General features: G+C 38.4%; 15 protein-coding genes and 2 pseudogenes across 26 annotated transcripts; all 17 read left to right on the forward strand.

Annotated features, from left to right (window-relative positions):
* The first annotated feature begins 1,895 nt into the window (after positions 1-1,895).
* LOC137729697 (uncharacterized) lies at positions 1,896-4,092 on the forward strand. The gene is made up of 3 exons (XM_068468708.2): positions 1,896-2,290; positions 2,613-2,954; positions 3,424-4,092. Exons 1-3 carry the CDS (start codon positions 2,003-2,005, stop codon positions 3,904-3,906), a joined length of 1,113 nt encoding a protein of 370 aa, XP_068324809.1. The 5' UTR covers positions 1,896-2,002; the 3' UTR covers positions 3,907-4,092.
* A 5,502-nt stretch (positions 4,093-9,594) lies between these two features.
* On the forward strand, positions 9,595-10,622 carry LOC148690771 (uncharacterized). Its single transcript, XM_088685733.1, has 3 exons — positions 9,595-9,838; positions 10,145-10,207; positions 10,314-10,622. The coding sequence occupies exons 1-3, from the start codon at positions 9,713-9,715 to the stop codon at positions 10,425-10,427; spliced, it is 303 nt and encodes a 100-aa protein (XP_088541859.1). The 5' UTR covers positions 9,595-9,712; the 3' UTR covers positions 10,428-10,622.
* Positions 10,623-20,685: 10,063 nt separating this feature from the next.
* LOC137716913 (uncharacterized) lies at positions 20,686-24,707 on the forward strand. The gene is made up of 3 exons (XM_068456267.2): positions 20,686-21,116; positions 21,216-21,437; positions 24,226-24,707. Exons 1-3 carry the CDS (start codon positions 20,877-20,879, stop codon positions 24,304-24,306), a joined length of 543 nt encoding a protein of 180 aa, XP_068312368.2. The 5' UTR covers positions 20,686-20,876; the 3' UTR covers positions 24,307-24,707.
* A 784-nt stretch (positions 24,708-25,491) lies between these two features.
* Positions 25,492-28,035, forward strand: PBRP (plant-specific TFIIB-related protein). The gene is made up of 3 exons (XM_068486848.2): positions 25,492-26,197; positions 26,357-26,515; positions 27,135-28,035. Exons 1-3 carry the CDS (start codon positions 25,601-25,603, stop codon positions 27,903-27,905), a joined length of 1,527 nt encoding a protein of 508 aa, XP_068342949.2. The 5' UTR covers positions 25,492-25,600; the 3' UTR covers positions 27,906-28,035.
* Positions 28,036-28,828: 793 nt separating this feature from the next.
* On the forward strand, positions 28,829-32,838 carry LOC137738117 (acidic leucine-rich nuclear phosphoprotein 32-related protein). Its single transcript, XM_068477743.2, has 2 exons — positions 28,829-30,703; positions 31,996-32,838. Exons 1-2 carry the CDS (start codon positions 29,588-29,590, stop codon positions 32,275-32,277), a joined length of 1,398 nt encoding a protein of 465 aa, XP_068333844.2. The 5' UTR covers positions 28,829-29,587; the 3' UTR covers positions 32,278-32,838.
* A 693-nt stretch (positions 32,839-33,531) lies between these two features.
* On the forward strand, positions 33,532-34,350 carry LOC137714528 (uncharacterized). The gene has a single exon (XM_068453750.2). It carries the CDS (start codon positions 33,633-33,635, stop codon positions 34,134-34,136), a length of 504 nt encoding a protein of 167 aa, XP_068309851.2. The 5' UTR covers positions 33,532-33,632; the 3' UTR covers positions 34,137-34,350.
* A 6,836-nt stretch (positions 34,351-41,186) lies between these two features.
* LOC137744279 (F-box protein At5g07610) lies at positions 41,187-43,481 on the forward strand. 2 transcript variants are annotated; one of them, XM_068484137.2, is made up of 2 exons: positions 41,187-41,344; positions 42,107-43,481. In XM_068484137.2, the coding sequence occupies exon 2, from the start codon at positions 42,122-42,124 to the stop codon at positions 43,235-43,237; it is 1,116 nt and encodes a 371-aa protein (XP_068340238.2). In that variant the 5' UTR covers positions 41,187-41,344; positions 42,107-42,121; the 3' UTR covers positions 43,238-43,481. The 2 variants fall into 2 exon arrangements, with proteins under 2 accessions (XP_068340238.2, XP_068340241.2); XM_068484140.2 differs by having other exon boundaries at positions 41,228-41,344; positions 42,096-43,481.
* A 19,479-nt stretch (positions 43,482-62,960) lies between these two features.
* LOC148690772 (uncharacterized) lies at positions 62,961-63,692 on the forward strand. Its single transcript, XM_088685734.1, has 2 exons — positions 62,961-63,390; positions 63,428-63,692. Exons 1-2 carry the CDS (start codon positions 62,984-62,986, stop codon positions 63,687-63,689), a joined length of 669 nt encoding a protein of 222 aa, XP_088541860.1. The 5' UTR covers positions 62,961-62,983; the 3' UTR covers positions 63,690-63,692.
* A 466-nt stretch (positions 63,693-64,158) lies between these two features.
* LOC137710180 (plastidic glucose transporter 4 pseudogene) lies at positions 64,159-69,879 on the forward strand (annotated as a pseudogene). Its single transcript, XR_015956137.1, has 2 exons — positions 64,159-64,165; positions 64,258-69,879. The product of XR_015956137.1 is annotated as a plastidic glucose transporter 4 pseudogene (transcript).
* Positions 69,880-71,243: 1,364 nt separating this feature from the next.
* LOC137728662 (F-box protein At5g07610) lies at positions 71,244-73,901 on the forward strand. The gene is made up of 2 exons (XM_068467391.2): positions 71,244-71,376; positions 72,583-73,901. Exon 2 carries the CDS (start codon positions 72,626-72,628, stop codon positions 73,709-73,711), a length of 1,086 nt encoding a protein of 361 aa, XP_068323492.2. The 5' UTR covers positions 71,244-71,376; positions 72,583-72,625; the 3' UTR covers positions 73,712-73,901.
* Positions 73,902-74,576: 675 nt separating this feature from the next.
* Positions 74,577-77,668, forward strand: LOC137742653 (uncharacterized). 4 transcript variants are annotated; one of them, XM_088686280.1, is made up of 4 exons: positions 74,595-74,735; positions 75,429-75,706; positions 75,743-75,955; positions 76,318-77,668. In XM_088686280.1, exons 2-4 carry the CDS (start codon positions 75,452-75,454, stop codon positions 77,419-77,421), a joined length of 1,572 nt encoding a protein of 523 aa, XP_088542406.1. In that variant the 5' UTR covers positions 74,595-74,735; positions 75,429-75,451; the 3' UTR covers positions 77,422-77,668. The 4 variants fall into 4 exon arrangements, with proteins under 4 accessions (XP_068338679.2, XP_088542406.1, XP_068338695.2 ...); XM_068482594.2 differs by adding an exon at positions 74,919-74,980 and having other exon boundaries at positions 74,599-74,735; positions 75,429-75,955; XM_068482578.2 differs by having other exon boundaries at positions 74,577-74,735; positions 75,429-75,955.
* Positions 77,669-79,761: 2,093 nt separating this feature from the next.
* LOC137714443 (uncharacterized) lies at positions 79,762-81,280 on the forward strand (annotated as a pseudogene).
* Positions 81,281-82,223: 943 nt separating this feature from the next.
* LOC137717794 (proline-rich receptor-like protein kinase PERK4) lies at positions 82,224-86,792 on the forward strand. Of its 2 annotated transcripts, none has more exons than XM_068457284.2 (9): positions 82,224-82,443; positions 82,800-83,589; positions 84,018-84,557; positions 84,833-84,919; positions 85,035-85,105; positions 85,200-85,276; positions 85,573-85,717; positions 85,838-85,999; positions 86,134-86,792. In XM_068457284.2, exons 1-9 carry the CDS (start codon positions 82,372-82,374, stop codon positions 86,365-86,367), a joined length of 2,178 nt encoding a protein of 725 aa, XP_068313385.2. In that variant the 5' UTR covers positions 82,224-82,371; the 3' UTR covers positions 86,368-86,792. The 2 variants fall into 2 exon arrangements, with proteins under 2 accessions (XP_068313385.2, XP_088541228.1); XM_088685102.1 differs by lacking the exon at positions 82,224-82,443 and adding an exon at positions 82,546-82,728.
* Positions 86,793-88,629: 1,837 nt separating this feature from the next.
* LOC137737107 (U1 small nuclear ribonucleoprotein 70 kDa) lies at positions 88,630-94,917 on the forward strand. Of its 2 annotated transcripts, none has more exons than XM_068476495.2 (10): positions 88,630-88,947; positions 90,009-90,123; positions 90,240-90,319; positions 90,416-90,491; positions 90,579-90,643; positions 90,738-90,800; positions 92,797-92,878; positions 92,958-93,120; positions 93,408-93,479; positions 93,823-94,917. In XM_068476495.2, exons 1-10 carry the CDS (start codon positions 88,846-88,848, stop codon positions 94,556-94,558), a joined length of 1,554 nt encoding a protein of 517 aa, XP_068332596.2. In that variant the 5' UTR covers positions 88,630-88,845; the 3' UTR covers positions 94,559-94,917. The 2 variants fall into 2 exon arrangements, with proteins under 2 accessions (XP_068332596.2, XP_068332588.2); XM_068476487.2 differs by lacking the exon at positions 88,630-88,947 and adding an exon at positions 89,356-89,747.
* Positions 94,918-96,382: 1,465 nt separating this feature from the next.
* LOC137714937 (sulfite exporter TauE/SafE family protein 3) lies at positions 96,383-99,837 on the forward strand. Of its 4 annotated transcripts, none has more exons than XM_088686807.1 (13): positions 96,416-96,829; positions 96,970-97,129; positions 97,222-97,250; positions 97,329-97,422; positions 97,589-97,653; positions 97,906-97,945; positions 98,082-98,143; positions 98,258-98,344; positions 98,507-98,557; positions 98,690-98,911; positions 99,151-99,244; positions 99,359-99,499; positions 99,601-99,837. In XM_088686807.1, the coding sequence occupies exons 1-13, from the start codon at positions 96,581-96,583 to the stop codon at positions 99,681-99,683; spliced, it is 1,377 nt and encodes a 458-aa protein (XP_088542933.1). In that variant the 5' UTR covers positions 96,416-96,580; the 3' UTR covers positions 99,684-99,837. The 4 variants fall into 4 exon arrangements, with proteins under 4 accessions (XP_068310204.2, XP_068310212.2, XP_088542933.1 ...); XM_068454118.2 differs by having other exon boundaries at positions 96,418-96,829; positions 98,076-98,143; XM_068454103.2 differs by having other exon boundaries at positions 96,383-96,829; positions 97,222-97,422; positions 98,076-98,143.
* Positions 99,838-102,162: 2,325 nt separating this feature from the next.
* On the forward strand, positions 102,163-108,149 carry LOC137714431 (chromatin remodeling protein DDM1). Its single transcript, XM_068453654.2, has 16 exons — positions 102,163-102,302; positions 102,521-102,585; positions 103,067-103,279; positions 103,359-103,457; positions 103,827-104,173; positions 104,276-104,465; positions 104,563-104,738; positions 105,251-105,320; positions 105,408-105,597; positions 105,954-106,049; positions 106,131-106,225; positions 106,300-106,419; positions 106,839-106,958; positions 107,061-107,159; positions 107,251-107,358; positions 107,656-108,149. The coding sequence occupies exons 2-16, from the start codon at positions 102,529-102,531 to the stop codon at positions 107,896-107,898; spliced, it is 2,223 nt and encodes a 740-aa protein (XP_068309755.2). The 5' UTR covers positions 102,163-102,302; positions 102,521-102,528; the 3' UTR covers positions 107,899-108,149.
* Positions 108,150-134,091: 25,942 nt separating this feature from the next.
* LOC137734180 (cholesterol 22-monohydroxylase CYP90B51) lies at positions 134,092-139,003 on the forward strand. Of its 2 annotated transcripts, none has more exons than XM_068473497.2 (8): positions 134,092-134,498; positions 134,671-134,995; positions 135,233-135,385; positions 135,474-135,716; positions 135,805-135,897; positions 135,990-136,068; positions 136,673-136,779; positions 138,181-139,003. In XM_068473497.2, exons 1-8 carry the CDS (start codon positions 134,287-134,289, stop codon positions 138,445-138,447), a joined length of 1,479 nt encoding a protein of 492 aa, XP_068329598.1. In that variant the 5' UTR covers positions 134,092-134,286; the 3' UTR covers positions 138,448-139,003. The 2 variants fall into 2 exon arrangements, with proteins under 2 accessions (XP_068329598.1, XP_068329593.1); XM_068473492.2 differs by having other exon boundaries at positions 134,093-134,498; positions 138,178-139,003.
* Positions 139,004-139,686: the final 683 nt, after the last annotated feature.

Here is a 139,686-nt window from a genome sequence, read left to right on the forward strand (position 1 = left end):
TCCGTAATTCACCTTGCTTTATTTTTTGGGATGACAATTCAAACAAAACAAATTAACTACTCTATATAGGAGGGAGATATTATTGGTATGTGTTGAGAGAAATCCTGCATCGAGAAAAAAAAATCTTACATTTGTTTATAAGTAGTTGAGTTTCTCATAGTATTGTCAATTAGTTTTATGGTGGAACCTCAACTTTTTTCATGGTCTAATAACATGTTCCATGTGTGAAACCAACGGCTACACATGCTCCACATCATCCGATTAGTGTTGTCTATGTGGTCAGCTTGAAAATTTGACATGAAAGTGTTGAGAAAAATCCACATCAGAAGAGAATGGATCTTACATTGCTTATAGCCTTATAAGTAGTTGTTTACTTTTCATATTTTCAATGAATTTTACGGTGAAGAAATCTCAATTTCCTTCATTATGTTTGCAGGCATTTTTCTGGTCGCTTGGGCCTTCCGTTTTTTTTTTCTCTTTCTATTTTTGCATGTCAGGGAAGAGACCAAACGAAGATCTGTTTTTTGGTCAACTAAAATAAAAAACCTTTATTAAACAAACAACACAAACTTACAAATCCCTGGCCCACAGACAAAATATACAAACCAAAAACGACTAGCCCAAAAAGCAGAAAAAGCCCAACCAAAGGTTGAGCCCAAACCAGAAAAAAACCGAGAACAACCTACAACTTTGCTACAGTTGTTTCCACACCAAAAAATCTCGTCTAGCCCGATTCCATGCTTCCGACAAAGCATCCCCACCCCAATCGCCTCCATCAGCCAAGAACATCTCTTCAATCGTAACCACAAGCAGGAAAAAAACCAGCCATGAAGCCTATGGAGATCCACATGCAACGCTACCAAAGGCACAGAGAGAGAAGGTGATGGTGTAGATGACAGCCAAATCAGTGAAAACACCGAAATTTGACACACCAACTCGATAAATAGAAACAAATTGAGATGAAAAGTGGCTACAAATCAAATTGAAAATGACTCGGAAAAAGGGATGCCAAAGGATTGTAGAGAATAGACTAAACATGATTGATAGAAAAAAGGGAAAACACGGTAGAAAAAGCACAAAGGAAAAAGCATAACGAAAAGAGAAGAAACTGCCACAATCCTTCTCTGTAGAAACACTTGTGATGATGGAAATGCTTTTCTGTAGAAACACTTGTGATGATGATTCTAAATTTGACGTTGCAAATGGTGTTGGAATGCAGTAAAAAAAGCAATGGATAGCAATTTGCCATATAAATTTGGCTTTTTAGCCAAAATAATTTTTGAGATTGTTCTATGTCAATCGGTCATTTTGTGAACAATCTCCATTAAATTGAAGAAATCACCATTTCAAAGGGAAGTGTTAATTTGACAAAAATATTCTCAATTTAACGAAGATTTTTTACAAAAAGATCAAAATGAGTGACAGTGAATAATCTCAGAGATCACCTCTATTGATTTTAAATCGCAGGAGTCACTGTGATGAGTTATGGTAGTTTCAGGAATCATTTTGTATAAATTTTTTTATAATTTGAACAGAAAATTAGGTGAAGCTTTGTATGTATGTCAATAATTTCTTGTCACCTCATAATCATTTACTTCTATTAAAATGAGACGAGAATGGTTTTGTAATTTGAAGGATTTAAAGACACAGATATATAATTGTTCAAGTGGACATGTTAGACTATAGCAATGCGAATTTTCTGACTAGTAAGAATACAATTATTTGTTATTCAATTTAGCTTAACTATGCACCTAAAATAGAAAGTTAACAAATCAAATCCATCTAATCTTGCCCACATGACACCTACAAGCAAGGAGAACCTCTGGCAAATTCACATCCATTCCCATCCTCTCACCATCTCCACTCTCTCCACTTAGTTCCCTCTTTTCCCTCATCAGGTTTGAGGAAGGAGAGCAAGGCGTTTTAATTAAGCCCTTTGACTCTAAGTCTCTTTCTTTTTTTTTTCCTTTTCCCTTCTCTCTTTTATGAGATCGTAATACACATGAGGAAGCTTTGTCCAAATATTGATAAAGAAGATGGCCTCGAGACGGTTCTTGAGGTCCCCATACCAGAAGAGATGTTCACGAGTATGGGAAGCAATGTGCATTTGCGATGGCAGAACATGTTAACGTGGATGAAGGCTCAAACTTCCGACAAATGGTCTGCGCCGGTCATCGCTGGACGCTTAAACGAGCTGCGGTTCTTGCTTTACCTTGTTGGCTCTCCTCTCATCCCTCTTCAAGTTCAATTGGGACATTCCGTCCATCGTCCAGTTAGAGATTCTTCCATCGTAAGAATCATCGATCCTTTTCATAGTCATTAATTTCTTATACTTTGTTACGGATTTCTATTGTTGTTGCTGAAAATGCATGGTTATAAGGCATCCACTACCTTTACTTATTACATTAATATTATTGACAAAATCTCTAACTAATACGAGTTGAGACAATTCGTTCGAATGAATACCTAAAGAGAATATACGTATTGTAAATAAATAAAGAAAGAATCAACATTCAAGTACATCGTGCAATAGTTCCAACACAATAATAAGAATCTGAAGATCACTTCCTATGCTTGAAATAATCACAATAATTCTACTCAATATGTTACAGCAAGCTTCAACAGCCAAATACATCGTGCAACAGTACACAGCAGCAACCGGAGGGCAACCAGCACTGAACTCGGTGACCAGCATGTGTGTGACCGGCGAGGTAAAGATCAGTGCATCGGATTTTCACCAAGGGGACGTGAGCGTTGAGGTGAAAAGGAGCTCAGCCGAGAGGGGTGGTTTCGTGCTGTGGCAAAAGGATCCGGACTTGTGGTGCTTAGAACTTGTTGTGTCTGGCTGCAAGGTTATCTGTGGAAGCAATGGCAAGCTTTCATGGAGGCATTCCTCTAACCAACAAACAGCCGTCTCTCAAGGCCCACCTAGACCTTTGCGCCGTTTTCTACAGGTACATATACATATATTCTTCAACATATTCTGATTTCTTGTAGGAACGAGAACAAAACTATTTGCACCACTTTTACGGAAATTCGTCTCAAACAGACATGCCACTCGCGTACGTGAATCCGCCACAGAATCTCAATTAAAGTGCATAAAACTATTCTTGAACCCGTACCTCAAAATTTGTATTATATAAGCAAATGGAATTAGCCTAGTGACGTGGTATAAGCAGGCTAGCTAGGTTTAGGATTCAAAATTCTATAATGTAACAAAACAAAATCTATACTAAATAGATCCACATATCTGATAGAATTAATTTGTCAATACAAGTGGGATCCCATTGACAGACGTAGTGGTGAGTAAATGTGTGAAGATTTTCTTCTTAAATATTTGTTTTTGCTACATTTCTTAAAAACTGTTCAGTAGGGTAACTAATTTCATGGCATTGAGAACTGATTCGACGTGAACATATGCAGGGTTTAGACCCAAGGGCCACGGCCAATCTATTCGCAGATGCAATGTGCATCGGTGAGAAGATCATCCACGACGACGATTGCTTCATCCTCAAGCTAGAAACAAGTCCAGCAATTCGTGAGGCACAGAGTGGTCCAAACTATGAGATAATTCACCACACAATATGGGGATATTTTAGCCAGCGATCGGGTCTACTGGTGAAATTTGAGGACTCAAGGCTACTTAGCATGAAAAACAAAGGGGACGACACGGATGTTTTTTGGGAGACGAGCACCGAGTCGGTCATACAAGATTACAAGTACGTCGACGGCATCAACATTGCTCATAGTGGGAGGACTAGGGTTAAGGTGTTCAGATATGGTGAGCAATCTGCAAACCACAAGAGGGAGATGGAGGAAACGTGGAAGATTGATGAGGTGGATTTTAATATATGGGGTTTGACAATGGAGAGCTTTATGCCCCCTGCTGAAATGAAGCAAGGATAGTTGATTTGATATGAGAAATTTTGTTTCTGTTTTTAATTTACAAAGAGATAGCTGAAAGAAAAATTAAAAAATGTGTAAATACTAGTGAGCGTGGAAGTGATACACGTATGGCAAGTGATGAAAGGATTTTGTAAAAACAATTTTTTTAAGCTGCATAATTGAATTGAAATTTTGTTTGTACGTTAATTGGCTTTGCATATAAAAAGGGTGTGGTTATAATTTCCCGTAGTATTGAATGGTTCAAATTTATAACCGTAAAATATCTATTTTGCAATAGTGTTCTTTTTCTTCTGTGTTTATGAACAAATGATATTATCTACATTGAAGGAAAAATGTCGACTTAGCTAGACAATGAGTTAGCAATAATACAGTTTAAATTCGCCTGAGAATCAAACCTAAGGCCTCTCACTTACAAGTGAAAAAGAATGTTATTAGACCATAGTAATAAGTAACACTTGCAGTAGCTTTAAATCTCAATGTTTAAGAGCTCGTTTGGAAGTGCTTTTAAAATAGCTGAAAGTTTTTTTTTTTTTTTATGAAAATGTTTTTGGGATCAATATCTAGTAAAATACAAGTAAAACCTAGAAAAACACTTGAAGTGCTTTTAGAATTAAAAAAAAAAAAACATTTTCTTCAAAAACCAGCCCTAAATCTGATTGTTCATTTTGTGAGCATTTAATGGTTGCATTGTAAAAAGATTGATACAGTGAGCATTTTGTGTAACTTTCTCTATTTTTAATCAAAAATTTATTTTCCGACCAAAGAAATAAAAAAGAAAAGTGGTTGGTCTCATAAATTCCGCTAGCTTATTCTTTAAAGCCTGTATAAAACTCCCAAAGTTACCAGCCATGCAAGTGGTGGAGGAAGATCTTCATTGTAGGGTCCCGTTATTAACTGTGCTGGGAGAAATTTTGGGCCCCAACAACCTTACAATACTCCTGATATGTCATGCTAATTTTGACTCACTATTTGATTTCACTTTCCTCACGCATCAACTACAATTCGGGTGCCATGTCAAAGACCATCTCTTGTGCTAGAGGCCTTCTTCAAAGTTTATTAATTGAATCATGATCATAGAGAAGCAATCATGTTACCATGAGTTAGCTAGATACGGAATTAGCAAAGAATGGGACACTATTTCGTAGGAGTTTCCCAACTTGATTTGTGACTTGTTTTTAGAGGATAAAAATTAGTTTGTAATTATAGTATGGGGCGCTCTTTTCTTTGAATTGAGTTGAAATCACTTTTAAAATTTTATCGATGTCTGAATAAAATGCAAGTCCATCATTTGTTGTATTTATCCATTGTCACAGTACTATTAGTGTATAGGATCCTTAAAAAAAATAAAATAAAATAAAAACTATTCAACTAATAGCACATGAAATACGAGTTCCTGTTCACCAAATTTTAGAGGGCAGCTTTGTATCTAGAGTTTGAGGATGTGAATTTACACAATATCTACCATCAACATAGATGGTTGATCTGTTGTATAAACTCGAATTTTTATCAAGTTAGTCATATGTTTTATTTTTGTCTCATCCATTAAGTTACTCTGAAAAGAAAAAAAAAAAAAGAACTTATTTTTAGTTATGACACATATATTATCCACCAAATCTCACTTTATTTTTTTATATTTATATTGACTCACTTAACCACGTGCACTCTTTTTTTTGTGTTTCACTTTACCTCCTATACTCTATATTGTCTTACTTTAACATCTGCATTTTTCCTTAAATGTCCCATTTACATTATTCCGTCAAATAAGTTTAAAGAGTTGTTAATTGTACTGATGTGGCATAGAAAATTTAGCCTTTTCAAATACGTTGGTTGTCTAGAATGTTAGGTGGGTTAAACTCAAACTAGGTCTTAATTATTCAGATTAAGAGATAATATAAGAGAATGTTCAATTTCAAGATTCGTGAATTAAATTAATGTTTTTGGACCTTTTTACAAAGATTCGAAGAGTTCTATCATGAGAATCTCTACTCCTATTGCTATCCTCTTTCTTATTTTATTTTATTTTAATATGGAGAAATCAAACCTATTTCAATTTACCCCACATCCTTACACTTCAGGATCTTACCAACATAGTTGAAAAGACTAAATTGTTCATGCCATTGTTAGCACAATTGATGGCTAATTTTAACTTATTTGACGAAATTGGGTAAATAAGAAATTGAGGAAGAGTGCAAGTAAGACCATACATAATGTAGGGGTAAAGTGGACATGAAGAAAACTGTAGGTCGTAAAGTAAGTCAATATGCAGTGTAGAAGCTAAAATGAGATTTGGTAAAGAGCAAGTACAACAACAACAACAACAAAGCCTTATCCACTAAGTGGGGTCAACTGTATGAATCCTACAACGCTATTGTGCTCGGTTATGCGCCAAGTCTTTTGTAAGGTCTAAATACTCCATGTCTTTTCTTAATGTCTATTTCCAAGTCTTCCTAGGTTTTCCTTTAACCTTATTGCCCTAAGCCTCTGTCTCATAATCACATTTCCTAACCAGAATATTTGTAGGTCTTCTGCTCACGTGTTTAAACCACATTTTCGACCCTCAAAATAGTACACGCTGGAAAACAGACCACGAAAGCCCAATAAAAGTCAAAGGCCAAAGAAGAATAGGAAGACCAAGACCCAGTAGAATCAAAATGAGGCATGTCCAAGTGCTATAACCAACCACTCACCAGCCTCATCCGACGAACGACATAAAGTACTTTCTCACCGCCAAGGACACGTGGGGGAGACCAACAACTTAATGGCACAAAACTTTAGGAGCAGGCCTACTCAGGTGCCAGTCAAGCCACATGTCAACCACCAAACAAAAGCAAGAGTCCAGGATGGTACGTAAAGGCAGTCAGGTCATTGCTCGAGAATGGCATCGTTGATTTATCAAGGCCAAGCAGGTTGCTCGTCACACATTGAGCTAGAAGGATGTGCAATTTCGACCGAGTGAATGTCACTTCATCGGCGAATATCGACCAATAGTGGAAAATGTTATTAGCAAGCAAGCCTATTTCAATGGCTCATTAAATGCCAGAAAAGTAAAGGTAGGTGAGCCCAAGGTTTTTTGGGTTCACTAAGGGCGTATATAAAGGGGTGTGAAACTCTTGTAATGGGGTCGGACAACTGAAAAAAGAGATTTATTGTCTTTACCCTAGCACTACTTGTAATCTTTGAAGTCAATATATTATAAGCAATAAAATGGACGTGGCCTATTTTTAAGGGTGAGTTCATTATAACTTCGATTCCACACCACCAATGACTAATTATTTTAGTTTTTTAACCTACAAGTTTTGTGCGTGACACACGTTAATTAACTGATTTTCTCTCATCTTATCTTCAATGAGCCATTCATAATTTCTCTAAGATATCCTCATGTTTAATCTTGTCTTTTGTTGTATACCTAAATATCCAATAAAGCCTTTTCATTTCTGCGATATTTATTTTGGGAAGTATTATTGACACTCCAAAAATCTCATTCTACAATCCTCACAAGTGTATTTTTCTTTCCAAATATAGAAAGTTTGGAGTGTAGAATGAGATTCTTGGAGTGCCAATAACAATTCCCTTTATTTTTTACATGTATTAATGTATGACCATTCAATATTCTGTGCTATAAAGCATTCTATAAAAAATTTAGGGTAAAGTATAAAAAACTACCTCAACTATTGGTCACATGACATTTTCCTACCTCATCTTACGAAATTGTGCCAATGTTATACCTTCCGTTAGCCTGCCGTTAATTTGTCAGTTAAATGCTGACGTGGCTTGATCCAGACCCCACTTTCTATTAAAAAAATTAAAAATATATTAAAAAAAGTGAAAAAAAATCATTTAATATTTTTAAATATTAAAATAATAAAGAAAGGTTAAAAAAACAAAAAAACAAAAAAAAAAAAACCTTTCGTCCCTTCCACCCCCTCCCCCCCATCTCTCTCTCCCCATCTTCATCTTCTTCCCTGCTTAATCTTCAACCAAAAAAAAAAAAAAATTTTGAAAACCCATCAACCCCCAACCCCCCCCCCCCCCCCCCCCCCCCCCCCCGAAGAAGAAGAAGAAGAAGAAAAAAAAAACCCCAACCCAGTTCATTCCCCCCCCCCCCAAAAAAAAAAATCTAACCCCCTGCAACCTAGAAAGAACAAGAAGGAGGACGAAGAAAAAGAAAAAAAACAAAACAAATCTCGTTCGCTAGGCCGATTCCGTAGGTGGAGAACCTGGGCACGGAGAAAATGAGGGGAACGAGTGTGGATTTAAGGAGTGGGGTGTGTAGAGGAGGAAAGATGGTGGGTGCGAGGTTGGGTGTCGAGGGTGGGTGCAAGGGAAGACAATTCGTTTTTTTTTTTTTTCTTTTCTTTTCTTTTTTCTGGGTTGCAGCAGATAGGGGGAAGAAGAGGAAAGAAGATGAAGATGGGGGAGAAGAGGGAGGGTGCGGGGAGGGGGGGAAGGGACAAAGTTTTGTTTGTTTGTTTTTTTTTTTTCCGGGTTGCAACAGATAGAGGGAAGAAGAGGAAAGAAGATGAAGATGGGGGAGAAGAGAGAGGGAAGGGGGGAAGGGACAAAGTTTTTTTTATTTTTTATTTTTTTCTGGGTTGCAGCAGGTAGGAATAAAAAGATGAAGATGGGGGAGAAGAGAGAGGGTGCCCCGGGGGGGGGGGGGAGGGACAAAGTTTTGTTTTGTTTTGTGTTTTTTTTCTTTTTTTCTGGGTTGAAGCAGGTAGGAAGAAGAGGAATGGAGATGAGGATGAGGGAGAAGAGAGAGGGCGCACAGAGGGGAAGTTTTGTTTGGTTTTTTAACTTTTCTTTATCATTTTAATATTTAAAAAATATTAAATGATTTTTATTAGTTTTTAATAATATTTTTTTATTTTTTTAATAGAAAGTGGATCCTGAATCAAGCCACATCAGCATTTAACTGAGAAATTAATAGAAAAACTGATAGAGGTATAACATTGGCACAAATTCGTAAGATAAGATATGACATTGTCATTTAAAAAAAAATAAGGTATGAAAATGTCGTGAGACTAATAATTAAAGTCGTTTTTTACACTTTACCCAAAAATTTATTTGATAGTTATTGACAACAACGATATCACAACACACGTGTTATAATTGAAAATAAGTTGAATAAAAATTTTAAAAATAAAGTGGCTATAACTTTTGAGGCAAACGAAACGCCTTCCTGGTCCTCCCTGGTTGGCCACTGTAGGGTGCAGCACCACGTTGAGAATTTTAAGTTGTGACGGAAATACGAATGGTATACCACGTGTTTTTATATAAATGGTGAAATTTTTTATTTTTTAAGTTATTAACTTTTTAACACATATATCGTACCATTTATATAATTATACGTGATATACTACTCCATGTGATGATTACATTAAAAAAATCTCTTCACGCCGACATGTGTCCCCAAGAAAACCGCCATAAGTTACCCCATTTGGAAAAAAAATGTGGGGATCACGGCCATTCCAGAGTTTCAGCATAAGGACGACGTAACCAACAGCTGCCACGTGGGGCAACCTCATGCTCCCAATGCCACGTACTCGAATTTCGCGGTGTATTACTGGCCACGTAACGTTACGTGGTGATCTTGCTCATCCGTGCATTGGCTCACTAGGGTCAACCAGTCAATGAGTCACGACCTACCAAATGAAAATGCAGAGTTTTTATAAACACTTCCCTTCACAATACTTCGTTTTCTTCATCAGATATCAATCGCTACGCTTCTGTTTCTGTCTCCCAGCTCCCAGAAAGCAAAAGAAAATTTCTGTTTCTCTCTCTAAATCTTTCTGTTTCTCTCTCTATGTCTTTCGGTCTTGTCTCTCTCACTATTAAGAAAATGGAGGCTGCACCAATTCGGATTGATAGGAAACCATCCATAGAAACCGAGCCAAAAACGTTGGGAATGGACCAAATTGAATTTGCAAGGGTACTTATGTTAATTCTTTTCTGGGTTTTTGAGACATGCGTATATGCTCCTCCTTGGCAAGAATAGTTCATTTCGTGATGGCAAAAACGGGACGATTTACTATTTACCGTGTAAGACTCTTGTATTAAGCAGAAGGAAGAGAGTAAAGTACACGAGGCTTTATATGGCGAATACAAGATCATTTCTTTATCCCTTTTTGCTACAGTATATGGAATGAAAATTGGAATTATGAGTTTGAATTTTTTTTTTTTAAATTATCTTACTTTTTATGGGTTTGTAATTTATAAGTGCGGTGATATCGTGCAGGAGGCAGCTAAGTATGTGGTGAATACAAAGAATATAGAAGAAGCAATGTGCATTTTCACAGAGGTTTGTTGTGGTTGAAAAAACCCTTTCAATAATTTTTTGAATAAATATTTTATAACAATATTAGAGACCAAGATTTAAATTAACTAAATTATTATTAATTATGCAGGGTTTGGAGCCAGTAGTTAGTTCGATCCAGCAAAGTGGTGATGAAATGATGATGGCTTCAGTTGAGGAGCCTGAGTACTCGGAACCCAGGGAGATTGTCTCAGCACCTTTTTAGCTGGTGATTAAATACTTTTGTAATTTAATTACTGCTGGTGTTTTGAATGTAAAATATTGTAAAGGATATGGATTGCTTGTTTTTGTTTTTCCTTCAGTCGGTTTTTTTGTAACTTGTTCTTCTTACGATGCCGAGAAAGTTTTGAATTGATTGAGATTTTCCTGAGTATAGCAAACTCGGACTCTTTCTTCTTCAGATTGTTTTTCTTTTCTTTTTAAAAAGGACCAATAGTTGACATCGCCATTGCAGTTCACTTTTTCGGAGGTCAAGAAAGGTCACAGGGCATTTCAACCTCATCATGATCATTATCTTGTGATTTACAACGTCAAGAATAGAACCGAGGACGTGCCATGTGAAACAAGAGTCTAGAATTCATCTTCAACTACTGACCACCGTGGTAGTTTCTTGTAGACTGTTTGTTTATTCTTTTCCGCCTCGTGCATAATATTGGATAGACTTTTCAATGTTCTAAGAACATGGTTCACACAAAGTATAATAATATAATTGATTAAAAACTTAAAAAAATAATATAACCAATTATGTCATGACATTTAGTGTTTTGTGCTGTATTCTCGGATACCCTAAAAAAAGTTCACGTGACAGTAATCCCTAACTAATTATACTGATTCTAATCTAACAACTAGTGACAGTGACCCCACTAATACTGATTCTAATCTAACAACTAGTGACAGTGACCCCACTAATACTGATTCTAATCTAACAACCAATACACTTAGTAGGGATGAGATATTCTATGAAAGGTTTATTCTCTTTCATAAATTCAATCATTCAACTGAAGAATTTACTGCGATCGGGTTTAACATGATGACTATCATAGTAGGTGCATGTGGAATGTCCTCTTTTATTTTGGATTTTAGGGATTTGATTTGCGTATCTTAACTTAGAGCTTCAGAGTTTTTTTTATCTCTTTTTCCAATTCGAGTTGAAAGAAGGATCGTCGTGATATCATGTTAATGTTTCAAAGACTTTGAAAATTTACTACTAATTATATCGATATTATCATTAATTTATTTATTTTGAACTTCAAATTTTAGTTCGGGTGTTTTAACTCAGGATGTAGATTTTTAGTTCATTGTCACATTTCGGCTGAATCGAACCCAGAGGATCAATTGCTTTAACACTATGTCAAGGGTTTAGATACTCTAGTGGCCAACTAATTAATTTAAATATTTTTCTTAGCTTAGCCACCTATGAAATTAGACGCATGTAGATATTTTATACGATTAGTAATGGAACCTCAATATGAATTTTTGTGATGTCAAACGTTTATGGGCTTCAGTTTTGATTTTCTGTTTCGGGTTTTGTTGTGATTTAGGCCTCATCTCTTTTCCAATAGGCCTCATCTCTTTTGCAATTTTTTTAACAAACGATATTATGTACATTAAAAAGAGGAGAGGGAATGGACTTAGCCTCACATTAGTAGCCAATTAATGTGGTTTAAATTTGTCATTGGCGAGAATCGAACCTAAGACCTTTCACTTCTCACTTCCAAGTAAAGATGAATACAACCCTAATACTAGGGGAGTGTAGTCAATTTGGATTTCATAGGATTTTAAAAGACTTTTTTAAGTGACAAATTTCAAAGGATTGTATAATCCTTACAACTTTCAAATGAATTTTAAAGGATTCTTATGGATTTTGATTAAAGATTTGAAAGAATTCTTATGGACTTTGACTAAAGATTTGAATGGATTTTGAGAGACTCTCTTGCCATTTTAAAATTTATTTTTAAAATAAAAATAAGATTAAACTTGAAAGTAAATGAAGAACTGTACCCAGTTCTCCCAAGTAACCCCCCTATCCTCCATGTCCATAGTCCCCCACGGCAGAAACCTTCCACCATAATCATTCATTCATGAAAGCGCTTTCGGCTTTTGACTTTTTCTAAGAAGTGATTCCTTTTATTCGATAGAGAGAGAGAGAGAGAGAGAGAGAGAGAGAGAGAGAGAGAGAGAGGAATGGATGATGCAAATGTAGGAAAAATGAAGGAGTCCATCAACAAATGTGAGAGAAGAATGGATGTTGCAAAGGTAGGGAAAATGAAAGAGTCCATCAACAAATGCAACTCAAACCCTTCAATTATCCACACCCCCTCTCTTGCCTTCTTCAAGTCCTATCTTCAAAGGTATGATCAACTTTGCTATCTTTGTATACAATCGTATACAATGGTATATTGAGAGGATGGGGGTGGGTGGTTGAGATGTCAGAAGGAAGGAAGGATGGGTTTCTTAGAGAAAATAAAGAGTGAGAAAGAAACCTCGAGTTGCAGTGTAAGGAGAGAGAAAAAGAAAGTGAGGGGTTGAAAAGAAATCTTAGGGTTGGAGGTAGAATTTTGTTATACTTACCATTCATTCTTAAATCCTATAAAATCTCTTATTTAAGGAAATCCTTCAAAATCTATGATTTTTTTGAATACCTGTAGATTTGCACGGACTCTATAAAAATCCTTTAAAATCCTAGCTGACCACACAAGGATTCCAAAGTCTTTCGAAATCCTTTAATTGACTACCCCTATATTTAAATAGAATCTTTTAAAAATCCTAATTGACTTCACCAAGATTCTAAAGTCTTTTAAAAGTGATAGATTTTATAGGATTTAAGAGGATTAAAGACTCCTACAAAATTCATATGGATTTTAAAGAATTTGAATGGATTGTGGTGGAAGGATTTGAAATCCTAGGGGGTGAGGTTGGATTCTTTTTAGTCTTCGTTATATATACTTTTTGCTCTCAAATCCCACAAAATCCACAACTTATTGAAATCCTCTAAAATCTTAATTTTTTTAATACACTTATATTTGGATGGATTTTAAAATCCTTTAAAATCTTTTAATTGACTATACCTAGATTTGAATGGATTCTAAAATCCTTTAAAATATTTTAATTGACTACATTAGGATTTTAAAGTCTTTTAAAATCTTTTTAAATCCAAGTTTGACTACACCCCGTAACAGAGGAGTCTCGAGAGCCGTGTGGTCACTGGTCACTGCCCACTGTGGTGTGGTGCGCATGTGTGGTGCCACCGTATAATTCGAAGACGGAGAATAGGACAGAGGACATAGATATAGAGAATCATAGATAAAAGGGCCGAGGGTCATTAGCAAAGTGAGGTGAGGTCGAGATAGATGTGTTGGTTTGGATTCAACAGTTGAGATTAAATTTCAACCAAATCCGACAGCTATATTCATTCAAGATCTTATATATTTCTATTATATATATATATATATATATATATATATATATATATATATATAATTTCGGTCTGGTACGCTTTCAACGGACAAATCAACATTTCATAACGGTGTCCATTCCGAATTTTTCGATTTCGTTTCGATTTTGGGGTACTGAATTTTTGGTATTTTCAGTTCGTACTGTGGATGCAAATTTCCACCTTCTTGATCTTGGACAAAATTGCACCTACAAAACAATTAACACTTTAGGTCAAAGCCAAGAGTCTCACACGCCCACGATGAATGGGGGGGCTTTGGCCGAAGAATCTCCGATGCCAAAGTTCGAATTTATAGAGAAAAAGTGTTTGGAGTTACAAGAGTGTGGACCTCCCCTTTCAAAGAAAATGGAATCCCATTTATAGAGCATAGCCGGCCCTTGGATGTTTTTTGGGGTGTAATGGTGATTAATTTGGTGATTAATGGATTAATTAGGAATTAATCCATTAATTAGCCTAATTAATTTAATTTATAGAGAAGGTTTTGAAGGTTATGGAATGATTTCCTTGTAGAGGATATGAAGTAAAGATGGATGAGATAAATTTGAACTTGCTACCTATTTTGGGCACTTTTGACTCGGTTGATGGATGATTCTCCATTGCTCGCGTGTAGGAAACCCGGTGTGTCTCGAGGGTAATTTTGTCCTTTTCATCTAAAAATCCACGTGTCGCCTCTTGATTATTTTTGGCTCCAAAAATGCCCCTACACCTGCTGAGCTGCTCGTAGGAAAGGGCAGCAAGTGTAAAGATCTTCTTGCTCTAGAAAACTTAAGACTGCTTCCTATTTTGATGTAGATTCCCTCTTTAATATGAAATTAGATCATTCTAGGAAAAGGAAATAAATTTCTCTCAAAGCCTATTTAAGTCCACCTTAAGTGGATTGTTAAATCAACTTTGGAGAGCGATTTATTCTACCTTACAAGAGAGAGAAAGCTTAAAAGATATTCGTTCCCCCTCCCCTAGCAATCTTCTACACTTGCCCGTTCAAATGACTGTCTTTCGTTGCTTTATTCGTCTTCTTCGCGCCGCACCGATGTAAGGAACACTTAATTCTCCTTGTCTTCTTCTTGGGAAGTGCTGCCAAGGGGTAGCCGTCGGGGTGGTGCAACACATCGGCTAGCAGGGGCCAGGAGTCGATTTGTAATAGGCCAAAGAGGTGGTGTGGCAGGGGCCATTGCTTATGCTGTTCGACTTGATTGAAGCCAAGGATTGGCTTGGCATGCGCCGAGGAAGTGGCATGGCATGGGCAACGGTTTGGGTTGCCATGTCTGGGCTGCTTGCCAAAAATGAGGAAACTGTTTGAGTTAGATTTCTTAGCTGCCGTAGATAGAGCAGTCAAGGATAAAGCTGCCAAGATCAAAGCTGCTAAAGATGAAGTGTCAAATGAGTGAACTGTTAAGTGCAAAAGTGGTTGCTGCCCCCTGACCATTTGTTGCCTAGTTGATCTTTAAGCATTCGATCTTTTAAGCTATATGGCCTTCTCGGACTAGAGAGTTTACCCAGATGGATGTCGGAGAATTAGTTTACCCTTTCGCACTGGAGAGCCATTAGTTTACCCTCTCACACTGGAGAGCAATTAGTTTATCCTTTTGCACTGGAGAGTAGACCCATATGGATGTCGGGGAATTGGTTTACCCTTTCGCACTGGAGAGCAATTAGTTTATCCTCTCGCACTGGAGAGCAGACCCAGAAAGGGTTTTTAGCAGTTGTTGTGGGCAGCAGTTGAGCCAGGCTTATGAATAACTTCTCGAATCTTCATTGAGAATAAAGAAATAAATCAACTATACCGGAAGGTAGAAACTGCATAACAAACTGGATAATCTTTAGCTTGTGAAGCCTTGTTCGTCGAGCTGCTTGAGACCTCGAACTTATTTGGAAAAAAAAAACCAAACGAGGTTCAGGGGGTGATGGAGACTTCCCCTGCTTGTGTAGGCCGTTTTGTTGACCTGTCAAGATACTCGTCGCATCGACCCTCATTTGTCAGCTTCTTAAGGTACTTCTTCTAGTTCAGGCAACCGTTGGGAGTATGGCCCAGTCCTTGATGGAATGCGCAATACTTTGTATGATCCAGCCTGGTAAGATCGCCTTTCATGGGTGGCGGCAGTTCTAACCAAGGTTCGTTCTTGAGCTTGTGGAGAATTTGGCCGATTGGAACTGTGAACTTTGTGAATGTTTCAAGCGCTGAGTCTTCTCTAGTCTACGAATGTTCCATATGCTTCTTTTCCGACTCGTTTTTGTTAGACTGCTTAACATTGTCCCATAGTGCATGCTTTTCTGCCAAAGCATATGAAGATACTAGGATTAGTTCTTCTCCCATAATCAGTTTTCCGAATAAAGAATGTTCGGTGGGAAGCCTATTTTTGAATGTTTCTGTTGCTATGTCTTCGTTGCAGCCAACAATCTTGGCCTTTTCCGCTTTGAACCTTTTGATATAGTTGCGAATTGTCTCCCAAGGGTCTTTTACGATGCTGAAAAGATGGTCGGATGCCCTTTTGATTGAGCGGTTAGACGAATACTCCTTAGTGAAAACAAAGGAAAGTTCGTTGAAACTTCAGATGGACTGCGGCGGTAGAGTGTAAAACCAGTCTTGTGCCTCGCCTTGTAGAGTTGTGGCAAAAATTTTGCACATAAGCGCATCGTTGTTCTTATAGAGGATCATGGTACTGCGATAGTGCTTGAGATGTTGATCTAGATCTTCGTCTCCCTTGTACTAAATGAAGTGAGGCATAGTGAACCCACGAGGTGGATTTGTTCACTCGATCTCATTCGTGAATGGTGACATGCTTATGTTGGTCATGTCTCGTTGAAGCACATCGTCAGCAGCCTTGTTACGTTGGAAATTGCGCAAACGTTCATTTAGGAACCTCTCAACTTCTTCTTGAATTTGCCTCTGTTAGGGCAGTAGAACTTTCGGCTGCCCCTGGTCGTGACCTATGGGTTTAGGCCGCTTTTCTCTATGCTTGACTCGTCTATGTCACGGCTGCAATGCATGTGGCACATTCCTGGCAGGCGAATGGGCTGCTCGTAGGCTACCGGTTGAACTTGAGTCGGATTGAATGACTGCTTTTCTCCGTTTGCCATGCTGCCTATTCCAATGTGAGGTGAAGAATACTCTTTGCGAGCCTAGTTATGAATAAACACTTCGCTTGGAAGGTTGTCCATGTTGATAATTGGAATGTGACCTCAACCGTGAACGTATGCTCGTCCACAGGCTTGATCGGGAATATACGCTCCTCTGTGCGATAAGATGAAAATATACGTTATCCCAAGGACTCAAGCGGGAGTGTAAACTACCAGAACGCTCGGATCGTGGCTGGTTGATGGGCTGCTTGCCTAGACACTGGTGGAGAGGTTTATCTGCCCTTGTCCTACTTAGGGACACCTCGTCCAGGGCACGTTGGATCTCGGTGGGTTGCAAGAGTTGATTCACCAAGGTTGTTTGTTGTGCAAGTGCGCTCATCAACTCTATGACTTGTCGAGACAAGTGTTATTGATCATTTGGATTGGAAGAGCTTGGAAGGAATGTGTCTCTTTAAGCAATGGAAGTGTGGTAAGCTCCGGGCGCGAGATTTGAGTTGAGAAATGTCAAATCCGCGAAGAAATGTGGTGAAAATGCCCCCGGCTTGATGGTAGGTCCGAATGGTTGAGATAGTTTTGGGTCGACTTGGGCTACTTGGGAGGCCACGGGGGCAGGCTGGGCCGCTAGAGTAGGCTGGCCACGGGAGTAGGTTGCCCAGCGGAAGAAGGCTGGGCCGCGGAAGTAGGCTGGGCCATTGGAGTGGGCTGCTCGGTAGGAGCAGGTTGGGCCACGAGAGTGGGCTGCTCGGCGGGAGCAGGCTGGGCTGCAAGAGTAGGCTATCATGGTAGTGGTGACACCATGGACCTCGCCACGGATGGCTATTGTGGTAGCCACCGCGGTGGTTCCCATGGTGGTGGTGCCGCTCCACTTATTGTCATATTTAGCCTCGTGGATCGCCGTGGTCCTATCTCTTGAATGCTGGAATTTTCACTTGTTGAATTTTCTAAATTTCTAGCCGTTGTACTTCTCTTTTACGTTATATCAAAGAATCTTTGCAAATAAAAAATTCTAATAATAAGAACGTACGAAAATATACAAGTGGACCAAAAATTAGAAAATAGAGAAGAAAAACCTTTTATCCGAGTCTTCTACAAGTGTGTATTTCTCCTCTCAATGAAAGCACCAATTTGTGGATGCAAATTTCCCCTTTCTTGATCTTGTGCAAAATTGCACCTACAAAACAATTAACACCTTAGGTCAAGGCCAAAAGCCTCACGCGCTCAAGATGAATGAGGTGGGGGAGGGGCTTTGGCCGAAGAACCTCCGATGCCAAAGTTAGAATTTACAGAGAAAAAGTATTAGAAGAGTTTTTGGAGTTTTACAAGAGTGTGGACCTCCCCTTTCAAAGAAAATGGAGTCCTATTTATAGAGCATGGCTGGCCCTCTTTGGAAGAGAGAATGGCCGACCCTTGGATGTTTTTTGGGGTGTAATGGTGATTAATTTGGTGATTAATGGATTAATTAGGAATTAATCCATTAATTAGCCTGATTAATTTAATTTATAGGGACTGTTTTGAAGGTTATGAAATGATTTCCTTGTAGAGGATATGGAGTAAAAATGGATGAGATAAATTTGAACTTGTAACCTATTTTAGACACTCTTGACTCGGTTGATAGATGATTCTCCACGAGCATGTAGAAAATCCGGTATGTCTCGAGAGTAATTTTGTCCTCTTCACCTAAAAATCCACGTGTCGCCTCTTAATTATTTTTGGCTCCACACGTACAATTTTGGTTTTTTGAGTATTTCTTACCACCCTTAATCATAACTATCACCACCAATTGAAGTTGTGTCATCATTGAATCCACCCACATCTAGCCATTAAGAACCTGCAGAACAAAGAAAGGATTCAGGGAAGAGTCAATCTCTACTGATCCAACTGTGCATAATAGCGGAAAAGAATCGCATATTAGTGATTAAGAGTTGTCACTTGGCAAAATTGATCAAGAATAAATGGGCAATCGCACCAAAGTCCTTCAAATCAGCAATAGAAATAAGATTAAAGAAAGTGAAAGAATTCAAGAAGGCGTCTTGGAGAAGGATTGGAATGAGAAACGAGAAAAATGAGTATAGCTCACTCACCACATGAGACTTGTTACTTATTATTGTTAATTGAGACTAGATACATCTTAATGTAGACTTTGATTCCATTTCAATTCTTCTTTTCCTTGGTCAACTTATGAATTTTCCATTTTTTTATACAAATGAAAATTTTCATTTCAAGGAAATAAATATATAACATAGTACTGGAGAAAATAAGTCCTTTTTAGTTTGGAAAATTGGGAAAAAAAACCAAAATTTGGACCACAAATAGAAGTATAACCATCCTTTTAAGTTTACAATAATTATAACCAAAATTTAACACAAAAGTACTAATATAACCTTAAATTGAGGTTTTCCAAAAAGAACCAAAAGGCAAAATTAAGATGAAGATCAGGTGAGGTGTCTAGAACTTAGTGATACTTATAAGCTTCTTGTTAGTAAAGGAAGGCATTTGTGAAGATTTGAAGGTCTTGTTGTCACAGTTGTTTGCCACTCGAGGGCTTGAGCAATCAACAAGCGCTTTGTATAAGGAGTTGGAGGAAGAAAGCAATGCTTCTGCAATCTTTTCAGATCAAGCAATGGCCATGATCACAAGACTGCAAAAGGAAAGGGCAGCGCTCCATATGGAAGCACTCCAGCAACTAAGAGTGATGGAAGAGCAATTCGAGTACGATAAGCACTGCAAAAGACAAACAACCTTCTTGTCGAGAAGGAGAAGGAAATACAAGATTTAGAAGTTGAGGTTGAAGGCACTCAGAGGCAGACCGAGACTTTCTTGTACACACGATTAACCCGATTCTTATTTTAATTTTGCTTTGGTTCTTCTAAAGAAAGAAGGAAAAAAACCTCATTTCAATGATATATTGGAGCATCTCCACGCATTATTCACTCTACACAGTAATTATCTCTGTGCAAGTTTATCCGTCCGAAGGGCAAAGTCTACTGGGCTTCACGTGGGGATGTCCCACACCTTATCTGATGGGCTTTCACTCAAGCGCAAGCCCTGCAATTGTTGAAGGGACACCTGCCTTCAATCCAATTGCCTCCCATTTTTCTTATTGATGGAGCAAACACTTTTTGGGCAGATGGAAATTGAACCAGATTTTAAGGGCAATTGCAAGTACGCTGAAGACGCTCTTTAAGAGTTTCATATCAATTTTTGGTTATATTTATTATGAACTTAAAAAAGTAGTTATACTCTATTTGAGATCCAAATTTGATTATTTTTCCAAACTTCTCTTGTAGTTTTACACAAAGTAGATATCTCAATCAGATCCAACTGCCACAATTCTCTCGCAACAGCCCATCCCAATAAATGTCAACATTACCGAAAATTAAAGGGTAATTGTAGCAATGATTCTTCAATTTTAATCTAATTGGAGCAATTGTCTCTTAACTAAAAATTCATTAAGATTGGTCCATCAACTCATTAAAACGTGCAGCTATAGTTTTTCGTCAACTCCGTTAGAATTTCCGTCAAAATGAATCACGTGCCATGCACGTGAGGATGAATCAGGGGCAAATACGAAAAATCAAAAAAGAAAAATTGAATCAATGATCCCTCAACTTTAATCTAATTGGTGAAATAGTTCATCAACTTTAACGTAATGGGAGTAATGGTCCTTCAATTTTACCCAATTGTAGCAATTGTCTTTCTAACATAACTCATCTTGACAAAATTCTGACGAAGTTGACGAAAAAGACTACACCTACACGTTTTGGATGAATTGAGAGACCAATAATAATGGAATTTTAATTGAAAGACCATTGTTTCAATTTAGCTAAAATTAAGACACTATTTTTACAGTTTATTCAAAATTAAAATTTGAAAATTGTGGTGGCCCGCATATTATATATATTTAAATTAAATGAAAATTCCACACCTTCTTTCTCTGAAACAGAAAATCCAACCAGGAAAGCAAACACTGCTTCGGTTGGATCCTTTACTCTCACAATGTGCACAGCGAGTACAACAGTCACAGCCAGATTCCAAAAATAGAATAAAAACCAACAAAAAGAAATTAAGATTTTTGGGCGATTAAATTTAAATTAAACTCAATTTGCGTGGGATTAATCAGCAATGAAGGATGGCGACGGCTTTCCAACAACGACTGCGGCCAGCAGCGGGAAGAAGGAGAGCTCGGATTCGGGTCTAATACTCGGGAAAGGCAGGTACAAGTTCTGGGCTTTGGCCGCGATTTTGTTGCTCGCGTTTTGGTCCATGTTCACCGGCACCGTCACGCTCCGGTGGTCCGCCGGCAACCTCAACCGCCTCTCCGACGACCTCGACTCCCCCATTCACGACGATCTCGACGTTCTTGTATGATATTTTCTTGTTTTTGTTTTGTGGGTCGATTTGGTTGGATCTCTAATTTGATTGGTTAATGGGGATTTTGGGGTTTTTTTTGTGGTGGTGTAGGAAATGGAAGGGAGGGAGAAGGTGGTGAAGCACATGTGGGATGTGTACACCAATAGCCGTCGGATCAGATTACCGAGGTTCTGGCAGGAAGCTTTTGAGGCTGCCTATGAGGAGTTGACAAGTGACGTCCCTGGTGTTCGAGAGGAAGCCATAACCGAGATCGCTAAGATGTCCGTCCGCTCTGTCTCTGTGGATCTCGATCCGCCTCCGCTGCAATCTGCAGTGAGTACCCTATGCTTTGTCTTTTTTTTTTTTATTTTTATTTTTTTTTATGATTACTTAATCAAGCTACATTGCTCGTTAGCTGGACATTGCATTGCCTTTTTAATTAGTGCTATGGGTTAGTTTAATTTAAATATATTCAAAATTCCACCTAAATAGACACAAATATCCTCAAATTTAACAATCAAATAAATTAAAGGCTTTTTAGCTAAAATGATTCGTGACATTGACGTAACTTCTTAACCTGATCCTTAATAATGAATGATAATCAATAGTAGTGTTTTTGAATTTGTCTGTCATGAATCATTTTAGTATTTCTTTGAATTTGTCCGTCGTGAATCATTTTAGTTTTTTCGTGAAAAATCTGTCAATTGCTTTGTTAGTGTAATGATCTGGCGCCATGTGGGTCTCACAAATACAATCATATAACGACATGTGGATTAACTTTAAAAACTATTTTTATATTTAAAACTAAAAATGATATTAGTAAGAAAAAGTACGTTGAAGGCATGATAGAAATTATGCTGATCCCACTTGCGATAACCGCGGCGGCGCTCAATGTCGGTGATGAGGAGGTCGAAGGGGATAGGGTTGTGGTGGTGGAGTGTAGAAGTGTAGGTGAGGTTGGACCGAAGCTCAAGGCAAAAGTCTTTTCTTAGTCTCTTCCAAAATTTTCCTAGGTCTTCCTCTACCCCTTCGGCCCTAAACCTTTGTCTCGTAGTCGCATCTTCTAACCGGAGCGTTAGTAGGCCTTCTTTGCACATGTCCAAACCATCGTAAACGATTTTCTCTCATCTTTTCTTCAATTTTGGCTACTCCTACTTTACCTCGAATATCCTCATTTCTAATCTTATCCTTTCTCGTGTGCCCACACATCCAACGAAGCATCCTCATCTCCGCTTAACCTGTTAATGATTATTGCTTACCAAGGAAGCAACAGAGCAGCACTAATTCAAAATTTCTTTGCTTTCATTGTTTTGAAGATTGGGTGGCGTTAAGTAGGAATTTAGATTTGGATGCTCCGATGTATTGGGCGTTATTGCTTGAGCCTGGCATCGTAATCAATTGAACTAGGATGGTAATTGATGACTTATGCTAGATAATCAGTTTTTGTGTTGGTCTTTTATCAATTGTTTCTAGGTTAATCTTTATGGGAGCACTTGAAAACATGCTGACCTGGTTGCTTGAGATTGTCCTGGTCAATGTCTGAGTTCAACCGAAATCTGTCATTGTTAGTTTTCAATTGATTAGGTGCCGAAGTGACCTTAGTTGCTTGAGATTGCCCTGGTCAATGTCTGAATTCGGTTTTCAATTGATTAGGTGCCGAAATTTAGGCTAGGATGAGTGACAAACAGGACTTCTAGCCACATTGGCTGGCTGTGGAATTTCAATAGCCATTTTGCCTACGGAATCTGGGTTGCTACGTGGTTAACAAGAATTAGGTTTCACCACAGATTGTTAGCTGACCAAAGCTATTTTCTGAGAATTATCTTTCACCCTTTATATGAAGCTTAACTGAATCCATTTTGTATGCGAGTGGCAAACCCAGATGAGCAACCACAGATTAGTTGGATCCATTCGTGCATCATTAGTTTTCTTAGCCAACTTAGTTGCAACCCTAGATTGTCATCTGACCAAAGCCAAAATGTCCCTCCTTGCCAAGAACTTTCACCCTTTGTATGAGAATTAACTTGATCCATTCTGGAAGTGAAACTCAGGGGCAATCGAAGTTATTTTAGAGTCAGAAAGGGTGAGAGGCTGACAATTACCTAGTTGGATCTATATCTGTACATCATTAGTTTCCTTAGCCGACTTAGTTGCAACCCCAGATTGTCAGCTGACCAAAGGCAGAAGCCACTTGGCCAAGAACTTTTACCCTTTGTATAAGCATTAAATTGATCCATTCTGCAAATGAAGCTGAGAGGTGGTGGGAATTATTTAGAGTTGGAAAGGGTGAGAGGCTGGCGATTACCTTCTTGGATCTACATCCTTGTTTTCCTTGGCTATAGGACTCTGAGATTCACTCCCTTCCAGTTAATGCATGTTGAGATATGTCTGGATGAGGATGTTCCTCCCAAAAATTTGATTCTACATTCTTGGAGAAAAATGCAGAAAAATGTGATTGAGATGACAGATTACTGAGTTCAGTTTTCTCGTTGGGTAAATTATGTTATGTTGCTTCAATTTCCTCGGAATTGAACACTTTGTTAAGCATGACAGCATAGGTGTGGTGAATTAGCTTTCTAAGGGACAAATTAGGCCTCAAATGTTAAATTGATGCTTTCTACTGGTTCAGCAGATGATATATTGTTATGTAAAGACTATAATTTAAAGCATAATAAGCATTAGATAGCTTTCCAAACATTGAATTTTGATTGATCTTGGCAGTTAAGTGTATTGTTTATCATCGGATAATGTCAATTGTAATTGGAGTCATAAACTATGTCCTTTTGCAATTTCTTGTAGGAATGTCTTTGTATTCCTGTGTCATGCCCAACACAATCACAACAATGGCACATGTTCTCATAAGATAACATAGTCGTGCGGTTGATGTGAATAATTAATTCAGAAGTTCAACCTATGTATGAAACCTACTCGTTTAGTTTCTTGGCATGAACATCTTGATCTTGACTAAGGAATCATTTCCTTGCATGTGCCCTGATGATATAACCAAGCCTTGCTATTTGGTTCCTTAATATCTGCAAATAATTTTATAGATGTCTATATCTTAGAATGGCAATCTGTTTACGCATGGTAAGTTTTAACATGTTCCGTCCTTTTCTATCAGAGCGCACGAGAATTTAGTAAGACTTTGAAGCAAGCAGAGAGAGGTAGAGAACTGGTGACTTCTACGGGCAGTGGTCGATGATGTCTAGATTAATGTTGGGGACCATCGTTCAAGTCTCCGTTATCCTGCATTTACGACTGTGTGCTGCCCAGAGTCTGTCGAGTGGTAGTGATGCGCACGGCCACGCTCGGTTCTTGATATGTTTTTCATAGGGCAAAACTATATATTTGATCAGGTTCTTAAATGTTCCAGTTTTGGATATCACAGTCTTGCCGTGTGTGTGGTGTTAGAGTAGATGAGTTCAGAGTGCAGGAATTTTGCTTTTGATATTCTCTCGTTTTTATTTTTATAAATTCAATTATTCAAGTGAGCGGAATTTCTGAAGCATATTTTTCATGTAAACTTAAAAATGTCAGCATTACTCCTTCAACATGATGCTTTGACAGAATTGATTGAATTACAGTGGGATCCAAAGTTTGATACTTTGAAGGTGAATCCTGATATCAAATATGAACCCCATCGACAAAATCTTTACCAAGTATCTACATACACCATCGAAACGAAAAGGTTATCAAAAGTGGAGAATGACATAGTCACTCACCCGTAAATTGGATATTAAGAATGAAGAATGAACGAATAAATGTGTTTTTAGTGTTTCAATTTCCATTCTTGATTGGAACTAATGTACCAAATATTGATAACACACACATGTAATTAAGTCATTTAATTATCTAATTCATCAAAACAAAAGTTTATGCATACATGTGTAACTGTAATTGTATGCAATGAGAAATGAATTCTTACGCTAGATTCAAATGTGTCATTAACTCACAAATGAATCAAACTTTACTAGGTTGACAAAACGTTAAATATTTGGGTTAACGCCACAGTTTAATCTCATAATATAAGCTGGTAGATCAGAAATTGTTTAGCTATTTGATTATTGTCATGGACATTTCATTCTTTGCTAAACAACAATGTTGTATCCGTTTATTTACTTTTTATTTGTTCATAAAATTAATTTTTGTAGAGAAAATCAAAGCAATAGTTTTTTAATGTTGACCAATTGAAACTTTGACCGTTGAACTAAAATGAGTATTGATTTCTAAATCAATTATAATGTGAAACAATAGTTATTTTATTTAACTCTGTTAAAACTTCTATTCAATTTTTACCTCTTTAAACCCTTTATTTGAATGAAAATTTTAACAAAGGTGCTAAAAAAACTCATTGCTCTGTAACAAGTTAACAACCAATACTCATACACTTTTAATTCACATTCACCACTAAAAGCTCTTACCTCACCTTTTGCAAGAGTGATCTTTGAAGAATTGGGCGGCGGACTCAGCACACTCAGCTCGCAAACCCCACAGATATGAGGTGCCCCTACTGCTCCACCGGCCAAGCACGGTGCGCGACGACAACCAACTCCCGTCGTTCGATAACGGAGTGCACGTCGTGCGGCCGTGTGGTGGAAGAGCGCCAATCTCAATTCCACCACCTCTTCCACCTCCGTGCCCAAGACAACCCTCTCTGCCTCGTCACCTCCGACCTCCCCACCCTCCCCCACACCCAGCAACCCAACGACGCCGACGACGAAGACCCCTTCTTGCCCACCGGCTTCATCACCGCCTTCTCCACCTGGGCCTTGGAGCCCAACCCCCTCTTCCTCCGCTCCTCCCTCTCCTTCTCCGGCCACCTCGCCGAGCTGGAACGCACCCTCGAATCCACCTCCTCCTCCTCCACATCCTCGTCGTCGTCCACCGTGGTGGTCGATAATCTGAGGGCCTACATGCAAATCATCGATGTCGCTTCGATTCTGGGGTTGGAAAACGACATCTCGGACCACGCGTTTCAGCTCTTCAGGGACTGCTGCTCCACCACTTGCTTGCGGAATCGCAGCGTTGAAGCTCTGGCGACTGCTGCTCTGGTCCAGGCTATCAGAGAGGCCCAAGAGCCCAGAACCCTCCAGGTAATTTCACTCATTAGTGCTAATTGGGTTTGTAATTGGATGCGTTTTGAGTTGATTTTTTTTATTAAAAGTCTGGATTTTGATGATGCGTTTTCGAGTTTTGTGGTTGTTTCGGGTTATGGATGTTGTTGTGAATCGCTTTTGATTTCTGTATTGCAGGAAATCTCCATTGCAGCAAATGTGCCCCAGAAAGAAATTGGCAAGTACATTAAGATACTTGGAGAAGCACTGCAGCTTAGTCAGCCCATCAACAGCAATTCGATATCGGTGCATATGCCGCGGTTTTGCACTCTCCTCCAGCTCAATAAATCTGCTCAGGTACCTTTTGTTTCGATGCTGAATTCGCTACTTGGACTGCTCATTGAATTTACATCACTTGAAATGAGTCTTCTGGATGCATATGCGTTCTTGTTGTATGGTTAGATGATTACTGAAGGAAAGAAATGTAGCACTGGCATTGTATGTGCAATCGAAAAGATTTTGTTTTTCTGTAATAAGTACAAAAACAGATTTTGGAGTTATAAGTTTTGAAAGGGTGTTATCTCACAACACCTATTCAAACCAATATCTACTGGATTCTAGTCTTGATTGGCTAGTTCCAGTGTAATTGAAAGCTAAATTGAGGCACATTTTTAATAACCGTGTAAATAACATTACAGTTTCTTAACCAACGTCACATCTTATTTGCTTCATCTGCACGCATATCTTCAATATATAGATTACGGACTTGAATTTGACTTTCCGTGACTTAAATTGTTGTGTTATACTTCATAACCAAAGCCACATCTTTTTTGCTTCACCTGCACACATATCTTCAATATACGGACTACAGATTTGAACTTGACTTTTTGTGACTTAAATTGTTGTGTTCTATGATGAGAGTATTGAACTTGAGTTGTTCTCCTGATGAAGTCCATGATCACATACTTTCTTGTAGAAACTGGCAACCCACATTGGAGAGGTTGTCATCAACAAGTGCTTCTGCACGCGTAGGAACCCCATTAGCATCTCCGCAGCTGCAATATATTTAGCCTGCCAGCTTGAAGACAAGAGAAAAACTCAGGCAGAGATTTGTAAGGTGACTGGTCTTACTGAAGTTACTCTCCGAAAAGTCTACAAGGAGCTCTTGGAGAACTGGGATGACTTGCTCCCATCTAATTACACTCCTGCAGTTCCTCCAGAAAGAGCATTCCCTACCACTGTAATCGCTTCAGGCCGTTCTTCATCGTCTAAAGTTGATTTTGTTGATATACCACTTTATTTGGACAGAGAAAAGCTGCTTGAAAGAAAGCCGAACAAGCCAAACGAGGGATTAGACATGAACATTCCACCACCCGTATGTAAAGAAGAGTGTGAGCGTAAAGGTAGTTCTCAAGGTCCGATGAATCAATCAACTACTTTCTGGCAATCCCAGGTTCCATATGGGACTTCTGATCTAAAGACGGCAGGACAAAAGTATGAGAATGGTGTGGAAGGAATGGACACGGACGAGCCCCAACCTAACCAACAGCCTAATCCAACTCATACTATAAACCCCCCAAGTTCAGGTGCATGTCCAGTTACCAGGCAGTTTCGGTGCCCATCTACATCAAGTTCTCCAACTGTGATGTATGTGCTGCCGCCGAAGCTGGCACCTGGTTATACCGAGCTTAGAAGCAGCGGTGGACAAAATGGAAGTGAAAGTGGCAGACACAGTGGGGAGGCCTAGTGGCGTGATTGCTGTATATAGCCTTGAACGTTACGGATGTAACTTCCTTCTAATGATCGTCGTAATCCTTCTGTATTTGAGTGAGAAACAGGACACTCCCAACTCGGCTAAGCATTCGATTTTCTTATCATTTCAATTGTGTCATATGATTAAATGCAGTTGTTAGTATTTGCGGCTCCCCGAAAGAGTTGACTATTACAGTGAAGTCACAAGTTGATCTTTTTTTTTAAGGAACGTAAAAATAAAAAAATGCGTGATATGATTCATATTGTGCTCATGTTAGTCCAACTCATGTCACGCTTTTATCAACTGAAAAAAACAATATCATATTAGACGACGTAAAATTAAAACAGTAAATTGTATTAATAGTCTTTTAATTTTAACTTAATTAAAGCAATGATTATTTTATTAAAAAATTATTATCATTGATCTCTTAACTCGTCAAAACGTGCAGCTATGGTCATTTTCGTCAACTCTGTTAAAATTTTTGTCAAAATGAGTTACGTTATACACATGAGGCTAAATCAATGGGCAAGAATTAAATAAGAAAAATTGTATCAATGGTCCCTCAACTTTATTCTAACCGGAGAAATAGTTCTTCAATATTAACACAATTGAAACAATGATCCTTTAACCTTATACCAATTGTAGCAATGGTCCTTTCAACATAACTCATTTTGACAAAGTTGACGAAAATGACTATAACTATATGTTTTGATTAGTTGAGAGACCAATGATAATAAATGTATAGTTGAAAGACTATTACTCTAATTTAATTAAAGTTAAATGACAAATACAAGCTGAAACAAACTAAGATTACGTCACTATTTTACCAAAAGATGTGGTGTTTTACTACCACGTTAAAACGAGCATAAAAAGCATGTCGTAGATAAATATTAGGAAACAAACAAAAGCGGCGTGGAAATTACGACATGAAACGCAAATGCTCCATCACGAAGCATCGTGGCAATCAAGTAATTTGGTCAGATCACATAGGCATATCTGTAACCTAACTGATATTTCCTTCAGCAGTTACGTGTCTTCTTTCATGCGGAGCCGAAATCCTCTCTCCTCTTCTCTCTACCTCTCTCTCTCTCCCCATACAAACAAACACAACAAACTACAATTTCCACCGTCTATTTATCCACGTCACCGATCCGTGCCTTCAACATCCAACGGCCCCCCTATTTTTCGATACGGGTAGGTTCAGCCCCCCGAACCCTAGCCACGAAGGACAAAAGACCAACGAGCCCCCTCTAGAGGTTTATCCCGCTCACCCACTCGCCCAATACGAATAGGAGAGAGAAGGTAGAGAGAGAAAGAGAGAGGAGAGGGAGAGGTAGAGAGAGGAATTTGATTTTTGGTCCTTTTTCTGCTTGTTTTTGCTCCTGAAGCATCTCCTACTTGCAGAAGAGTCCGTCCGTACATATAAAAGCTTAGGGTTTTAAGGCGGCTCAGAGAGACAAAACGATTAGGATTCGCGTCGTTATTTTTCTTCGAATCTATGATTTGGGATAAATCTAGGGTTTCAGTTTTCCTCCCCATTTTTGTTCTTCCCGGGAATTGAAAAATCGTAGCTCCAGTGATTTTTCAGAAAATATATGATAGAAAAAAACAGAAAAATTAGGGAGAAATTTTGTATTTTTGTCCTTTATATGAAATAAATTAGGGTTTCGAATTTGATGGACGAGATCTGGGAGCGAGCCGTTGAGACAGCGCTAGAGGGCCAGACTGACCACGCCGCCGCTCGAGCCCTAACCCTTGACGGCGCCGTTAAGTGTGTCCAGGGTCGCCTGCCCCCTCCGAGCCTTCTAGAGAAGTTCCAGAACCTTCAGCACCTCTCAATCGCAAACGTCGGCGTTTCGTCCCTGGAGCAGTTCCCGAGGCTCCGAAATCTCCAGAAGCTCATCCTCTCTGATAACAGAATCGCCGGCGGCCTTGAATTCCTTGTCGAAGCCGGACTGGACTCGCTGAGGGATCTCGACCTCTCAAACAATCGGATTCAGCAGGTCGAGGATCTCGCGCCGCTGGCGCAGCTGAGGCTCGTCTCGCTTGATCTGTATGAGTGTCCGGTCACGCACGTCAAGGATTATCGATCTAGAGTTTTTGGATTGATTAAATCGTTGAAGTATTTGGATAAGATGGACGCGGATGAGAACGAGAGGCCGGAATCTGATGATGAGGAGGAGGATGAAGAGGACGAGGAGGATGATCCTGGGAGTGGTGAAATTGACGGGGAGGAGCGGCCGTTTGAGATGACCAATGGGCACAGTGAGGCGGTTGAGGGAGTTGTGGATGTTGATGAGGATGAAGAGAGTGATGCGGATGAGGAGGAGACGGTGACTGCGGGGAGAGTGAACGGAGTGAATCACCCGGCTGAGAACGGCTTCCGGTTTGCTGCGACTGGTGAAGATGGCGATGAGGATGAGGAGGAGCCCGATGAGGATGATGAGAATGATTCTGGTGAAGAAATCGATGAGGATGGCGAGGATGACGATGTGGTGGAAGTTCATGAGATTGAGGATAGTGATGATGAGGAAGATGGGGTTGAGTATGATGAGGATGATGATGACGACGATGATGATGAAGATGACGAGGAAGAGGAGGTGGACAATGATGAAGGGGATTTGGCAGAGCCGGAGAGTACAGGGCGGTTGACGAGCACGGAGGGAGAGATTGATGGGCATGAGCAAGGGGAGGATGATGATGCAGATGAAGATGATAATGGCGAGACCGGAGAGGAAGAGCAGTTAGTAGAGGAAGATGGAGAGTTTGAGGATGAGGATGGTGATGAAGAGGTGAGAGATCCCTTTAAATAACATTGTTACATTGTTAAATTCTAAATCTTGGTAGTCTGCTTTTATATTTACAGGATGCTATAATTTTATTTGCTTCTTGTTTCTATTAATTGATTGATTTTTGTGGCTGTGTTTAACGGTTTATGGATGATGTTCTTGTAGATTACAGGAGTGGAGAAACATGGCTGCTGTTCTATTTATGCTATGAGCATCTTGTGCATATTGGTTGAAATTGGTTTTCTGCATAAATCTATGTGTACTTGTCGATTGGTTTTCTTGTAGGTTTATGAGGTTGCTTCTTTGGAGTGTCTGCTCAAATATTGAGATAATGTTTGTGCTTTTGTGTGTTTATAGCATATTGTGAAAGTTTCAAACCTATGATTTAGGCTGTTTTGCCTTATTCTTAGGTAATTGTTTTTGTTATAAAGTTTTGGAAGATTTCTCAAAAATAAAATTTCTGTTATCTTAAGGTAAATGGAAGAGTATGCCTTTAAACCTCGCACTTTTATTTTGTGTTATTGCTACAATGTTTTTTTGTTTTTTTAGAAAAACCATTATTTTGTGCCTTATCTTATGTGTCGTGTACTTCCAGTGTTGCTGGACTGCTTGTTTTAATGGGGATTTTTTTTTTCTTTTGAATTTTCCAAGTGATTATGTGTTATTATATCTTGCTGGACTGCTTGTTTTAATGGGGAATTTTTTTTCTTTTGAATTTTCCAAGTGATTGTGCGTTATTATATCTTGTGGACGAAGAAATTGAAGGTGTTACGATAGATTTTGAAGACCCTTTTTTCTCTATTTCTTTAGATTTATTTAAAATTTTTGCGGTAAGATGTATTTATTTTGATTGGACTTTGATCACGGTTTTGAAGTTCGCTAAAATGTTAATGAGTCGTATTATTCTTGTTTTCTGACTGCTGTTATGTTAGTACTCGTATTTGTTGATTTTGCAGCCAATTATCCCCGTGTCTAGTTGCATGAATTTAGAGTATTGTTCTAAGATTTTCTGTGTGGCGCACTTATGTTCCAGCTATTTTGATTCCTAAGTCGAATATTTGACGCAGATGATCTTCATAGTAGTGTTCTTATAGTCTTGCCAGGCAATACGAAAGAGTGATAGGTTATACAAGGGTTGATTTTGTTTGTTTACTCAATGTGGTGTCTGTTTTTAATGTGTTGGAAGATTTATTGTTAGTGCTGCAATTACATGACTACTTATTTCGTATGAATTTTAGCATCTATTTTGTTAATTATTGAATTTATCAACTTATGGAGTCATGTTTGGCTGGCAGGAAGAGGACTATGGAGCAGGTTACTTGGTTCAACCGGTAGCACAGGCGGAGGAAGAAGATGCTGGGGGCAGTGACATGGACCCTGGGAACGAAGAAGGAGATGGCGATGAGGAAGAAGTGGAAGACGAAGAAGATGACGAAGTTGAGGTGCTACCCCCCTCGTCATCATCGCAACTCAAGCGGAAGAGAGATGGAGATGCAGATTCAGACGACAATGGAGAGGACGACGAGGAAGATGATGACGTGGTTGAGTACAGCAAGTCTTCGAAGAAGCATCGTTGACAGAGAGTCAGTAATCATCAATCTGGTGACAGTATTTAATGTTTTTGTTGATGGTGTTTTGCTGTCTTAGTTTGGAAAAACAGAGAAACCTCGTAGAGAGAGATTAGATTAGATTTGGTTGGTTGGTTGGTTGTTAATAGACTTGGATTTTCCTGAGATGTTGGACAAACAACATATATAAAATGTTAAGGATGTTTAAAAAGTCGTTGGTGAACCATGTAGCCGTTGCTGGATGTTATTCAAATGACAGTTATGCGGGGTTCTTGTTTGGGATGGAAGGAGGGAAGAGCAATTGGAGAGTTGGAGGGAAAAAGAAGACTTGAAAATTTGTTGTTTTTTGGATATGTGTTCGTTTGTCCAACCAGGTCGTCGTTTCAAATTAAAAAAAAAAAAAAAAAAAAAAATGGTGGGGAGGGGATTGTAAAAGCCCTCTGTAGATAGTCCTTGTATCTCTTTGTATATTATGTTGGCATTTAGGCTTCGAGTCTTGGTATGTGCGTTGGGTTTTTCGTTTATTTGTTGATATATTTACAGGTGACGTGGAATTATGATTTGTCCGAGTAATGTTCCAGGTGGCAATGATTGTGGGGTGGGTGATGCCCATGTGGCTATGGGATTGGAGACCTAATGTTAGAGGCGTCGATCTGATATGCAAGAGTGCAGCAAAATATGATATGATGCACTTGGTTGTATGCAAAATATGATGCACTTGGGTGTATGGAGTATTTCGACCCAGGTGCTACTTTAGTACCGAGCGACGAAATTAAATTAGCATTTTATAAAGATAAAGCTTGTTGGTCATAAGCTCCTGAGCTGAACTTGTTGACGGCTTTACTCAAAAGCTAGCTGCAAGCTTTCACGTGCGATTGTGTGAGCTGCTGAGAAAAGCAGCTTCGCAGCGAAGCTCAAGCATTTCATAACCTGCTTCTACTTTCCAGCGGCTTGGGCGAGCTAGCAATGAATGGAAGAAAGAAAGAGATAATTACAAAACATGCCACTGTAGTTTCGGGTCGCTTTCAATAAGGGACATATAACCACCTAATTTTTCACATTTCTAAATTTGTTTAAACCTTTAACAATTAAAGCCACTCTTCTCCACTGTGTAAGCCACAGAAGATTATTTTTATACACCATTTTCATTTTCTTTTCTTGCGCTCATTTTCTTTTTCTTTTTTTAATTAATGAATTAAATAAATCAAATAAAAATCGAGCTACAATCAAGAAATAAAACCAACCATTTTCCCCAATTTATATCGGTTGGATAAAGCTAATATCATTTCCCACCCTTCCATTTTTCAGAAATTGGTTCTCTAAAGTACACCAAAACACCGTCTCTCTCTCTCTAAACCTCAAGTATGTTGCTACTTTCTCCAGCATCCACCTCATTATTACCAAAGCCATTTCACAATTTCAATGCTAGAGATAGAACAACAACAACAACAACCAGATTTGTGTCTCCCCTGAAAATTTCAGCCAAGGCAAGGGAAAGCAGCGATGAGAGCACCCCCACCATTGCAGAGATAGTAGCCAATGCAGGAGGCTTAATCTCCACCCCAGTGATTGGCTGGTCCTTTTACACCCTCAAAACAACCGGGTGCGGCCTGCCGCCTGGACCGGGCGGTTCAATCGACGCACTCGAAGGTGTCAGCTATTTGGCCGTCCTGGGGATTGTGGGTTGGTCCTTGTACACCAAAACCAAAACCGGGTCTGGTCTGCCCAACGGACCCTTTGGACTGTTGGGTGCTATTGAATGTCTGTCTTACTTGTCCTTGCTCTCCATTTTGGTGGTGTTTGGGTTGCAATTCGTTCAGAATGGCTCCATTCCAGGTCCAATCCCAACCGACCAGTGCTTTGGATGAGTTGGGATTATTGGCCGGTACAATCCTATCTTGTGTTTGTGGACACGGTTGGTTGGTCCTCCAATTTATCATGCTTTTCAATTACTAGGATAATGTGTAGGGTATCTATCTAAAAGAAATATGCCATTACGATGTTTTTCCCAACTTTCCTTTCTTCTTTGAGTAGTAATGAATATCAAAGAATTACAAAGTGACTGAAACTCTTCTTCTCGTATTATTAACAGAATTGGGTTACAGCAATTTATAGAGGCTATACAGTTGTGATCCTCTATTGAATCCTACAATCAAGGGAAATCAAATACTAAACAAGTAAGTGAATAACTAATTACACTATACAATATTGACTTCATCAATTTGAGATATCTTCCTTAACACTCACCCTCAAGTCGAAGTGTATGTTAATGACACCCAACTTGATGAGTAGTGTTTCAAACTATGTTGAACTCAACGGCTTGGTGAATATGTCAGTTGGCTGATCAATTGTTCATATGTAGACTGTATGCACCATTCATCCTTGAACCTTCTCTCTTACCATATGACAATCAATCTCTATATGCTTTGTTCGTTCATGAAACACTGGATTCGAAGCAATGTGTATTGTCGTTTAATTGTCACAAAAGAATGCGACAGGTTGTGGATGGATAACTCTCAAATCTTTCAAGATGTTCTTCAACCATGTAATCTCGCAACATGTAGTGGCCATGGAATTGTATTCAGCCTCTGCACTGGAGCGGGATACAGTGGTTTGTTTCTTTGTTTTCCAAGAAATTGGTGCTTGACCGAGTAAAATACATAACTCGTTATTGACCTTCTCATATCCTTGCATCTAGCCCAGTCGGCATTGCAAAATGCCATTAATTGCAATAACTTGTAGAAGGCAGAAAAATACCTTGTCCAGGTGCACTTTTGATGTACTTGAGAACCTTGAGAACCTTTTGATGTCTCTTTTCCTGTTCTTGCATCTGTCTTGTCAATTAACTGAGTCTGTTTGTCACTTTGTGCATTTCTTAACTATCTCACATGTTGGCATTTTGTAGACTAACCTTGTTTAATTCCTTCTCTGTGATGTCAAATAGTTTGTGAAAAATCTTTGTTTCATTTGACAAAAGCACTCTTGTTGATTTAAGGGTTAGGCTTACTTTGGTCTTGATTGAGGTGTAGTGACAATTCTTCTCTATAAATTGGGCTAAGTGACTTTTCTAGTACAAAACACCACCTAGTGTGTCTTTCATTGTGCTCAGACCATCTCAAAAGTAAAATCATTTATCTGAGCTTCAATCTATTCACTCATGAGCAAAGTTATCAAAGGTTCAAAAAGGGGAGAAGGGAAAATTTCTCAAAAGTATTGTCTCATGCAATGTCATGAAAAATTCAATTCATTTCTCTTTGTCTCAAGAAAAGGTCAAAATGTGTCTTGGACTGCCAAAATGCAATTCTCTCCAATCATATCTATGGTCATGTGCTCCGTATCACATTTGCCATCTCAAAAGTTCTGCCGAGCTTGGTTCTTCATTGTGAGTAGTTTTGTGTTTAGATATTGGGTTAATTTCTTTTGTGAGGATTGTGACTTAATCTCAATGGGTTATTAAAAGTTTGGTTAGCTTTTGAATCAAATCCTTGCTTACTTGCGTGAAACTTAGTTTTCATGGGTTGTCATCAATCTCTTTCCCATACATGGACACATCATGGATGTGGTATGAGCAAGTGTTAATCTGTGTTGTGCCTTCATTGTGTATCCATAAAAATTTAGTTTTGAAGTATTTCATTGCATGATTCCTTTCAAATGTAATTGTTTTGTCGAATATTTATTATCAAAATTGTCTTGGATGCTTGGTTATTGAATTTGTTTATTCTTGGATTTTCTCTTAAAATTCAGTTGGCTATAGCTCAAATGGTACTAGGTTTTGTATCTGTGGCGTGTTTTCTTATGTTTATGTGTTATCTTCTCTCATGGTTTCATCTTGTTGCACTTAACTACTTTTGTTGTAATTAATTTCAACATTCTGACTAGTCACGTGATCTAATCAGAAACATGAGGTTCACTAAGGGTATTCTCGTATTTGCGTCGTCTGTTTTAATTATTGCATCTCATCCATTGGTTTTCATAGTACGGCTTACACTTTTCCACAGTGTCTTAGGTTTCAACCTTCTCTAACCTATCTAGGTTTTTACCATACCTCACTTTGTGCCGTTTGCCTTGTTTGATTTCCTTTCCTTGTTTTTCAAACTCTAAATCCATCTCACCGGAAACTTTCATTTACCAATGGCCGAAAACACTGATATTGCCCGTGCTTAGCCCTCTCGTTGCTTTACTCGATCACAGACTGTGAGGAATTCCTCCAAAGTTGGCAACTGGAAATCAAGTTCCCATATTTTCATCCACTCAAGCCAAGAATTTCTTCTCTACAGTGGCTGCTCGGAAAGTCGTGCATGAACGACAAATCATCTGGGATGATCTTTCCTTGGCTGACGCTATCCGTTCTGATGACCTCGTTAAACAGTACAGGCTTCATAAGGTAAACTTTCTTCCTCCCAATTTCAATATTTCTATGGTTCAAGAGTTTTACTCTAATATTCCGTCGAACTTTCTTGAGTCGGGTAGGGTTGTTTATGTTTATGGTGTTATGGTTGCTTTTGACCCGTCTATCATTTGTACTATCCTTGAACTTGATCCATCTTCTGCTTTCATGTCATCAAAATATAATGTTGCAACTAGTCAGTATGTCTTGAGTGCCTACCATCGTGAAGCCTATGTTGATCCATCTATTCCACTCGTCAAAGGGTAGGTGTCAAAGTCTCGCCTCAAACCTTTATATAGGATTTGGTCTGATTTTATCCGTAGAAATGTCTTAGGAACGTCGAAGAATGGTAACCCTACCGTTAAGTCAACCAGAGTATTGTTTGCCATGTTAACTCACTGTGCTATGCCTTTTTGCTTTGTGATTTTCAAGTCAATTTTATCTAAGTCCAAACGTGTTTGAACCCACCAGAGAGGGTCTACCATTCATCCTTGTCTGATCACTCAGTTGTGTGAACATGCTGGTGTTAAAAAAGTCCTGATGATCTTTGTCTTAGAACCACTAAGAATTTGGACAGAAATGTGATGAACCTAAGCGATGTAATGTGTGTCCTCACCACTTGTTAGTCACTCGATCTCCACACCATCTCTAAGTTAAACTTCCCTAAATCCTCCATTGTTTGTCCCCAAGCCGTCTCTACATCCTCCAAAACTTGTTCCTACGTCCCATGACTCCGTCTCCTGTGTCTTATCATACTGTTATTTCCTCCAGCCATTCAAGTGTTGTTGCTTCCAAGATGGCATCAATCTATGCTGTTAAAGGAAAGGGTGTGACCATCAATGTTCATCAGCACGTTTCTTCTACTTCTACCTCGAAAGGCAAACACATCAGATTTTCCTATTCTTCTGATGAAGATGAAGATGCAGAAGGTTTTAGTAGTGGCCCGCACAAGAGATGCCCATGTAGAAGATGTCATTGCTGCTGGATCTCTTGTTGGCTCAAATGACTCATCATAATCCGAGGAGTTCTAAGTTTATGGGGGAGTTCTTGTAGGGGTTTTTAGTTTAATTGAGAGCAAGCGTTATTAGGGAGTTCTGTTTTGTTAACTATTGAACAATGTTTGTTAAAGTTAAAGCTCCATTTTCTTTTGGTTTTTGTTGTAATTAATCTTGCGACTCTTTTGACTTTATCTTGACTCTTTTGACTTTATCTTGAATCTTGTGACCTTTGAGCTTAGAACTGTTAGATTTTATCACTTTGGTTCCAAAACTTTGCACCATTGTGGGCTATTTTGGTTCTCCTAGATGCATTAACCCTTCCTTGTTGCGTGTTATGCTTCACTATTTATTCCTTGCTATGTGTTGTGCTTCCTTGTTAATTTCTTCCTTTGTCTTACCATGACTAAATACGGGAGAAAATTTTAAATCACGTTTCAATGTGGTAACTAGAATGTTGACTTAATCAATTTGAGATATCTTCCTTAACACTCCCCCTCCAGTTGGAGTGTATGTTTGTAACGACTCGTCCCCAAATATTTTGGTTTTTATAATTTTAATGCATGAATTTACGAAAATGCCCTTCGAGGTGAAATTATTTACTTTTGTTGACCATCGTGCCGGGCAACGTATGATCTATTCTATCAGCATAACCTTGTAGTACTCATTGTTACGAACGAGTGGGCTCAAACAGAACGTAATTTGAAGTTATAAACGAACGAAGCTAAGGGTAAAATGGTCATTTGACCATCATCTTAGAGGCTCCAGATTTGCTGGAGCATTGATCTAGTGCACGTGTGTGTCTAGGATGGAGAGACAAGGAGAGAAATGAGGGAAATGAAAGATTGGAGCGACGGCCCAATCAAGAAGGAGGAAATGAGAGAAATAAGGAAAAAGGAAAAGCAGCAGACTCGGATCATTGCCCCAGACCTGACTCCCCCATCATGACCCGATTTTGACCCGGACACCTTGCTTGATTTTCCGATGTCTTCATGGGCGCGTGAGGCTTTTGGCTTTACTCTTAGGTGTTATTATTTTGTAGGTGCATTTTCGTCAAAGGAAAAGACGGTGGAAATTTGCATCCACAATGCTTTTAGGCCACTCACTCTCAAATTTGATATTAATAGTTGAGATTAAAAATTTAAAAGCATATGAATTTATTCTCCACCCTTAATAGCGAATTCAAAGATAAGCAATTGGTCAGGTGATCAAGATAACATTTTTGTTATTTTGTTTACTTTCCTGTGCAACGAGATGGGCAACATTTTTGTTAAGGGTAATGTTAGGAGACTAAATTTTATAAACTAAATGACATGAAAATTTATGATTGCACTATTACTTAAATGTTGATTAACGTGCTTATTTCTTATTGGTGACACATTATTTAGTTTACAATTTTAGTCTCCCTAACATTACTATTTTGTTAAAGGCATGTAAGTTGGGGCTACATCCCAATTAAGCCCACCAGTAAAAGATTCATCTCCAGCCCAAACGGAAAAGGTTAATTATCACATAAATATTTTTTTCTACCAACAAATGAATGGCCCTCCAAATGTCTTTGTTGCTGTGATTATGCACTCCAATAACTACCATTAAAATCCAATCATCATCAATTGCTAGCTTATTACACTTTCATTGGAAAGGATATCCACACTTTTTAGTTTTAGAATTCCTTCTATCCTAATCTTTTATGTCTTTTTTTTTTTTTTTTTTTTTTTTTTGCGGATTTGCTTTCATATGGTTCATTTCATTCCTTTCACAACCCAATGTAAGTCTAGGGCTCTTGTTAGCTTTTTCACACCCAACCTATTATTATTATATATCTTTTAAGGTTCTTATTGGTCATTTTACAAATAGGCGAACATGTAACTAAAAATTTCATTAAAAAGTGAGTGGAGACATAAGACACTGGATGGGAATAAAGCACTTATACTACAATCTGCCACACTTATAAATGAAACTTTGTACCCAAAGAAATACCCAAATCCTAGCCTCATCATCGCTCTTAGCCTTCCATGGTTTTCTTTATAGAGTAAGATTCTCTCCCCTCATATTCCCCTCTTCTTCCCTCCCCTCCTCTCACATTTTGCTTTTTGACTTTATAAAAAAATTAATATAAAATATTGATGTGATTTAATCGTAACTGCGAGAGAGTTTAAGAGATGAAAGAATCTTATTCCCTTCCTCATACCCTCCCCTAAACCAGTAAACCTTTACTTTTTTTTTTTTTTTTTGAACAAACATTATTATCTACACTTGTTGACCCTAAAAACTACCAAACCTACATGGCGCGCAAGCTGAGTAATTAATAAGCTAACTACGTCATTCGGTTGTGTGCCCGTGCCAACTCATCAGCCGAGTTCGGCTGGGGAGTAAAATATGTTGATGTGGCGTTGAGCACGCTGCTAACTTCTTGATCTCACGGCTGCGGCTGAGGAAGGAACACATCTCGACCTTCGAGTTCTAGAGCCTGAAGACAAGGCTGCTAGTTTCTTCGAAGTTCACAAATTGTCAGCGTCGGGTTCGGTCTCGGTAATTATATTCGTGAAAGTATAAGTATGCCGATTGGTACCAAACTGTATGGACACAAATACTCGAAATAGATAAATGTCTTGATTGTAAATGTGGTTAGGCCGTCCGAATGTTAAACTCTAAAATGTACTTGCGAATATCCAATCATAAAACTCGGCTTTCAATGTGTCGAGCCTAGTAACCTGGTAACACTTTACTTCGCCGAGAAGGCTGATGATATGACCTCTACCAACAAGGACTCGGAAATCCTTGTTAACCGAGATTTGGATAAATAACCAGTCAACCTCGAAGCGCTGTCTATCCAAACTGAAGGTGCTCATCGGTTGGCTGATTCTATGTCTCCAGTGCTGTCTATCCAAACTAAAGATATCACCAGTTGCCTTCATAGTGTTGTCAATCCAAACTGAAGGTGTGTTGGAGAGAAGAAAGGAGAAGAGGAAAAAATCTCAGGGTTGTTGAGAAGCTTTACGCAGGGCAATTTGTGTGTTAATTTGAATGAGGCCTTTGAATGATGCACTCCCCTCTCTATTTATAGCAGCGAACCTCCTTATGGTCGAACTAGAAGTTTACTTGGATTAGAACTCTTCAACCCAATCTGATCGGATTTTGACCAATCCTAACCCCTATAGAACTTTGAACTAAGCTTCTTAACGAACCAGATTCATCCCCTAATTCTAAGCATCCTTAGCTTTAAGACTCCTTGTTGCATTAGGGTTTGACTACCTCACCTTTATCTAAACCAATCCTTTTCGTAATAGGACTCGGCCAACCTTGACTCGACAGTCTATGACAAGATTCTGAATGTTATTGGACCGAGAATGACTTTAAGCTCACCCAAAATATTATTTTGGGCCCAAACAACACTAAAGGGAGGAGAGTGAGCTTAGCCTCGCAATAGGCTTAACAATAATATGGTTCAAATTCGGTCAAGTGTCCTGAACGGAATAGAAGTATAGTTCTGTTCAGAACCAGAACACACGTCTCGCCGAATCCAAACAACCCCAATTGACTTCACTTTATTAGTCAAGCCATAGTCATACTTCGCACCATTGAAAGAGGAGCCCAAAACCCCCAGCAGAGTCCAAAATCTCAACACACGTTTTTTTATCAATTTCTTCTTCCCGATCGAGACCTCTCCTCCCCGATTTGGCGAATCCGATAGGTACGATCACTCACCATCTCTCTACTGTCACTTTGAATTATTCGATTTGATTGATTAATTATTGCTGTTAATCGGGATTAACTCTCTGCAGATTTGTACATTAATGCCGTATGCTTACAGTTTGTTCGCATTTTGCCATGGAAATTACTTAGAGTTCTTAGTCTAGGGTTTCACTTTCTGTGTTGTCAGTGTCTTGATTGTGTTAGGCGGATTTTGGTGTTTTCATTTCTGTTATCGTCTGTTTGGCTGCTCAGAAAATTTGCGGAAAGCGTTTTCTTTTTCATTTTTCAGTTTGTGTATGCTCTCAATTTGTAAGTGTATGAAAATTGGTAGATTCTATATTCTGTGTGCAATTTGATTTTGGCGAGTTCTTCAGGTTGGTAATCTCGTCTTTTCATATACTCTTGAGATCCCAAAATGTCAAGTGGCATCATGTAATTTAAATTCAGAGAATATGCAGAAACTGATAGGGATTGATGGTTGTTGGGCACTAGAGGGAATTGCTTGATTTCGCTGGGTCTAGTTTCTAGAAATGGATTATGAAATTTGTGAGTTACGGTATCCTTTCAGGTTTTTGCGTATAAAATCGAATTTGCATTTGGTACTCTGTCAAGTATGAAAGCATTTAAATACAAGAGAGAGGTCTAATTTTGTCTTGGTTGTGTTTGCTTGTGTATTCAAATGTCTCTTTTTGTTTAGTTTACATTGGTGAACCTGTAATCTTAACAGTTCTTTCTGTGACGTTTTGGAGATTGATTGTAGTTGAAGGAGAGGGAGATGAGCGTGATGGATCGAGAAAGGAGAGCAAATAAGTTGGTAGCAAACAAAAACAGTATTTTATACATGGACCTCAAGGACATCATTAGGAACCATGCCCTCCAGTTTCTACCTGCTAAATCACTTTTCAGGTTCACTGGAGTTTGTAGGGACTGGAAGCTCGATATCACAACCCCTTTCTTTGCCCACAAGCAGTCAAATAGCTTTCATGATATCTCGGGCTTCTTTTGTCAATCTGGAACAGCCCCACCTTCATTCATATCTCTTGACCCCAATGCGTATGGTGTTCCAGATCCACCTCTGAACTTCTTGCCTGAGCCGGTTGAGATAAGGACTTCTTCCAATGGATTACTTTGCTGCCAGGGTCGTGATGGCTATAAGGCTTACTACATTTGCAATCCTGTTACTAGGAAGTGGAAAATACTTCCCAAGCCAAACGCGGATCACGGATGTAACCCTGCTATTGTTCTCATCTTTGAACCGTCTTTGCTCAATTTTGTGGCCGAGTACAAACTCGTATGTGTTTTTCCATCCGTTGATTTTGACAATGGATATGAGTTTGAGATCTATTCCTCCAGGGATGAGTCTTGGAGAGTTTCTGGTGAGATTTACTTTGGCAATCATCCGCCTGTGCCAAGAACCGGTGTTCATGTGAACGACATAGTTTATTGGGTATTGGATTATCAGATTCTTGTTTTTGACCTGACGATGGAGCGCGCACAACAACTTTCTGGCAGTTTTTGTGATACAGGAGGAATTGGGGCCTTGGGTCTGATGGATGGAAAGCTTTGTCTGACAAAGCCTAGTCCTACAGGACTAACTGTGAAAGTGTTGTCTAACGCCTACACGAACACTATGGGGATGCACAGCAATGTCAGGGCATGGGAAACGAAACATCAGATTAGTCTATCACCTCCACCATTCGATTCAACGACTTATAACCATCGAATGATGACTAATTATATATTGTTTGCCGGTGGAAATGTGGTCTTGTACCGGAGTGGCGGAAAATTGCATGCTTATGACCTGAAGACTAAAGAAACTCAATGTTTGGGTGATGAACTTGATCAGAATGCAAGGATTGTTTCGCATGTGAACAGTCTTGTGGAGATCTAGCTTTGCCTCTCGTGTCCTACCCTGCCATTCTGAAACACTGAAGAAAAAAAGGCATTGGTTGGTTGTATTAGGTGATTGTGTTTTTAACTAATTAGTAAAAAACTGCTTTTCGTTTTCTTTCCCCACTTGGAGAGGAGTTGACTGCAAACAAATTGTACTATTTTTTATGTTTAAGTAACACTCGTTATGTTACTTTATCTATCGAATTAAGGGCTCTTATGAGAACCAATTCATTTAGTTTTTAGTTTTCGGGTTCTTCAATAATAATTTTGTAGCCTTTTTGAGAAGTACGATACCATCTCCGCATACCATCAATGAGGGAGGCAATAAAACATTGCGACGCTCACTGAGAAATTAAAAAAAAAAGAGTGATCTCATGCTCCATTTGTTTCCCTATGCTGATGGATTCGTTCGATGTTCCATGTAAAGTGAATGATCATGTCCCTTTATTCTAGCCCCATTCCTGCAAGTTTAGATTACATCGGAGTGACAAGTTGCAAGGGCTTAATTCATGCCCGACGGAGAAGGGTACATTGAGGTCCGGTGACGTTTTATGCAAGTCTTCGTCCACAAACTTTGGTGTAGTCCGATTCCTGTGTGGAGGGCTTGGTAGCTTTGGTGATAGCATCCTTTGTTGGAAAAAATAATATGGGTAATATGTGAGAGGATTATTGGAGCATATGATTGACACTTTGGAGAAAATGAGCGGTCCGTATGGCCTATGCTTAAATATATTGAATTATTAATGAGTTCAGTTGTTTTGGTTTACATGTCGACTAAGAATTCATGGTCTCTTGTTTTTTTATTTGATATCAAGAGTTGAGATTAAAACAATAAAAGCGTATTCATATTTTTCATCTTTGAAAACATCTCCAATCTATAGGAAAATGTTAGAAGTCATAAAATCATGTTTGACCCTGTAATAGGGAGAACTAATGAAAAGTTCCTTATAAAACTTTTTTCCTAATTGTTAAGGATATTTTTTATATTATAAGGACGAAAAACCAAAAAGGAGTCACACTTCACGAGGGTTTTAATAAAATAAAAAAAATCTTTAACAATAAAGAAAGTATTCCTGATAATAAAAAGTGCGCTTTATTATAAAGAAAGTTGTTTAAGCATTTTTTAATTAAAAAATATTGCAAGGTGTTGCAATCCTATTAGATTAACAATGTGATTATATAAATTCTAGTGGATTTAGGAATATCTCTTATATTTCTATTAGGAGTTGATTACTTATTAAGAGCTGTAATCCTAAAAGGGTAAGGAATTAATCTTCTATACTACTATAAATAAAGGCACAATGAGGTAGAATAGAACGCATCCATAATTACACATATCTCTCTTCTCTCTCTATGCCGCACCTCCTCTCTCTTTGGCCTCCATACTTGTTCAGTAAATTATGCCTACAACACGTTATTAACACGCTCTTGACGATGTGGTAAAGAGAGTTTGATCTTCAATCTGGAGAGTATTACGTTTTAATCATTCTTTTTATGATTAATTTATTATTTTATTAAATTGAACTACATGCTATTGATTCAATTTTTTTTTTTTTGTTGAACGTGTTATAACGCATTGGAGATGCAATTCTGGCTTTACGAGAAGGATCTCCTACAAATTCAAAGGCTTTTATTTTTTTTTTTCTACCAATCAAGTACGCTTAAAATAAAGGAAGATATTTGAAACGTTCACGAAGCATGAAAACATTCACCATGATGCATGAACCCCTCTATGTTTATATTTTCCTTACGATATATTGTATATGTTTATATATTTGTCAGTATATATATATATATATATATATATATATATATATATATATATATATATTTGTTTCATGCATTACATAATTAAATTGCTATGTGGAATTGTGAGTCAATGTATATAAAATAAATTAGAAGCAAATCTAGGGTTTGTAAAACCCTACCTATGTCGAGAGAAAAAAAATAAAAAATTGCATAGGGCACTATGCGACACTACCCCCGCAGCACCCACGGTGGCACCATGGACCACCGCTGGCATGAAGCCCAGTCGAGTGGATCACACGGCAGCACCTTTTGGGTTTGCTGCACTGACATCCCAAGGCCCTAGGGCCTAACCTGACTGATGGACATGCAGTCCATTTACCCAAACCAAAAGCCTGCAGCTTCGGCCTGATGTTCTGCGCGTCGTTAGCCCACTGGGCTTATGCCATGTTGCCCCGGCCCGTTACCCACAGCCCAGTCTGGTAGGTTTTGCCCCGGCCACGGTCCACTAAACTCGGCCCTAGCTTTGGTTGGGCCTTGTGTGACCCAAACCCGCAAGCCAGCTTAGCTGGGCTTGCTTCCCACGCGAACGCACAGGCCAGCAATCTGCTGGGCCTGAACACATGCCCCCCCCATTAGGCCCAACACGCCAGCCTTCACAGCTGGGCTTACCCACCTGGACCCGTAGGCTGTCTTTTGCAGCCTTACCACCTTGCCTTTTACTCACGGCACCCAACCCAAATTTTTAGGCTATGGTATTTTCGACCCAATGCTCTTATTTAGCATTTTTAAATAATTTAAACCCGAATGTTATTATTATTTTTACTTCTACAATCAACCTTGTATGGCCCGATTTATTGAATTAATTAAAAATGACCTGCAATCTATTAATCTGATAATGAATCCAAAATTATTAACCTGAAATCACTTTTGGACATTAACGATTCAATAATTTATTTTTATACTTTGAACCATTGACATACTTTCGTAGTAACGAAGCTCTCATACTTGAGTTCTAGAAGAAACTCAAAGCCACTACACTTAAATCAGCATATTGCATTATGTGGTTTTGCAGGAACCTCTCTTTTATGAACTAAACGTTCATAAACTAAATTGAACCTGTAGTGTCAAATTTAGTGCCTTTCAAACCCGAAGTTTTCATAAAACAATACACCCATGAAAAACCTGACGTTTTTCATGAAAACCATGTCTTAGAACTCGAATGTTCTAACTTTGATGCTTATGGATGATTCATTCCCATAGCACCAATCACAATCTTATTCCCTCCAATTTAGTGGATTGTCGAACCGTCACAAGTTCGATTTCCCTTATTTGGATGTTTCTAATAGAAACCACATTATGTGGGGTACAAGACAATGCTTAAAACACACCATGATTACGTCCATGAATGAGTACGATTCTGAAGTTTATAAATCCGATCGAATTCTGACTGGAGAATACTTTTCTCGTCCTTCCATATTTCTAACTCTCTCCTAAAGCAACAGTGTAGAAAGCGGAAGTTTACCACATTCTCGGATCTAATTACTACCACAAATGTGAGAGAACGGTATAGACTCAGTTCGGTTGGAGTCTACCGAATAGCTCGACCCAGTTCGGTTAAAGCTTACCGAATGGTGATGCACTGCTTCGGCAGGGATACACTGAATGGCCTACTCTTTCACAATCCAATTTCGAGTTTGTTTTTACAACATATGGTAGAATCAGGGCCTGCCAAGGTGTGGCATCATGCCTGAAGCATGATCATTGGCACCTAAGACCTAAAAACTTTAAGAATAAGGGATAATATTTCCAAACCTTAACCCTGCAGAATCTACTTCTGTCTCGATGGAATAGATCATTGGTTATGCACATGTTCGTGCCCCTACCAATGTTCTTAAGGAGTACCATTCTAATAGTCAATATGTGAGACTAATTTTGCTTCATCAAACACCGTTGGAAGAGAAAATTTTTGACATAGATGGCCTTGTTGGCCGAATCCCCTTAGTAAACCATTTACTTTGTGAACATTTTTCTATGTTCTTGGATTCAAGTTTGGTGTATGTTTTACTTATGGATAATCTTATTGATATTGTCCTCGAATATGAGTTAATTGAATCATGTTTGTTAATACATGTGACCGATTCAATTAAACACGTGATTAGGTAGGAATGTGGGGAAGTTAGTTGTCTGGATGAATACGATACTACGCACACTAACTTTACACCTAAATCACATCTCTAACAACGACTTCAGGTCTATCTAACCTGATTAAGAGTATTGGCATGCTCCTTGTTGTATGAATGGTATTGCATCACCATTTAAAGGACTTTAAATTCTCCTTGTCATTGAGTTTTTAAGGATATTCAAGAGAATAATGATCATTAATGAAACCATTGAAGAAAATAGAGTGAAATATCTTTACAACACCTCTAAAAATGAGTCTGCAACTTTGATTTAGGGCCAATAGGCTGTCTCCCAACTGGGAACACACCACATATGGTCGGCCTAGAACCTGGTGATTGAGTAGTTTACTTTCTTTGGCATGACCTTTTGGGACACTTAGGTAGGACAATGATGTTACGACGCATCTCCTTACCCGAAGTAAGGATCTTGTGCCTACAAGCACACTTTTCCAAGCCTGCTCATTAGGGAAATTGATTTTCTATATCATCCTCGCAAAGATACGAAATCACCCATTTTTCACAGTGGATTTAAGGGAATATAAGTGAACTAATCCAACCAAAATGCAGACCATATAAATACTTATGGTTTTGGTTGATGAATCGACAAAGTGGTCACATGTTTATCCACACACATTGTTGCTAAACCTTATGGCCCATTAAGGGCTCACCGCCCTACTTATCCCTTAAGGTCTGGGAGACTGGATAATGCCAGAGAGTTTATATCAACTGTTTTTGATAAAGTATTGCATGTATTTTGGGTTTATAATTAAACATCAAATTCCCATGTTCACCCCAAATAGCCTTGCCTAGTGATCATAAAGCACAAATTAAATTACCACTCGGATTTTGGTAAATGTACCAAGTTTTCAGTTTCTGCCTAGGGCTATGCAATCTTGTATGCAGTTATGTTGGTCTGCCTTGAGGCCCATTGCCACCTAACCTATATGACGTTACAGTTGGTTGCTGGGTACAAACCTGACGTTTTTCGTATTTATGCATTTGGGGGTGCATTCCATTTGCCAAGTTGCGCCCCTCAACGTACCAACATGGGTCCTCAAAGAAGGATATGAATCTTTGTTAATTGTGATTCTCCTTCACCTTCGCTCTTAGAGGCCATTGCATGCGATCTCTTTATCGCTCATTTGCGGGTTGTCACTTTAATGAGACTAGGGTTGGTTCGGTTTGGAATCTCGTACCGAAAATGGGATCCCAAATCCCGAACCAACATTTTTCGAGATAAGATTTTGAAAACCGAAACCAAACCGATATTTCGATAATCCTGAATTTTGGGATTCCCGAAAATTTTTTGGGATTTTAGTACGGTTTGGGATTCATTGACCTTCCTCAAATTCATTGACATGGCTGCTGTCTCCCGGAAGCTCAAGGCTTAGAACTAGATTGAGATCAGGAACCACCGTCGTCCTCAACGAGCTCATGGAGGTGCGATATTCAATGATGGAGGCTTCTAAGTTCTTACAGTGACCATTTTTCACAAATCCAAGGAGAAATTGAGTCTAGGGTCTATGATGGTACGATAGAGAACTCGAAAGCTCAAGTCTAAGTTGTAGAGAAGATGGCTATTGCTAAGTGAGTGGTTTATGGGGGATTGAGTTGCAGCGAAGGTGGCTATGGCTATGTGAATGATTTATAGGGGATTCATTTACAGAGGAAGGTGTGACTAGGGTTTAGAAGAGGGATAAAGCAAAAATAGGGGAGGCTATTTGAAGCAATTAGAGAGAGAATGGATAAGCCAAACGACGCTGATAGGGTTGGATAGAAATAGGGGAATGCACGACATCTTTTAGCTATTATACAACCAATAAATTGGCTCGGGATCGGTATTTTTTTGGTATGCTTTGGGATTTTTTTCCAACCCTAAATGAGATAGTCTTCCTTCGTTAAGGGGAGATACAAACATCAACATTCCTATAGAACGGCGCGAATTTGTGTGGACGTTATCCACTAAGTCTCGTATCGATCCATGTACCGTATAAGTGTAATAAGCAAGTGCGATGTATTCTAGCTTTTAGAATGTTGCTCCAGACGTGTTCTTCTGATCTAGCTAAAGTGACGAGATCATATACCAACTGCAAACATACTTGCAATGATAGACATACTTAACGGACGTCGAGTCAACATCCCTAGAGGGTGTGCGCCCTTGTTAGACGGTTTGGATGCCCATATTGGACGGTCTGGTACACAAGCGGATAACCAATCAATCCATCTTGCCCTGGAGCATGACAAATCATTCAGTTCATAGGATTCATTTCCCTAAAAAAGGAAGACATAGCACAACAATGAATTTATACTTGATCGCTGTCTCAAATCATTTCCATCTCATGAGATTAATTTGGATTACTCCCGAGACTTGAAGTTCTTGGTCCTGTATACTAGTTTGGATGAGTTAAATGGAATTAAAATGAGATTACCTCGATGATATTTTCACTTATATGGTAGCTACCGACATAAATAAAAAGCGACGATATCGAATTATGTTCCGTTGACTAAGTGACAACGTAGAATTGATTAGACAACCGAAATTACAATCCAGGTTAAATTCTTTACCAAAGTGTGCTTGGACCTGTCGTTCCTACACTGCCCAAGGTAACCCCGTTATGTTACAAATGGAAAAGCAAGCATTATGAGATAAATGAAATAGTGCGATATGATGCACACCTTACAGTGCAATGCTTCTCTCAAACGTCATGTGATTCGTAACAGCATTATGAAATGTGGTTAATGATTTCTCCATGGGGATATAGATATGAAGATTTACATGTAAGTTCCCGAAGAATTACTTGGACTGGTTCAAATAGTTCCAAACCACGAAACACCCTCTTAACTTGTTTGAGGCGTTCACTTACAATCCGACGGATGTGGTATACCTTATCTAAGTGATTATTTGATCAGTCAGAGATATGAATTATGCCTTTGCGTGTTAAACTATGAAGTCTTATTCTGAATTGCTAGAGTTACAGTTTATGCCACTGACACGAATCTCACTAAGACTTTAGAAGAGCTTGAGAAAACTGCCTCGCACCTAAAGATGGAATTTGAGATGAATGATCTTACGAAAACTTGTTTATGCCTTGACCTAAAGTTCAAGCGTTGTTATGACGGTACCTTAGTCTACCAGTCGAACTACACCCCAAATGTGTTACCTTTGAGTATACATTTGATCGTTCATACGTTATATGCAAATGAAACCCTTGAAGAGGTTATGGAATCTGAAATTTCATATCTAAATTCAACTTTGCGCTTCATTGTATTAGACATGACATCTCATTCACTGTTAAGATGCAGCACTGCGCCTACACGTAACTACTGAATTGGTATTAAAGACATACCCTGAAGGTACTACGTGGGCAAATCCCAATGCATCTCCAATAAATCCAACCCCCTAATCCTCGAAATGATGCTTGCCTTGTTTGTTATGCTGACGTTAGTTACTTATCAAACCCACATAAGGAAAAATCCCCAAATGGTTATGTCTTTACCGTTAGGGATATCGTAATATCTTGGAGGTCCATAATATGACCTTAGTTGCGAAATCTTCAAATTATTCCAAGAATCACCTCACTTCACTACACCACAAGTGAGACATGGTTAGGAGTTCTTGTTAAGCATATTCGAAGTACTTGATGTTTTCATCCATCGTTGAGTCTCAACAACGATCCATGAAGACTATGCTGCATGTATCCACCCGACCAAGACATGATACATCAATTAAGTCAACGCCAAGACATATTGCATCTACATCTACATCAGCAAGGCATCAGGAGATTAAAGTCATGCAAGCTGATCCCAGACAACCTTGCCGACCTCTACATGACGTCACTGCCGAAGTCAACTTTCCAGAAGCTTGTCCAAGGAATTGGTATGCCTAACTATCATATGTAATGCTTGTAGTTCTCATTTGGAAATTAGTCAAACTCAAGGGGAGTATCCAGAATTATACTCACTTAATCTTAATGTACTTTTTTTCCCTACAATTAGGAGCATTTTTCCCCACTGGGTTTTTGCTACCTAACTAGGTTTTAACGAGGCACCCATCCTGGGCTGATCATACCCTTATGAGCTTTTGTACTTGCGTCCAAAATACGTATAGTTTTGACTTAATGCAACTTCCCACTTTTCTCCATAGACTATGGGTTTTTCCCTACCTTAGGTTTTACCATAGCAAGATTTTGTGAGTTTTACCTTTTTATGCATTCTTCCGTTGATCTGAGACTCGCACTCGCTCATTGTGCCAACAACTTCATCAACTAAACTTACTTCATTGCTGAAGACCTGATGCACCATTTACTTAAGTATTTACACATTCAAAGGGGAGTGTTGCAGTCCTATTAGATTAGGAATGTGATTGTATAAATCCTAGTAGATCTAGGAATATCTCTTATATTCCTATTAGGAGTTGATTACCTATTAAGAGTTGTAATCCTAAAAGGGTAAGGAATTAACCTTCCATACTACTATAAATAAAGGCACAATGGGGTGGAATAGAACACATCCACAATTACACATCTCTCTCTTCTCTCTCTATGCCGCACCTCCTATCTCTCTCTGGCCTCCGTACTTGTTCAGTAAATTATGCCTACAACACAAGGGACTTTTTTTTTTTTCTACCAAAAATGTGGTTGTGCAGATTATATCATCTCCTATGCATATAGAGTAAAATAAGACTTTTAATTTTTAACTCTTATGCATAAGAGAAGGATTAAGGGGGATGTAATCAAATAAGGATTTTAAAGGGTTTTAAAAGACTTCAGAATCTTGGTGTAGTCAATTAGGATTTTACAAGATTTTAAAAGAGTCTATTCAAATACAGGGGTAGTCGATTAAAGGATTTTGAAAGACTCTAGAATCGTTATGTAGTCAACTAGGATTTTAAAAGATTTTTGTAGAGTCCATGCAAATCTATAGGTATTCAAAAATTCATAGATTTTGAAGGATTTCATTCAATAAGAGATTTTATAGGATTTGAGAATGAATGGTAAGAATAACAAAATCCTACCTCCAACCCTAGGATTTCTTTTCAACCCCTCACTTTCTTTTTCTCTCCCACACTACAACTCGAGCTTTCTTTCTCACTCTATTTTCTCCGAGAAACCCATCTTTCCTTCCTTCCTTTTGGGTCTCAACCACCCACCCCATCCTTTCAATATACAATCAATATAGCATTGTATACGATCGTATACAAAGATAGCAAAGTTGATCATCCCTTTGAAGATAGGACTTGAAGAAGGCGAGAGAGGGGGTGTGGATAATTGAAGGGTTTAAGTTGCATTTGCTGATGGACTCTTTCATTTTTCCTACCTTTGCAGCATCCATTCTTCTATCTCGCATTTGTTGATGGACTCCTTCATTTTTCCTACCTTTACATCATCCATTCCTCTCTCTCTCTCTCTCTCTCTCTCTCTCTCTCTCTCTCGAATAAAAGGAATCACTTTTTCGAAAAAGCCAAAAGCCGAAAGCGCTTTCATGAATGAATGATTCTGGTGGAAGGTTTCTGCCGTGGAGGACCATGGACATGGAGGATAGGGGTTACTTGGGAGAACCGGGCACATTTCTTCATTTACTTTTAGGTTTAATCTTATTTTTTATATAAAAATAAATTTTAAAATGGCAAGAGAGTCTCTCAAAATCCATTCAAATCCTTAATCAAAGTCCATAAGAATCCTTTCAAATCTTTAATCAAAATCCATAAGAATCCTTAAAAATCCATTTGAAAGTTGTAAGGATTCTACAATCCTTTGAAATTTGTCACTTTAAAAAGTCTTTTAAAATCCTATGAAATCCAAATTGACTACACCCCTAAGTCAAATTTAAGGGCATGTTTGTTTCACATTCTTAAGTGGGATTTGACTAGCTAAGATTATTATTCCATATTTAGTATGCTTAAGGACTAACTTAAATGAGCATAGTCTAGACTCATGTGGACTTCTGGCCTCATTAGATTGTCCAAACTAGTCTCATGTTGAACCATGGGATTGCTAAGGATCTTTCCTCACTATGCTGCCTCCACATTTCCTCATCTCTCTCTGTCTCTCTTTACGTTCCCTCCTTCGCCTTTCCTCATCTCTCTTTGTCTCTCCATCCCTCTCTACTTGATCAAAGCTCATGGGAAATTTAATCGATAAGCTTCTCTCTGAGGTCACCTCTGATGCTGCGAATCTCAAACCAGATGGGTTCTACAATCTCTTGATTTCTCTGCCTAATCAAGCTCGGCTCTTCTACGACGGCCTTTATAGAGTCGTCAATCTCTATCTTCAGGTATCGTAACCTGAGTGCGAGAGGAGCACTAGCAATTTGAGTCTTTTTAGGGTTTTTCTTGGGTATTTTTATTTGTAATAATCAAAATTTTCTCTTTGTTATTGGGAAATCTTTGTAGCTTTGAATGGGGGATAAGCTTTTTGTGGACATCGAAATTTCGGTGAAATGAATGTTGACCAATAATTAAAATTTCAACACTCACGTGTCACATAAATTTTACATGTAGCGTGTGACTCAATGAAAAATCGAAATAAATTGGAAAAGTCATCAAATAGGACACGTGTCATTACTTGGCAGAAATGATTTATTTCATCTGATTATTTAAATCCAAAAAATCAAGTTTTGAAATTCTATAAATAGGAAGCCAAGGCATTCATTTAGGGGGGAGAAAGAAAGGAAAAAAAGAGAAAGAAAGGAAGAGGAAGAGAAAGAAAGAAGGGAATTTACATCACACCAAAACCTTGAAGCCTTGAAACTCTAAAGCTCTCAAGCAAAATCCCGAAGGATCAAGAAAACACTCTTCGTTCTTCGTCAAACCCTCTTTCAAGGTCAAGCCCCAACGGCCCTTGAAGAACTTCCGCCGACTCAAGATCAAGCCCCGACGGCCCCTTGAAGAAAATGTTCATCATCCGTTCGTCCTAAGATCAAGCCCCAACGGCCCTTTGGATCAACAACCTCAACAAATCCACACATCCAATCAGTCTTCAAGATTAGGCCCAAAAGCCCTTGAAGATCCGCTCATCCATCAACCCTCAAGATCAAGCCCCGACGGCCTCTTGAAGAAATCCATACACTCAGTCTTCAAGATTAGGCCCAAAAGCCCTTGAAGATCCGCTCATCCATCAACCCTCAAGATCAAGCTCCGACGGCCCCCTTGAAGAAATCCATACACCCAGTATTCAAGATCAAGCTCAAAAGCCCTCGAAGATCCGTTCATCAACTGTTCATCCCTAGATCAAGCCCCGACGGCCCTTTGGATCAACAGCTCATCCACAAACCTACACCCTACGAAGATAGAATCAGAGGATCAAATTACAAAGAGATTGTAACCCCAAAATCATTAAACACAAAAAGATATTTTGTACACGGTATTCTTGTTTCTTGTTTCAGGAACTTTTCGTGTTTACAAATTTGGCACGCCCAGTGGGACAATCTCTACCTCTCATCTCTATCCTCCAATCATCGAAAAACGCAAATGGCATCAAGAAAGGATCAAGCTGTTCCTGCAATCAAAGCAAAGAACAAGAACATCATCGCCGCAAGTGGTGATATTTCGGGCATCGTAACCCGAAGTAAGGCAAGAGCTCTTTTTGCCGCGGCTTCCGCCCCTGCATTGACTCTGTCAAAGGAACAAGAGCACCTGAGGTACGAGCCTGTGATCACCCTAGCCTCGCTAAAGGCATCAAGGGGGGAAAGCCCGAGGAAATACTCAGAGTCCCTACTCTCCGACGCTGATTCGAGCGGCAGTACAACCATGCAAGTTATGACCACTGGAGCAACTTCAATCGAGGAGCAGCTAGCTCAGATGAATGAAGCAATCGCAAAGCTCACACGGACTGTGGAGGAGAAGGACTTGCAGATTGCCGCACTTGTCAACCAACTAGATGCGCTGCCCGACGTGAAAGTCGACCCAAATATTGGCCTATTAAAGAAAGAAGACGACGAAGAAGAGGAGCCACCAGTGGAGAAAGTTGAAGAGAAGCCAAAGCTAGACCAAGAAACGGCATTCATGGGATCTCTCTCTATCCAGCAGCTACAGGAGATGATCGCAAGCACTGTCAAGACACAGTACGAAGGAAGCTCGCATGACTCCGTACTGTACTCAAAGCCTTACTCCAAGAAGATTGATGCTTTAAAGATGCCAAGGGGTTATCAGCCCCCAAAATTCATGCAGTTCGATGGAAAAGGCAACCCGAAGCAACATGTCGCCCATTTCATTGAAACTTGCAACAATGCTGGGACAGAGGGAGACTACCTCGTCAAACAGTTCGTGCGTTCGCTGAAAAGTAACGCTTTTGACTGGTACACTGACCTCGAACCTGAGTCTATCAACAGTTGGGACCAGCTAGAAAGGGAATTCCTCAACCGTTTCTACAGCACTCGTCGTACTGTAAGCATGCTAGAGCTGACCAGTACGAAACAGTGGAGAGATGAACCTGTCGTCAACTACATAAATAGATGGCGCTCCTTAAGTCTGGATTGCAAAGATCGGCTTTCTGAAACCTCTGCCATTGAGATGTGCTTTCAAGGCATGCACTGGGGGTTACATTACATCCTCCAAGGCATAAAACCAAGAACATTCGAAGAGCTAGCAACTCGTTCCCACGACATGGAGCTGAGTATCGCTAATCATGGGAAAAAGGAGCCAATTACTAACTTCAATAAGGAGAAAGTATTCGCCCCAAATGTAGACAAGACCGGGAAGAAGCCCGCTAAGGAAGCTTTCACCGTCAACACTACCCCCATCAAGACCTCTTCAGCGCCCATCAAGACCTCCTCAGCGCCCATCAAGATCTCCTCCAAGAAGAAAGCGAAGGAGATAAAGACAAGTGAGCCTTCTCGCACCCAAGACAGATACAAGAGCACCTTGAGAGAGTTGGAACAGAAAACGTACCCTTTTCCTGACTCTGACATGGCTGCCATGTTAGATGACTTGCTGGAAAAAAAGGTGATTGAGCTACCCGAATGCAAGCGTCCTGAAGAAATGAATCGCACAAACGATCCTAGGTACTGCAAGTATCATCGTATTGTGAGCCATCCTGTTGGCAAGTGCTTCGTTCTCAAAGAACTCATCATGAAGCTAGCACAACAAGGGCAAATTGAGCTCGACCTTGAGGACACGGCCGCAACGCATACCACTACAATTGCATTTGGATCGTTTAATCCTGTGCCTCTCCAAATGACACCTGACCGTTCCCGTGAATGCTTAAGTTGCACGGCACCTCCTACACAACCATCACTGGAGAGAAGCGACCAAGATACACATGCTGATGATGAAGAAGGATGGATATTGGTAACCTACAAAAAGACAAGGAAACCAAGACCACAAGTCATACAGCCAAAGGTGGAACAAAGAAGAAATCACCACGGCCGCAACAATGCGAAGCCTAAAAGAAACATAAAGCATAATAAAACAACATATGCTAGGGAACCTATGGAGCAGGAGCCACGCATTCCCGTTTCCTTGCGTGAGTACTTCCCGAATGACTTTTTCCAACAGTGCACTACCGTGGCCTGTCACATGGTTGAAGTAGAAATAGAAGAGCCCTCAAAAGGCAAAGCTATTGCCACTGAGGTAGAAAAGACCCTTACACCTGGAGAAGGTCTGCCAACACACTTTAGCATCGAGGAAGCGCTACCATTGCCAAAAAAGATGCGAAGAGCACTAGCAGCAGTCTTGGCAGGTCCCGACGACCACGAAGTGCAAGAAAGTAACGACGAAGGCTCGAAGCTTCAGCCACATGAATGTGCCACATGTTGTGCCACCCATGACGTAATTAACTTCACTGACGAAGACCTACTGTTGGGATCAAAGCCTCACAACCGTCCTCTCTTCGTCTCCGGGTACATAAAGGAATACAAAGTCAACCGCATGCTTGTGGATGGTGGGTCAGCCATAAACATCATGCCAAAATCAACAATGACCATAATCGGCATCAAGGTGAATGAACTATCCCTGAGCCGTCTGCTGATCCAGGGTTTTAACCAAGGAGGACAAAGGGCGATAGGTATGATCCGAGTAGAGATGACCATGGGAGAGCTCAAATCAAGCACGATATTCCACGTGATTGATGCAAGAACTTCCTATAGCTTGCTCTTAGGAAGACCTTGGATCCACGCAAATGGGGTAGTGCCGTCCACCCTTCACCAATGCCTAAAATTTTACCGAGAAGGAGTGAAGGTGATCCAAGGTGATACCAAGCCATTCACCGAAGCCGAATCACACTTTGCAGATGCCAAGTTCTACATGGATGAAGAGACGGTACCCGAAGCCCTTCCGGAAGAGATCAAATCCACGGGCAGAGCAGCACCTAAAAAGCATGAGTGGCAAGCCATGCCTAAAAAACAAAAAGAGCAGGCCGGGCCATCTTCAAGCAAAGATGATGACGAGTTTGCTAAACCTGCAACAACCAAAGGGAGTAGGATGCCGTCAGAAGGACCGAACGCACCCATATTCCGGTATATCCCGATGTCAAGAAGAAAGAATGGTCAATCTCCATTCGAAACTAGAAAAGCCGACACACAGTGGTACACGGATAACGTGAAGTTGCTCAAGACGAATGCAGTTTTGCCTCTGACACAGCTAGGGGGTGCTAAGGCCGCAAGACTACCACAAGGCTTCATAAAAGCTCTACCAAAGAAGGTGGAATCAAGCTTTCTTCCAACCAAGAGGACCGAGGAAGGTTTTGACCCTAACGCCTACAAACTCATGTCAAAAGCCGGGTACGACTTCGCTTCTTCTGCGGTGGCTGGAAAGAAGGTTTCAAACACTGTCAATGACAAAGAACGTAACCTCACCAAAACTCAAAAGAAGTTGAAGGAGCATGGTTACGGAGTTGACAACAACAAAGCCGGACTTGGTTTCACACCAAATGCACCTGTGATGATTTCAAGCCAAGCGAAAAACACTAGCACTCAATATGTCAGCATGAGCATTGAACAAGACCAAGAAGAGCCTAAACCCTCCCCTCGGGCGTCGGTCTTCGATAGGATGAGCCAGTCAAGCTCCAGAACTTCAGTGCTTAATCGCATTGGTGGTCAAGACCGAACCTCTGTCTTCAAGAGGCTTAACGCGCCGACATCCCAAAGCTCTGTTTTTGAAAGGTTGTTAAAGCCTAAGAAACAAAGCAACACAGTTATCTCTCCTCTGCGACGATCAGCTTCAGAAAGGTTTGAAGATAATGGGAAGCCTTTTGGAAAAAGGAAGACAACACCAAAGGAAGAAAAGCTCAATGGGTTAGGAGAAAAGGACGACGTTCGAAGCTTGATTCCTTCAAGGATGAAGCGCCAAGCAATCCTAGAGGTTGACACAAAAGGACCACTAAAGGTAAGGAGGCGCATCATCGTCCACACTGGCGAATCTTCATGCCAACAAACCCAAGAGAACGGCACTGAAGATGAAATCCCTAAGAAAGATGTCACTTCTGGCTCTTTCGACTCAAAGTCTTCACCTCAACCGCTGGGGGCATGCTCCAAAACCATGTCAGTCAAGTCAAGTGAAGATGAAGGATGGATTCATGTCACTCCGAAGAAGCTGCACGAGAAACATATGTCTTGTCCACAAGTTCACCAATCGGAAAGGGGGCAAAACAGCTACCGTCAACCTTCAAAGCTACATGAAAATGTTGAGGATGATGAAATTACAACACAAAGATCGTTCATGCGGGATCTTTTCTTCCTCGAAGATGTCTTCAATTTCTCGATCAAGGCTCCTTGTTATGAAGATTGTGAGGAATGCATTTCGAAGATCGCTTCGAAGAAATTGGACAAGCAGCAACCATCTTGTCCACAAGTTTATCAGTCGAAAAGGGGGCAAAACAGCTCCTGTCAACCTCCAGAACAATGTGAAAGTGTTGGAGATAATGAAATTTCGACACAAAGATCGTCCATCCCCATCACAATGTGCGACCTCTTCCCAGAAGACTTCTTCAATTACCCGGTCAAGGCTCCTTCCTATGAAGATTGCGAGGAACGCCTCTCCCAGAACACCAGACAATCCTTATGCCGACAAGCTCGAGAAGGCAGCACCGAAGAGGAGATCCAAGATGTTTTCCACGTCACGGTTCAAGAAGGTAAAGAAGACGAAATCCCCGAGGAAGATGTCACTGCTGCACCACCACAGCTCGAAGATGGGGGGCAAGCCACAATCGATGATCTCAAGGAACTCAACTTAGGTACAAGCAAGGAACCAAAGCCTATCTTCGTAAGTGCATTATTAAGTACAGACGAGATAGAGGAGTATTATCAGCTGTTGTTAGAGTACAAAGACGTATTTGCCTGGACCTACAAAGAAATGCCCGGCCTGGACCCTATCATCGCTGTTCATCATCTTGCGGTCAGGCCTGGAACACGGCCGATAAAGCAAACTCAAAGACGCTATCGATCTGAGCTTATCCCACAAATCGAGGTCGAGATCGACAAGCTAATCGAAGCAGGCTTTATTCGAGAAGTGCAATACCCCAAGTGGATCTCCAACATCGTCATTGTCCTTAAAAAATCAGGACAAATACGTGTTTGCGTAGACTTCCGGGACCTCAACGATGCTTGCCCAAATGATGACTTCCCCTTGCCAATTATTGAAATCATGGTGGATGCAACCACTGGCCATGAGGCATTATCATTCATGGATGGCTCTTCTGGGTACAATCAAATTCGCATGGCCCTCGAAGACGAGGAACTAACAGCCTTTCGTACTCCAAAAGGTATCTACTGCTACAAGGTAATGCCCTTTGGTCTAAAGAACGCTGGAGCTACATATCAACGCGCAATGCAGAAAATCTTCAATGACATGCTACACAAAAACGTAGAATGTTACGTAGATGATGTGGTGGTTAAGACGAAGAAAAGATCAGAACACTTGAAGGATCTGCGAATAGTGTTCGAAAGGCTGCGAAAATACAACCTCAAGATGAACCCGTTAAAATGTGCGTTTGGCGTCACCTCTGGAAAATTCCTCGGCTTCATCGTTAAGCACCGTGGTATTGAAGTAGACCAATCAAAGATCAAGGCCATTCAAAGCATGCCCGAGCCAAGAAACCTGCACGAGCTGAAAAGTCTACAAGGACGGCTAGCCTTCATCAGACGCTTCATCTCTAACCTCGCAGGGCGTTGTCAACCGTTTAGTCGCCTTATGAAGAAAGATGTTCCATTCGTATGGGACAAAGCATGCCATAATGCTTTTGAAAGCATAAAGAAATATTTGTCAAGTCCACCTGTCCTGAGGGCACCTGTGCCCGGGAAACCACTCATATTGTATATTGCTGCTCAGGAAAGTTCAATCGGAGCACTCTTGGCGCAAGAGAATGAATCCCAAAGAGAAGGAGCACTTTACTACCTCAGTCGAACTCTCACCGGCGCTGAGTTGAACTATTCCCCAATAGAAAAGATGTGCCTCGCTTTGGTATTTGCCATTCAGAAACTCAGACATTACATGCATGCTTACACCATCCACTTGGTTGCTAAAGCCGACCCTGTCAAATACGTTATGACTAAGCCAGTCTTGACAGGGCGACTCGCTAAATGGGCTTTGCTTCTTAATCAATATGAGATCATCTACGTCCCAGCTAAAGCCGTCAAGGGACAAGCGCTAGCAGACTTCCTTGCCGATCATCCAATCCCGGCTGATTGGAAAATCTCAGACGACTTGCCTGACGAGGAGGTGTTCTACATCGACATCTTCCCGACATGGACGATGTTCTTCGACGGATCCGCACGAGCAGACGGAGCGGGGGCAGGAGTAGTATTTATGTCACCACAAAGGCACATACTACCTTACTCCTTCCAACTGAATGAGCTATGCTCCAACAATGTTGCTGAGTACCAAGCATTGATCATCGGGCTCCAAATGGCGATCAACATGGAAATCACAGCTCTTGAGGTATATGGCGATTCCAAGCTCATAATCAATCAACTCTTAACTGAATATGAGGTGAGGAAAGATGATCTCGTCCCATACTTCCGGCTAGCGACCCAACTGCTACAAAGGTTCGAAGCTGTGACACTAGAACATGTGCCAAGAAAGGAAAATCAAATGGCAGACGCTCTCGCCAATCTAGCCTCAAGTATGACACTAGGAAAAGATGAAGTTGCAGACGTGCCAGTTTGCCAAAGATGGGTGATTCCTCTCGTTAATGAAATGTCACTAGATGATACAAATGTCATCTCAGTACTTCCAGTCGATGCTGAAGAGTGGAGACAGCCGCTGATCGACTACTTAGAGCACGGAAAGCTTCCAGATGATCTTAGACACCGTTCCGAAATACGTCGACGAGCACCTCGCTTCCTTTACTACAAAGGAACACTCTACCGACGCTCTTTTGAAGGACTACTCCTGAGATGCTTAGGTGAGGAAGAAGTTAATCAAGCCATGGAAGAAGCACATTCAGGTATGTGTGGGGCACATCAATCTGGACCAAAGCTACATTTCCAGCTTAAAAGAATGGGTTACTACTGGCCGAGCATGGTGAAGGACTGCCTGGAACACGCTAAAAGGTGCCAAGCCTGCCAATTCCACGCCAACTTCATACATCAACCGCCTGAACCATTACACCCTACAGTTGCTTCATGGCCGTTCGACGCATGGGGACTGGACGTTGTAGGACCAATTACGCCAAAGTCATCTGCAGGGGAAGCTTACATCCTAGCTGCAACAGATTACTTCTCCAAGTGGGCTGAAGCCATACCTTTAAGGGAAGTAAAAAAGGAAACTGTTGTTCGTTTCATCAAGGAGCATATCATCCACCGATATGGGGTGCCTCACTACATTATCACTGACAACGGAAAGCAGTTTTCCAACCGACTCGTGGACGAGCTTTGCGACAAATACAAGTTCAAGCAGCACAAGTCTTCCATGTATCATGCTCCGGCCAACGGCCTCGCAGAAGCATTCAACAAGACGCTGTGCAACCTCCTGAAAAAGGTAATCGGCCGAACAAAGAGAGACTGGCATGAAAGAATAAGTGAAGCACTTTGGGCATATAGGACTACACATAGGACTCCTACCCAAGCTACACCTTATTCTCTCGTATATGGCGTAGAAGCTGTTCTACCGCTTGAAAGTCAAATCCCCTCACTAAGGATGGCTATACAAGAAGGCTTGACTGATGAAGAAAATGCAAAGTTGCGCCTTCAGGAGTTGGAAGCGCTGGATGAGAGAAGGCTCGAAGCTCAACAACACTTGGAATGCTACCAAGCACGGTTAGCCAAGGCATTCAACAAGAAAGTCCGCCCAAGGTCTTTCCAAGCCGGAGATCTCGTGCTAGCATTGCGTAGGCCTATCATTACAACCCATAAGACAAAAAGCAAGTTCACATCAAAATGGGATGGACCCTACGTAATACAAGAGATTTACACCAATGGCGCCTACTTAATCACGGCAGAAGACGGGTTGAAGATCGGCCCCATCAACGGCAGATTTTTGAAGCGCTACTACCCCTAAAGCAAACGCACCCGCTCCTGGCCCGCAAGAGCATAAACTGTGTACGGCAAAATCATCATCAAAAAAAAAAAAAAAAAAAAAAAAAAAAAAAACCATCACTCATTCGAACTACGTTATGACTTGATCTCTTCTTTGGAAGAGTACGTAGGCAACTTGAAACTTCAAAACTTCAAGTACAGTCACATCAAAATAAATAAATAAATGTTTCATTAAAAAAAGTCAATTTTATTACAAAAGAAAAGAAAAGAAAAAAAAAAATACATATGTTACTATGTATTAAAATATATATATATTCTCTACACCTGTAAAAAAAAAAAAAAAAAAAAAAAAAAAAAAAGAGCAAAATGTCGACAAACCCAAAATAGTGGGCTGGATTGTTGTGTTGATGATGAAGGCCCATATACCCAAAAGAACCGGGCCCTACTTTCTCTCAAGCCGCATGCAATTCCTTCAATGGGCCTTGGGCTTGACTGAGTACTCGTCTCCTTGGCTTCAATCTCCAATCTCATCATTTCTCCTCAGCCCTTCAAAACCGCATCCACCACCCTCCTTTCTCTCTCTAAAAAAACCCTCTCTCAAGAACTCTGGGTTTGTACCTTCAGAGATGGTGGTTCAAGACGATTGGACGAGGGCGGCGATGACCGATGACGTGCTCGTGGTCGAGCTACTGCTGCGGCTCAAGCAGGTGCAGGCGGCGGGGCCGTCGTCTTCGCTGCAGTCTTCGTCTCCGATGTCGCAATCTCTTTTGACGCTCGGGTGGAGTGTAAGGACGCCACGCTCCAAAGCGGCGTCGTCCGGTTCCAGATTCGACGGCGGCGTCTCACACCAGAGGAACAGCGGCAATAACGGCGTCCGATTCCACCACTAGATGCAGCCCCACGACTCCGCTTTCATGGAGCGGCGGTACCGGCTCTCTATCCGCCACCGCCGACGGCTTTGAAGAGTCCAGCTGCCCCGTCCACACCAAATGCACACCCTCACCGCCCTTCAACATTTGTGGGTACAAAATCTTCCAAATCTGGGGTCACCTGCACAAGGGGTTTTGCCTCCCAACCTACGAACATTTTGGATCGAAAATTGTGAGAGACTGAGGCCTTCAGTGGAGTGGGGATTGCAAGGACTTGCCCCTCTCAGAGAATTTCGGGTCCAAGGAAACAAGGATCCGTTGGAGATGTTGCTCCGAGAACGGCTGCTCCTTGCCACTCTTCACAATCTCTGGATCTCTATACTTTCAAATCTGAAATCTTTCGACAAAAGGAACTTGAGCATCTCACTTCTCTTCAACAGCTACAAATTTCAAGCTGCGAGAGTCTCGAATTCCTGCCGGAAGAGGGTTTGCCGGCATTTCTTTCTTATCTGAGCATCTGGGGTTGTCCTTCTCTGAAGAAGAGGTATCGGAACAAGAAGGGAAAAGATTGGAGAAACATATCTCGCATTCCTTGCATAAAGATAGATGAAGAAATCACCATATGAGCCTTCATTTCACTCTCTCCAACTCTCAACTCTCAAGACAAAGCCAGATTTCACCACAAGGATATATCGATCTTCGGTTGAACGCTGATGATTTGTAAATTTGGAATCGAACTATGCTATGTCCCCCTTGGAGAATTTCAGATCAGGGGAACTGAGGATCTGTTGGAGACATTGCTCAAACAACAGCGGTTGACTTCCGCCATGAAATCTGGAGATCTGAGCTTGGCGACGGTGGAGGTCAGTTATGTCTCTACGTCCACAGCTTGAACCGGTCGGCGTTGTTCGGTGCGCCGTCGACGAAGCTGAGCCGGTCCCGGTCCTGCGGCTACCAGAAGCCGAGATTCCGGTCCATTAGACGAGCTTGCAGTGCCAGTCTGGACGCCTTCTCAGACGAAGAGTTCTCGAAGAAGATTCAAGAGTTCGCTCTCAGATTCCAGCTCTCCGACAATTTTGACGGCGAAGATGACTTTAACGTTGGCAGAAACGCCTCGAATTCGGAACCAGAAGCGGCGAATTCTGTTGACAATCACGGCATCAGTGAGTCTGCAACGAGAATGAGAGCTGAACCTGAAGCGGGCTGGTTTGATTTGTTTAGTAGCCGCTATTGGAAAGTCGTTAGTGTGGGTGCAGCACTTTTCTTGTTACAACAGATGGCTGGGATAAATGCTGTGGTTTATTATTCTACTTCTGTCTTCCGCACTGCTGGCATTACATCTGATGTTGCAGCGAGTGCTCTGGTTGGATTAGCAAATGTTTTCGGCACAGTTGTTGCATCCTCATTGATGGGCAAACAGGGAAGGAAAAGTCTTCTACTCACAAGCTTCGGTGGAATGGCTGCTTCGATGTTGCTGCTTTCACTGTCCTTTACATGGAAAGCCCTTGCTCCATATTCTGCCCCCCTTTCTGTCGCTGGAACTGTTCTCTATGTATTGTCCTTTTCACTTGGCGCTGGCCCTGTGCCTGCTCTTCTTCTACCAGAGATTTTTGCTTCAAGAATCAGAGCAAAAGCAGTTTCTTTGTCATTGGGCATGCACTGGATTTCAAACTTCGTCATAGGCCTCTACGTCTTGAGCCTTGTAACTAAGTTCGGGATCGGCACAGTGTATTTTGGATTCGCTGGCGTCTGCCTTCTGGCTGTCTTGTACATAGCTGGTAATATTGTTGAAACGAAAGGTCGTTCGTTGGAGGAAATAGAGCGTGCTCTTAGTGTTGTCACTTGATTACGATATGATTCAAACTACGAAAAAAAATCTCCAGCAGCTTCGGATTTTGGCCTTAAGCACTGACAGCATCACCTCCTTTTCCTGCTATGCGGACTAGTTCATTCCTCACTGTTTCAGGAGAGGTAGACACCAAGGCCATTGAGAAGAGCGCCAAGATTAGGTTGGCTCTTGCTCTCAAGCCATGAGCGGGTTTATTGCTCACTGCGGCAGGGAGCAGAGTCCATATGGTAGGGGAAATCGTTCTGTTTTGATGGCATTGATTATGGTGGCGGCATTGGGTTGAATCGCAATGGTGATGGTGGAGCTTTTTTCCTCTGTCTCCTCACGGCTGTGCTCCATCTTCAGCTCTCCAAACTCCATAGCCGCAGCAACAACATCCACTAACTACCTCAAGCTCCTCACTCTGGCCACCGTGGTCAAAATCGGCGAAGAACTTCAGTGACCGCTGTCAAACGACTAGCCGATCATGAAGCTCGACGCTTTGCACTACTTCAAGCTCTGGCTGCTTCTGCACTTCCGCCATGGCTGCTGCCTTTGAATGTGATTAACAAAAACAAAGTTTGTCAACTCACATCTGCTTGCCTCTGCTGCTGCCTTTGAATGTGATTGACAAAACCAAAGTTTGGCAACTCACACCCAAAGACTTTCTCCGTCTCTTACCTCCTACTACTCCAAGCTCCTCTGCATTTCCTCCCTGCACCATGTGGGGAATATATATATAAAAAAAAGTACTGTTGAAAAAAAAAAAAAAAAAAAAAAAAAAAAGACATTTTCCTGTTTTTCCTCCCCAAAACAAGGAAAATGTTTCTCCTTTTCTTCCTTTATAATTTTTTATAGCCAAAAGCATTTGCAAGTTGTGGTCTAGCTGAAAGCATAGCCAAGTTGGCCACTTTTGAAAAAAAAAAAAAAAAAAAAAAAAAAAAAAAACTTTGGTGGATCAGCGCCACCGGGAAATAAAAAATAAAATAAAAAAAAATAAAAAAATAAAAAATAAAAAATCTTAGTGATGTATATGTTTTATTTGTATTTAGCACAATACATTGAATAAAATAAAACATGTCCATTAGTCTTCAAGAAATTACAAGCATGAAAAAAAAAAATAATAATAATAATAATAATAATAATAATAATACAAGATTGGAGCTTTCACAAAGGATGTTCACGTGAAGCCCCATTATTTGGCAAAACTCTCGGAGCGGAAGGCATCAGAGCGGGAGGCATCGAAGATAGAGCATTCGAGGCCTCAATACTTGGCCAAACACTGGAAGACCCAGGAAAAATGTGCCTCTGGAGGAAAGACGAAAACCTTTGACGGTCACTTTGAATCTGACCTTCAGACTCTTGTAGCTCATCAAGCTTCCTCTTCATGCCCGTCGAATAGTTGTTTGCAAGCACGTGCAAACTTCTATTCTCATACTTCAGCTGCTTGATCTCTTGCTTGAGACTTTCCACCTCTGCCATCAACGATTCAACCTGACGGGAGCGAGCAAGTAGGCGTTGGCCCATGTTGGACACAGAGCCTGCACACTGAACGCTGAGAGCGAGGGACTCTTGAACGGCCAACTCATCGGACCGTCCTGACAGCAGCCTACTATCTTTTGGAGTGAGGAGGTTCCTAGCTACTATTGTAGCTGTTGTGGCGTCCTGCATCACGGAGTCTTCACCTGTAAGAGGACCGGTAGAAGATAAAAAAGAAGGGCGCCATACATTACCTTGACCGGGTGCAACCGGATCGCTGCTGAGACTCAAATCTAAGCAAAGGTTCGATGAGTTAGTCATTTTTTTTCAAAGGTGTTCAGAGAGAATGGGTGGATGAAGATAATTCTCAAAAGGCCGGAGACGATTTTCAAGAATGGGCAATTTTCAGAGTGTGTATGTTGGAGTGATCGATACCTCTGTAAAAAGCCAAGCGACACGACCACCGATTCAAAAATCCGGATTTTCCTGCGTGAAGTTCGGCGACGCGTTCGCGGCTTTTCAGAAAATGCGTTCAACTTTGTCAAAAGATATCTGACAAAGTCGAGAACACGTGGAGGCCATCAGCGCAACTACACGTCTTTAGCCGACAAGCGCAAAGTTCGGCGACGCTTTCTCTGCTTTTCAGAAAACGCGTGCAGCTTTGTCAAAAGTGGCGCTCGTTCAGAAATCGAAGAGGCGTCGTTCAGAAATCGAAGAGGCGTCGTTCAGATATCGAAGAGACGTTTGTCGACAAGGGTAAAAGAACGGTACCACCACTTGCTATTAAGAAATCCCTATATGTGTCGACCTTCGTCTCTTATGGCAAGGCAGACCTGAAGAAAATGCCCAACTCTTCCTCACCTCTGAGGGCGCACTCCCAGCAAAGCCTCTCGAAATACCCAATTCTTCTTCTTCCTTTAAGAAAACCTATTCAACCTTTGAAGATACCAGATGCCTGGAGTACAGATGACCCAGGAGGAAACGATAGATTGAAGCATGTGCTGATTCATTCACCGCTTCTTCAAAAGCAAAGGTATCTCATATCATCAAGGGCGAAAGCAAAGGTATCTCATATCATGCTTTTTCCCTATCTTTTCCTTTGCCCTTGTTCTCACCTGCCAAGACAAGGACAGAGAAAGCAATATGTCGAAACCTCCACTCAAACCAGTTGCCACCAAGAAGTGAAGCACCATTTAAATGCAAATGTTGCATTCAACTCCTGCATCGGAGGACAAATACTACAAGAGAAGATGCTAAACCTGCATAAGGAAATACCACTTCTGCAAAGGGGAGCAAGTAAGGCAAGTGAAAATGATACATCGAAGCATGTGGAGACAAGCACAACAAATATATGTGTTGATTCATTCGCTGCTTCTTCGAAAGCAAAGGTATCTCATATCATGCTTTTTCCCTGTCTTTTCCTTTGTCCTTGTTCTTACTCGCATGGCAAAGTGAAAGAAGCAATCAGCCGGCACTTGGAGTCAGTCTTCCGATCTGGAACCGACTACCTGGAATCTATTCCTGATTGCTTACCTAGTATTGCTCTCGAGTAGTCATCTTCAACGGTTGATACACTGCCAGAGAAGGGACAAGGAAACTTCAATCTTTCCGATTCGTATTCAATACGAATTGGAAAGATTGAACAAAGAAACAGGTCAGCACCTCCACTTCGTACTTGCCTGCCATATCCTGAAACCGCTCGTAGACCTTCGGGGGGAGACCAAAAGAATCCTGCTGCCCAGTTCAAGAGTAGCACAAAGGAAAATCAACGAGCGGAGGAGACCAGAAGAATCCTCCAGCCCAGTTCAAGATCAAGCCTCAATGGCCCTTGAAGAAATCACAAGTCCGATTCAAAATCAAGTGTTCACCACCCTTGAATCAAATTCAACTCCAGATAAAAGGAGTAAGTTCAGACCTTCGGAGGAGACCAAAAGAATCTTCCAGCCCAGTTCAAGATTAAGCTTGTGGAAAATCAACGATTGGAGGAAACCAGAAAATCTTCCAGTCAAACTCAAGATCAAGCCTCGATGGCCCTTGAAGAAATTTCCAGCTCAATTCAAGATCAAGCCTCGACGGCCCTTGGGTTGACATCTACATTAAGGGACTTCAAAACGCATCTTCTACACGTGACAAGCACATGTCTACGACGCGCCTTGAAGTGGGGGCATTTGTGGACATCGAAATTTCGGTGAAATGAATGTTGACCAATAATTAAAATTTCAACACTCACGTGTCACATAAATTTTACATGTAGCGTGTGACTCAATGAAAAATCGAAATAAATTGGAAAAGTCATCAAATAGGACACGTGTCATTACTTGGCAGAAATGATTTATTTCATCTGATTATTTAAATCCAAAAATCAAGTTTTGAAATTCTATAAATAGGAAGCCAAGGCATTCATTTAGGGGGGAGAAAGAAAGGAAAAAAAGAGAAAGAAAGGAAGAGGAAGAGAAAGAAAGAAGGGAATTTACATCACACCAAAACCTTGAAGCCTTGAAACTCTAAAGCTCTCAAGCAAAATCCCGAAGGATCAAGAAAACACTCTTCGTTCTTCGTCAAACCCTCCTTCAAGGTCAAGCCCCAACGGCCCTTGAAGAACTTCCGCCGACTCAAGATCAAGCCCCGACGGCCTCTTGAAGAAAGTGTTCATCATCCGTTCGTCCTAAGATCAAGCCCCAACGGCCCTTTGGATCAACAACCTCAACAAATCCACACATCCAATCAGTCTTCAAGATTAGGCCCAAAAGCCCTTGAAGATCCGCTCATCCATCAACCCTCAAGATCAAGCCCCGACGGCCTCTTGAAGAAATCCATACACTCAGTCTTCAAGATTAGGCCCAAAAGCCCTTGAAGATCCGCTCATCCATCAACCCTCAAGATCAAGCTCCGACGGCCCCCTTGAAGAAATCCATACACCCAGTATTCAAGATCAAGCTCAAAAGCCCTCGAAGATCCGTTCATCAACTGTTCATCCCTAGATCAAGCCCCGACGGCCCTTTGGATCAACAGCTCATCCACAAACCTACACCCTACGAAGATAGAATCAGAGGATCAAATTACAAAGAGATTGTAACCCCAAAATCATTAAACACAAAAAGATATTTTGTACACGGTATTCTTGTTTCTTGTTTCAGGAACTTTTCGTGTTTACACTTTTATTATTGGAAATTCGGCAATTCTACAAGTTGCAGAGAAGCACTAGCAATCATGAAGAAGAAGAGGGTTATATTAATTTTGATATTTTTAATAGGAAAGAAATTAAATTATAATAATAATTTATTGTTAGTCCAGCTTCTTGACACAGTTCCAAATGCATCATTAAGTTAATCCAGCTTAGTCTAATCTAAGCCAATCTAGGTTAGTCCATGAACCTAGTACAATCTGAGATAATCCGGTGAAACAAAGAATCCAAAAAAAAAGTTTAAAGACAAATTTACCCTCTTATAAAATGACATCTAAGGATCCAAAAAAAAAAAAGGAAAACTAATGAAAATGACTTGAAAACTTCAAGTTTTAACGACAAGGACATAATACAAGATAAAGTGAATAGTACCAGGATTGACTTTTTAGTGTAAAATTGTGGTTTTTCGTTAAAGTGAACTGTACTATGAGCTTTTCATTAAAGTTCCCCAAAAAAAAGATTGAAAGGATTTTCTGTTCACCATCTCTCTACAACTCTCAATTCCTTCGAATAAGTATTTTCTTCATTTTCTATTTTGTCTAGTTTGGCCATATATAATCGTTGTTTAAAACATTTTACTAATAAAATAATTATTTAAAATTTGAAAAACGAAATGGGAGACCAGAAGAAGGAATTAGAGTTTGAGTAGTGGGATTGGGTTATCACAATTTTGGGAATGGGGTATGAGGATGAAATTTTTGGAATGCAGCATGAGGCTTGATCGTGGGATTTGAAAATGGGGGAAGGTGGTTGAGTTGGGGTCTAGAGAGAAGGAAGGACTAGATTATGAAATTCTAATCAGAACAAAAAGCGGAAAGGCCATGGAGCTAAGTGGAGGCTCAAATGGGCTTCTCACTCTAATATTTATTCTTATGAAAAATTGAAAAAAAAAAACTTAAACATATATTAAAGGTCATTTTAGGAATAATAGTGGATTAGGAAATAGTATTTTAATTGTTTAAATTTTTGTAGTGTGTGAGATTATAATATGGGTAAAAAAATAGGACAATGATCTAGCAGAACTCTTTGTAATTTTATATAACAACAAAGTTATATATAACCTCAACTTTTCCAGTACATTAGAGACCGAATAAGTCAAATTTAAAGTCGTATCTCATTTTTAACTTTTTAGATTTATTGAAGATAATTAATTTAGCGTCATATTCCCACTTTAACTTTTAACTTTTTCGATTTACTAGAGATAATTAAATTTTTTTCTTGAACTTAAAAAAGAAAATTCCTTTTGGGCCTCCAATTTTCATGGCCTCTAATTTTCGGAAACGCAATATACTCATATTTTCCGAAGTAGAAAATGCATACAGTGACTGCTGAGTCCTACCCGAACACAAACTCGGAAACCCCCAGCAGAGTCCAAAAACACGACACCCCCTCTCTTCAGTAACTCAGTTAGACGATTTGATGAACCACGCAATCCGATTGGTACGATCCCTTTCTCACTCACTTTGAATTCCTTTAATCTTCTATGTAATCGGTTAATCAACGTTGTTAATCATGATTAACTCTCTGCAAACGTCTGCATGGATTTTGTATGCTTCGTGTTTGTAACGGAAATTATTTAGGGTTTTTGGTTTGATTTTCACTGCATGTCTCTTCATGGTGTACCGTAACTCTGGATGTTTTCGTTTCTGACTTTCTGTTGTCGCCTGTTTGGTTGGCTAGAAAGATTTAGGCTAAAAGAATAAAAGATTTATTTTCAGATTCCATGTGTTCTCAATTATTATTGTTATTTAAGTTCTAGAGTAAACGAAAAGGTGTGCAATCCTAAATTACGTAAAAAAATATTTGATTCTGTTGGTGAAGCTTATTCTGTTGGTGGTGTTCAACGATACAAACTACCAGAGGTTAATTAAATTTAGTTCGTATTCCTTTTTTGATCAATATTTTGTATTAGTTCTTTTGATATTTGTTCAATGTCTGGTTCAAATAATCAATTTATTTTGGTATATATTCAAGTAACCAATGAATTTAAAGCAAGATAGCATGTGTTACAATATTATTCGGCATGTTATTGCGTAAGGTGTGGAAATTTGAGTGAAGCCACACAATGTGTCAATATTCCCTAGATCAAACCGCTTACCTTACTTGCCTCGGGTCCCTTTCCTTAAGCAAAATGGAGGGTAACGTGATGTTGTAAAGATATCTCATCCTTACTAGTCAAGATTCAAGTACTTTCAGTCAATAAAAGTAAATAGTTAGGAAATTAAAACACTTGGGTTAGGGCTCTATATCATTAGGACAAGTTGATTGTGTTTTTTATTTTGATTAAAAGAATGTGCAGAATAGAATAGTGATTGAGGAGTGTTTTTGGTATTAAGAGGGAAGGGACAATTTCGTCCGCTTTAGTATTCGGAAATTTTGTATGAACTTATGAGTACCGTGAAGCTAGGGTTTTATCTATGAAAATCGAATTTGTGTTTGGTTTCTGCCAAATATGGATTTACCTTTGACTTAATTATGATGTTTAAGAAGTATTAGGCAAGAGAGAAAGATCGTATAAATGCGTGACAAGAGAAATCAACGATGTAGCATTCAGCCCGTCTTTGTCTCAAACGGCTTTGCTTGTGTTTTTTAATGTCAGTTTAGTGTGGTTAACCTCTAATCTTAACGGTTTTCTTACTTTTGAAGATTGATTGCAATTGAAGGAGAAGAAGATTTAGTTGAGAGTGCGATGGATCAAGAAAGGAGAACAAATAAGTTACTTGCAAACAAAAACAGTATTCCATACATGGACCTCAAGGACATCATTAGGAACCATGCCCTCGAGTTTCTACCTGCTAAATCACTTCTCAGGTTCACTGGAGTTTGTAGGGACTGGAAGCTCGATATCAAAACTCCTTTCTTTGCCCACAAGCAGTCAAATAGTTTTCGTGGAATATCGGGATTCTTTTATCAATCCAATGCGGGCCCTCCTTCATTCATCTCTATCAATCCGAATGCATATGGTGTTCCAGACCCATCTCTGAAGTTCTTGCCCGAGCCAGTTGACATACGAGCTTCTTCGAATGGATTACTTTGCTGCCAGGGACGTGATGGCTATAAGGCTTACTACATTTGCAATCCTGTTACAAGGAAGTGGACAAAACTTCCCAAGCCAAACGCGGATCACGGACATGACCCTGCTATTGTTCTCATCTTTGAACCTTCTCTGCTCAATTTTGTGGCCGAGTACAAGCTCGTGTGTGCTTTTCCATCAGTTGATTTCGACAATGGATATGAATTCGAGATTTATTCCTCTAGGGAGGAGTCTTGGAGGGTTTCCGGTGAGATTTTCTTCGGCAAGAGCACTCTCTTGCCAAGATCCGGTGTTCATGTGAACGACATAGTTTATTGGCCGGCATTGAGTGGTCGGATTCTTGTTTTTGACCTGAAGATGGAGCGTGCGCAACAACTTAACAGAGGATATGGGACCCTTGGTATGATGGATGGAAAGCTTTGTTCTACGCATTCTCAACCTCCCACACTAGTTGTACGAACGTTGTGTAACGCCTACACAAACACAATGGCGATGGGCAGCAATGTCAAGTCATGGGTAACGAAACATCAGATCAAACTGTCCGCTCCGATGTCATCTGGAACCGGTTATGGTCTAAAGTCTCGTAGTGTAGTGTTTGGCAGTGGAAATGTGATAATGTTTCGGGGTGGCGGAAAAATGCATGTTTACGACATCAAGACTAAAGAAATTCAATGTGTTTGTGATGAACTTAATTCGAGTGGGAGGCTTGTTTCTCACGTGAACAGTCTTGTGGAGCTCTAGCTGGTGTGCAAGGCATGAAGAAGTTGGGTGGTTTTGTTTTGAACTAAATAGTAAATATGCTTTTCTTTTGGTCAATAATTCGTAAACTGCTTATTTCTAATTAGCTTTTTTTTTTCTTTTTTTTTTGAGCCAAAACATTTGCTTTTTATCCATTTTTTTTAAATGATATTTTCGAGAATTTGGAATGTAATCTTCAAAATGTACTACACATTAACGTTCTATTTATTCGGTACATGTTATATAGTAAAACTTTCGTGAATCAAACACTAATTGACCTCACCACAACATTTCCTCCAGCTGAAGGCCAATCTTAGTCGTACATGTGGCACAGGAAGAGTCGGTGCAAATAATTGGCATCAGAGGGTATATTACACCACCTCGAAGTAGAATTCTTCCTCCATTAAGACTTGATTTGGTACTGAGGTGATTCTGAAAAAAGTTGGTATCAAAAAAAGTTGGGAGCTATTTTTGTGTTTGGTAAACATTCCGCTTCAGTTTTTTTTCACAATTTTGGATGAAAAAAAGCCAAAAACAAGAAACTGCAAAACCCAACTTTGAAAAATTGATTTTTTTTCACATCTGTTTTACATAAAAGCTTACCAAACACTATAATACTGCTTTTTTTTTTTGTTTCAAAGGCACTTTTACAAAAAGTTTACCAAACACTCTACTGCTTTATTTCACAGCTGTTTATTCTCATAGCACAGCAGAAACAGTTTTTTTTCAAAACACAATAATACCAAACTAGCTCTAAATCTCTTCATCTGTCCTCTTTTTTCATTTTTCTCTTTTTTTTATTTTTATAAAAATATTAAAAAAATATTAACGTGATTTTATTACGACCAAGAAAATAAAGAGAATCTTTGTCCCACGACCTCGTACGCTGTGCTATGCTTTTAACTGCTCTCAAGAGTCTCCCACTCTGTATAGACTTTTCAGTTTTTATCAAGCTCTGAGTCTCTCTCTACTTCGACGCAGCGTTTCGATCGCCGGTATGCTTTGCAGGCCTACGACGGCAGTCACGGTAAGCTTATCGGTATATTTCATTCATTACTTCTTCAACTTTTAGAATGAGAAACTTCTCTGTTTTTTATAGATTTTATATGGGTTTTCTGGAGAATATTGAATCTTTCAGGACGTGCATGAGTGGGGTCTTTCTGGGGGTTTTCCTATCATTTCTGATCGTTGATCTGCCTCTGTTTAATAGGTTTTGATTGATCGTTGATGGGTTCATTCGTATATGTTTGTTCTGGGTTTCTTGTTTAAATAGTAAGCTCTCTGTTTGTTTGTTCAATTTTATTGTTGTTATTTACCCTTTTTGATTTGTTTTGTTACTGAGAAACCCAGAGAAATTGAAGGAAAACTGGGATTTGAAGCCATTGTATTATGGATTTTGGATTTGATTTTTGAAAAAAAAAGATTTATTCTTTGTTGGGTTTTGTTACTTTTCTCCATTTTTCAAAACCCATCTTTAAATTTAGTTAATCAAGACATCAGAACACCTAATTGAAGCAATCAAACGAAGGCTTGGGGGGTTTTGTTGTGATCTGATAGTGTATATTTGGTTTGCTTTCTTTTGTGCCAAGCAACCATAATTGAATACCAGGGTTTAATCTAGCTGCTGTATTGTTTTCCTCTCGTTTGAAAGTTGTGATTTTTTATGTCTTGATGTTTGGGAAATTCAGTTATCTGCATTGAATGATTTTTCACTGTGCAGCTGTGAGCTTTGAGGATCCTATCATGGATAGCGATAAAGATGTTGGCAATGACTCTGACTCTTTTGTCATTGTGAGCAATGCCAATTCTGTGTGCAGTGATTCTGAAAGTGTCGTGGGTACTGATTCCGAAAATTATGTCATTGTGAGTCCTCAAAACAATGTAGCTACAGATTCCGGAGAAGATCTATTTGTTGGAAGCACACAACAGTCGAAGAATGTGGAAAAGGACGCGTATGTGTGTTCTAACTCTGACTCTGGTGAGAGCACTTATTCTGAAGAAGTTCTATCTGATGAAAGTGAACAACATTTGAAGGAAGCGGATAATGCTAGTTATCTGAGTACCGATTCTGAAGTCTTTCTATTTGACGAAAGCGAACAGCAGTTGAAGAATGAGGATATGAGTACTGATTCTGTAGAAGAACTATGTGATGGATTCGGAAAACAGTTGAAGATTATGGATAATCAACATTACATGGATACTGTACTCCCTGGGAAACAGTTGAAGATGAGGCATTGTTCTTGTGAGGTATGCGATTGTTGACAGCTCAAAGGTTTGGTGTTGCTGTATTATTTATGGGATGTGTTTTCATTTATTTTATATTACTCTCATGCTGTTTTGATTAATTGATTTTGTATACGATATTACAATATCTACATATTTAATTTTTGCTTTCTGAAAGCTTGGATTCCAAACGCATTATTGGCTACTGCGTGTGTAACTAAATTAAGCAAGCTGTTATAAGATCCCTGTACACGACAATTTTATTTCCTCCTTTTTACGTTGTTTTGACGATGAATTGGAGGCGTTGGCATTGTTCATGTGATTAAATATTATCTTTAATTTTTTTTTTCTCTGACATGCATCCTAATGATTATCTTTATATGCAGTTTCACACATATCCATGCAAAAGAATCCGTCGTGCACATGATTGTTCTGAACTTCCCCGTGACGAAAGGCTTTATAATAAGAAAATGGACATCAGTGATGTTGCAATGGAGAATGTTCTTCCTTTCCTCCCTGCAAAAATGCTGTGCAGGTTGAGAACTGTTAGCAAACTGTGGGATAAGTGGATTTTTAGTCCTTTCTTCAGTCACAAGCAAACTTACTACTTCAGGGAAATCTCCGGGCTTTTTTGTCAAGCCCCCGGTGGAAACCCTTACTTCCTCTCACTTGATAATGATGCTTACGGCATTCCCAGATCTTACCTCAGCTTCTTGCCCGAACCAGTTACTGTAAAGGCCACTTGCAATGGTCTGGTTTGCTGCCAGAGCGAAGACAGAGAAGATACCTACTACATTTGCAACCCTGTGAACATGAGATTTAGAAAGCTTCCCAAGTCAGGTTTATATCATGGGCCTGAGTCTTACGCGGCACTAGCCTTTGAGCCTTCTGTGCTTGACTTTGAAGTGTGTTTTCAACTTGTATGTGCCTTCTCTGTACCTGGTCATCCAGGTGTCCATTTTGATATGTACTCTTCAAGGTCAAGTGGTTGGGAACTCGCTGAGACAGTATGCTATGAACTGGAGACTACGGAGTTGGAAGGTTATACCCTCTATCTAAAGGGTGTACTCTTTTGGGAAACTTTAACTGGGGTCATTTTGGCTTTCGATGTGAAGGAGCAGCAATATGGTATTCTGCCACTCCCCTTCAGCACAGGACCACGCGGTGTTATTTCACAGATGAATGGAGAGCTGTGTTACATTTTGCCTCGTGTTGAATTCGGTCAGTTCTCCTTGGAGATTTACGGTAACATGGACATGAGCCTGAAGCAGAAAATTTATCTCGTCGGCCAGATTTTCACCTCTTTTGTGAACACAGTTAGGTTATTGGCTTGTGTGAATGATGATGTGATGCTAATTCTTGTCGGACAGAGGGTGATCGCGTATGGTCTGAAAGCCGGGGAGGAGAAAGTTTTGAAAATACTTGACTACGGCCTTGGTGCTGGTAATGAAAGGTATCTTCCATACGTGAACAGCCTTGTGCAGATCTAGTTCTCTCTGCCTTCCATTTTATTAGGTGGTTTATGTTTTGAACAAATTGGTTTGAAGTTTCTCGTCCATGGCTATGTAATTTGCCTTTGAGTTAGTACTCTAAAAGTACCTATTTCTCGTTGGCTTCTTGTAGACCTGGTGCCTTGATACTAAGTGCTTTTGTCAGATGGCGCTTTTGCTACCTCAAATGATAGTGTTTATAAATAATATGGTGCTTGATAATAAGCCCTGGTAATTTGGCAGTTCAGTTTTTGCTTCTCAAACAATGATTCTTTTTCTTTCTGTGTGCATAAAATGGCTTATATTCCAAGTGCTTTATGTGAAATTTCTTAAGAAATAAAAGCAGCGATGGAAACTCCCTACAAATTCGTAAGTAGCTAACCGGAAATTCTGTTTCTATTCTTATGTGGCTTTTTGTCACCGAAGGACAGACTATTTGAATTTGGGACATTTTCTGACATTGTTGTACAAGACATGCCACGTGACATAAATTCATTCCAGGAAGTCCTTTTCCCGCCTTATATTAGTGTGTGGGCTCCAGCCTAACACAAATAATTGGAATTACGTAAACATAGTGCTAAGAGCGGCTCACCCTATTCAGTGGAAATTAACACACCCAAAATTCAGAAATAATTAATCAACTCCACCCGGTGGCGGATGCACATTAGGATCAAGGTATAACTAGGAGTTCGAAAAATATACAAGTGTGACAATATGCCTCTCGCAGGTTACGTCGACAACACTTGACAAATTCTCTCAATAGGACTTATCAGATTGCTTCGGATTTTTCAATATCTTTTTACTTGTGTGCAACTTAGTTTGGCTGATGACAACAAATCCACCAAGTGTTCGACGAAATACCTCAATGAGTAAATTAATTTATTTTTTTTGCACACTACACGCTCTGTTTCTATCTATAAAACTTGGACTTTAACACCATGATCCTCTCAAAATTCGAATCTTGGATCTGCCACTGACTCCACCTCCAAAAAGGCTTAAAAAAAAAAAAAAAGTATAGCTCACCTTACGAAATTCCTAGTTTAATGGAAAAAAATTGAGCCTTGCAGTATGAGCTAATCGTTTAATCAATCATTAAAAAGGGTTCAAAATTAAAATATATTCCGATGTTGGTAAAAAATATTGAATGACGAAAAAAGGATTTTCACACTTCTTTTTAACCGTTAGCAATCTAAACATTATATTTTATTGTATTTTTGCTTTGGCGGTACACAAAACAAAGTGATATATGAAGTGTTGTTCGCACATTTCTATTTAACTTCCACACAACTTTGTAAATTTTTGTTCATTAATTATCTTCAATTCGATCGATCGAGGATTGAAAATTAAAAGATGTGTATAAGAGGTAAAAATAAATATGTGTGAGACGTAATGTTGAAATCATTTGTTAGTGGAGCACAAAGCATGTTTGTGCATTTCAATTTTGTAGATTTTGGAGTGGGAAGAACAAAAGCACAACAAGACAAAAACTGAACAATGGAATCCAACAATGAATTTTCCTTTTTCTTTTAATTTCTAGGAAAAACTGAAAACAAAAAGAGAGATGATAACTATCAGATAGATTCGGATGACGCAGTGCTAATGAAGTACAATTTTAGGTAGCAGGCCAACACGTGTTCAAACACCATCGGGCTTTCTCTGTTTTATGAGGGTTTATTTGTTTTTTTTTTTCTTTACTCTGTGTTCAATTGCTTTGAGGGGTGTATTCAATCAGAAACTTAAGAGATTTTAACGAATTTATAAATTTATAGATTTTTATAAAGTTTAATTGATTTATGGATATTTTATATAAAATTTTGATTAATTTTCTCGAAATCTCATGAGAAGATGTGAGATTTGTGGATAGTTAAAATTCAATACAAAATCTCTCTAATTCCTCAACTTTTTCAAATTCTTTAAAATCAAATTATAATTAAAGATACCTGAAATATTATAAACTTCTTTAAAATCCTAATTAAATACATCCGAATTTATAAGGATTTTAATAAACTATCTTAAAATCTTGATTGCATACAAATAATTGCTTAAAATCTTGATTGAATACCATTATATTCATTGAAAGAATTAAAATCCTTCAAAATCTCAATTGAATACATCCCCTTAGTTACTGAGAAAGTAAGGAAAATGCAAGAAAAATGGGTATGATTGTGTTTTGGGTTTAAATTTAATTTTCGAAAAAATGATCAATTTTTACCTAGAAACCCACATATTTCCTTTAATGGGTTTTGGGTTTCTTCAGAGAGGAGTTTTGGGTTTCTCTAGAAACCCTAGTTGAATTCTTTGAAACGTGATTGTTTTGACTAACATTTTGTTTTTGCAAAAATGGTGACTTCTGAGGACAATGAGGGGTTTGTCATCATTGATAAATGCAATTTTGATTGTTCTGGAGAAGTTGAACTTTTTTATGAATGTGGACAAGAAGAGTTTATGCATGATCCATCTCATGACCATGTGGTGAAAGTTGAGGTTGGCTACGGCTACGATGCGGTTTGTTGCTGGTTGATTAATTGTTTTTATTTTTGGAACATTCATGTTTAATAGATTACATTAATTTGGAGCCTATACATTTGCTTCATTTTCATGTGAATACAATTGTAAAACTTTGTTCTTGCAATAGAGGGTTACCGGATTTCATTTCCCTTACTTTGTTGGTTTAATGATGAACAGGCTTTGCCATTGTTCAACTTTTATCTATTTAGGCATCTTTCTAATGCGTTATATCTAGATATCGCAACAAAAGGATTGCTCCAGTACATGAAGCTTGGGAATATCCTGGACACAAAAGGCTCAAGCATACTGTGGAGATCAAAGATGTTACGGAGCATGCTCTTCCATTCCTCCTTGCAAAAGCACTCTCCCGGTTCAGAGCTGTTGGAAAATAGTGGGATGACCTGATTACCAGTCCTTTCTTAATGCACTGGTGCACAAGCAAGCTTACCATTTTCGCGACATCTATGGTCTCTTTTGTCAACTCCCTGGCAAGCCTTTCTTTGTATCTCTTAACCGTGATTATGGCGTTCCCAATCATTTCCTCAGCTTCTTGCCCGAACAAGTCACTGTTAGAACCATTTGCAATGGTCTGCCTTGCTGCCAAAGTTGTGATGGAGAGAACACCTACTACATTTGCAACCCCGCTACCAGGGAATGAAGGGCGTTTCCCAAGTCGAACTTCTTTCACGGCCATGAACCTCCCCTAGCTCTAGCCTTTGAGCCTTCTGTGCTTAATTTTGCATAACAATTCTAACTCGTTTACGTCTTCTCTTTAATTGACCATCCGTTTATCTGTTTTGAGATCTACTTATCCTCATGGAGACTTGTTGATGCAGAATGCTATGAGCTGGATGCTCTGAAGTTGAATGGTGATGGGCTCTTTCTGAAAGGTGTAGCCTTTTGGGAAACTTCTGCTAGAGTGGCTTTAGCTTTTGATTTGAATGACGAGCAGTATGACATTATGTCACTTTGTATTGACATAGATGAATGGTGGGCTGTGTCACCTTCTGACTTGAGAAAAAGAGTATGCATACACCCTGGACATCTATGGTGACCAGGATATGAGTCTGAAGCATCTGATTGCTCTTGGTCTTAAGTCCTTCAACAATTTTAACAAAGAGTTGATGGCATTGTCTTGCGTGAACAATGACGTGGTGATATTCGATTTTGGAGGAGAATGTATACTTATATTCTGAAGACAAGGAAGGCTAAAATTCTAAGAAGTAGTGACTGGATTGATGATGATGGATATGTAAGGTATCTTCCTTACCTAAACAACCTTGTGCACATTCGTCCTTCATACATGAGCAGCATACTTTCTGTGGATCTTGGTGCCAAGCTAGCTAGCTAAAGCTTCTTTCGACATCCTTAAAAAACGGTCGTGGTGTTGTGAATTAGTTGTTTTTTGTTCTCTGTTTTCCCATCTTCCACTCTTTCAGATTGGGTTTTTTATTTTAGGATTTGATGATTTTTTGCAAGTTCAACTTTGAACTTGTTTTCAAACTTGTTTAGAAGTTCTTAGTTGAAATTTATTCAAGGTCATAATGTTTAGTTTCTTGAACCACAAGTTATAATGTTCAGTTTCTTGGACCACAAGTCATAATGTTTGTTCAGGGGGTTTTAACTGTCGGTATGATATGCAGAGATCATGGAAACATCATTTGACAATCGTGGACTGTGGGATCACCATTTTGAATGTTGAATGTTGAATTTCTCTTCTCTTTTTAGTCAGAGGTCCCTTGAATGCTGAATCTTTTCATTTCTTAATCATCAAATTGAAACAATTTGCAGTGTTTCTTGGCTCTTTTAATTCTCAAAGTACAAAAACAACCAAGATTCATATCAGAAACAAAAGAAATGGTGGAAAATTGTTTAGTCGACATACATTAGAATGAATCACATTTTCCAATTTTGTCTCCGTTGAGCATTTTTCCATCATCGTCATCCTTATAGTTTTTTTCATTCCCATCTAGTGGGATGGAAAAATGCTCAACGAATACAAAATAAACCCATTTGTCTTATAAGTAGAAAATAATGCATAAGTGCAAGAACCGAATTTTTACCGTGATGTAAGAGGGGATGATTGAGGTGGTGAGCAGGTACGAAATAATGGATGTATGCCCTATACAGACACAGTACCTACAAGTTACTATTCTTGGTACCATTTTATGTTATTAAGTTGGTTGATGTGAGTTATAATAAGTGTGAAGAGAAGCGTCCTAGGTGGAGGAGATGTCTAAATTTGAAGGAAATATTTGTTGGCTGTGAGGCAAGAATGTAAAGAAAATAAAAATGTGGGGGATTACAGCAAGGTGCCAAAGTAGGAGAGAAGAACTGGTAAAAGAAATAACAAACAAAATGCTAAGTTAGGGTTGGCCAACACAGAAAGATAGGTTTAGAGAGAGAGCTAAGGGGTTAGTCCCTCCTTTGTAGGAGGCCATAATGCCATGGCAATCATACCTTGTTTCTCTTTCCTTTGAGAACTTTCTCTTACCTTCTTTCATTGATCACCAGGTACCACCTTATTTTGTTTTTCCACCCCCTAATTTCCAGACTGATCTTATGCATCTTTTCTCCAATAATATCCGATTTTGAAATTTCGAAAAATTCTTTTTCAATCTAATTAAACGTCAAAAGTACGTACATATTAGATCATAGGATCTAAATCCTGGAAGGAGATCAATACTAATGTTGTTATTACTTGGTAGCACGTGTACATGTACATTTGTTTAACGTTACACATTTGCAATTTCTCTATTCTTCTATTACATGCGTTTACATGGTTGCATGCGTCGTGAGGTATATACGTTGATCTTACAAAACCCTAATGTTGTTTCGTTCAAAAATTGTTTAATTTGATAATGGTTTAGGGGTCTTCAACCATTGCGACGAGCAGTTGCGGGAGAGGTGAAGTTTCCGGCCACCACAACATACATATCTTTGGGAAAGTAGTCCTTGGCCGGAGGTTGATCAAGAGACAAATAATGTCTTCTGACAATGCTCCGTCCCCAGACTCCTCATCCGCTTCACCACCTGCACCGGACTCGTCCAAATCATCACCATCTGGTCCATCTCCAAAGGAATCCCCAAAGGAGTCATCTTCAGAGCCACCACCCTCCTCGCCACCACCATCATCACCACCACCATCCTCGCCACCGCCATCTTCACCACCACCGTCCTCGCCGCCACCATCTTCACCACCGCCTCCAAAGGACTCATCTTCACCATCATCGCCACCTCCCAAGGACTCATCTTCATCATCATCGCCACCTCCACCCAAGAAGGAGTCTCAGTCTCCACCTACACCACAGCAGGCGACCCCATCTCCACCTCATGCTAGGGAACCACCGGGAAAAGTACAGCCAGCACATAAGACACCAGAGGCAGATACTGGAGGTGAGACTTTCAAAGCGCCTCCTCCTCCAGGGCGTTCTCGGACTTCTCCCTCTGGTGCACTCACGCCATCACGTGGTAGTAGTTCCTCATCAAAAGATAGTTCTGATGATGACAACACATCATCATCATATAGAGGTAGGATAATGGGAGTTGCGATTGGGGCGGCGGTAATTATAATTGTCTTGCTCGTTGTTTGTGTGGTTTGCATCAGGAAGAAGAAGAGAAAGCGTCGTGATATGCAGTACTATGGAGATCCTGCTAAAGGTACCAAACCCTAACGCTAAATAATTACTTTCCATAAAAGACTACGAAGACCTTATTCATCACCCATATGCATTAAATATCCATGCACGACATTCATTAATTTGTTTTTTTTTTCTCCTTTTTTGCGCTAGCAGCATTCATTCTCTCGCTACTGCTAGAAGTAACTCATTTTCATAGCACATTAGTTGAACACATAATATGATCGTGATCTAAAAATCTGATTCTTTTAGGATTGTTTTAAATTTGTTTGATGTATTTTAACCTCATTATTCTATAAAATTGAACCATGTTCATGTCTTTTCCTAATCAAAGAGTTTGGACATATATGGAAAACAATTGGATTAGTTGAACTACATATCGTAGAGCAGGCAATAGACTTATTGACTTGTTCATACATAAAAAATGAAAACAACTTTATATGTGCGTAGCTGGTGGTGGCTATTACAACACGCAACAACAAAATTGGCACGATATAAATAATCCACAAGGAGACCATGTGATGAGGCTAAACAACCAATCACCTGGTAGTGGTGGTGGTGGTGGTCCTTGGCCTTCACCATCGCCTCAAATGCCGCTGACCGGTGAAGTGACCACCAATTATTCAGCAGCTCAGGGACCCCCATTACCAGCCCTCTCACCAACAATGTCACTTGGGTTCAACAAGAGCACCTTCACTTATGATGAGCTAGCGGCCGCCACTAATGGGTTTAATGAGGCCAATTTGTTGGGTCAGGGCGGTTTCGGGTATGTGCACAAAGGTGTTTTGCCCAATGGAAAAGTAGTTGCAGTGAAAAGTCTCAAGTCGGGCAGTGGGCAAGGAGAACGAGAATTCGCGGCAGAGGTGGAGATCATTAGTCGAGTCCATCATCGGCATCTTGTGTCACTGGTTGGATATTGTATTGCTGGTGAGCAGAGAATGCTTGTCTATGAATTTGTTCCCAACAAAACCATGGAATATCACTTGCACGGTGAGTTTTGTATGCACTTAACATATTCTCCTCTGTCACACGAGTATTTGATACATTGTCGATATTCTATTGATATCACAAAATGTCAACAAATGACAACACATCATTAACAATAAAAATATAGACTGATACTATCTCAAACACTCTTGTTGATCGTCTCTCTCTTAATAAAAGGTAAAAAGAGAGAGGCGGTCAACAAAGTAATCGTCAAGTTTTGTCTCAATAGTTGTGTATTGCTTGATTTTTTGAGCTATTGTTTAAATTTTGGGTTGCAGGTAAGGGTCTTCCACCTATGGATTGGCCAACTAGGCTTCGGATTGCAGTTGGGTCTGCTAAAGGGCTTGCATACCTTCACGAAGATTGTAAGAAAGTCGCAGCCGCTATATCTATTTATTTCCCCTATTTACTTATTTTTCTCTCTTTTTCACACTTAAAAATCTTATTATTACTAATTCATTGGAAATAAATTGAAACCAGGCCACCCAAAAATCATCCATCGTGATATCAAATCAGCTAACATTCTCATTGATAACAACTTCGAAGCCATGGTATAGTCCCTGAGATGTTTATAATTTGCATACCAAAATCATTCAAACATTTTAAACATCCTTTTTATCTGTTCATTTTTTTCTTTTCTTTTAGGTTGCTGATTTTGGGTTGGCTAAGCTGTCTTCTGACAATTATACCCACGTCTCAACACGAGTCATGGGAACTTTCGGGTAGTTCATATAGCTTCTGTATTACATAAGTTTTACTCCTACACTCGAGACCTAAGTTCGAATATTCATTACGACAGATAAGAAAATGAAGATAATATATACTGCAAATTTTTTTCTTTTTTTTTGAGAAAAATATATACTGCAATTCAATTAAAACTGGATGAAGCAATTTTATAGATAGCTTGCAATGCAAGCAATAATATGATCTGTGAAATTCTAACTCAATCTCTTCCTAATTACTAGTGGGCTGGTCCCATTAATAACTCTAATTTTGGTTTTGCATATGAATAATGCAGATATTTAGCTCCAGAATATGCATCAAGTGGAAAATTGACAGAAAAGTCTGATGTTTTCTCATTTGGGGTCATGCTCCTGGAACTCATAACTGGAAGGAAACCAGTGGATCCTTCAAATGCAATGGACGACAGCTTGGTTGACTGGGTTAGTACTTGCTCTATTCTTTACCAAATTTGGATCATTTATTGTAAATTAAGGATATTTAGAGTATTATATATCACAAAGGTTTTACTGATTTGTGCCAAATGTGACATAAATGTACAGGCTCGACCACTTCTCACTCGTTCATTAGAGGATGGTAATTACACGGAGCTAGTAGACATCGGTTTGGACAATAATTACAACCCTCAGGAGATGGCACGCATGGTCGCCTGTGCGGCTGCAAGTATCCGTCACTCTGCTAAAAAGCGCCCAAAGATGAGTCAGGTATACATATCTAATAAAATGCTATGTTGTCATAGATATTGATGTGGGCTCGATGTTCGAAGAAAATTTCATCCTAACCGTTGTTTGAGACCTACAGTTTGATAACATAACACTTTGTGTTGTGAACAAATCAGATAGTACGTGCACTAGAAGGAGAAGTGTCGCTGGACAACCTAAATGAGGGGACAAAACCCGGGCAGAGCTCTATGTTCAACGCCGGTGGAGGAAGCTCGGACTATGATACGCAAGCGTACAATGCTGACATGAAGAAGTTCAGAAAGTTAGCCCTTTCAAGTCAGGAATTAGGGAGCAGTGACTACGGGACTTCAAGTAATGACTCCAGAGAAATGAGCACACCCAAGAAATGAGTAACTTTGAGCCCTCATCCTCTACAACAATACTGAATTAAGAGGACACAAAATTCACAGTACAGGAAAACTGTAAAAAAGAAAGCAATTGATGATGATCATATATGCACGCATGCAACGTGATTACTGTTTCTAATTTGTCATTGAACTTTGTGATAAAGCTGAAAAATGTGAGATTAATTGAAGATTTGGAGTGCCATTGATCGGCCGCGGGGCGATTTGCTTTGGTTAATTGTGTACTTTGTGGGGTAATTGAGATGACCCAGATGTTAATTAGCTTAATTAACTTTGATCTTTCTCTGATAAATGGATTTGTACTATACCCGTACAAATACGTTCCACTTGGAAGATATATTGTCTGTATTGTTATAAATTGCATTGAATGTTGGATTTTTTATTTTCAATAAAATTAGTTGTATCACGCATTATAAATCTTTTCATGTTATCATTCAGAAGAGTAGTGCGCACCTCCTTGCAAATAAAAAATTAGGATCAGAAAAGGGTTTAATTAATATACTTTTGATCTCTGTGTTTTAAATTTCACTAGTTCACTCTAGGCAAATTATGTTTATCCTGATCAAAATCATTTGCATTATATATATTAAGGAAATTTTCATTCTCAAAATAGAGGATCTAATGCTAATGTTTTCATCTTAATTTTAAACAAGTTAAACAAATCTACTCTCTTGCTGGCTTGTTTGATGATATTCATGCTTGGGCGTATTCTTCAAGAAGCGAATTTTGTGACCGGAGCAATTGCAGCTAAAGATCTTGTCACCCATGATTTGCTATCTGAATTAATGTTTTGCCTAAAAAAGCCTCGTTTGCCTAACAAATTGGATTGTTTAATGGAAGTTGATGTCGTGCGTTCTACTTGTAATTTCTTGGCATTTTTCATGCTGAGCTTTGGGATCTTTTCATGGTCTTAATATTGTCAAATATTAATTGTTTGGTTATCTTATGGTTAGGAGGTTCATTTCATTGGTTTAGGTAGATTTTACTCATTAGTGCAACTCCTTCATGAATGGAAGTTGGCACAGTTCTAACGTCGAGTGCGTCCCTGGCCCTTACTCATTTCCAGTAACCGATCGAGTTTCTTCGCCCCTCTCCCGTTTTTTGATTAGGGCGAGTCACTCAAGTCCCTCTTTTACAAAAATTCTGGGATTTATGCATTTTTCGGAAAACTAAAGTCAATCACAAGTTGTACTATTCTAATGCTCACGTTAACTTTGAGAAAAATGTTATGGCTCATCCGTTAGCTGATTAAATTAATAACATGCTTCCAATTATGAATCATTCATGTGTTTATTAACTATAGAAGAATCCAAATATAAATGTTTTCGATACAAAATAAGGAATTAAACTTATGATTTTGGAGGAATTAGACTATTTGAGGGAGTTGGTATTTTGATTTATAAAGAACAAGAAATTATGAATTTTATTATTTTACCCATTCTGCCCTCGTATTATTTCTTAATTTTTTGTCCATTTACTTTGATCTAACATCTGATAGAGCATCTTAATAATCAAACTGATTTTCATTTGACAATGGTGAATCAATAAAAGAGCTTATATGAAGGGGAACTATTACGAGTGATAATTTGGCTTCAGACGAATATTGCTTCCTCCACAAAGCCCCTTCAAACACATACCTTTTTTTTTTTATTATTGGAAGCCTGAGGGTCGGGTAAAGCTTAATCTTGATGGGTGTCCCAAGGAAATGGCTAATTTCATTGGCGTTGGTGCTGTCGAGGTGAGATTCTATGGGATGAAGTTTAGGATCTTTTTATCGGGCTGTAAGTTGCGTGGAATAATGAAATTAAGAAGATTATGATGGATGGGATTCTGCATTTGCACTACAATTGATTTTAAATGCAAAAATGGATAATCACCCTATGGAAAGTTCAGTATTGAAATGTTGTGCTCTTAAGCACCAAAGTTGGTATTGTGAAATTTGACATATTTGTTGTAAAAAGAATTTTGTTGCTGATAATTTGGTTTATTTGGGTTTGTCATGCAGTTTTGAATTTTTTGGGCTTTGTCACTTCCTTAACCCCAAAAACAAGGACGGAGAAAAAACTACTGGGAAAATTACCCTTTCCTTTTGGCTGACTTTGGCTTTTATAAACCAACAGTATTTCATATCCGTTTATCGTATATTTTGCGGTGAGTTTTTATAATACTGTTTATGTTTAATTTAAAATAATTTATAACCGTACGATGTACGATAAACAGACAGAATTGATGAATTCCAGAATCCTCACAAAAAGGATCCAGATTCTTCTATAAATACCCTCGCGAAAACCTTCTACCCAGAAAAGAGGAAAAAAACCCTTCGCTGCCGCTATCGGGCCTTCACTAGTCCGAATCCGACCCGATTGCCTCAACGGGATTCATATAGTTATGCAATCTTCACCATCTGGGTACGATTACTCTGACTGTCTCATATACTCCTAATCCAGCTCCTATCAATTCGCCATGGGAGACTTCATCAACGATGCCTTCATGCGCGGCCAAAACGCTGCCGTTCAGAGCCGACCCAAGGCCCACAACCGCCCAAATGTTGTTCAGCTCAAAATGGTTAGTCCTTAATTAGGGTTTCTTCTACTTATTCGTGCAGGTTTAAGGTTCCTTTTTTTGTATTTTTTTAAGCCTGAGTTTTTCTTTGTTCTATTCTTTTAAAATTAATTTGACGAAAATACCCTTCACTTATCTCGGTCAACAAAACAATTACCATTGCTGAAATATGCCACTTGGTATTAGGATTACGGTAAACGAGATATTTTGAGTTCGATTTTTATCAAAAGTAAATTTAAACTGTGTTATTGCGAACTTATTGTGAAATTAAACTCATATCTTCCATCTTAGTGTGAAAATATCAATTGTTCAAATAAAAAACATTACCGACAACAAGCCACTTTATGCTACAATTTAGTGATATTTTATTTAAGGTCGATTATCGACAAATTGCTGACATCCCAGTTCATTATTGTCAATAATATCATTTGTTAAAAAAAAAATTATCAACAATAATTAACAAACGTCATTTCCTTTCCACCCCGAATATTGTAATTACCCGGAAGGACAAAATCTCACACAATTTTGGGGTCTATAAATTTTCCCTGCCGCCATCTGGCTTCGCCAGGCCGACTCCGACTCCGGCCCGACTGTCACAACCGGATTTGAATCGCCCATATATTTATGCATTCTTCACCATCTGAGTACGAGTACTCGGACTGCTCCAGATACCGTCACCCAGCTCCGATCATCGCTTCTCCATGGGAGACTTCAACAACGATGCTTTCATGCGCGGCCAAAACGCCGACGTTCAGGGCCGAACCAAGGCCCAGAACCGCCAAAATGTTCTTCAGCTCAAGATGGTTCGTCCTAGGGTTTTTATGCTCTTCATGATAACTTTTGTTAAAGCTTGACTGTTTAATTCTTGAATTTCTTGGTTAATTATGCGGTTTTCTTTGTTTTTAGAAAATACCCTAGTTAAGTTTTGAATTTCTCTCTGTAAATTTATCTTGATTTAACGAATTTCGATGTATCTGGACAATGTGTGCGGTTATTTTGTAAATATTGTGAAGTTCTGGATGTATTTTGTAAGGGATGTTGATTTGGAGATTTTGTGTTTGCAGATTGGGCAGAGCCACCCCACTGGTCTAACAACAAACCTTTTGAAGCTGTTTGAGCCTAGACCGCAGTTGGATTTCAAACCGCCTCCGGAGAAGAAAAAGTGCCCACCTTTGACAGGTCTGTTAACAATCTTATATGGGGATTGATTGGTTTCAATTTGCTGTTAGTTTCTATGTTGTTGCTGTTAATTTTTGTACTAGTAGTTATTAATTTTGTTGTTGTGCTTTATGAAGGGGTAGCGCAATTTGTGAGTAAGTTTGCGGAGCCCGGAGATCCCGAGTATAATCCGCCTATCCAAAAGGGTGAAACTCCTGTAAGATTTTTACTTGAATTGCTTGGATGAGGACTCAGCATTATGAAATCATTGTTTGTACTGCAACATATATCTGTTTTTCTTTGTTGGATTCAGACACAAAGAAGGGCTCGAATACACCAGTTAAGACTTGAGAAGGGTGCAGCAAAGGCTGCGGAAGAGCTAGAGAAATGTAATGACTTCATTCTTTACTTGATTGTAGGGTTTGGAGTCTTGTAATTTCTGTTTTCTTGTCTTCCTAAAATCTGTTTCGGTGCAGATGATCCAAATAATGACCCGAGTATTTCTGGAGATCCATACAAGACTTTGTTTGTTGCTAGACTCGTAAGTAACATTTTTTTCATATTGTATTGGATTTCCTCCTCCTATTCTTCGTAATCGTTAAGGTTGACTTGTCATTTTCCATGCATGCTTGCAGAATTACGAGACAACTGAGAGCAGAATCAAAAGGGAGTTTGATGTTTATGGTCCAATCAAGCGGGTAGGTATTTTTTGAGAAACCCCAAGGGGGTTTGGTAAGAGGTTTTTGTAGCTTTATTCTTTTATTTCCCTATACAAATTGCGGATTTTCTAATATTGAATTTGAAAAAAAAGGCTACAGTCTCAGCGTTGTCAGTATTGTTATCCTTTTTCGTTTTCTTCAAAAAAATGTCTGGGTTACATAATTACAAAGTTTATGCATGATAAACTGATTTTGAAAATTCACCTTTCAGCAAACTTGTTCGACATAATGCATTGTTTTTTTGTCATAACGATAACTGGAAATGCATTATGACGCCTTTCAAGTTTGTTCTCTCTGATTTAGTTTTATTGTTAGTGGAGTCTATGCAAATTTGTATTACTATTACAGGTGTCTCAGCAAATTTACCAGTAATGTCTTACGGGGTTGTTTATATCCTTCCATAGCTCTCTTTTGAAGTAGTTTTTATAGAGATCTTAGAATTGGGTGTTTCTAGGGTATACATTAGCATTTTTTTAGTGGGTGAACTACCAATTTAGTCCTTGAATTATCACCTAAGTGAAAATTAGTTCCCTAAATTTTTTTTTTTTTCAGAAAAATCAGTCCTTGAATTATAAAAATCTGCCAATTACATCCCTAATGTTAAATTTGAAGCTACTATATTCAATTTTACGTTAATTTAAGTCACGTTACTTGCATGTGATACACATTGGAGGGTAGATTGGTAAATTTTCATAAAGAAATAATGTATGGCGTTAACTTTGGAGGGTAAATTGGACGTTAGATTCACAACCTATATGAAATGTTAAGGGCTTATAGGCAAGAAAAAGACGGTCTTACACTCTTAAAGTGTCACGTGACTTAAGTTGTTGAAAAATTGGATAAAATAGCTTTGAATATAATAGTAGGGATGAAATTAGCATTTTTTAATGAATTTAGAGACTTTTCTGAAAAAATAATTCAGGAATCTAATTTTCATTGAGGTGATAGTTCATGGACTAAATCGGCACTTCGCTCTTTTTTATTTGATACAAGGGTATATATTAGCATTAAGTTTTAACATTCAAGAAGTATCCTGGTAAGCGGTGAGTATTGATCAATATCTTTGATTTCTACCAACTTGATTACAAGCATGGTGCTTGTGCACAGAAAAGCTGAGTTTATAAGCCTTTATATTAACAATTTAACACAGGTTTCACCACAAGCATTATGGTAATTTCAGATTGGTTTGCTCCATTCATAGTTCCGTCTTTGATGTAGTTAATAGTTTTATTTAAGAGATCGTGGAAATGGGTTTTCTTAGGATATTTTCTTTCTAAGTCGTAACATTCAAGACTATCCTGGTAAGGTGGTAATTTGTTCGCATATGGTATCTTTGGTTCCATAATTTCTCCTATCCAACTCCAAAGATGCTTCATCCTGCATAGCAAAGCTGATTACTATAAGTTGAGCAGAGCAGTGATGCACTGTGTGCCTTTTGGCCTTTATTTCAAGCAACAAAAGGAGACCCCAACTTCTGTTCTTTTCCCTGCACTGGGTAAATCATGTCGGGAATATTACCATTTCTTTCTTCTTTGAACTTTTTAGTACGTGCATTTCCTGCTGAAACTTTTACTTCTGGCTTTAAAGGCTCTCAGAAAGGATGCATCAGCAGCAGGATTTCATGGTATTTTTAGTAGTAGTTACAACTTTTTTATTATTAAAAAAGTCTCCCTGGTAAGGGGATAGTAGTCTATCCAACTGGTAAATTGGCCACAAATGTCCCTTTTTCTGCAAATCTAGCCGGTGGTGATGCATCTTGCGATGGAAGCTGTATGATTTGAAGGTGAGCACGGCTAAAGAGGCACAGTGCCTGTCTGCCGTGCCATTTAGGATTCAATATTTGAGATTTTTTAGTATGCTGCCTTGTAAATGCTAAAAAATTCTATGCATAATTTCTGTCTTAAGCAGTCTTTGCTTAAGATCTGAATCCTCTATGTATGTGGTTTATTAATTAAATTCTCCTTTGAAATTTCAGGTCCGATTGGTCGCTGACAAAGAAACAAATAAACCTAGAGGCTATGGATTCATTGAGTACATGCATACAAGGGACATGAAAGGTTTGTCTTAATACTGTTTGCACTAAAAATTACCATGTGATTGATCCTTTGTTTCTAATGCTAGCTATATACGTTACAGCTGCATACAAACAAGCTGATGGGAGGAAGATTGAGGGAAGAAGGGTACTTGTTGATGTTGAACGTGGAAGAACAGTTCCAAACTGGCGACCCCGCCGACTGGGTGGTGGGCTTGGAACCACCAGAGTTGGAGGTGAAGATGTCAATCAGAAATATTCTGGACGGTACTTAGTTTGATTCCAACATTTCCACACTTGAGTCATTAGAAAACTAACGTGCTTCTACACTTATTTTGTTTTATTCAATTTCAAATGTGGTCTATTTTCTTGGAAGAAATTATCTTTCCTGCTGGTGGTTTTGCATTTAAGTGTATCTCAGAAGCAGTTTTTTGGTCTTCCTAATATGTAATTCAACGTGAAATTGAACTGTTTTACAGTTTCTTTGTTGACTTCCAAGTTCTATGTGTTCTAAGCATCTTTGCTAACTATAACATTCATCATTATTTGCTTAGGGAGCAAGTACAATCCGGAGGACAATCCCAGTCTGAGGAGCCAAGGGTACGCGAGGAGCGACATGTAGACTTGTAAGATTTTGCATATTGTTGTGCACACTGTCTAAAGGTTTTGGGTGTAGTGTTTTGCAAATTGTGTGCACACTGTCTAAAGGTTTTGGATGTGGTGAAACTAACACAAAATAAATAAATAATTATAACTTGGTTCTAAGCATAAAAAACGAAAAGAAGAAATTGCATGCTGCATAATTGTTTTACTGATAGTTAATACCGAGTCCTAAAAGTTGCAACAATAGCTTGAAGTTTTTGTTCTATCCTTTGTTATGCTTTGTAGGTGTTACCAAATTTTTCTTAGATTGTTGCAATGTCAGTATTTGTTTTCTGTGTGATTGATATTGAGTGAAATGATTTTCAGGGATAGAGAAAAATCCCGTGAAAGGGGAAAAGAGAAAGAAAAGGAAAGAGAACGGGAGAAGTCCCGCGAGCGCTCTCATGAACGCTCCCATGACAAGTCTAGGGACCGTGATCATAGGGAAGACAGACACCACAGAGACCGTGATAGAAACAGGGACAGGGACAGGGATAGGGAAAGAGATCGTGGTCGTGATCGGGACCGTACTCGTGAACGGGGACGGGATCGTGGTCGCGACTATGAACATGGTCGTGATCGAGACAGAGACCGTGATCGGGAGCGTGATCGTGATCACCGCTCTAGAGACAGGGAGAGGGATGATGAAGTTGTGGACCCTGAGCATGATCGTGGCCATTCCCATGAACGTATTGAATCAAAACATGAGAGGGTCCGACATGGGGAGAGGGAACGGGGTTATGACCACACTGCCCAAGAAGACGACCAGGGTTGGTTTGAACAACCTGGACATGGCCATAGGCGCTCAGAGCCTGATGATGATGATGCTAAGCCCTACGAGCGTCGTCGTAGCCAGTATGATGAATTGGATGTCCAGCATGATGATGACCGCTACAAACAATATCCTGACCATGCTCATGACCGCTATGATCAAATGGAAGAGGATGATTACCGTTATGAACAAGCACAAGCTGAGTCCCGTGAAAGGGAGAGGGGTGGAGATGTGGAGCGTGATTATCGGAGGTCATCTAGATCACTCTCTCGGGATTACAATGAGTATTGACTGAAGTTTAAAACCTCTCAAGCTGCCGTGCTTTACTGGTTAGATTTTCATTCTGCTTGGTTTGATCAGTGCTTGGGATTGCGTCTTACACAGCAGCTGCTATCTATGTTGTGGATCTTCTTGTTTTTTTTTCTTTTCGTTTTCACTAAATCCTACGTGGTCAAATGTTTTTGGAAAGATGTCTGGAAGCTGAAGATATTGTGTGTTGGTTTGTTTTAACGTCCGAACGTTTGTGCTGCTGGAAATTGGTAGAGATTTTTCACCTCTCTTTTGTAAACCTTTTTATGAAATTTGTGAGAATTTATGGACCTTTTTGGTGGTTTTGTGTGACGGTTTAATCCATGATGTCCTTTACTGCATCTTGTTTCTCTTGAAAAATCTTGTGTATTGGGCTGGCATGACGAGGCCCAAAGGCCTGTGCCTTGCCGCTGTTATATTTGAGTTAGGTTAGTTGGTCAGAACTCGAAGGCACGGGGTCATGTTTTAGTCCCTTGCACTCGAGTCTGACCCCTCTTCTGTAATATGTTTTTAAATTGAGAAAAAAAATGGCAGCGCGTTGTGATTGTGATGGGACAAACTTGACTTTTACTGAGACGCGGACTGATAGTAATCAAAATCAATCACACATTGCTCTGCATTTTAACTTTTTTTACTCAATTATTAGTTTGGGAATTAAGGCGCATGAAAACACTTGTAAAATGTGATTTGGGTTGTCTGGAAGTGGCAGTGAGTGCTTACAATACAAAGCAAAGAAAAGGCCAACAACTATGAAGCAGCGATGAAGTTTCACATGGAAAGTCGCACCGCCTAATACTTGTTCATGCAGCCACAGCTGCTCCAAGAATCACAGAATTGCCACTGCATGAGCTTCGTGCTGGTACTGCCTTTGGCCTTGCCTTGTTTCGAGAATTCAAACTGCTTTTCGGAAATTTCTTGGAAGCCAATACTCTTGTTTTTATGGTACGAAAATAAAAAACGGCAACGGAAGGTTTTGTGCGCGGCAGCAGGTTGTTTAGAGAACAAGCAAACGTGACAACAAAGAAACAAATTTTACACTGTGATCTATTTGTGACAAAGACAAAACCCCACCTTGAGTTTCGTTTACTTACAATCAGTAAAAACTCTTATATGTTACGTGCCACATTAGTGAGCATTAAAAGTTGAGATAATAGTTAGTGCTGACAAACATACTCAATTACTCGTGGAAATGTAACAATCACATTTCATTACCAGATTCTCGTACCTCAACCTCTACGAAGCTTCATGGCCAGAAAGATGATTTATTGCGTACAAGAAAACATCATGGGATCTATATTCTGGTCCGATTCACGAAAAAGTTACCTAGCAATTTTGACTTGCCAAAGCAAAATCAGTTTTTACCCTATCCTTGAGAAAACAATTCAAGACAGAAGATGTGAAACTTTTTTTCTTACCGAGTTTAGAAATGGCATTTGGTGTTTTCCCCACTCTGATTTCACTTTTACGAATTTGAAGTTGGAATGAGTGAGAGTTCCAAAACAATGCTACATGTAATTATCAATCAACTCATGTTACAACACGTGAATATATTTATTAATACTATGATCCAACAATAAGATATATCAACTTTTGTAGTTCATTTATATTATAAAACATGAATTAGAAACATTACGTAACGGTGTAATCGTCACACTCAAAATTTCTTGGTATATATGGTTTGTGGGTCCCGAATGGGAGCGTAAAAAAGATTTGAGGATCCAGTTGTAAATTAGTTTTACTTACAACGAGTCCAAATCAATACACACATGCAAATAAAAAGATAGGGGAGAATAGAGAAGGATTATAAAGAGCAGGCAGGTACTAAAAGACTGCATATTCCCCATTCTTCATGTTTTCCTCCAACCCTATACTGCACTTGAAAAACACAAGAATATAAGAGTTGAAAAAATAAATTCAACTCGAGAAATATACATACAGAAAATAGCTTCTGAGATTCATAACTTCCTTGCTTGTTACCAAACTTTCATCAATCTTTTTACCCGAATGGCTCAAAACAAGGCCGCTCAGAGGGCAGTAAAAGTATCAGCAGGAGCAGCAGCAATGGCAATTGCATGGGCAGTATTCATTAATCTTCTTATCATAACAGAAGTTGCCAGTGCAGATAGGCCTTTAAGAGACGAGATCATCAAGCCGGAAAAATTTGTCCAAAAAGATACACATGAATCATTTGTTGTGAGGGTGGTTAATTTTCTATGGCAGGCTGGAGGCTCTTCTTATCAGCCTGTTTGGCCTGTGAGTTCAATCTCTCTTTACACAACGAAAAAATCGAGAGACAGAAAGACAGATGTCTTTCATAATAATTATATATTTGATTTTTGCTATTGTGGTATTTTGAATTTTGACATGTATGTGTATGTATTTTGGTTGAGCAGGAGATGAAGTTTGATTGGAAAATTGTATTAGGTTCAATAGTTGGATTCTTTGGTGCTGCATTGGGTAGTGTTGGTGGTGTTGGTGGTGGAGGAATTTTTGTTCCAATGCTAGCCTTGATCGTTGGCTTCGATCCCAAGTCTTCCACCGCGATTTCCAAGTGTGAGTAATCACCTCTCAATCTTTCCTTTAACTGTTTTGGATTAAATTTAGACAGAATTAATCAACTGTTTGGCATTGTTTTGGTGATGCAGGTATGATAATGGGAGCTGCAGGATCAACGGTATACTTCAATTTGAGACTGAGGCACCCAACACTGGACATGCCCCTAATAGATTATGATCTGGCATTGCTTTTTCAGCCAATGCTCATGCTAGGGATCAGCATCGGAGTCGCCTTCAATGTCATGTTTGCCGATTGGATGGTCACAGTTCTTCTTATCATTCTCTTCTTAGGTATGCAGTAACATTTCGAGCATCAATTCCTAACAGTTATAGTTCCTTTGAATAATGAACTGATCAAATGGAATATGGACTCTGATACGACAAAAGAACATCCAGGTTTTCGATATATCTATGCATTCCCAATAGTCTTATTAGGTATTCTTTTGAGTTGTGGCAGGTACGGCAGCAAAAGCTTTGATGAAAGGCATGGAAACATGGAAGAAGGAGACAATGATGAAGGAGGTAAGATATTTATTCATGTGAAATGATTTCCGCACTTAACTCTTTTCTCCCTTTTAGCCCCTTCCCTTTTTTCCTGGCCTTTCGATTGAATAAATCAAAGGTGAATCAAGGGACAAAAATAAAGAGAGGTGGAGAAGGAGAAAAAGGGCCTATGAAAATCACTTTCATTTCTACTTAACTATTTAGAACTATCAATGAGCATGTTCTTACCAACCTACTAACGAGGAATCTGATGTTTTACATGACTTTCAGGAAGCAGAAAAACTGTTGGAATCGGAGTCCAAACCAGGCGGTGAGTGCTCATTCGTCTCATCCAAACAACTAAAAGAGGACTCAAAAGAAAACTGATAATAATAAACAGTTATACAATATCTATATGTCAGCATATCTTTGAGAACAATGGTGCTAACTAACCTCCTTAGTTGCAGAGGGCTCTGGAGAAGACTACAAACCGCTACCTAGCGGTCCAGATTCATTGCAAGATGAACAGGTGAGTCCCAATATCATTAGCACCTCCACACGCAGAGTACTCTGAGAAAACTTCAATCTGCAATTTTTCTAGTTTTTTTTGTTGTTGTGTTGAATATATGAACAATCTATCCAGGTACCAATTATGCGCAACATTTACTGGAAAGAGTTATCGTTGCTCATGTATGTCTGGGTGGCTTTTCTTATTGTCCAGATTGTGAAGGTAAGTTAAATCTGATCACTACTAGCACTGTAGTCAAGAGCTAGTAGACCTTGGTTTTCTTAAACTACAAAATTCATCTTTCTAATTCCTCTGCCTTTGTTCCGAACGCACAATAACTTTTCACTTCCATTACTGAATGAAACTGTCTGATTCTTTATGCAGACATACACCAAAACTTGCTCCACCATGTTCTGGATCATGAATTCATTGCAGGTAACGATAAAAACCCGAGTAGTAAGTTTGAGAATTTTCCTTAGAACCGAAAAACATGCAATATCGATTTAACACTCATGTTTCCCAGTGATGATCCAGCTCAACATTATAGTTTTATCATTGCATACACAGGTACCAATTGCAATTTCCGTAACACTCTTCGAAGCCATATGCTTATGCAAAGGCACCAGAGTGATTGCATCAAAAGGAAAGGAAATCACAAACTGGAAGTTGCATCAGATTTTTCTCTACTGCAGCTGTGGAATTGTAGCTGGTATGGTCGGTGGACTACTTGGGCTGGGAGGTGGTTTCATCTTGGGACCCCTTTTTCTTGAATTGGGTATTCCTCCTCAGGTATAGTTCAATGCAAGTAGTGAACCGCGTACTTTTAACTTGTAGATTATGTTGTACTTCTTCGATATGGGATTTTGATCATTCACATCTACGGCTTGTACACTAACCACGTATCATCTATAACCTACATAACTGGGTATCATAACGGAAAATGTCACGAACAGAACCTCTCCGCTGCAACTGAAATAAGCAGAAAAATGAAACCAGATGATGAATTTTCATATCTTTTCCTTTTGCAGGTAGCAAGTGCTACATCCACCTTTGCAATGCTATTCTCATCCTCCATGTCAGTTGTACAGTATTACCTTCTCAACCGTTTCCCGGTCCCCTATGGTAAGCAAGCAATAATCTAACTTTAGAACTATATTGTACATGTAATTAAGCTTATAGTTTGTATAAATACGAGGAAAATAAAACTAAATGTTTAAAGTTTACTCTGTGCTGCAGCTGCTTATTTTGTGTTAGTTGCAACAATTGCTGCATTTACTGGTCAGCATGTAGTGAGAAAGATAATTGCAGTCCTTGGGAGAGCATCCATTGTCATCTTCATTCTAGCCTTGACAATCTTTGTCAGCGCAATCAGCTTAGGTAACGGCTAATCACTTGAATTGTAACGCGTATATTTATTAATACTGCCGAAAAGTACGTACTCTCAACTCAGCGTAATTTTGTTTTGATGTATTTTTCAGGTGGGGTGGGCATAGCAAACATGGTTGAAAAGATGGAGAATCAAGAGTACATGGGATTTGAAAATTTCTGTAACCCGTCTTAAGTATATATGTTGTGTAATATGATTATTGCTGTGGAATTTCTCAACCCAAAATAACTATATCCACAATTCAATCTACTTTTCATATATGTTGTGTATTTTCCATTAATTTTCTGGCAAACATTGCTTGCTATTTATGTACTGGATTTTTAGACAATTATTTGTTCCCATATTTTACAACTTTGCCTTTTTTATGATGAGAATGTCCAAGAATTACAAAGTCGTGACTCATGACTGAATCTTGGAGATTTTAGTAAAATCGAACAACCATAAACGTTCCTGGCCCAACCCAAGGGAAAAATTGTCAAGGCAACTACTACTACTACAAAAAAAAAAGCAACTGCTGCAACACGGAGTGATTGACTTGGGAGTTGGGGTTATTATGATACTAGATTATGTAGGTTACAAATGATTTGACAATGAAAAAGTCATGGAAAATGATTTCCCATAAATTCTTTTCTACGTCCCAAATGCAGTTCTAATGTATTTGGACAAAACTCAGATTTTCTAAATTTACAAACACCAATTTATAACTTCAACATGAAAAAAAAAAAAAATGAAAAACAAAAGAATATTAACATGAAGGTCATAAGTTCCAACCTTTTTGTAAGGCAAATGCTTAAGCAACATGCTCTAACTTGTCCATACCATTTTGGTTACGTAAACCTATCACAAAGTACAATTTTACTTACTTAATTTGCCTATTCTATTGGATATGCTCTAACTTGAAATGGCTATATCAAACATCGAACAAATTTTTTTTTTTTTAAATAAAATTTAGCAGTTTAAAAGTAACATATAGTGTAAGACTATATCAACTTGTATAATTTAATCGTATTAAAATCAAATCAAACGACCACCTTAATGCTACGTGGCAAGGTGCTGGGCCATTTGAATTGATTTTCAGTAGGGCTAAATTTTATATGTTTAATGTCAGCCTTTGTTTTTCTTATTGAGAAGTGTTATTGGTACTTCAAAATTTTCATTCTATACTCCTCACAAGTGTATTTTTCTTTCTAAATATAGAAAATTTGGGGAGGCAATGAGTTTAGTTTCATAATAGGCTAGTAATAATGTGGTTCAAACGTACTTTTGGCGAGAATCAAATTTAAGATCTTTTACTTACAAGTGAAGATTAATACTAAACTGTAATACGACATGAATTCAAAAGTTATTTAGAAAAAAATTAAATTAAAAAAGTTCTCATAATTTTCATATGGTGACCTCAATAACGCCAAAATCTAGAAGTAGGGCAGACAAAACGTGCCTGTTCCCTCCAATTTGGGAACCTGCAAACCCACTTATTACCACTAAAAAGACTAATATAACCCTGTTCGCCAAAGTTAATAAAAGGGTATATTATCAATTTCCCCCCTGAACTTGTGACCATTAACCAATTTCCCCCCTCAACTTTAATTTTGGCCAATTTCCCCCCTGAACTCTCATGATTAGTCAATTTCCCCCCTCAACTTTAATTTAGCCAATTTCCCCCCTCAACTCTTATAATTAGTCAATTTGCACCCTACTGTTAAATTTTTAATTTGATCATAATTAAACAAGTGTGTGTAAGAAACTAAATAAGATGTATGTTAATCATTTTCCTATATCTTTATCCTATTACAAATAGATTAAAATTTAGAATTTTACAATTTATCATAGATAGTATTATTAGTCATAATAAATCAGTATGGAGTAATTTTATTTGATTTTTTACTATACAAAATTGATAACAAAAAGGATTGATGTGTAAATTTTTGTATGTGAATACAATTTTCCTTATAAAAGTGAAAGCTAAGTTCAAGTAAATTGCGGAGAATCGAGCTTTAGTAAAAAAATGGCTAGTCTATTCATAATTTTCGACTCCTTATTAAGAATAACCCATTTTATTGAAATAGGTTTGATCCATGAGTTTAGGATTATTATTTCTTTTTGTTATTATTTCTTCTTCTACATGCTTTAAACCCGATTCATAACTTTTTCTTATAATCAACCCATGTCACATACTAACTGTATTATGTTTTTGTACATTTTACCCTATATTATGCAGGTGAGTTTATGTTAATTTTATTATTTTGTTGGAAGCTATTAGAAAGATTGAAAATTAAGAAAAGAATAGATGGAAAATTAAAAAAAAATAAAAATTAACAGTAGGGTGCAAATTGACTAATTTTGAGAGTTGAGGGGGGAAATTGGCCAAATTAAAGTTCAGGGGGGGGAATTGACTAATTATGAGAGTTGAGGGGGGAAATTGGCCAAAATTAAAGTTCAGGGAGGAAATTGGCCAATGGTCACAAGTTCAGGGGGGAAATTGATAATATACCCTTAATAAAATACCGAAAGGCAAATCTTCTAATATTAACACGAAGGGCATCAGAGTAATTAACTACTAATCGCAGGGCAAATTCACAACCCCATTTTCCCGCCCAGTCACACCCATCACTTGGAAAAATTAATAAATAGATGTGGAGGTCTACTTTAATACATCGCTGCTCCTCCACTACCCCCTCGCTCTCAGTAATTATCTCAAGCGCTTCTTCGTCTTCCCTCCATTTTCTCTCTCCGCTGCCGGACTCTGGAGCCCTCTGTCTCTCTGCGGTTCTTTCTGAGAAGAAACCCTATCCCGTACGTTTCGAATTCCTACATTTCATGCAATTAATTTAATTTAATTTTTTGTTATTTTTTCTATTTTGCTATTTTGATTTGGGTGAAAATTTCATTTCCACGCTATTTCTGGAATTTGAACCCTAGGGTTTGTGTTTTCCTGAAAGCTTACAAATTTATTTGCTATTACGGTTTTCTATTCTGTTTTTATGTGCTTAACGTTTGTTCTTCGCTTGCAGATTTTGAAATGGCGACGAAGAACGATCCCTCGGCAGATTCTCCAACTTCGGTACTCGAGGACGAGGTTTGCTTTCATTTCTTTTAGAATGGCGTTTGTTCCCACAGTTTTTCTGTTTGGGGATTTGTAATTTGGTGGATTTTGAAGGAAAATGTTTGAAGGAATGAGTAGAAAGACATGAAATGCTCCAAAATAACGGATTTTGTGGAAAAAATTATGCATGTTTCTGTTTGTGTGTGTCTCTGTCTTTCACATATCCTTCTAATTAAATACAAGTTAATAGTAGAGGAAATTTTCAGTTTTCATTTGCTTGCGAAATCGATGTTTTTGCAGGCATGCTTAATCCATTGTTTCTGTGAAACGTGGTGTTTCATGGTCTCGGTGGGTTTCTATGTGCCTAAGTAGATAGCTTTATTGTGTGGTTTATGTGGAATTTCACAAGTCGGTCTCAATTTGTTTTAGTCTACGAGTAATATTACATTTCTAATTAACCCCAAATTATTGTTTGTTGGTTGAATAATTTTGTTGCATTTGAATCATGTTTAAGGATGCATGTGAGGCAGAGATTGATGTCAAGTTGACTGAGGTGGAGGAGAAATTGCTTAAAGAACGGGTTAAGGAAGAGGAGTCAGAAATGGGAAGGGAACCAGAGCAGTTACCCGACCTGAATGACACTCAGTATAACAAGTTGGATGAGCTCCTAACACAAACTCAGCTTTACTCACAGTTTTTGCTGGAGAAAATGGATAACATCACACTTGTACCGTCCCTTACACTTCTCTTGAATGGTTAATTTCTTCTTTTTACTGATTAAGTTATAAAATGAAATGTTTTGCTAGATTGGAGCCAATCAACCGAGTGAAACTGTTGAGGAAAAGAATGTTGAGGAGAAGAAAGGTCGCGGTAGGAAAAGAAAAGCAGCTGCAAATTTTGATAATGTAAGAAAGTCTATGATTCCCTTACTTTTCTTAAATGAGATATTTGTGTGTTTGGTTGGTAGATCATAGTTATACATGGATATTCCTGTTTAGGGGTTTAAAATCAGATTAATCTGATTTTTTCAAATTAATATTGAGGTTTTTTAGTGGTCTGACTGCTCTTATCTCCTGTACCAAGTGGATAATTTGATATTTGTGATGTAAGTATTCTTGCAATATTTTGGGGAAGTCTTATGGCTTTTAACTTTTCCATCCCTTTAGTAGAAGTTTGTGTCTTTATTTGATATTTTTATATGCTCATCAAGTTCCTTATCTTTGTTGAATTCTTGTATCCTGACATCTTGACTTTTATAATTATCATTTCCGTAGAGGAAGGCCAAGAAGGCAGTTGAAGCTATGCTTACAAGATCTAAAGAGGGTGTGAAAACTGAAGATGAGAACCTCACTGAAGAAGAAAGAATTGAGAAAGAGCAAAGGGAACTTGTACCTCTGTTGACTGGTGGAAAATTGAAGTCTTATCAAATCAAGGGTGTAAAGTGGTTGATCTCATTATGGCAAAATGGGCTGAATGGGATCCTTGCAGATCAAATGGGACTTGGAAAAACCATCCAGACCATTGGTTTTCTTGCTCATCTAAAAGGGAATGGAATGGATGGGCCCTACTTAGTGATTGCTCCTCTTTCTACTCTTGCGAATTGGGTAAATGAAATTTCAAGGTAAATTGTTTATATACTTTTTGGTTAACTGATCTGAATTTTGTTTCATCCTATGATCTTCCAACTTTAATTCCTTGTTTAACTTCTTTCTACCTGAAATAGGTTCACGCCTTCAATAAATGCTATTGTCTACCATGGTGACAAGAAACAAAGGGATGAGATACGAAGGAAGCACATGCCTCGACAAATTGGCCCTAAGTTCCCTATAATTGTTACTTCATATGAAGTTGCAATGGCTGATGCAAGAAAATGTTTGAGACATTACAATTGGAAATATCTTGTGGTTGATGAAGTGAGTAATCTAACTAGTCCTACAGATACAGTTTCCCTTTCAAACCATATTACTATATCGCATGAATGTTGAACTTTTATGCATGTTTTTATTAAAGGGACACAGATTGAAGAACTCAAAGTGCAAACTACTGCGGGAATTGAAATTATTACATGTAGACAATAAGATTCTGTTGACTGGGACACCTCTACAGAATAATCTGGCAGAGCTTTGGTCATTATTGAATTTCATTTTGCCTGATATATTCTCATCCCATGAAGAATTTGAGTCATGGTAAGTATGGTTTTCTGAATAATTATTGTTTCTTCAGTTTGATGCTTGTTAGCTTGCAAACTCGTTCTAGTGAGGTGAACATCCCCACTAGTAGTCTGGTTGAGAACTTCCTGCACCAGAATCTGCATTATGCAACTGAAGTACCATTGCATATCTATAACTAGAGGAGCTGAGCTTCTAGCCTAGTAATGTATTAGATTTTGAAAATCCTGTGATGAAGGTTAGCTGTTTAAGAACCATGCTTTATGTCGATACGTTTTACCACTTAGTATTATGGTCTAGTGGTATTCCTCTTCACTTGTAAGTGAGAGGTCTTAGGTTTGAATCTAGTGTAAATACATCGTTGTATAAAAAAAAAGTCCATGACATGTTAAGTGAGTAACTTTTGCGGAAAACTTTTAAGTTTCTGTGTGGCTAGATTGTGTTAGTCTGTTGGATGAAAACATTACAGCAGATAATGGTTCCAGTATTGTTTGACCAGATTAATTAGCTTATTACAATCATGTTGTCAGGTTTGATTTAGCAGGAAAGTGCAGTAATGAGGCAATGAAGGAAGAATTGGAAGAGAAGAGAAGGGCTCAAGTATGTGTTCTTGCAAATATTGTGGCTTAGAATTTGACACAAATTTGAATTGTGTAATGTTCAATATGGTGTTCCAATTGTCTGCAGATGGTTGCAAAACTCCATGCCATCTTGCGTCCTTTTCTTCTTCGAAGAATGAAGTCTGATGTTGAGCACATGCTTCCTAGGAAAAAGGAAATCATATTATATGCATCCATGACAGATCATCAAAAACATTTTCAAGATCTTCTGATCAATAAGACATTGGAGAATTATTTACTTGAGAGGGGAGATCATGGTATGATATGTCTTTACGGTGAAAACTTTGGACTCTAAATTCCTTGTTGTAAGAAATCTTTGGTCTTACTTTAACTAAAGACACTTAAGGAGGTGGATCATTGGTGGGGCCTGTATTTTTCCATGGTTTTAGGATTTATGATAGAATGGCTATTTGAATCTGTTTTTTCACTGTGGTATCACATTTTATTGTGTCCCTGTTTTATGGGTCTTAACCTTAAGCAGGATATTGGACGAAGGTATTACTATGTAAACTTTGGCATGGTATTGAAATGTGATGGTTGGCTTGGTTAGTTGTCTTTTGCTGTATCCTATTGTGCTGTGATCTGTGTTATTCAACAATTCTTAAACTTGCAGTTCGCGGTATGAAAGTAAAGCTTAACAATCTGATGGTCCAACTTCGGAAGAACTGCAATCATCCTGACCTTTTGGAGTCGGCATTTGATGGCTCATGTACTTTGCCTTAAACTGATTCAGTGTTGTCATATAAATAGGTGCTATACCAATGCTTATGCAGTTCTTTTTTCTCGACAGATTACTACCCACCTGTTGAACAGATTGTTGAACAGTGTGGAAAATTTAGTTTGCTGGACCGACTGTTAAAGCACCTGTTTGCCCGCAAACACAAAGTATGTCTACTAATTATTTTCGGATTGTTTTTTTGTTTGTTACTGGGTTGCTAATATCTTGAGTTTGTATTCAGGTTCTTATCTTCTCTCAGTGGACTAAGATTTTGGATATTATGGAGTACTATTTTAGTGAGAAAGGATTTGAAGTTTGTAGAATTGATGGCAGTGTGAAACTTGAAGAACGGAGAAGTCAGGTCTGTGGTTGGTTTGAATCAGAAGTCTTTAATTTTTCGTTTGAAATTTTCGAAGTTTAGTAGATGCATGCGATCTCTTTCTTTGGCCACATTAAAACTTGAATTATTTTTACGCAATGTAGCAATCCTTGTTTTCTCGGGCTTCTGCAATGTAACCTAATCATTCAATCAAAGCATAACTGCCGAAATAAACATGATAATACCATCTGAAATATTTCTTGGCAGTGAAAACCTCTGGCATTTAAAACCTTCAGTTTGTGCCATAGATTAGTGTTCTGACAATATGCAGATTTGGGAGTTTATTTTCTCATAGCGTGACTTGTTTTCTTACTCAAATTTGGATTTACCATCCTTTTGGGTTCAGTGCTTACTTTTGAACAACTATTGTTTAATTATAACTATTCTATTTCTGAAAGCAGATTGCAGCGTTCAACGAAGTGGACAGCAATTATAGAATTTTTCTTCTAAGCACCAGAGCTGGTGGACTGGGTATTAACCTTACTGCAGCTGACACTTGTATACTGTACGACAGTGATTGGGTATATAATTCCTCTCTGTTTAATTCTTTCTTCTAGTCTTCTTCTGAAATTAAAGATTCATGAATGATTTATTTCATTTGATATATTGCATGTGCATACCAGAACCCTCAAATGGATCTGCAAGCCATGGATAGATGCCACAGGATTGGTCAAACAAAGCCTGTTCATGTTTACAGGTTGGCGACGGCACAATCTGTAGAGGTAAGTGGGTGATGATTGCAGCTTTTTATATGTAACTGGGTATATTTTATTTTTATATTGTTAAAATTTCTGAGAAAATATTAATTAACAGGGTCGGATTCTGAAAAGAGCTTTTAGCAAGTTGAAGCTTGAACATGTGGTGATTGGGAAGGGGCAGTTTCATCAAGATAAAGCGAAGAGTAGCACTGATGTCTTGGAGGTTGGTTGCTGTTCTTTGTTGGTTATGTTGAACTGAATTAGAAAATCATGCTTGATAGAGTCCGATGTGTTTATGCAGAAATCGTTGTAGCTCTTTTCTTTTTTTCTTGTTCATAATTCTATGGGACACGATATTCACTATATTACTCTTACTCTCAAAAATCAATTTTCCGAGTCTTGAATTGTCTGGCAGTGGATGTGACTCATTTCATGACTAGTGCATTAAGCTTTGACTTGTTATATCAGTTGGGTTTATCATGCTGACGCTGGTTTGTGCGTTCTGTTAAATCTTTCTTAGGAAGAGGATCTTATAGCTTTGCTAAGAGAGGAAGATTCTGCTGAAGACAAGATGATACAGACAGTTATCAGTGACCAAGATTTGGAGAGGGTTTTGGATCGCAGTGATCTAGTCTGCAGTCCTGCTGATCATGATGAAGAGAAGGCCAATGGTGTTGCTGATGTTCTTCCCCTCAAAGGCCCTGGCTGGGAGGTGGTGCTTCCCACTGCAGGTGGAGGCATGCTCTCCACCCTCAATAGCTAAATTTAACAGTATTCGGATGTTGAACTTGGTAGGGGTAGTCGGTTTGTTAAAGTCCAATGATTTTGGATGTTTTTGAGTTAGGGCTAATGAGTATGTAAAAACTAACCCCCGATGAGGCTAAAATGGAGGGGCTCCATTATTTTGTGTATGTTCGAATCGAGCTCTATTTTTGCATTTGAATATCCAAGTTCGAATCCAAGACACTTGTTGAAGTGTAATTTTAATGCAAAAGGCACCGCTATTTCAAGTTATTAGGTGTTTAACGAATGAATGTTTTTTCTTTGTTTCTTTTTTGTTAATAGATGAAAATGCACTGATATAAATTCAATATTTCAAATATAAATTGGTCTTTATAATTAGAAAAAAAAAAAATTGGCAAAAAGGTTCCATTGCCGGGAATTGAACTGGGTTTTCTGGGTGAAAGCCAGATATCCTAACCGGTGAGGAAACACCGTGTGCTTACTGCAACTGCAAGTCTTACCAGATTCATTTGCTGGAGATAAATCTTGGGTGTTTCTTTTGCCCAACACTAAAGGGAATCGATAACCATGAGTTTTTGTTGCTGTTTAAAAAGGGAGATAGAGAGTTCACAATGACCTTCGAAATGATCGATGTCTTTCGAGATAAGACCTGGTGGGATCATGGGATTTTGAGTTACACTGCATTGGGTGTCTCATTTAGACTGTTTTCACAATGTTGGATCTTTTGATATTGCATTTCATGAGAACCTCTTGTTGTTTTATCTTTGATTTTTCAGATTTTTCTTTCTTCCACACTGCCTTTGGTGCATTAAATGTCTCAAGTCATTGTTCATGTAAAACACATTCATGTTTTATGAAGAAATAACTGGATGGAATCAACTTATATTAACATATGTTCATGGATTCGAATTCAGCTTTAGTTAAAAATGAAATCAGTTACACATGTTCATCATAATTGAAAAGAAAATCATAATAAACATTGAAAAGAAAATAGATAAACAAGGGTTCGAAAGAAAGAATCTAGAAAACTCCCGCAACTTCACTTGAATGGACGAATGAATGCCTGAATGGTTAAATGCGTAGGGCACGATTGGGTTGATGAAAGTTGCTGGAAAAATATGACGGGAACTGCAGGGAATTGTGTATAGAACGCGGCAAAGAGGTTAGGTTATGATAGAGGGTGCATTGGTAGAGTAAATTATGGTTTATCATGTGTTATAATTTGATTTGGATATTGTGAAGTCTAGACTTCAGTATTTTGGATTTTCTTGTCAATATACCATATATGGCATGTTCTATTTAGTCTTTAGAATATACTATCACTGAGGCATCATGATGTTGGAAATCAATGTTCAAGGGGTTGACTCATTACTTCAAAGGTTTGTTCATGCATATGCATTTCACGTTTAAATTCTTGTTACATTATGTCTTGTGTGGTTGTCTTGTCAGAATTGTTTGCTGTTTACTCGTGAATTGGGTACGCAATTTAAAATATCTCACATGAGCTGACTGACATCTTTTTTACTGAAATAGGCTTTTCACCCTTGATCTATTCAGATTACTTTTTCCTTTGACAAGTGTCATTTTGTCCTTATTGGCTAAAAATAAACAAGCCTTAATGTTAAAAGGATCCTAGGTTTATTGGTCTGGTTTTAGTTTTCACAGAAAGTGAGAGAGTGCAATTAAGCCTTAAGCTTCCTGTCTTCCTCATTTATGAAACCCTAGCTACCAAACCTTTTTCCAAACAAAAAATTCTTATTAACTCCTCTTATCATTGATAAATAGGTTTGCATTGTCCATGGGCTAGTTTTTAAGTTTCAAATCTTCATATAGACTTAAGGTTGGATTCACTTAGTTTTTCTTCAACTGTTCGATAGGAGGAACTGACTTGTCATGCTTTGAATCCATATTACATATGATCTTCATCATCATATCATATTACATAAATCGTATTTGGCCTTGTTTCCACAAGGAGATGACCTCAAGGTTGGAGTTGCCCTCTTGTGAAGATTGAAGACTTCTCCGGCTACGTGCAAAGTAAGGTTGCACACAAAGGTATAAAACTGCTCCTTAAAATAGATATAGGATTTGAGCTTGTGGTGGTACTTTGTATTAATCTTATTTTCACTAGTGGATTGGAATCCGTGGATTCCCTGGTTTTTAACTCAGTTAGAGATTTTTCTGGTCAAAGCTTCTTGTGTTCTTTCTTGCTTAAACTTATCCATATATCTAGATTATGAACTTATGTTACACGCATTGCGTGGTTTGTTATTGATATGTGTTTGTGCTCAAGTTTATACTGCTTAATTATGAATTAAGAACCATGTTGCTATTGACTAGGTTAACTTGTAGTATACTAAGTTTATTCCTTGGATTTGTGTTTTTATATCTAACGAATTTGTATTTAGTTGATTAGTTTGTTACGCTAGTCGATCTAGTAGATTCTAACTCATAATCGTAGAATATTCCGCCTGGTACTAATTTCAGATATAGGTAAAAGTATGAATGAGTGTTTGGGTTGAGATAGGACTTTAGGGAATCAGTTAGAGAGTGTTTAAAGTTGATTAGGACTCTTCTTTTCAAATGGAGATAAGATAAGATAATGTGCACAACAACTACCTTATCTTTTTTATAGTATTCAATCTGCAACATTAACTAGGATTCCTTCCTTACGATATTCCTTGTCTTCCAAGCCTCATCTTCAAATCTTCCAGACTTTATGCACAAATCTACACTATATTAAGCTCCAAAACGCCTACCTCCTTCTTGCCAACGCCTGCCAACCAAACTTTGCTCCATGTTACTCTTTTTAACCTCCAATTGTCAATGTCAAATCAGACCTACAATAAAACAAAATAATGTACACTATTACTAATGGAAGTTAACTAAGTAAATATAAAGAAATAAAATAACAAAATTGTATACATATGCTTTTATCATAACATAAAATTAACTACTTTTAGAAAGAGGTGTTTTTTTTAGAAGGTAAAATCAGAAACAACTTGAAACGTTGTCTGCATTCGTACTATGATATCAAATCCATGTCTAGCCTTTCATTATAAATTTATTTCTCGGGGAGTAATATACAATTATCATAACAGTTGCAGTTCCAGCAATAACTTAAAGCTGTTTTTCTTTGCCATTGTGAAGGCAAATACTAGAAAGACAGAGAAAAAAACATCAACAAAACAGAAGTTGTGAAATTATTTTTCTTCAAATGCGTCAAAATCCTAAGATTGTTTATCGTTTTGAATTGTTGTGCAACATTATTTTCTCCCTGCTCAAATCACATATTTGAATTCACTAATCCCAGAAAAGACATAGGTTCCACTGTTGTACCGAGATCTGCAGATCATGGGATAGGATCATGTCAGTGATATTATCTCCGTAATTCTTCCAGTTAACTCAGCTTCTAAATTTTGCTCTGTTGATTTCTAATCTGTGTTTTTCTTTTAATATAACAAAAGGGGGCTGGGAATCAAACACTCGCAAATTTAGTAGCTCCAGAGCGAATGCATTTTCCGCTTGTTATATCATTTTGCATGCACCTGTGTTTTCTTGGTCCCCCACGTACAGGACTGCACTGTTCCTTTTTTCCTTCAAACATGGCTCAAGGTCTAGTATGATGAACTAGGGAAGAAGAAAAGCAAGAAATAGAATGAAAAAGCCAAGTGCTGTTGGTGGCGTACAGATGACATGATTGCTCTAAAGTAATGAGTACATGGCCACAAGCATGTCAAATTTATGCAGGATTTACATTTTTTTATCAGAAGACGATGAGTAACAACAGTGCAACAAATAATTGTTGTCGAATACTGGTTTTGTTTCTTTGTTGTTACAGTTGAAATTCATATCATATATTGCTTTAGTGTTGCCTTGGATATAAGAGATTGTTCCGTGAAGCTGTATTCGATTCTATCATTCTAACTCTGGAAAGAGATTATGCGTATATAGTGTTGAGAGTTGTCCCACATCGGTGAGGGACAAGTTCTTGGGCTAGCAGTTGCTTCCAATCCAGTATATCAAGCACGCATGAGACATATTGAGGTCGATTATCATTATGTTCGTGAAAAGGTCGTTCGAAAGGAAGTTGAAGTAGGATATGTGGCTACTACAGATCAACTTGCTGACTTGTTAACCAAAGGCCTTTCAACGTCACGTTTCTCATATCTTCTCTCCAAGCTTCCTGTTTGTTAGCGCCCGTTAAGCTTGCGGGGGAGTGATAAACCATGTCAGCAGTACAAGTCGCAAAGTGTGCCAAGTTAGCAATCCGGGTCATCTATGTTTGAAATCCCAGCTCCTGCTATTCAAACAGATTGCCGCAGTTCAAATATCAGTCAAAGGATATCTGAACAATCCTAGCTTATCTATATCTCTTTGTAATCTGTTTAGTTGTTTTATAAATTTGAATACTTGTAATCTGTGACAAACATATTCATGTAATCTCTATATATATGAAGTCAATGACTCACTTATGATTAACTGAGTTGAGCTTATGCAATTCAGATTTTCATACCCTACTTTAGTTTCTTTCATTGTATCAGAACGGGTTGTCCTCGTGTGAAGCCAAACAGCCACACACGCTCCACGTCATCCAGTTGTTGTCCACGTGTAGATTTGAAAATCCGCCACATGTGCGGGGGCATGTTGAGAGTTGTCCCACATCGTGAAGGACAAGGTTTGCTATGTGCTTATATGGTCTTGGGCTACTCCCCATATTGCCAATTGGTTTTATGGTGGAACCTCAATTTCATCGTATAGCCCGTTTGCTTTTAGCAGTTGGTGCCAGTTGGAGTCTGCAATTACCCTAAACCCTAAAACCCAAAGCTAAGGATGATGATAAGGTTGCCCACTGAACATAAAAAAGGAGAAGTAGTGGCAAGAAACTTTATGGAACATGTTATTCATATCAAACACTGTTTTTCCACTAAAGAATACAGCAGATGTTCTTCGTATGCATTCTTCTAATCGATTGGAACATTTTAGTTGTATCCAAATATCGATAAGCCGAGAAACATGTCACTGATAAAAGTTTCTTTGAGTCATTTCTGATGATCCGTCTGTTACAGTAGTGTCCAACTCAGTTCCGAGAGTCTTTCTTGGCACCTGGAGTTTTAAGTTGCAGGGGTTTAGCTCAACTTAGAACAAAAACATGAGTCATCTGCTATATGTTAAAGGCGATAACGAATGATGTGGATTTTGTATGTTTCAGAGGAAACAATGTAACATTCAGGTTATGGATTATAATCATTCATCCAGGAACTAGATTATTCGGTCTAGTTGTCATAAGATGATTAGCCTAACCACGTATTTAGCTGATAAGAAAGTGCAAGTTAATGATTCTCTTCCACTAAGTCTAAACTAATCTACATCTTTTTTGTATCTTTAGCTTTTACTGGCCGAAAAATGCCATCATAGAAAACCCTTTGATTAATTGTTGCATTAAACAATAATTATGCATGATAAATTAAAAAATTATGGTGTCAATGTGTTGATGCATTCATTCACTTTGTGCATAAACCCTGACCATCAAAGTAACTACAGAGGGGACCATGTGTTGGTTGCTGCATAGCGGAAAGGCAAACTTCTTACCCTTTTTTTTTTCTTTTCCGCTGGAATGTTGGGGTTGTGAGTTACTTTAATTGATGGTTTTACAAACATTTAATTTACTGAAATGAAAACCACACATCATTTTTTTCCTTATCGACACTTATATTTGATTTTGCTTCTTGTTTTTGTTAGATCTATTCGATAACTAGTAAAAATAAAAGGGCTAACAGAAAGCCCCACAAGTTTTTAATTTATAATTAGATCTAACACGAATCCCCCACAAATCCATATAATCTCCTTTTTAACTTTTTTGACTTTTTTGGCTTTTTTGGCTTTCTGTTTTGCTTTGCAGAGGTAGGCCTATGTTGCCTTGATTATGTGTTGCTTAAAGCACCTCTAGCGTGGGCATTAGCCCTATGGACAGGCTGCTCCAGCAACCCAATCGTCTGCCAAAGTGATTTCAGTTCATTCGGGTTATTGGACTAAGGGGGAGCCCGATGAATAGCTCAGGCACAAACCCAAGGCCTGAGTACCTGAGAGGAGAGTGATGCAAGGCTGATGTCAGCCACGTTATAAAAAAATTTGCATTAGGCGCATGGCTAACAAACGCTTGTGGGGATGCGTCACTGACAGCGTTGGCAGGCGATGGGTCCGGCGCTGGACAGGCTGTCTGTAGCCGTTGTTGGGTCCAACGCGGCATCTTCTCAACTGTTGGATTTTAACGGCTCTTTTATTCTGGACCATTCAATTTCCAATGGTAAAAAAATTTCAAAACTCCCCGAGCGGCTAGATGACATGGCACAATTTGAGCCGTTCAATTCCAGATCAACGGTCTACGTTTTTCGGCTTTAAAAATTTTAAAAAATAAATAAATCTGAGGGACTAGGTGATTTGTTGTATAATCGGAGCCCATAATTTGAGGGACAAATTGGTTAGGTGATGATTTTTCATTCATGAGGGACTAGGGAACTTGTTGTATAATCGGAGCCCATAATTTTCCAATTGTAATTTCGTATTTATTTAATTTGATACTTTATGTAATTTCGTATTTATTGAATTGAGTACTTTATGTAATTTCGTATTTATTTAATTTAGTACTTTATTTAAACTGAGTATCTTTATTTAATTTGGTACTTTATTTAAACTAAGAGAATCTTTATCCAAAGAACATAAACACACCAAATAAAATTACATATACACACCAAATAAAAAAAACCACACTAAATGAACTTAAAAAACACACCAAACAAACTAAGAGCATTCTTCTTCCACCACAATCTTGTTTTTAAGTTTCTTGAGCTTGTTTCAATCCCCACAAGTGCTCTATCAAGTCATTTTGCCAAGCTTTGTGATAGTATAAGGATTGGAATTATTTATGTTTTGGAATTATTCATCATGTCTGGCTCAAATTCATCAATGACATCATAATCATACTCATCTTCCACAATCATGTTGTGAAGAATGGTACACGTCATCATGATGGATCAAAGCAACTCTAAATCAAACAATCTGGCAACACCCCTAACAATCGCTCAACGAGCTTGGAGGATACCAAAATAACACTCCACATCCTTCCTACACCCTCTTGACATCTTGCGAAGTGTTTTTCCTTTTCACTTCGCGGACGTGGCACTGTTTTGACAAACGATGTCCACATTGGGTAAATACCGTCTGCTAGGTAGTATGCTTTGTCGTACTTATGTCCATTGACCCAATACATGACTTTCGGTGCTTTTCCTTGTAGCACCTCGTCGAACACTGGAGATTAGGCAGGGACATTGAGGTCATTTTGAGCTCCTGAAACACTAAAAAAAGCATGTCAAATCCATGTATCAAATGATGCCACCGCCTCCAAAATGATATTTTTTGCTCATTTTCTGTCTCCATAAGCTCCTTGCCATGCACTTAGACAGTTTTTCCAGGTCTAGTGCATACAATCGATGCTTCTAATCATACCAGGAAAACCTCGTATCTCACCCTTCTTCAGAAGCTTTGCAAGTCCATTGTCGTAGGTCTCCGGAGGTACTCTTTGGTGTAGATAGATTCAATTGCAGAGCAAAACCTCATCAGGGACTCAAGAATGGTTGATTTCTCCATCCTCACTATCTCATCCACTTGGTCTGCAGATACTCCATATGCAAGCATCTGCAATGCAGCAGTAATTTTTTGCTAAAAAAGGAGACCCATGACACCAAAAGCATCATTCTTTTGTACAAAATAAGAATTATGGTTGCAAACAGCAATCATGATTTTGTTGAACAAATGTCGTTGCATTATAAAACGACGTCTAAAGTACGCATCGGGGAATGCACTGTATACGGTCAAAATAATTGTCCAATAGATCCTTACCTCGTCGTTGCCTGCTTCTATCAATGTTTGCGGAATGCCTGGGCCTGGTGTCTCAGCCACAACTTGGATGACTCGACGAGAATGTGAGGCTCTTTGGCTTCTTTCTTTGTCATATCTCATTCTACACTCATTATACACTCCTCATCCATCTCATTTTCTCCCTTCTGGAGATTAAACATTTCTTCCCCTTGCTTAAACAATTCTTTCTCTTGGTTATCGATTTCTCACAAGATCCTTGAAGAAGACATTGTAAAAAGGAAAGGAGAAACTATGAATAAGGATAGAGATTGTGAGAGATTTTGATTTTGGTGTGTGATTTCTTAGGATGGATGGTGGGTTATATAGAGAAAAAGGAAAGGATTAGGTTGTAGATAATGCCACGTGGCACGCCGTGATTCGTTAAAAATCATATCAAAATCTATCCTCAAAGATTCTAAACAGACTGTGACACGTAGCGCGACGGGATTGGTTAAAAGTCTTATCGAAATCTATCCTCAATGATTCTAAAAAGGTAACGACACGTGTAGCAACGGAATTGGATAAAAATCTTATCGAAATCTATCACAAAAAATTGTACTTTCGGATAATGACATGTAGCGTAACGAGACCGGTTAAAAATCCTATTAGGGGTGGGCACGCGCCGGGCCGAATTGAAGGAACTAGATTGGACCTATTTGTAAATAAAACGGGACTGGGCAAGACGAGTTTTGGATTTTTCAAAATGGGATCCAGACTTAACCCAACCCGTTGCAACAGGCCGGTTCCTATGGGTACCCACGGATCCAAATCTTCACTCACGCCTAAGTTTGGTCTTCGTCATCTTGTTCGTTCCTCTCCCCAGCGTCTTCGTTATCTTGCTATTTTTAGATCTAGCTGGTGACTCTCTTCGAAGAATGGGTTGATAAGTCGGACTTCTCAGCCAAATAGTGTTCCAGCATATCGTCTTCGTCATCTGCCATTAACCATAAGACAAGATGGTTTCTTCATCAGATTGTGAACACAAAGCATTTCCTTCATAACAAAATTTAGTGATTTGACTTATTTTGGTCTCATCAACATAAGACTACATGGGTTATAAGGAAATAGAATCACCTTCAAAATCATTAGAATCGAAGTCAATCGCGTCCTCATCCTCTTCATCGGACCTTTCAGTGGCTGGAGCTGCACCTTTCTATGGAGGGAGAAAAAGCAAGCAAAATGGAAAAGTGACGAGGAAAGTGCAAGGAAAAAGAAGGGAATAGAGAGCCAATAAAGAAGGAAAATGAGCTCATTTTGAGGTTTGTGGAGACAGATAAAGGAGACAAAGAAAGGAGACAATAAATGAGCTTTTGAGGTGGGTGTGTCAGAGATCGAACGGCTGAGAATTAGGAGAAAAGCTAACGTTACCACACCAGATATCTGATAATTTTGTGAGAATTGGGAGAAACGAGTCCAACCAAGGCCCCATTTCCTAAGGCTTTTGCACCTGCCTCGTCCCGATAATTTTGTGAACCCGCCCCGTTTTGTCTTTACAAATTTTAGACCCATCCCAAACCGCATGGAACCGGCCTGCCCCGCGAGCCTAAGGCCCCGTTTGCTCACCTTTAAATCCTATATGAAATTACAAATAAAATTATTTTTTATTATTTTATAAAATAAAAAATACTAATATTTTATTGCATATTGCCATGGCTATTCAATTTATGAGTGGAGATGCAAAAGACAATTATTGTTCATTAAAGGCAGTTACTATTCAATGGAGGGGATTCAATTGCCAATTGCCATTGGGAGCCCTTACACACTGGAATTGCTCTTAAAACCTCCCCATGTGTGGCACATTTATGTAAACTTTGCTTCTTCTCCAATACGGAAAGAGATAATCTCCAGATCTTTCCCTCCAAAACTCAACGATCAAGTGATCCGAACCTTTAAAATTTGATCCAACGGCTAAAAACAGAGAAGTTAGTAAAAACTTTTAAAAGCTACAATAATTTTTAGCCGTTGGATCAAATTTTAAAGACTTGAATCACTTGATCCCTAAGCTTTGGAGGGAAAGATCCGGACATGATCCCTTTCCCTCCAATACATTTCCAGAATCCTATTTCTGCTACTTCTGTTCTGTCAGTGCTTAAAAATTGAAATCATTGGAACACTTTGGATCCTTAAATCTTTATTTTTCTCTTTTTCGCATTGTTTGGTTTGGTGACTGTGACATTACCTCAATGGAAGCAAGTTTTCTTCTGTGGTATATATTATTGAGTGGCTCGAAAAATCAATAGTATAAATTTTGCATATAGAAATTTAATGGATCTTGCAACAGTTAGATCTTGTATATAAATCATATCATTGAGTGAGATGTCGTTGTTTACAAGGCAAGAAATATTAACCCAAATAGTAGTATTATAGTTAGACCCCAATAAAAGTAGGCTCAAAGGCTCTTAGTATTATGTATCAATTATATAACATTGTTTCTTTTCTGTTTTTCGTCAATAAAGCAGGTGGATTTAAACTTAGAATCTCTTCGAACTTTAAGAAGAGATAAACATAATATCTTTCTATACAATTCATTGTAAATGATAAAATTCCAACTCAAGATTTTTCCATGCTTATAAGATGAACTTTTAGAGATAAAATTATGATATGAACGGTGCATATAGTTTGATTTCTTACCATTATTTGTAAATGATAAAATGTTAACGATTTGTAAGATGTAGGAAAATGTTCCTTTCTTACAGTTCTTTACATAATACAAAAACCTCGGTCCAGATTTTCCCATGTTCGTTAGGATCATATTCAATATTGTAGAAATTCTAAATACGTTGTTTATAAATGTTACACATTTGTTTTCTAGCTTTTTTTTTTTTTTTTGGGAAACGTTTTCTAGCAATTCTTTGGAACCGATAAAGTCGATATCTAGATTATCCCATGGGAATAAGTGTAGGAAAATGTTTCTTTCCAATTTTTTTTATTTATTCTTTCTATGTTGTAGTTAGAAAGCATAATAAACTTGGTGGTGGTTACAATTTGCCTTCTTTTTCCACAAGGCAACTTTACCTTTAAAAACCCTTGGGCAACTTTGCCACGTTGTTAACCTCATTCGGATGATAAATGATGATGCGGCAAAGAAATCCGGTTTGTCATTATATAAAAGAAACTTCGATAAAATTATCTAGTTAAAACAATTTCACACCGAATGACTAGTGTGAGATCAAGTAAACCAAATTTTAAGAAGCTTCAGCGAGATATCTACCTATATAACGTACTCGGAAACCCTCATCAATCCAAGTTTTTCTAGTCGTAATGATGCTCCAACAAGCGTATTTGGTGGATCATTTAATACAAGTGGAATGGATGATGCTGATATTTTCTAGTGATCCTGCATTGCCAAAACGAAGACACGATGTTGAATCAATGACCTCATAAAAAATTAATATATGCTTCGCTCTATGTATCATGAAGCAAGAGCAAACGGTCAGCCATGCAAATTCATTGTTATCTCAAATGTGGACCTGCACCGCAGAGAGCCCTGTTGATCTGATTGATTAAGCAATAGAAACAAACTAGTAAATGGGAGGGAAAGCAAACATCATCATTTTGTTTCTTTGGACTTCAAAATCTCCAACCCACAATTTAATAGCAGCAGCAAATTAACTAAGCTATGACTGAAAATATTAAGGAAGGGATCCTCTCCGGATCCCTTCCTTCTAATTCACCAAATTAGAAAATCTGTATCGTTAAAATTTGATTCAACGACTACAAACAATGATCCACCTTAAAAGTTATGATAGCTTCAGTTGTTGGATCAAATTTCAACAACACGGATCTCCTGATTTCGTGGATTAGGAGAAAGGGATTCAGAGATGATCACTTTCCTAATATTAATAGGTGATTTACACTGTTGGTCCTTGTAACTTGAGCAATTTTTCATTGTCTCGTAGTTTTAATTTTGGAAATTGGAGTCTTGTAGGAGAATGCATAAAATTGGATCAATAAAATATTGACTCGAGTTCGTTCCAACCCAAGGAGTGATGATGCATTGGGATGACTTGAAGCCTTGGGTTTAATTGTAAAAGGATTTGGATCCCATTCGGATCGAAATTGTAGAGATCTTAGGAATCTCATTAACATCTTTAACATTTATCATGTATCATGCAATCATAAATTATTTGATTTTTTTTATTTAAAATTAAACAAAAATAGTACATGACAAGAACTGACCACATGATATATGATGAACGGCTAGAATGTGAAAATTCCTAAAATTCCCACAAAATGAATCAAGAGAGGATCCTCTTCCATTGTAAAAAGGGTTTTAATAATTGGGCCAAAATTGTAAACATAAGCAAATTACATAACCAAAACTGCCAAAATCCAACTGCAAGAACCAAGGTGAAAAAAAATACTCGAACAAACAACCTAAACCAAAAGTGCAATTTGGTGAAGAAAATAAACTATTCATTTTAGTCAAAGTTGGTTGAAAGCATACGAAAGTGCCATCATTTGGCTAGCAGGGAGGGTCCTCAGCTGGTGCAAGTGCTTGGAGCATCGTGCGGCCACGTTTTTAAGGCGAACCCGCTCGTGAGCAATGATTGATGAACTAGTATGTATCCTTGGTTTGCTCAATCATCATCATCGTCATCTTTCATGGGCTCACCTCAGTCATCTCAGTCAGCAGTCACCACTCACCTGTGGGCCTCCCTCTCTCGCTCTCTGCACCTCTTCTGCCCATAATCACTCACATAGAGAGGTGGATTGTTTATCCTCGTATTTCTATACTCTTCCGTATATTTTTGTTTATGTGATCACGGTTAAATCACGTTAATATTTTATATTATTTTTTTTATAAAAATAATAAAACAAAAAGTAATAGGAATATAAAATATTGACGTATTTTAACCGTGACCACACAAACACAAAAGTATTGAATGAGTATGGAAATGAAAGGACAGACAATCCACCTCCCTCACATACATCAATTTTCAAACAGCAACGATACGGCACACCGACACAGTAACATTTTGTGTCGATTATATAAAAGGGAAGATAGAATTTGCAGGATTTATTAGTAATTGAACATTTTTTTTTTCTGTATTTTTATTTAATTTTATGATAGATTCTCATGTATTTTTGTTTTATTAATATGAAACATCATTATGATTGTTTATTACCGATATATAAATAATTCTAAATAAGTCTACTATGCATTGAAACATGTCATGTATCGCATCTTAAACGGTTGGTTTCTTTAGACATTTTAACTAAACCAAAAATAAATAATAAAAAAAAGAAGATTTTGACCCTGAATTTTCTTATGAATAACACATACCGGAGCTTGATAGTACTTCTCCGATTGAAATTTGTGATATATACTAATATTGATTTCTGTACATAAAACTTTGAATTTGACACTGACCAGCTTTTTCTACGCCTTCTGATCTGCAAAACAAAAATACAAAACTTCATTTCATAGAACGAAACTCTTTGTCGTTGTTTGAAAAGTATTATTAAGAAGTTGGAAAGTTTGGTAAAGAGAGATGGGTGATGTTTCGGACCTGCATAAAAAATAAAACAAAAATCTTATCTTTAATAAAAAATCTTTGGAAGTTTATCCTTGTTTTTAGTCAACAATATACTGCCAAATTAAGCTTTCAACAAGGACGTATTTCTTCTTTCACTCTCTTTCCTCCATTTGGCTTTTACTCAATCTTGTTGATGCACTCGTTGATATCGCATGCAATTGCTAACCATACTGAGTGGTGTTACGAGGGAATAGTAGTGCAATGTTATCTGTAATTTTATGTTTTCATATGTTATCGTGATGTAAGGCTTATTTTGATGTGCTACTTTATTAAGCGTTTTTACTCATTAGTGTTTTTTGTTCGTACCACATTTTAGTAGCACTTTTACGAAGAAAATAGTTTGTTCTTTGGGAGAAGAACGTAATGAATATCAATATGCACTAATTTGATTACAAGCATCTTAAAATGATTTGATCCTTTTCTATGATCATCAATAATTCTGCACTTCCTTTCACTTTCCCACATTTTCTCTGTACTCAAGTAGATCAGAAAAACAAATTATCCATTTACAATCAATTTCTTATAAAACAGTAAATTCCTTTTTTTCCTTTGTGTGTGTGTGCGCGCGCGTGTCGGTTTCATGTTTGAGGTGTATGCATAGTATATAAACCCTAGCTTTGTCTCTTAGACCACCTACTGTGGTAGATCAGATAAACCGTTGAAAACAAGAATTGCACATAATGACATAAATATATTATTATGAATTTGACTGACTTGGAGTCTTGGAATACCCAGATCAACAAACTTATCTCACAACAATTTCAAACAAAAATAATTCAAATTCCCTAATCACTAATCAAAAAGCGCAAGACACAAATTAAAGCTAAAAACTTTCAAACAAAAAGCAGCAAAAAAACGAAGCAGTATGAGACCTCCAAACAAATTCACACACGACATACAAAATTAAGATAAGTAGGCGACAAACCTACACAAAAATTCAAGCGATGAAGATGCAAAGAGATTCGGGGAAGATGGAGAGATGGAGGCTAAGAGGACTGCTCCGATCTCCAAAATAATCTGAAAAGAAAAAAACCCTTTGGATTTTCTCATATGACAACATAGAGTTAGAACCCTAGAAAAAAGTGGTAATGGCATTTTTGATGTGTTTTGAAGTGTAACTGCATTTCAGACTTTGCAAATTAAAAAATAGGTATAGTTTTGGAATTGAAAAAGTTTCATCAAAGGAAGCAAAGACCTCCTAGGTGCTCCTTGGAAAATAATTCCCAGTGCTTCTACTTTCAACTAAAAGCATCATTAAAATATTTGTCAAACAACCATTTTTTAAATTGAAATATTTTTACTCATTAGGAAGCGTTTTTGGCTATTTCAGAAGCTCATTCAAATGAGCCCGTACTCAGTTGTAGCTCAATACATGTTAACTTTCTCATCTAAGTGCAATGTTTTTGTCTCTTACTATCTTACACTCGTTGCATAAAACTATGTTTGCTGCACTTTTGTTACATCATGTGACTAAAAGCACCATTAAAATATTTGTCAAACGACCATTTTTTAAATTGAAATGTTTTTACTCATTAGGAAGCGCCACTAAATCTAATACAATCCAAACAATGAATTACCGCCAAGGGTTTGTAAATGTGTTTTCCTTGGACACTCTACTATTCAAGTTTCAATTTATAGCATACAAAGTACATAGTGAAAAACAAATGACAAACATCTTGATGTATATGTTTTTGTGTGTATGCATACATGTCTCGTGCTTTAACCATATAAAAGAAAAGGGTGAGACTATATATATAAATTGTAAATCACTAAACTTTATGCGAGGAACGCATGTTTTTGAATTTTATTTCTTGTGGAGATGGTAAAAGTATATGCATGCATGCAGTGCAGTGCAGCTTGCGGAAGAAAAAAAAGGTCGATGTCAACCCAAAATTTAATGGACTTGTACTTTGTTCTTGGTAGTTGTTACGCGAAAGTAGCATAGCATCTCTTACCGTACGTAGTGTCGGTCGTGGCATGCTCGTCTGTCCAAAACTACAAAAGGAATGAAATTAAGCAAAACAACAACTCCAGTTGGGTCGACTGTCACTGTCAGTAAATAATCCCACTTGCCTAAGAATGAGGATCCTCTCTTCTGGATCCTCTTTGCGAGGATTATAGGGATCCTCAAATCATGTATGTTTATCGTACATCGTGCAGTTATAATTTTGTTAAATACTTATGTAAAATTAAATATGAATAATACTTGACATAAACTGATCGCACGATATACGATGAACAGACACGATTTGAGAATCCAAAGGATCTCATTCATTGCCTAACACAATATCTTGTGTGATACGTGATTGGTTTTGTATCAAGTTTGACTGGAGATTTATGCATCTTTTAATTTTGGTTATCAGTGTGATAACTAAGAGCAATGTTAAGGAGAAATGTTAGAGATAGTCGACCGCGCATGGCTCTATACCCTAAGCACATCTTGATGATGGGTTTGAACCCTCGCTGCCCTAAGCATTAGTGATAATCAGTATCATAACATCTCTCAGCTATCTGGCATTTGCAATTGTCTCAATGTACAAAAGAGATAATATATTAGGAAGAGAAACGTACAAACGTATTAGTGCTGATAGAGTAATATTCGCATTCTGCATTCTCGCATAGTTGACTTCAATATGAGATGCAAATGATAGTCAATCGGCACTAATTTGTCACTCGAGCAACGTACAAATGTAATGATTGACTGATACTTGTATCATGCAACGCTCATCCCTCATCGGAGGTTTTCAAAATGAATGCAAAAGGCGGCAAGTAAATAAGGCTTGCAAAAGTAGTTGGATTGCTGTGGTAAAATACAAAACGTCTGTCTCATTAAAGATCTCGTGCTCCACTTTAATTTTGCGAGTGTTCCTAGCAAATCTCAATCTAATTTCTAATTTAAATTGAATGAGATTTCTTTCCAATTGAGTAATTTTGACTGTTCAGTTAAATTTTTTTCAACATTCAAGTATCTTTTCCTAAACAGTTAAAATCGCTCAATTCGTAAGCTCCTGAAAGTGAGATATGGAGACGATGTCAACCCAATCCAAATTGGCTGTAAAAGGACGTTTGAGGCCTACACCCTACAGTCACTCAATTCGTTGGTGCGCAATAAATTCTCCCTACCTCCACACTGCATCGGTTTAAGCCACCCACACGTGTAGGATCTGCCACTTGGACCATATCTAGTACAGTCATATGGATTGCAATGATTGGCATATTGGCCAAGCGCATGAGTGGTTCCGTCCACATCTTCAACATTCGTGCGTTGCTTATGCTAGCTTTACTCATGTTTATTATGTAATTATTTATTTATATTTTATCATTCAGTATTACGATCTAGTGATATTTCTCTTTACTTAAAAATGAGATATTTTAATTCGACTCTCGTGGATGACGAATTTAATACCAAATTAAGCTGTCCATTGTGTGGGACTTAGCTTAACTCCCCTTTCCATTTTTTTAGTATAAAAATATCAATGTACTAAAAAAAAATTTATTTATTTATATTATGTCAATATCTCTCTTCTTTGGAATTGATCCTCTCTGGATCTCTTCCTTCTAATCTACTAATTGTAGTATAAAAATATCGATGTACTAAAAATATATATATTTATTTATATTCTGTCAATATCTCTCTTCTTTGGAAAAGGATCCTCTCAGGCTTCCTTCCTCCTAATCCACCAAATTCGGGGATACGAGCTATTGAAATTTGATCCAACGGCTAAAGTTATTATAATTTTTAAAGTAGACCCTTGTTTGTAGCTATTGAATTAAATTTTAATGGTCCAGATTCCCGAACTTGATGGATTAGGTGGAAGGGATTCAGAAATGATCTCTTTCCCTCTTCTTTTAGTGTAACTCTACAAATTTACACCCATTAATTTAGTGATTCTAATCATGTATTAGGGTTCTTTTTTACTCATGAGAATGTTGAACAAATGGAGTAGGTAGATTCTTCGTTTAAAAGATGATTTAAACTTGAACGGCATGTTCCAATACTAAAATAAAAAATTGAAAAACATGTATTTAAACTTAGTCAAATTAGTTAGAACAATTTTTTTTTTTCAGCATTCATGTTCGAACCTGCTTCTCGCAATTTAGTTTACTAGTGCATACCACCCCTCGAACAAAAAAATAAAGATCTAGAAAACATTTTGCTTGAGGCTTGGATTGAGAGAGTATGGTATTTCTTGGCTGCAAATGTTGTCTCTGCAAAACCTCACTCTTATGCATATCGATTTTGGTAAAGCCTAGGGTCTTCGGAAGATATAAGTTGGCAGATGAGTTTCCACCTTAAGAACAATACGTAGAAAATTGAGCTTTCACATAAAATTAATTGGTAATATAGAAAGGAATCAAACTTTTTATAAGCGCTTACAAAATTTCTTCTTTCATTAATGTGAGACTCTTTTACCTTCACATTCCAATACATTAATGTTTACATGTCTGGATGTATATGTATAGGTATAAAGGCCTATCGCTTGATGCCTGTAGCAGACGATCAAAGGAGAAGACAACAAACGTCCCTAATATTAATTAAAACTCATTAGAGACTAATTATATGTATTATATATTAGCACATTTTGTAACAACAATATAAAAACTACACGAATTATAATTGAAAACCTCAGTTTTCATATTATCAAACAAGACTCGATCTATTCATCATCGAGGAAAAATAGGATCTTCGAATTCGTATAATATTGTTTTTTTATGATTAGAATGCTTAGCATGTGTGAACAATTAGATACTGAATTGCAAGGTCCTTGCCGCTTTAAAAGTTAAGAGTGTTTAAAAAATGAGTTGCTCAATATTTCTCTTTAACAAAGATATCTACATGTACATCTTTGCAAAGAATCTTCAACATCAGGAATTAAGGTCCCGTTTGTTGGGATTATTTGTCTCTGCATAAAGAACAAAGAACAATTAATTAATTTTATGTTCGAAAGCTAAGTTAGTGATTAATATTATGTTCAAAATCGAAGGTTAGGTAGTGCTTATATTAATTTGATTAATTTAGTATTAGTATTGTTATCGAACCAAAAATGAAAAGGACTGGGGTTTTTGTGGCTCAATTATAGGATAGATCACATTTGGATTGGACACAATCTAGTTTACCAACAATATCTTGCGCTATATATATTTTTGTATTGCACCGAGCTACTAATATATAGATTATAGTAGAACACATGGGATGCATGAAGCAACTATTATAATTTCATCTAGCACCACACTTGTCCTCTCTATGATTATTTCTTCATGGATGGGCGCACATACAACTAGAAACTGAGGCATTCATGGTGCTTGCCAGAAACTATTTATAACTACAATTTTTTTATTGAGATCCCATATTTTGTTGATTGCAGCTCATTTAAAAAATTAATTATTAAATGATTCATATGCTCTATGAAATGACTATATACACTCTAAAAGGTAAAAATTAAAAAAAAAAAATTCTGAATACAAGAACCAAGATTTTTTTTTCCTGACTCATATGCCTAAAATTCACTTCTAGGCTCTAAAAATTTGCTTGAAATCAGCTTTTCACATAAGGTGTATTTATAATTTTTTTTCCCAGAAAAGAATGAAAAGGTTTTCTGTGAAAGTTTGAAAGCTCAATTTCAAACTCCATCACTTCAATATATATACACATATATAAAAATACAAGACCTAAAACCCCCAAATTGAATAACAAGCAACAGACTTCTTTTTGTCACGTCTTTTGGCATGGAAGCTGGCTGCCTTGGCCTTCCAGGTAGTTCTTTTGTAGGTCTTTGTTTTCAGTTCTGGTGCTTTAGTTGGTTTAGTTTTTATTGTAGCTTGGTCTGTGTTTTGCGTGTTCTGTTTTTGCCACGAGTCTGTTCTGTGTCACTTTGCAACTGATATAAAAATTGAAAAGAGAACTGGAGGACACTTTTGTTACGTATAGGTCTTCTACATGTGGTGAAGACAAGAAGTTTGTGAAGACGAATTAAGGAGTTTGATGTGGGGTGTATTTGAAGATGCGGAACGTGAGGGTAGGATAGTGTGGGAAAGTATATAGGTGTGTTAAGATAATTTTTAATTTAAAAAGTAGATATGTGGTGTTTTTGGTATGTGAGGTGTAAATATAATATGAGGTGTCAATAAAACAACCCCTTTAATTAATTTGTATATACAACAATTGCGTGAATTTAAGGGTTTCAAGATTTAAGCTAATCACATAATTTGGTCAATCAATAAGTTGGTTCGAACTCATCATCCAAGAAAGTCGAAGCTAAAACCTTCTACTTACAATTACAATTGAAGAAGAATATTGTTATTAGACTCTAGCACTATTGGTTCGGAGAATTTTCCTCAAACGATATATGCCTCTAAAACATCTAATTAAATTAGTACCAACCATCCATGTTCTCATTTTTTGGTATATTAATCTTCTTAGTTCTTGGAAGCGGGGCCATGCATCAATCCTGTCCTTGGATTTGTGGATGACTTGAACAGCTCAGATGTGTATATGATTAGTTGCTATTAGTTATTAATCACCAATCAATTAATTAATTAGGTAGCTGGAATATTAATACACAGACTTGTGTAACATTTCTATGTCTCCATGCGTAAGTACGTACGTAATCTTTGATGCTGAAACCACAGCATCTCAGGTTGCGTACAATGCAGGTAAACCATCGTCCGAACAAAAGACAAAATCTTAATCAGAAAAAGATGTTTAGAGTGGTCTTTTAATTGACAAACAATGGGATACTTACAAGACTAAATTTACATTGAGATAATTCATCCAAAACAAAGTTCTCTGAATATGTCATCTGCAAATTCATTAAGTATCCGACATAACAAAAATAATTATCTTCGTATTCGTGTGAGTCGAAATTAAAACATCCTCTAACTAAGAGACGTTTTCCATGACATCAAAGGTTCATTTGTAAGTACGTTAAAAGTTAGAGTTTTGGATATTTCATTCTTGGACATTATTTGAGACATGACATCCTTTCACTTATATATAGTTTAAACCGTTCATCTTCTTTATTACAACTAATGATCATTTTTATTAAATTTTCCTTTGATTTGGATACCGGTTAATCATGTATATGAGCCAAACAAGTAGACAATTAATTAGGAAGATATTACTTGTCTCCAAATTAAAAGATTTTTTTACAGATGATCTCTAGATAATAGTAAAGATAATAAAGAATTTTGTGAGATAAGGTAATGTCACATAAGTATGACACACCCCGACCGAGATCAGGGCGTGCTGGCCGTCACACGGAGGTGACGTAACCATGTGCACGTACGGAAGCTAATGAAACAGTAATAAAAAAAGTACGAATAATTAAAAACTAGCATACAAAGTACTAAAACAAGTGCTAGCGTAAGTGAGACACAAGTTCAGAGCAAGACTACAGCAGTCCAAAAGAAAGGATGCGACAATAGTACACCCGAAGGTGACCCTACGCTGGTGAGTGTCTGTCAAAAATGCCGGAAAAGCCCTCTGGGAAACCACCGAACTTGCTAAGCAACTAGAACCTGGAGGGGCGCAAAACAAAAGCGTGAGTGGGCAAAAACAAATCTTTTCTAAAACCATTTAGTAAAACACAATCTAACCCCTCGCCGTAAAACCTGTATACTTCCCAGAAAATAACATATATACGTATGTATAGATATGCCAATCATGCTCAAGAATATGCCATGTCGAAACCTCATAATGAAATGCAAGTGCTCAGGTATAACTCATAACAATAACATATAAACTGGCAACCGGAGTCACCTAACGTAACCTGTACGGCTGCATATAGAGCTCAAATCTCAAACTCAATAACTGAACCTGCCCACGAGTCGGAACCACCTAAAGTGGTCTGTACGACAGGCCTGGGTGTAACATATATATACGCTCTAGTGCTACTATCACGTGAAGGCTGTGCGAATAATCGCGGGTCACCTACGAGTCGGAACCACCTAATGTGGTATGTACGACAGGACTGTGCACCTAACTTGGATCCAAGTTGAGCGTGTGGTGCGGGAGGTGAACATCACGTGAAGGACTGTGCCCTACTCTGGGCGGGAGCACTAACACCGGGGGTGCAGGTTATGAGCTCTCTAAGCATCTCAAACTATTACTGAATGTAAATATGAATAATACTTACCTGGCACTTACCTGTGCGTCCACAGCACCCAATATGCATATGTATATATATATGCAACTACTAACACAACCAACGATGCATAAATAATGATAATGTAAAGCATGGCATAAACTATTAAACATTAATTCAATTTCTAGGAAAAAATAGTATATAGGTATATACGGAAAACCAAAAGCCCACTCACTGGTAAGTGGAAGGGTCGTAGCCCCCCTGCCTCGAGTGACCACGCTTGTCCTCGGGGTACGTATCACCTATACGCGAAACAACTACAAAAACGTTAATTTAAAAGCACAAAACCAACTTCCCGTAATAACTTCTCATACATTGCTCAAATTGGACAAATGAATATACCAACGTGCTCTACACAACCTCAGGATCACACCCAAATTTTTAGAAAAAATTTTCTCCGCCGCACGCGCCCCCACGCACCGGCCAAGGCACAGCCACACGCGCCGGCCACGCGCAGGCACGTGCTTGGCACGCTGACGGCGTCAACTGACGCCGTGAGGAATATTCCGTTAGTTCTAACGGATTCCGTCAACGGCGTACGGAATATTCCGTCACCTTCCCCCGGCGAACCTCCTGTGACGTCGCCGGCGCCGGAAACTGGAAAAACCTGCAATTCGTGTTTTCTCGCTCGATTCTCAACCATTTTTCACGATTTTAACACCAAAATGAAGCCCTAGGCTAGTAGAACACGTCCAAACAATTTTTAAGGGCTAAAACCTACGAAAACTCACCTGTCACCAACCTCCAAAATCGGCCAAGTTCGAACAGGACGATTCCGACGTCCAAACTCTTCCAACGAAGCACTCCGAGGCTCCTTAGGACACCACCAAGCTATCTACGAGCTTCAAAATCCCAAAAACGTGGTGAAATAAGTTTGCATGAATAGTACCCCAAACGGACCACTTCGAAACGACGTGAAAACGTTAGAGTTCTTACCTGAAAATGGTACGATCGTGCTCCTCTCAACCTCACGAGCTCGAATATGGGTTTATTTCCCTCGATCTGTGAAGATTTGAGTGAGTTGTGTGTGTGTCCGTACGAGTTCGAAGAGAAAGGGAAGAAATGGGAGCACGGGAGAGAGACAGGGAAAAAGACAAAGAGAGGGAGAGTGACAGTGTGTGTGTGTGTGGCCCAACACATGCCAACACCACACAAACAACCAAACAACATAACGAAAACAAACTAGGGGTAGAAAGGTCATTTCACACGTACGTTCTAATAATCTCGGGACGAGATGTCACAAGTATCTCTTTGAATCAGTCTTTTTCGCGTCATCGGGGCTATGGAAGTCGAACCCAATTCTTCTAAACAAACGAGAAAAGCCCTATATATTCTATTTGTAAAGCCTAAACGTCTAGCCCAGCTGCTATTTATTGAGCTCTCAAAGTGGATGAGAGAGGCTTTTCTATGCTATGGCCTTCTCAATTGCCTAGTCTCAGTTCACTTATAACTAGATCCTCCAGAACCACAAGAATCCTTAGTTAGAACAAGTCTTCTTTGAATTCTCAGTTAGAGCATCCTCCTTTTTCTGCAACATCGATGAAAGATCCTTTGACTACTGAATGAGACTCCATTTCTTATTAAATAATATAATAAATCATGTCCGGTCCAATTCATACTATTCGATGGTTATACTAAGGAGTACTTTGAAAGAGACGACAATGTTTTGTTTTACTGATGCCTTGAATCAAGAAAAATGCCACTCACTTCCAATGCTTGTGGGTTCGAGCTCTATCCATCCATTATAAATCCACCTCGAAGCCAAAGTAAATTTAAGATGACTGAAATTATTTTTTTCTTTCAAAAACTGTAAAATAAATAAATAATAAATTTCAGAACTGAGATTTCACACTAAAAATAAGGCAAAACATCGTATCGGAAGCATAACATTATTCAATTTCCGGACAAAGGCGAAGTGAGTTAAATTTGGGTTGACGAGATATGAGTCCAAGGTAGAGGCCATGCAAAATGAGGAAAATTCAACCAAGAAAAACAAGATTTGAGTTTGCCTCCAACATCACATACTTAAATTTTGTATTTATGAGTTTTGACAGTGTTTTCTTCTCTGATATTAATACTCAAATCTTAGACTATCTCAAATACATCTTGTAAGATCCCACATCGTCCAGGGATGAGGATCTTGTAAGCCTTATATGTATATTCTCATCTCTACCTAGCACGAGGCCTTTTGAGAGCTCACTGGCTTCGAGTTCCATCAGAACTTCGAAGTTAAACGAGTTCAGGCGAGAGTATTCCCAGGATAGGTGACCCACTGGGAAGTTCTTGTGGAGAAGTTCTCGTGTGAATTCCCAAAAACAAAACCGTGAGGGCGTGGTTGAGACCCAAAACGGACAATATCGTGCTATGAAAGAGTCAAGCCCGAGATGTGATGGGGGCCCGGACCGGGATGTGACGCATCTAAAATTTTTGAGTCACAAGTTATATTTGACACCACTTATCTCCAATGTCCAAAAAGTTGGGATCAATATGACTTTGGTGCCACACATTAAGTCATATTTCACTTTAGATATAACTCTACAGTAAAAAGTGAGAGCCCAACCTTTAGAAGATACAAAAAGTTATATTTAACTTTAAAATTTACTTATTCCTTCTAAGGTATACGAGTTAAAATTAAAATTAAAATTTGACTTTGTATGCATTTAAGATTTTATAACTTGTAGTATCACATTTAGAGTCAAATATGGTTTTATAACCTTTAACTTTTGTCTTTTTAAACTAGAGGTAGCATTATATAAGAATACGAGTCTAATAACATAAGTCCTTGCACCTGAAGAGAAAATAAAAACCATCAAATCGACTACTTTTTAAAATTTAAATATAAGAATACAGGTCTAAAAATATAATCTAGTATTTGAGATGCTTAAAGTTCAAACTTTCATCCTTTCACAATAACAAAACATTTGATCACACATGGTGACATGTTGGGGGACTAATACTGATGATTTAATTATTTTACTCACTAGTGTATTAAAAATAAAAAATAAAATGTATTAAAAATCAAAAACAAAAAGAGAGAAAAGCTGTATGTTTTTTTTTTCTGAAACATACCATTCTTAATGGCTTTTTTTTTTTCAAACGGGGATCAGCTGGTAGTTTCATCACAATAGTTCATCATTTCAGAGTCGAGAAGACTCGCAAAAGTATTTTAGTCTTTCCTGATCACTATCGTGCAATTTACTGGCGTCTGTAATCAAATTCAAGATATACCATATAGAATACGAGCCTGAAATTTATCTCAACTACTGAGCCACCCATTATGAATTGTTAATGGCTAATTATACATGTTATTATGATAATTCTGACCACCGTCCTACCGGAGGTTTTTTTATTCAACATTCATACCTGCTCAATCTTCACCAGATCATTTGATTAACCCAACACAACAACTCAAAAGTTCTGCAATAAGGGCTGCTAATCGATGTAACTAATTAACTCTCTCATTAGTTTATCCAAAACAAAATAGTGGAAAAACAACACAATTCTATCTTACCCTGTACTCTAATTTTAGGAAAAGAGATTCTTTCTGGATCCTTTCCTCCTAATCCACCAAATTAGTGGATCCGTACTATTAAAATTTGATCAAACGGCTAAAGTTATTATAACTTTTAAAGCTATTTGTAGCCGTTTGATCAAATTTCAATGGCACATATTCCCTGATTTGGTGAACTAGGAGGAAGGAATCCGGAGAGGATCCCTTTCCTAATTTTAGTGTGAATATTGCTGGTACATGAACCATATGACGTCAACAGAGTTCTTACACCATATCATTTATGTTAATTTCTTGAAGTGATTAGGATTAATTACACTAACATCCCTTGAAGTTTTTTGAGTTTTCACAAAACCCTATCGGGTTTTAAACATTACACAAACACCTCTTAAGGTTTTAATTCATTTTCACAAATACCCATTTGGTCTAATATCTGTCTCTAAAAGACAAAATTTACCCTTATAATTAATTACTTAACAAAATAAAATCATCTTATAAATAAATAAGAAAATTTAAATTAACCATTTAGAAAAAAAATGAAAAATTGATAGAATCCCTCCATTATTTTTGAATGCGTTTTCTTGGCTTCAACTGCACAAACAAATTGTTCATTCTATTTTCAATTACAAGAATTCTTCTAAGAGAATAAATAAGATATTGTTCAATACCTTTGAGTTGTACCAAGAGATTAAACGGAATAGAAGAAGATGAAAAAAGAACCGATTTTCTTCACGAAAATGGAGAGCACCTCCATTTCTCCGGTACCTCCTCCGTCCATATTTTGCGACGCCATTAACAACATTGTCATCTTTTTCGTTTAAAAATTTTCTTATTGTTATCACCATCTTTCTCGTTCTATTTATTTAAATTTCGTACTTAATAGAAAGTATTTTTGTCAACTTCACCGTCTCTTTGCCCACAAAACCTTGAAAGAGATGGCAATGTTGACAAGAATACTTACGTGCAATTATTTATTTATACATATAGCATATAAATTAATGCAGGGAAAAAAAAAAACAACTCAAGTTACTGTTATCCGCTGTTTTTGCTCAAAAGACAAAAATGAAGAAGCTTATAAAAGGCGACCCATTGGCAGCAGAAGCTTTTCATTAAGTTTTTGGTTTCACAAAACCTACTTTTGTTTAAGAATAAGCTCAGAAGCTGCTTTTCCACAGCTCGAGCTTTCAAAGAAGCAGATATCTTATTTCATTTTTGTACTGTAACAGCTTCAGCTAAAATTAAAAACTCCCACAGAAAACAGCGAGAAAAACAAAAGTTAGAAGGCGGCAGCAGCCTCCATGTCTGACTCAGAGATTATTCTCTGTCTTCTTCCATCAATTGTAGCTCTCTTCCTCTTCCTCATTCTTCTCAGAAGGAAGCAGAACCAGAAAACCAGACTCAATCTCCCGCCAGGAAACATGGGTTGGCCTTTTCTTGGTGAAACCATTGGCTACTTGAAGCCCTACTCTGCAATCACCATTGGCAAATTCATGGAGGAGCATATCTCAAGGTAAAGAGTCACAAGTACCCAGAAATCCAAAATCCTTGAATTTCAAAACCCATGTTTTATTTTTTTGATTTGGGCGATGTTCGAACTTGGTGCAGAGGGCCGAGTACGCTGCTCTGGCTAACTTGGCTACGTTTTTATGTAAAACTTAAACTTTTGCTTGAAAATTCTGCAGGTATGGGAAAATTTACAAGTCGAATTTGTTTGGGGAGCCAACAATTGTGTCAGCAGATGCAGGGCTCAACAGATTCATATTGCAGAATGAAGGGAGATTGTTTGAATGTAGCTACCCAAGAAGCATAGGAGGGATTCTTGGGAAATGGTCCATGCTGGTTTTGGTCGGTGACATGCACAGAGACATGAGGATGATATCTCTCAACTTCTTGAGCCATGCCAGACTCAGAACCCATCTGATGAGAGAAGTTGAAAAGCACACTCTTCTTGTTTTGGGGAGTTGGAGGGAAAACTCTGTTTTTTCAGCTCAGGATGAAGCTAAGAAGGTAATTAAATCGGAAAGCCATTTTCGCAGTCTGCTTTTGTCTCTCTGCACTCCTCTCTTTGTTTCTCGTCCAATAATTGAATAAACCAAAAGAGAATCACGAGATAGAAATAAGAGGAGTGCAGAAGGAGAAAACGAGAGTGCGAAAATCATTGCATATTAACATTTTGTGAAATGAATGCTCGCGAATTAATAAAAGAAAGAAGCTTAACTGGGCTTTTTGAAAAAGTGATTGCAGTTCACGTTCAACTTGATGGCCAAACATATCATGAGCTTGGATCCTGGAAAACCAGAGACTGAGCAGCTGAAGAAATTATATGTTACTTTCATGAAAGGTGTGGTTTCTGCTCCTCTGAATTTACCAGGAACTGCTTACAGAAGAGCCTTACAGGTAAATTAATCAACATTTTTCAACATGGGAGTTCATCAGAGTTGAACTTTTTACTGTTTTCATAACATTTCTATTGAATTTTTTACAGTCAAGATCAACGATTCTGAAGTTTATAGAGTGCAAAATGAAAGAAAGATTGATGGAGGGAACCGAAAACATTGGGGAAGATGATCTGCTTGGATGGGTTTTGAAGAATTCAAATCTTTCAAAAGAACAAATTCTTGACTTAATATTGAGCTTGCTCTTTGCTGGCCATGAAACTTCATCAGTGTCTATAGCTTTAGCAATTTACTTTTTACCAAGCTGCCCTAATGCAATTCTGCAGTTAAGGGTAAGTCAAAAATATTAATTTTAATCCTTCTACTTTTTGGCTTTGATTATATTTTAAATTTTTTTTATGGATTTGATTTGTTCCGCAGGAAGAACACAGTGAAATTGCCAAAGCCAAGAAACTGGCAGGGGAGACAGAGTTGAATTGGGAGGACTACAAGAAAATGGAGTTCACCCAATGGGTAAGTCTTTTAATCATGGGCTCAAGTTTTAACTTTATGCAGTAAAAAAAAATTATTTCAGGATTTGAAAGTTTTGATGTCTTTTTGTGAAGGTTATCTGTGAGACACTTCGGCTTGGGAATGTGGTGAGATTTTTACACAGAAAGGCTCTGAAGGATGTTCGGTACAAAGGTGAGTGTCAAGGATAATTTAGTGTTTGTAGCCAAAAAGTCATCTGGAAGATGAGGCCGCTTATGCCACTCTCTTTTTACTACAAATCTCAGTTTAGCATAGACGAATAATACAACAGAAGTACAAAAACAAATATATTGTTCGACACCTACATGTCAAATTATAATTTATAAGGAAAACTAATGAAAAGAGCTTGAAAACTTTGAGTTTTAATGATAAAGATAAAATAAAAGGTAAAGTGAATAGTACTAGGATTGACATTTTAGTGTAAAAATGTGGTTTTTCGTTAAAATAAACAGTACCATGGGCTTTTCGTTAAAACTCCCTAATTTATAGGCAAGTAGAAATGACGAATCGCAAGAAAACATTTAGTAGGGCAACCTGGCATAATCAGTTTAATGATCAAGCCTCTTACAAAGGATGGAGTCGTTTCATTGGAACATTTACCTGTATGAGGTCAGATGGTACCAAATATGACAAAACTTGATCTTTTGTAAATGCTTATTATTAAGTCAATTAGGTTGTCCTACTGAAATTTTTCTCGACAAAAAAACTTGGAATGAATTCTTATTTTTATTTGGTTTGGTGTTTGAAACTTGGAAAGGATATGACATTCCATGTGGGTGGAAAGTGCTTCCGGTGATTGCAGCCGTGCATTTGGATCCTTTACTTTTTGACCACCCGCAACACTTCAATCCATGGAGATGGCAGGTCAGTCAATACCTTTGGCCTTTGGACAGCATGCCTCATAATTATTATTTTTCGTTATTATTTTTCGTTATTATTTTCCTTTAAATAATTCTTTGTGTCAAAGCTAAAAATAAAAGTAAAAAGAGTACCTGGCACACCATCCTTTTGGTTGTTCTTGTGGCTCCTACAGAGCAGCAATTGGTTGTTTAGTTATGGATCCACTCTTTAACAAAGAGATCCAAAAAAATTTAACTCCTTTCTAATTCTGATATTTATTATCCAGTATTAGCAATACAGTTATACATCTTTCTTTTATCAGATACATAAAATATCACGTTTGACATACTATGAATAAAAAATGTACTTTTGGGTTATGATTGACCTAGTCGGTACTTTGATTCGTTGTCGACGCCTCTCGAATCCCATTAGATAAGGCATAACAAGATATAGTTGCAAAGGCATATGATGAGAGATCTCGTAGATTTCCCATTCAGATGAAGTGTCTAGATCATCCAATTGAAAGGATTGGAAGCTGCATACTGTGTACGGACATTACATTGTCCCAACTTTCCTTTGCTTTTCTTTGTTGCCCTAGTGTGCGTGTGGGGAGAGACTTTAGGGTTTGGAGATGATTAGAATTTTGGAGCTCCCATGTGGACGTGGGGTATCATCATGGTGCCATGCACGTGCACAAAAGTGCTTTTGCTTTTCTAGTGGGTCAAATGCCAAACTGGTCCTGACCAATTTCTTCTTCTTTATTGACAAAAGGAGAAAAAAGCCCAAAAAGCTGATCCAGAATATCCCAAACAAACAAGGGAATAGAAATACTTACTTACAAAGTCCATCCGTCACAAAAGGTTTAAGAGGGTACACCACGGAACTTATGTGAAATTTGCAATGATTATGGTGCAATAGTCACACTCACCATGATAATGCAAGCTAACCTAGAAACTAACATAGTTCTAGATGTATATCATGTACTGCACAAATGAAGCCCTCGAATTTTTCCCGAACAGTAAAGTTGGCTCTTTGAGGCATTTTGTCAAATATGTTGGAGGTAACTCTCAAGAATCTAATGGGAGGAAACCGAGCCTGCAGGGTAAATTGACCCATATATTTTGCTCCTTAGTGAATCCGTCACTTAGACTATACAAATAGTAACTCATACAAAAGGAGAGTTTTGGATGAGGTTGCCTCATGCAACGACACACGCGAGAAGTGGGACGACCGGATGGGCTTAAATGCAAGTAGTCCTACTCAATGCGAGTTTGTTGTTGTTATTGTTATGTCAAACAGCCTCATTCTAGACTTTCTCCCTGTCCTGTATAGTATGAGCTTACAAAAAAAATAACTAAACTTTTGGTTTGATTAGATGTCTAACATGGTGATTAATTATTTGTGTTGTTAATGATTATGCAGCAGAATAACAACCACCACCACTGTGGATCTTCGTCATCATCATCATGCTACACGAGCATGACAAGTAACAACTTTATGCCATTTGGGGGAGGACCACGACTTTGCGCTGGTTCAGAATTGGCCAAACTTGAAATGGCCGTGTTTATCCACCACCTTGTCCTCAACTTCCACTGGGAGTTAGCCGATCCTTTCGACAAACCTTTTGCTTTCCCTTTTGTCGATTTCCAAAATGGCCTACCAATCACAGCCCACCGCTACGTACCAAACTAATCTCACATATAATCCCAACAATTTTAAACTCCATGAAATTGGATTGGAATCAAATCAAATCAAACTCCATTGTTTCTACTGCACCAGGGATATGAGAGACTTTCCTACACTTTGGTATGTTTCTACTGCACCAGGGATATGAGAGACTTTCCTACACTTTGGTATGCAACCGTGACATCCTGGACTAATGATACAACGTCTTGTAAGAACGCAGTTGTCATGGTGGCGTAGGAAGTGTAGATAAGTAGATGAGTCTTTCTTTGTACTACTAGACGTACTCAGATGCAAAAAAGGAAGAAAAAGGCCAAATGCACTGCTACAGCTACTCAGATGATATATACGTACCAGCCAGGACCACTCTCACCAAGCTGCATATATGCAAAACCCTAGAGGATAAACAAAATATCTCGTCTTCCTTTTCTGTCTCATTGTAAATTTGATTTTGTCTTGAGTCCTTCATGCATGTTGGGAGAGACTCGAGGGTAAATTATTTATTTATATGTAATAATATTTATTTTTCTTTTTTTTACCGTAAAATATTAATCATTTACATTTCCATCGTTTTTGCTATTTACTGTTTGATGCTCACCTATCGAATTGGTAATTTGAACTGTTCTAATAACTTAACATTTGAACAGCAATAAGTCCGCAGTTCAGTAACCTTTTGTTTTCTATGTATTTCTCACCAGTGTTACCTTGTAAGGTATATTCTGAAAAGTACAATAATAAGACATTAGGATGGCATATTGAATAAACCAAATGGACATAAAAGAAACAGATTTATCTCTTGAATTCCAAGACATGGTTGGAATTTGATCTCAGAATTGTATTCTACTCTCTACAATCTAAATGGTCTTGCTAGTGAATAGGGTTTAGCATTGGAATAGGGCCTGTATTGTGAGAGTAAATTCAATCTTTATATAGTTGTTAGGTTATCGCTTATTCAAACCTATAATTAAATGATAGACCCTTATTATCACAATTAGTACATCTTGTTACATCGCTTCTTCGGCACCAATATGATAAAATTATAGAGTAGAAACTAAATCACTACCTTTATTAAATCTTTATTGCTATAAGAGCATCTCCAATAGCCTAGCTAAATGAGGTTGTCTTGCTATATTAACGGAAAAACGCATAAAAATATAACCCAATAGACTTGCTAAAAGACTCGCTATTTTAGTTGGGTGAATTGTGCTCGCTAGATTTAACGAGGTGAACAGAGAAAATAATGAATCC

This window comes from Pyrus communis, chromosome 15 (assembly GCF_041283825.1).
Source record: "Pyrus communis isolate YQ-2024b chromosome 15, ASM4128382v1, whole genome shotgun sequence".
Classification (NCBI taxonomy): Eukaryota; Viridiplantae; Streptophyta; class Magnoliopsida; order Rosales; family Rosaceae; genus Pyrus; species Pyrus communis.

Bases quoted from the DNA above. Each gene is read 5' to 3' on its own strand.
- LOC137729697 (XM_068468708.2), top strand. From the start codon at position 2,003: ATGAGGAAGCTTTGTCCAAATATTGATAAAGAAGATGGCCTCGAGACG. The intron at 2,291-2,612 runs GTAAGAATCATC...AATATGTTACAG, and splicing joins CAGTTAGAGATTCTTCCATC to CAAGCTTCAACAGCCAAATA. The intron at 2,955-3,423 runs GTACATATACAT...GAACATATGCAG, and splicing joins CTTTGCGCCGTTTTCTACAG to GGTTTAGACCCAAGGGCCAC.
- LOC148690771 (XM_088685733.1), top strand. From the start codon at position 9,713: ATGTCTTTCGGTCTTGTCTCTCTCACTATTAAGAAAATGGAGGCTGCA. The intron at 9,839-10,144 runs GTACTTATGTTA...GATATCGTGCAG, and splicing joins ACCAAATTGAATTTGCAAGG to GAGGCAGCTAAGTATGTGGT. The intron at 10,208-10,313 runs GTTTGTTGTGGT...TTAATTATGCAG, and splicing joins CAATGTGCATTTTCACAGAG to GGTTTGGAGCCAGTAGTTAG.
- LOC137716913 (XM_068456267.2), top strand. From the start codon at position 20,877: ATGAAGGATGGCGACGGCTTTCCAACAACGACTGCGGCCAGCAGCGGG. The intron at 21,117-21,215 runs GTATGATATTTT...GTGGTGGTGTAG, and splicing joins ACGACGATCTCGACGTTCTT to GAAATGGAAGGGAGGGAGAA. The intron at 21,438-24,225 runs GTGAGTACCCTA...CTTTTCTATCAG, and splicing joins CGCCTCCGCTGCAATCTGCA to AGCGCACGAGAATTTAGTAA.
- PBRP (XM_068486848.2), top strand. From the start codon at position 25,601: ATGAGGTGCCCCTACTGCTCCACCGGCCAAGCACGGTGCGCGACGACA. The intron at 26,198-26,356 runs GTAATTTCACTC...TCTGTATTGCAG, and splicing joins AAGAGCCCAGAACCCTCCAG to GAAATCTCCATTGCAGCAAA. The intron at 26,516-27,134 runs GTACCTTTTGTT...ACTTTCTTGTAG, and splicing joins AGCTCAATAAATCTGCTCAG to AAACTGGCAACCCACATTGG.
- LOC137738117 (XM_068477743.2), top strand. From the start codon at position 29,588: ATGGACGAGATCTGGGAGCGAGCCGTTGAGACAGCGCTAGAGGGCCAG. The intron at 30,704-31,995 runs GTGAGAGATCCC...TTTGGCTGGCAG, and splicing joins ATGAGGATGGTGATGAAGAG to GAAGAGGACTATGGAGCAGG.
- LOC137714528 (XM_068453750.2), top strand. From the start codon at position 33,633: ATGTTGCTACTTTCTCCAGCATCCACCTCATTATTACCAAAGCCATTT.
- LOC137744279 (XM_068484137.2), top strand. From the start codon at position 42,122: ATGAGCGTGATGGATCGAGAAAGGAGAGCAAATAAGTTGGTAGCAAAC.
- LOC148690772 (XM_088685734.1), top strand. From the start codon at position 62,984: ATGATGAAGGCCCATATACCCAAAAGAACCGGGCCCTACTTTCTCTCA. The intron at 63,391-63,427 runs GTCCGGTTCCAG...GTCTCACACCAG, and splicing joins CCACGCTCCAAAGCGGCGTC to AGGAACAGCGGCAATAACGG.
- LOC137728662 (XM_068467391.2), top strand. From the start codon at position 72,626: ATGGATCAAGAAAGGAGAACAAATAAGTTACTTGCAAACAAAAACAGT.
- LOC137742653 (XM_068482578.2), top strand. From the start codon at position 75,452: ATGGATAGCGATAAAGATGTTGGCAATGACTCTGACTCTTTTGTCATT. The intron at 75,956-76,317 runs GTATGCGATTGT...CTTTATATGCAG, and splicing joins TGAGGCATTGTTCTTGTGAG to TTTCACACATATCCATGCAA.
- LOC137717794 (XM_068457284.2), top strand. From the start codon at position 82,372: ATGCCATGGCAATCATACCTTGTTTCTCTTTCCTTTGAGAACTTTCTC. The intron at 85,277-85,572 runs GTAGTTCATATA...TGAATAATGCAG, and splicing joins CGAGTCATGGGAACTTTCGG to ATATTTAGCTCCAGAATATG. The intron at 85,718-85,837 runs GTTAGTACTTGC...ATAAATGTACAG, and splicing joins ACGACAGCTTGGTTGACTGG to GCTCGACCACTTCTCACTCG.
- LOC137737107 (XM_068476495.2), top strand. From the start codon at position 88,846: ATGGGAGACTTCATCAACGATGCCTTCATGCGCGGCCAAAACGCTGCC. The intron at 90,320-90,415 runs GTAAGATTTTTA...TGTTGGATTCAG, and splicing joins TCCAAAAGGGTGAAACTCCT to ACACAAAGAAGGGCTCGAAT. The intron at 93,480-93,822 runs GTAAGATTTTGC...AATGATTTTCAG, and splicing joins GAGGAGCGACATGTAGACTT to GGATAGAGAAAAATCCCGTG.
- LOC137714937 (XM_068454103.2), top strand. From the start codon at position 96,581: ATGGCTCAAAACAAGGCCGCTCAGAGGGCAGTAAAAGTATCAGCAGGA. The intron at 97,654-97,905 runs GTAAGATATTTA...CATGACTTTCAG, and splicing joins AGGAGACAATGATGAAGGAG to GAAGCAGAAAAACTGTTGGA. The intron at 99,245-99,358 runs GTAAGCAAGCAA...TCTGTGCTGCAG, and splicing joins CCGTTTCCCGGTCCCCTATG to CTGCTTATTTTGTGTTAGTT.
- LOC137714431 (XM_068453654.2), top strand. From the start codon at position 102,529: ATGGCGACGAAGAACGATCCCTCGGCAGATTCTCCAACTTCGGTACTC. The intron at 104,174-104,275 runs GTAAATTGTTTA...TACCTGAAATAG, and splicing joins TGGGTAAATGAAATTTCAAG to GTTCACGCCTTCAATAAATG. The intron at 104,739-105,250 runs GTAAGTATGGTT...TCATGTTGTCAG, and splicing joins CATGAAGAATTTGAGTCATG to GTTTGATTTAGCAGGAAAGT.
- LOC137734180 (XM_068473492.2), top strand. From the start codon at position 134,287: ATGTCTGACTCAGAGATTATTCTCTGTCTTCTTCCATCAATTGTAGCT. The intron at 134,996-135,232 runs GTAATTAAATCG...AAGTGATTGCAG, and splicing joins CTCAGGATGAAGCTAAGAAG to TTCACGTTCAACTTGATGGC. The intron at 136,780-138,177 runs GTCAGTCAATAC...ATGATTATGCAG, and splicing joins TCAATCCATGGAGATGGCAG to CAGAATAACAACCACCACCA.